Source organism: Gastrolobium bilobum, unplaced genomic scaffold, assembly GCF_033153095.1.
Source record: "Gastrolobium bilobum isolate Gb01-03AN ecotype WA unplaced genomic scaffold, APGP_CSIRO_Gbil_v1 utg16848, whole genome shotgun sequence".
In the NCBI taxonomy this organism is placed as follows: Eukaryota; Viridiplantae; Streptophyta; class Magnoliopsida; order Fabales; family Fabaceae; genus Gastrolobium; species Gastrolobium bilobum.
Window position 1 is genome coordinate 175,372 of NW_026899058.1, and position 144,179 is coordinate 319,550.

Genomic DNA, 144,179 nt, shown 5'->3' on the forward strand with positions numbered 1-144,179 from the left:
ATAACTGTACAAGAAGGCTTTCTATTTATAGAGACTAAAAGACCTAATGAGAAGACCTAATGGGCCAAGTCCACAATCTAGACTATTCTAATAATAATAGATTAATATTATTTCTAACAATTATAAAAAATAACACAAAATAACTAACTAAAAATAGAAAAAAAATTTAAAAGAGTTTAGAATATCTCCCCTGATAGAAGAAGTGCAGTTCCAAGGTGCTTTCCAAAAGCCGACCGCCAGTGTGGCGCTAAGTTGAAAATCATACAGCTGAAGTAGAGGCTGTCATTTGATATATTATTTGTACTTGCAACTTTTAGTTGGGCATTGCTAACCGTCTGCTAAACAGGTGTGGGACTACCAAACCAAAAGCTGTGTTCAGACGCTTGAAGGACATGCAACATAATGTATCTGCAGTATGTTTTCATCCTGAACTTCCCATAAAACTCCTTGTATGATCATTGCTTCACTTATCTGCAGGTGTGGGACCACCAAACCCCCTTTAGCTTCGCTCAACAGCATGATTACAGTTAGGTATCATTGTTGGTTACATGACTTCTTTACTCACTTGTTCAGTATAGTACTCCAACATTTATCGTATCTTTGGTCATGATTTACTCATACCTCATTCATGTTTATCTTGATGTTCATGTCATCCAAAGTACCTTAAACCTCTCTCTAAGTTTAATGACTATAGACCTTGCATGCTGATTTCTTGTGTGGAATACTTTCCAGTCTTTTGTGTTCCTTCAATGATGAGGTTTTAAATTTGACAATAATGGTTGCTTTGCCGCTTTGGTTTCTTGTTTTACATTCATTCACATTGAGTTTATAGGTACTATCAATCATAGAAAGTGCTAGTTCATATGATAACATATTGTTCTTTATAGAGTGAATTTGATCAAATAATTGACTCCACTTTGCAGACTTGAAAACACACTGAATTATGGACTAGAAAGAGTTTGGGCTGTTAGATATGTGAAATGTTCTCCTTGGTAAGCATTTTTGCATACTTTCTTTTTTTAGTGTTAAGGACCAAATAGGGCCTCGATAAATTTGTCAGGGACCAAATAGGGCCTCCATAAATTTGTCAGGGACCAAATAGGGTCTTAAATGCTAGGGTCAGCTGTCCAAAACTCCAAGAAGACATAAGGCATGTTCAAAACGGCGTTGTATTACTTTCACGCTGGCATACTTAACTGTGACTCAGCAAACTAACATTTCACGTGTGCTCCGTTAGTTGGGTCGTTGGATGCCAACTAACGGAAGGACAAACGTGGCCCTATTTTTGTAAAATTAAGGACCAAAATGAGCCTTTTTTATTGTTGGGGACCAAAAAAGACTTCGTGAAAATTGTCAGGGACGAAAAATGGTATTTACTCAAAATAAAAATAAGAATCTACATTCATTTATACATGATTCAGTGAAAAGGCATCAAAATGTACCTTGAGATGCTACGACGATATTTGTGTGTTTTTTGTTCATAATTGATTCTTGGATGGAATCATTCCCAATTCGTTTCTCTAATGACAATCGATTTTGTCACTTGGCATCACTTTGTCACTTAAGTGGGTCCCACCTATTTTGTATGTGTTACATGAGATAAAATTATTTCACACACGCACAGATATATATTTTGTTGGGGTTTTTAAAATAATATAAATACATGGAAAAAAACGACTTAAAATTGTCTAAAAGTTTAAATTTTTATTAACTATTGAATCAGGTTAAAAAATTGTGTACAATTTTTATTTTCCAACTTCATTATACGTAAAATAATACTTGATACCAACCACTTTATAAGAATTTTATATTCTTTATCCGGTATTCGTTCAATGATAAGTCATAAACTCACATATTAGAAAAGAATAAATTAAACATTAATATTTTAAGATTTTTAGTTGAAATATGATACCGGATTCACTTGTTATACGTTATTGTTTAATCTATTGATGTGTAGATAATAGTCTCCCCTAACTATATTAAAATGATATTAGAGCCGATAATTGATTAATTTATGCCAACCAAATAATTGGTTGGGCCGAGTAATTAAAAATACTGTTATAATACCCTCGAGTATTATTTTGAAGTGATTCAAGTTTCATGGAAGAGAGGCATGGGGCTAGGGGCACAATTTTTTTTCAGCATACTGACTCAAAAGTGCATGTCAAGTATATCTTGGAAACATGATCCTAAAATGTAGTTGGCTACTTGAAAGTTACATATAAATTAGTGCAGGAGCAGGTTGCAGGTGCCTCATAATATGTGAAACACAGGGCCACCATAAAAATTCAAGAACAAAATAAATGAACTGAACTCAACTCAGAAATTATTGTAGCTTCTTATGTCCTGTTGTGGGTAAAACACAACTAACTTCTTTATCCAACTTAGTAGTTAATTTAATACAACAGACAAGTGCAGATTCAAGTGGTTCGTGCTGGTGAATTGAAAGTGTAACGTATTTTGGAATTGAGAGCTGCAAAATTGCACAGGATGTGTCATATCAGGCAGAGCCCGTGTTGGGAGCGTGTAAGCCTCTTTTTGTGCTGATTGCTACCTGAGCTGGTACACATATAAATTACATTAAAGAAGACTCACTAAAATACCAAATATGCAGATCAATTGACATAAATTGATTTAATTTAATCAATGGTGATCATGAGTTCAAATTCTGGATATGTGATTGTGTTAAAAATTGATAGGAAGAATTTCGCGATTCTTATAATTTTACCCGGCTCGATTAGATTAGTCAATAAAATGATTGAGAAGTTAAAAAAAAAAAAAAACTGTGGGATTTTTTTTTAAAAAAATGAGTGGGATTTAAAAAAAATAAAAATAAAGCTAAGATCTTATCTTGTGAGTTCAAGGGAAGGGAGTAACTAGTAAGGGATAGAAAAAGAAAATTTGAGATGAAGAATATTTTGTAAAAATAAAACTCCATTATTTTGGTTGTATTTTCTAAGTTCTTATTACAGTTGGAAGTATGAACATGAGACATGAGAGAGTGGGCTTTTTCGTACTATAGTTTATGGTGGAGCCTTTGTTCTTTTGATATAGATATTTAAGAATGACTTGTGAGGCATTCAATGTGACTACCATAAACACACACATTGATAACATTCTATGCACGTACCTAACAAGAAATGGAGGAGCTTGTGAAGAAAGACTAATGTTGTCCATATGTACAGGGCTGGACGGTCCCCCTCTCTCCTTTTCTATTTTTCTTTTACTATATTGTAGATAACTATTTAAATGGCTCCCTCAAATAAATATGTAATACTAATAATTAGTATCAGTAAAAATAATGACTACCAGAATAAATTGAGTTTAATAATACAATTGATACAAAAAATAAACGTGAAAAAAATCTAGAGACCCCGGCTCAGCTTTTTACATTTTATCCCCTCATAATTTAAGGATATGTTGGATAACTATTTTTAAAAAAAGTTTTTTGATTTTCAAAATAAAAAAAAATAAAAAACTTATTTGATAAGGCCTGTTTTGTAAAAAAAAAATTAAAAAACTGTAACTATTTTTTTTTAGAATAAAATTTAGAGAATGTCTGAGTTATTTTTGTTTTTTGTTTTAATTTTTAACTTTCAAAACAAAACAAAAACATAGAAAAAATTTATTTTTATAACTATTCTACAAAACAGTTTTAAAAACAAAAAAAAAACACAATTAAACAAGCCCTTAAGCTTCCCTCAACACACCATTTTGAGAAAGACATTGCTAATCTTTTGGGTATATGATAAGTTTTATATAAATTTGAGTTCAAGAAGCAAAGTGGGTGAACCATTTAAGCACATTCGGTTTGATTACCGATTAATTGATTACCTAATTAATTGGATTTGAGAATTGACGGATCTATTGCAAGGGCGGCTTTTCTAAGATCATTTTTTTTTATTCTCATGTTGAGATATATAATCCCACATTGATTGGATGGGCAACTAATATGGTCTTTATAAGGCCTTAGGCACTCCCACCCCTTGAGCTAGCTTTTGAGGTGGTGACTTCAAGGTTCTTAACAAAGACTCAAACTCGAAATTTCGAATTAAAAAGAACAAAATCTTTATCACTTGACTAATGATTATTGGTTTATATTTGTCCGGTAAAAAATTGATTGGCCAACATAGTTACATCAAAGCAAAATTGCAAGCTGTTGAACTTTTCTTGTTAATTATATAAAATTACTTATACAGTTAGAAATAATCACCACCGTGAGATTTGTACAAATACAATTATTGAATGAGAAAACAAATAGAAAGGAAATGAACTGAAAAAAACTAAAAATTAAAAATTGAACGCAAGGCTTTTTATGGTAAAAGCAGGAGAGGAATTAAGTTTGCTGCAACAGAAGACTTTGATTTTCTATATATATATATAGGTAGGATCTTATGATATTAGTGTTAAATTTTAAATTTGATATTTTATTTGAGAGCTGTTAGATCAAAAAAGATCAACGACTATAATTTACAAGCATGTGACACCGTTGATCTTTTTTTATCTAATGGCTCTCAAGTGAGATGTCAAATTTAAAATTTAAAACTGGTGTCAAATTTAAAATTTAACACTGATGTCAAAGGATCCTGCCTCTATATATATATATATATTTGAAAATACATACTTTAATAGTCATGCATGCAGCTAGAATAGTTTGTGTTTGACTTGAATGAGTTCTTTTTCAAAAGTGCCTTAAATTCTTTTCAACTGGGGTCATTCAATCTATATCACTAAATAATTGACTTCTTAAAACCTTGATCAGTCTCGTGGACCCCTGTCTTTGACGTAGTGCCTAACACATAGTTAAGGATCACTAGCAATTACTAAAATTTCAGCTGCTGCGTATCTATTATTACTTTTATTTATTTCTTATTTAATCTTTAAAATGCCATTTTTTTATCAGACTAATAATTTGTAAAACAAAAAAACAAAAAACTCTTCATAATTAATTTAATGATTTTAAAATGTCTTAACTTTACTAAGCTCTAATTCTTAATTTTACTAGTGATGCATTTGTATCTAGTCATTTATTTTGTTTGTTAGAAGAGAGAGAGATTCAACTAGCTAATATGTGATCAAGCATGTTTGAATATTTGGTCTGTATGATTGTGTTTTGTTTTTTTTTTTTTTTTAAAACTATTTTATAGAATAGTTAATAAAATAGGTTGAAGAATTTTGTGGTTATATAATCATATATGGTGATTATATTATAATTAATAAGTTGAAGAATTTTAATATGCATATCATATTGAACTTTCTACTCTGCACTAATCTAATAAATAATTAAGGATATTTTGGCAAAATAAAGCATAAGGAATTTCTATGAAAATCAGCATCTCTAACTTATATGTCTCCAGCATACATAGTTTTCTAAGTTAAAAAGAGCAAGAATTTAATCCACTTTTAAAGAAAAATGCTTAAATTTGTTATAAAGTTGATAAATCATGCTCAAATATTCTCTCACTGAATTTCTGTGATTTTTGTAAGAAAAAGTACTAGAAAAGAACGTAATTTAAGCACTAGAAAAAGCTGAAGACAGTGTTGTCACGCTACATGCGCGAGATCCGCGCCAGTAGCATGGGAAAATTTTCACAATGCAAAGTGTCGTGCTACTAGCGCGGGATCCGCGCTAGTAGCGCAGGATTCAGTTGCCCTTGTTATTTTCACCGCGCTAGTAGCACGGGATTCGCGCTAGTAGCGCGGGAAGCACGTGACCGATTTTTAAAAGAGATCCAATCACAGTTTAAGGAGGATTCTATCTCAAAGATTTGATCAAGAATTGAATATATTTGACATTAAGCTATTAAAAGGAGGGAAAACCCTGATTAGTCATCTTTGGCAGAGGGAATTGCAGAAAACAAAACAGAGAGAGAGCTCTTGGAGATTTATGCTGAAGCTCAACGACCAGAGAAATTGAAGACTAAAGATTCCTTCTTCTTCTTCTTTTCCATTCTTTCATGAATTCTTTTTATTTTAATTTGTTAAAGTCAGATATGTCTGGCTAATTTTCCTTTGTAGTTAGGATCACGGATCCAATGTGAATTCTTTTATATTTTAAATTGTTTTTATAATTAATTTAATTTAATTAGTTTTATTCTACCTGTATTAATTCTTTCATATCCTTTATAGAATTGATCGCTCTGTTATAGGATTTTAAGGGTTAGAGCTCGCAATAGGAATATTGAGGTTTTAGTCTTGACAAGGGTAAAATAACAATCTGTGTATGATCTAGACATAGGCTTACATAGATTGCGGACTTTTAGATTCATTTGTTTAATGCTTAATTCAAGAGAAATTACTAGGACACTAGGATTCTAATTGGGTTAAAGGGTTGAAAACACTAAGACATTAGGGTTCAACTATTTAATAGAAAAATAATGAATTGTCTGAGCTAATAAATTAGTTAGTTATAAAATTCAATTTAGGAATATAAAGGAGGATCGGAGGTGAAGTGCATACTGCAGTTCTTTTACAAATTCAATTATTCACCTTTTCTTTGACGTTCTTGATAATTCTTGAATGTGTTTGATTCTTATTGTCTTTAATTTTCTGTTAACAATATTTTCACAATCAAACCGAGTTTTTTCAAATTAAGGGGAAGAGTTAAATTAGTAGTTGGTGCATTAATCCTCCAGGGAACGATCTTTACTTATCACTTTTATTACTTGAAACGAACGGTATACTTGTCGATTTCGCAACACCAACTTACTAAAAAAAAAGTACACATAAAAAAACTTACTTTTTGAAATTATTAAATTAATTATAAGACTTTATATAAAATTTAAAATGGCAATATAATTATAAACATAAAGCAACAATAGATGTTTCCTTTTATAAGTTGAATATGTGAAACTAAACTTGATTAAAAGAATGTGGGGAGGGGAAGGTGGGATTCTAATTTGTTTTGATAAAAATATGGGTGACAAGACATACTGCTTAGAATCATTTGCTCGGATTATTCATGCTTAAAACCGAGCTATTGGGTTTCAATGGTAGTATCTTCACAGCCTCACAGGGTATTAGAACATCTAAATGCTTACTCGCGTTAAAGAAAATATCCATATTTGTTTATGTATTTATACTTTGCACCGATAGCAATTTTAATGGTTATATATACTCTTACTCATACCTACGAGTAGTTATGTTCTCTGAACTTGATTTGAATTAATTACTCTTCTCATTTTTGCGAAATAAAAAATACTTCTCCTCTAATAATGTATCTTTTTATTGATGAATTAATAAAATAAGAATGTTATTTTAATATTTAAATAGCCCTAAAAATTGAAGAAAACAAAAAAGCATCAATGAAAAATACAACATCTAAATTCAATTAAAAAAATTCAAATATCTTTCAAGACATGACAAATAAAGCTATTTAACTAAATTTGTTTCACCCCAGAGGATCAAAGGTTGCTATTGGATATAGGGTTTAGGAATTAGGAGTGTCTATGTATGAGGCAGCCGTCAACGGAGGCAAATCCCCGTGCATTAGGAGGAGGCAGCTGGAAGCCAAAGGAAATATGGTATTTATTTTTACAGTGACAGTGAAATAAATTAGGGTTTAAAAGTCTATATCTATGATACTTAACTCTTTATTTATAAAGGGATCCATTTTGTATGGCTGAAAATATGGGCCCAGAACAAAATTCAAATTCAACATGATAAAATAAGTATAAAAAGTTAACATATTTATTATATATATTACTATAAATGAAAATACAAAAAAATACTAAATAGGCATCCTAAAAAGAATATAACGATGCCACCAATTGAGGCAAAGAAATTCAGAAATGAAGTTTGAGCCACTCTTAGTTGTTTCAAAAATTATGAAGCAAAAGTAAAACATAAAGAAATTATTAGCACTGTACTATATGGGTTTAATGTTTTTATTTTGAATGCAGAATTTTTTTTTTGTCACACTCAAATAAAAATAAATGAGTCACATTGTAAAGAGAATAGAGAAAAAAAATTGTAGATCCAATTCATTTTTAGGTGAGTGTTAGTAAAAAAAAATTCAAGAATAAAAACAAAAATATTTTTCTCGTACTATATATATATATGTTCATTAAAAGTCTTTTTTTTCAAGTAGAAACAGGCAAAGGGAATTGGCTTTATAAGGGGGGGAAGGTGAAAAACATAAACGCATAGAGAGAGAGACCATAATAAGAGTAAATGATCATAAACACGACATTATACTATACATTAAGGCAAACACAAAAAAGCAACAACTAACAATGCTTAGTGGTCCTTAGTCCTTACTCTACCGTCGTGCAAAGCCATAACCTTCTCTCTCTCTCTTTCACAATAGTCAAATGTAAGATAAATAAGGCTTTGCATGAAAGGATCAACAAGCTGTCCATTTCCTTTACATTCAACTTTTTGGCTAAGTTGAGTACGAAAAGTCATGTGCAATTGCGCGTCTTTGAATGGGAAACTTAACATCATTCCCCTATAAGTTCCTATTTCAGTACCACCGTGAATGTGACCTATTTTTGGGTTTGAATTTTCCAACCAAAACAGGTTGTAAGCACATTCCATCGATCCAATTCTTCACTTGTTCAACTTGTTCATATTTAATACTAGTTTTGAAGTTACGATATGGAATATATTTCCTGCTAGTAGCATCAATTTGGATTGTCTGTGGAAATTGTGATTCTATATAAACATATTTAGTTGTACACCACTGGAAAATGTGTCATCTGATTTTCATATATCACAAAAAAAAAAAAAAAAAAAAAATTGGATCTTAGAAAACAACCCATATAAAAGAAAGAAATGTAAACCATAGAAAGATTGCTCTAATTAGTGCACTTTAATAAATTCTGTTTGCAGCATTTTGACATTCAAATGCTGGGTCGAGACTTGATATATGGATGAATGAGACCCAATATATGTTTGGCCCTTTAAGGTTAATGTTTGTGCAATAGAAGTGTCAATCAACTTAATTGGAAAAAAAAATTAGACAGTTTATGAGTCAATGTCAAATATATTAAATCTCTACGTTGTTAAGTAAACCATATATTGCTATGTGAATAACTCTTTATACATTCAAAAAGACGCATGATCAATCTGCTCCTTTATCTTTATGCTGCTATGCATGTAAGATCAAATAAAAACTTTTTTTATCATAAACTTACATGAAATATTTCACGACTTTATACAATATTTAACTTTTAAAAGTTACCCCTCTACCATGTCAATAAAGTAAATGTAGATTCTGAAAACCAAATAATATTAGGTATCTGTAGTGTAGGTACTCTAAAAGAATATTAAGCCTAATTAAAACATTGGTAATGCTATCAAATATAGAAGGTTTCAGTTTACACTTTTTATTTCAAAAATAGATTATCTTTACTGATTGAATGAAACTAATTACATAAGTTTCAAAAACAAAAAAATTCATTGAAGGTAATCAAACCGAGAACAGGTAAAACTCATCATACTATACCCATTAGGAAACGTGATAGACTAAAATCGAATAATAGACTAAATGAAATAAAACTCAACTATTGGATGCGGCGCCTATCACTAGATCAAAATCAATAATTGTTAATTAGAACACAACACTTTCTACTTAACCTTATCAGCATTTCCGCACTAAATTTTGTCAAGCTAGAATGTTTGACCTCTCCAATATCAACCACTAAAGAGAAGAATGAGAAAAGAAAGACATGGCGTATATATGTGCTTTCCAAATCCTATACACCGTGTGAAAACTAACAAAGAAAGCAGCCCCATGCTGTTAGAATTAAACTCGGGTATTACCTAGATCTTCTTCAGTTCTTCTTTCTACTCCGAGCACCAGGTACTATAACCTTTACGGCTATAGGAAAAGCTGCCACACTTGGAACATAATGGGAAAGAAATAAATAGATGCACTGCAGATAATACAGCCGGATAAAAACTTCCAATTACTTGGGACTTTCATAGAACTAGCTCCACAACATTTACGTACAACAAAAGCATTTTCTCATTACGTGAGGTCACTTACCTGGATCAAACGACTCCATTATATTCTACCATAAATCAAGTCTTCAAAATAAATTAACATTGTTGAAACTGAAAAATGTAGTAACTCAAGTGTGATTATTCTTGGAATTTATCAATATCTGACTTCGGTTAATTTACCATTGGCTTTGATACCACTTAGGCCGGCAAAAATAGCTTGTGACAAAGAGAGACAGTTATTCATGAGTTAAACAAGCAGTGATATTGAGTGAATTTAGACATCATGTTTAAACCCAAAATCTTATAACATTAGATACATGGGTTTTTCAATTTATATGATGTTTACCCGGTCCTTTTTTAACAATGTGAAACTTTACTCACTAATTCTCCATTTCCTTAATTACAATAATCACTTGTACGCCACATGAGTCCGTTCAACTAAACCCCTTTTAGAGTACCTACAGATCAATGTCCGTAGGACAAATTGACGGATAACATCAAAAGAAAATGATAAGCGTGTCATTTCTGATTTTATTGCGCATTTAATTGAAGCTAGAGGTAAGAATAGAAGCATTCTTGGCAGCTTCCCTAATGCCCATCAGCCTACTAAATGGTGTCGTCCTGAACATGGTCGGTTGAAGATTAACACAGATGGTGCTTCTTCCTTATCTAGGCAGCATGCTAGCTGTGGAGGCCTTGCTAGAGATCACAATATTGGTGCTTTTCTGGGTGGTTTCTCTTTCAGATTAGGTTTCTGTAATCCTCTTGATGCAGAACTCTGGGGTATCCTCAAAGGCTTAGAGCTGGCCTGAGGTACTGGTGCTAGGAGAGTGGAGTTGGAATGTGACTCAGAAATTGCTCTTAGCACTATCCAAGAAGGGAGCAATAATCACAGAAACTCTCAGGTTGTTTCCCGTATTCACAAATGGCTTGCTGAAGATTGAGATGTTCGTTGGGTCCACACTTTTCGAGAAAATAACAGATGTGCTCACTGGTTTGCTTCTAGGCATTTTGAGGATGATAATAATCTTATTGTTTATCATTCTCCTCTTTCTCCTTTGTTAGAGCTCCTTCTTCAGGATGCTTCTGTAGATCTTTTAAGTTCTCGCGTCGTGTAATTTTTGTTTTGTTTGGGGCTTTTGCCCCTCTTTATTACAAAAAAAAAAAAAGAGGAAGCAGAATTTCGAGGGATTTTGGTTAGCGGTGATTTCAATGGAAGACTAGAGACTCATAAAACACAAAGTTATTGATTCATCACTCATTTGATAATCAAATCCTAGTCCCCTGTAGAGTAGGAAAAAAAAATTCAACTGATTTATCGATTACTGTATTAATTTGTTTTGAACACTATTGAATCCATATTGGGTCCGGCATTCAAAACCATTTAAAAGGCTATTTTATGCTGGGATATTCAAGTGTAATGAATCTCACATTTATTAGTAATGGATTAAGTGAAGTGTGTATAAGTGAGAGACCCATGAACCCGATCCCTTAAGATTTTGGATAGAGATATGGTGTCGGACTCACTTGCTAAGGTTGGAGTAGCTTAACTCATTGGTGGAGGTCCCCCACCACAGGCTCCCCTCGGACCCCGCCTGACAATGGTATCAGAGCCAGGTTGGACTCGAGTTAACCTGGTGTTTGACTAAGAGGCGGGTAGAGTGCTTGGGCCTAGGGTACTCAGTTGAGGGGGACATATCAATAGTGAATTTCACACTTAAAAAAAAGATTGTTGGGATATTCAAGAGTGATGAGTTTCACATTGGTTGGTAATAGGCTAAGTGAAATGGATAAAAGTGGATGAACCCATGAACTCAATGTCTTAAGGTTTTGGATTGAGACGTGGTGTCGAATCCACCTGTTATAGCTGGTCTTAACCCATTGGTGGTGGTGATCTCCCGTGATATGCTCCCACCTCAACCGGGTACTTAAGTCTAAAGTACTAAACCCGCCTCTAGCAATCACCATACTAACTCGAGCCAACCGGACTCTAATACCATTGTCAGGAGGGTCCAGGATGAGCCTGTGGCGGGGGACCATCACCAATGAGTTAAGCTACATCAACCGTAACAAGTGGATCTGACACCATGTCTCAACCCAAAACCTTAAGGCATTGGGTTCATGAGTCTTTCCACTTACATACTCTTCACTTAGCCCATTATCTATTAATGTGAGACTCATCACAGTTGAATACTTCAACAATCTTCCCTTCAACTCAAATGTGAAACCTAATATTGGTATGCTCCCCCTCAAATGAGTACTTAGGCCCAAAGTACTCAACCTGTCTCCTAGCCAAATATCTAGCTAGCTCGAGCCCAACCTAGCTCTGATACCATTGTATGGCGGGTCCAGGGGAAGTTCGTGGTAAGAAACCGCAACCAATGATCTAAGGCTACACCATTATAACAAGTGGGTTCGACACCATGTCTCAACTCAAAACCTTAAGACATTGAATTCATGGATCTATCCACTTATATCCACTCTACTTAGCCTATTATCAACGTGTGACTCATCACACTTAAATAACCAAAGTTTTAGAGTGTTAGCTTTTGCTTCAATAAAATGGTGACAGCTAGTAAATGTTGTGAAAGTTAGCATAAAAACCATCTGTTTTGACATATTTGTAATACCCATATATCAAAACATATATCCACCAAGAAATTGTTGAAGCTCATTTAATTTAGCTAGCTAGCGATAACAATGTATTAATTATTCATTTCCCAATCACCAAACATAGCATGTGAAGTTTTCAACGCAAGTAGGCAGAAGAACTTAACGGTCAAATGGCTCAAGTAGATGATTTGCTGAGCCATCTCTCTCTCTCTCTCAATTGGTCTCTCTGGCTTGTTTCCTTCTTTCATTCTGCTTCGGGTGGGTCAAACACAATGATCATATATTACATAAGTAATTACAAGATATAATTCAGTTGCTAACTTTTTTTAGTACAATATGATAATAAACTTTACTAACGGCTAAGTTGGGATTATATAAAAAGTACGACGATCGACAAGTCATGTGGGATAAAATAAATTGGATACTTACTTTTAATAACTGAATATTTCGTTTTTTTTATTTTTTATTTTTTTTGATAAATCACGTATATTTTTTACGGGAGATAATTTTGTTCGAGACGGATTCAAAATTAAGACTTTAAATTCCTCTCAGAAATAATACTAAAATATGATCAAACATATGTTCTCATCTCACCTAGTCAGCTCATATGCCAACTGAATTCTATCCTTTTTCACCCTTCACCCTAAACCCAAATTTAAATTTCAAGTACATAAAAATTAATTGATAAAATATTGAAGGAAAGACACTATCAACTATATGTTGAGCATTGTGGTCAGTGATCACCCCCCGGCCGTTTCAAAAATTTCAAAAATCATACTTAATATCTCTGCTAGTTGAAATTAAGGACTTTAACTTTCATAAAAGTTTGGTACCCTCCATAAAAATTTTAAAATATATATATAATTTTGAGTTTTGACCCTTATCACAAAAAATTCCTTGTCCGCTATTGAAAATTGAGAAGGTTGAACCATCAAATCAAGAAACCACTACCCCTTTAATTATTCTTTCTTAGGTCATTATAAACTTATTGTTCCACGCTTCCAGATGTGAATATTCGTAAGTATCTACAGCTTTTAGTTAGAAAAATCTTGTCTCCATACGCCATAATACCATATAAATGAGGAGGTGGTTGATGCATCAATAGTTGAAAAATCTTCCGCAAAAGTTTCCTAAATTCTCACTCCGTTGAAATTCGCTTTTCTTCCCTGCAGAAACTAGCCTCATCAACACAAGCTTATGAATTTTGTGCCTTTGACCTTCGATACCCTAGCGGAGTCACAAAATATTGTGAGAGTGCGAGAGATTAATTAAAAATTTATATTAATAATAATGGATCAATACACAATCAGATTTGAACAACTCTTCAAGTTTTTTTTTTTTTCGTACATGATGAAAAATAAGAACAAATGGGACAAATTTAAGTTATACTACCTTTATTTTAGGTTTGAATATAGTTTTAGATAAATGTTTAATGAACTTGAGTAGGCGATCACCCCCTTCCGGACTACACCACTGACCCTAATATTTATTTATAAATATATGTTTGTGATAAAAGAACATGAGAAAATATGCAGCAATATAGTGCGTAATCCCGCATTAATGTATATACCAAATCAAGTGAAACATCTCAATCCTCAAATAACTAATACAAACTGGCAACTCTTACAAAGAGATGCAAAGCGTTACTTGCATAGGGACAGAGCATTGAATATATCGCAAGCACTTCAACTTCTTTTCTTTATCATGTCATATAAATTATGAAATTGCGCACCCCTAATTAAAAAGATCAATGTTTTCCCAAAGCCACACAACCCGGCACTATTATCTAAAACAATCTCGTTATTAATTAAATGATACAAATTACATGCTGCATTTTGTTCAGCTTTTCTTAAAAGGAAATAATTATTTTTTAAACTTTTTCATATAAGGACTTTTTAAAACAATTTTAAACACATAAGAACTAAATTAGATTATTAGTGAAACTTTGAGGATCAAATCATTCATTGAAGCAAACAATGCATAGTATTTAAAATCGACGGTTGTTTGGAGTGGAAGATACAAGAAGAAAAACTCAATCAATATCAAAAAAATCCAACCAGGTAGAATTTAGTTAGTGCCAAGAATCCAAGATTGTATTATTTTTAAAAATTCAATGTTGTACCATATTTTTTAAAGAAAATCTGTACTACTTTTAAAAAATAACTGTTGTCAAGACACTAATTGATTATCAAGTGGCTCCACCAATAGTGATTTTGATGAATTTGTTTTAAACTGTTATTTTTATGTCCGACTCATTTTACTGTTTTATTTTTTCTTTACAAATTAATAAAAAAAAAACTCATTAGACAAAATTATTATTGTTATCTTATTTTCATAATTTCAATTTTAGAACACCCTCTTATTTATTACAAGAAATTATAGTAAGTTATTGACTCTACTTAAAAATATCCAAATTAAGAAAGGATGTATGAATAGATGATGGTTATGCACTTGTAAGAAAACTATCAAAGATATTTCGGACAAAAAGATTTAGATGGTTGCACTACTCTTCATCATGAATAAAATTCCCAACTCCTCATAAAATAGTTTTTATAAAACAAACTAAAAAATGATTTTTATTAAAAAATACTTAAAAGCACATATACAAAGTTGGGTTCACTTCGTATGATTGGAATTAGGGATGTAAATAGGCTAGGCTTTGCCTTAAATAGGTCAATTCTGTGTAAACAATATTGGGTCTAGCCTATGTAGGCCCCAAATTACAAGTCTGGCTTGTCCTATATTTAAAAAATAAAAGCCTTAGCCTTGGCCTAAGTCTGTTAGCCTGTTTAAGCCTTTTAAACATTCAACAAGTAAAAAAATAACTAAAATAATAGGGAAAAAAGTGTGTCATTTTAAATGACACATCTTAATTTATCTCTTTCTCTCACTTAAAATGACACAATTTTGTGTCCTTTAAATGATACACACTTTTTTCAAAATAATGTTACTTTATTTTTCAAAATTATTGAAATAATAATTTTATTTATTTATTTTAAATAAATAATATGATATAGGCCGGCCTATAGGCTTATAGGTTTGATATGTATAAAAAGGTCTATGGCCTGTTTTCTAAATAGTTTTATTTAAAAGCCTAGGCCTATTCTATTTTACTATTTATAATAGGTCAAACCTGGCCTAATATAGGCTAGACCGTAGGCTCCTGTAAGTCGGCCTAGCCCATTTACACCCCTAATTGGAATAATATCTTTCTGCCAACAACAATGCCATGTTTTTTTTATATTATAAGAGAAAAATGTTTGTTATTTTAAATGACATAACTTGTGTCATTTTCTTCTCACAAAGAGATGAGATTCACATCTTTATTTATTTTTTTGTTCACTCTCTCTTTCTTTTTATCTATCTCTATTTCTCACTTAAAATGACATAACTTTATATATTTTAAAATGACATTTTTATGTATTTTAATACTTGTTTTATAAATTAGCATTGATAATTTGATATAGCAAAATAATAAAAAGGAAAAGTAACATTGACAAGATGGTGAGAACTGAGAAATGAGAGTTCTGACAGAAACACTTGCAAGTTCTATTCCTAGCAAGGCCCCATTGGGCCATTATTGGTGAATCGGTGATCCATGCCCCGTACCTTGCGGAGATTTTGTCACCTTCACCCATCCCATCCCGGTTGATAAGATAAAAATGACTACAATAATATATATTGTGTTTAAAAATAGAAAAAAGTATACATTATTTTAAAGAATGTAAAATTATGTCATTTTAAATGAGAGAAATAGATAAATTATGAAAGAGAAAGAGTTGACAAAAAAAATAAAAATGTAGGTCTCTTTTTTTTGTGAAAGTGAAATGACATAAATTATGTCATTTAAAAGGACAAATATTTTTCTCTTAAAAATATTTAACATGCTCACATTTTTTTTTGAATCATATATACAATTTGATTCTCAAATCAAAGAATTTGAATTATTTTAACTTACCGAAATAAGAAAAAACATGAAATGAGTTTTAATAAGTTAAGATTGAATTCTAAACATGATTTAAATAAAATAAATTAGGTGTTAGATATATTGTTAAAGACCAAAATATCATTTTTATAGGCCTCTACTAATTGGAGTCCAGACAAATAAACTCACCTTTCATTTATTTTTTTAGTAGCTATTTAATTATTTTCTTTCATAAGAGTTGAACTCAATATTCAAATCAATAAACGCTAGTCTTCAATATTTAAATTTAATTTTGCATTCAAAGTTTATAATGAAAAAAAAAGGTATACCCCTTTTCATATTTAATTAATAGACATTTTTTTTATTATATCCTGTTATAATTATATTTTATAATCATATCTGTAGCCAGAAAAAAAAAAGTTCAATGCCATCTCCAAGCTAATTTTGTCCTCTATTTTGGGGCCCAGTAATATGTCGGAACATGAAAGAGCAACCAAAATTCAAAAAGTTCGATGAGATCACATGCATGCATTTTAATTGCATAAATGATTGTGATATTAATATTTTTGGTTCAATGGGTGGAAAAGAGCTGTATAATGTGGTGGGGTAGACTCTATGTAATGATGGTGCATTCAAGTTTATTTCCATGGATTCAACTTACTATTTCTTGTTCAACAGTTGGCGTAATTTATATTAATTGATTACCATTTATGTAGCAGTTACATTTTCCCTACTCATCTGGCCGATCCATGTAATTAATTTTATATTTTTTGTTTTCTTTTACATCATTTTTGTAAATTATATATAATCAATTCAGGTGAGAATTATATTTTCTTTTAATGTATATATGTTTATCACGTATTTATTGGGAACCTCTGTTAATATAATTCTGAATTTGTTATCCAAAATGATGTTAAAATTACTAAAGAGCGATAATCTGTGTTAAAAAAAAACTATTTTGACCATATTCACATTCACAGTTTCATGAAATATTCACAAGAAATTATAACATGCAATAATACAAAGTTAGAACATACCGTACAAAAATATATGAATGCAACAAGAAAAAATCTGAACCTAGTGTTAAACACTATGTCCGTTAAGACAATATTGTCCTCTCTATGGTGTCCAAGATTTGTGAATAATTATCTTTTAGGATAGAATAAATTACCTCTATTCGTGTGACGGCACTTTCACATTGAATAAGCTCATCGAATTCAACTTATGCCTAACCAATTACATTAGAGTGGAAGAAAATGCAATGGGAAAAAACTCTTTCAAAAATCCTGATTCTCTATATATTTATAGAAAACGTAAGGTCACGATTCAAAAGGCACATGTTCATCGACGAAAAAATATATATGTTTGACGACGAAAAGATACTTTTTCAAATCAAACTTCTTATTCATAAAAATAATTAATTATTAAATTAATTCCAACACAATTCAAGGTTCAAACTTAATCAAATTATTATGCTAGAACAATTATGAAACTTGATTATTCTGATAATTAAGTGTCGTCTTCTTTTTCTTTGGTGTAAATTAAAAGTGCAAATTTGTTATTTAATTAATATGAATCTTATTGTTTCTAAACATATTCTTGCTGTTGTGTAACTTCCTACATTTCGTGATAGCTTAAATGTACGAATCAATACAATAAGTACAACGTAATTGAGTACAAAACTAAATTAAAAATTCTCTTGAGTATTTTTGATGCACCCTTAAATCCCTAACATTATAAAAATTTCTAAACTACTAAGCTTAAACTTACTTATCTCATAGATATATATAATAATTAATGCTTTTGTTTTCGTTGAAGTATAATTTATGCCAAATTTAATCAGCTTTAACTAATTTTTTGGGGGAGTACTTTGAACTGCAGAACCAATAAAGAGTTCGAATGAGAAATATGCTAAAATTGATTCAACATAAATAATGATTCAATCAACCAACTGCAGAACCAACTCAAAGGTAAGAATTATTTAATTTCAATCAACATTAATATTGATTCAAGAATTAATGGTTTAATTATAACATATAAAATTAGATGAAACTTATATTTTATACAAGATCACATGTTCATATTTTATATATGGGTTCGTTTTTTTTGCAGTTATTGCGCATAAGTTATCTGCAGTAAGCCATATACGTCGTCGTTTTGGACGGAAATCATGGTGTTTTTGTAATTTTAATTTATTTCAGAGTTATAGTAATCTTTATATTTATAATTTTTTAAGATTTCAATACCAAAACGACATCGTTTTGGGAATAAATTCAAATAACTTATCTGCATTCTGCATAAATATTTTTCCCTTTATATATATATATATATATATATATATATATATATATATATATATATATATATAGGGGAAGGATCCGTTTACAAACTTTTTTGATAAATTTTTACAAATTACACTATCTTCTCCTGGGATAGTTGATACGAATCACATAATCAAAATAGAAAACAAAAATAATATTATAAAATTTTAGTACTCAAAATTTAAATAATTTGTACCTCACTAAACAAAAAACAAATTTTTTTTTGATACATAAAGAAAAACTAAAAACAGAAAATCAAAAGAAAATAATCAACCTCCTATATCATCTTTGGGAAGAGTTTAAAGTCTTAATATCGAACCCACCCTGAATCGAACTAGTCGCGAAGCGATAGACCGATTAGAATATCTTAAAATAAAATAAAAAGAATCAATTGACATCCTTAATTCGAGGAGTGGCTAATGAGTTCGCACGGAAAAACAAGAGTAATCTACAAGGAGATAATAAGAAGACAAAATCAGCATCCATATCTTGCGATCTAGAAAGAGGTTCGTTAGGTAATCGGCGCAGCAATAGGCCTTCCTCAATGTATGAATAAAGTGGACTTGCCGGTTACGATTGATCATTGTTCAAGTCTGAGTCACAAAAAATGACTCACGGGCTATAATAAAAACAAATATATTTATAAACTAACATGTCAATTATAAATATATTAATTTTTTATTTATCAAACACTTATTTATATAAATAATTATTTTATGATTATTTTTATTCTAATATATTAAAAATATAATATATATTTTAAATATTGTGATATTTTATTCCACCACTCAACTGTACGAATTTTAAGAATTTGGTGGTGCTATTCATATCATCATCATTTTATATTAACTTTTTATGCCAACAATCTTTTTCATAAAATTCGGCCCGACCCAGAACCCGGCGAACCGGTAACGGATCGGTTCGCGTCAAGCACTGGACCGGTCATGCATCGACTCGGTCAAATTCGGACAAAACCGGCCAAATTCGGTCAAAACCGGTGATCCAGTGACTCGTGACTCGATCGGGTCATGCATTTTTTTAAAACAAAAAAAACAAAAAAACTAAAATTGTTTCATTTATCAGAAAAAAGTTAGAACTCATTTTAAAAAGTTTTTGTAATTTTATTTGCTAATATATTCTTCTACAATGACATCAAATTTCAGTTCCGAATATTGAAGCAATTTGTAGAATAATAAATTAAGAGAATGTGACATATGTCATTTTAATGTAGTTGAATTTGAAAAATATGAGTTCAATGTCATTGAGAGGTATGTTTATGAGAATTTTGAGTTACAATTTAAATTGACATAGTAATAGTGCGCATTTTTATTTATTTATGCTTCATTTTTTTATCTTATTTAGTGAACCTTGTTTAATTCGTTTTATATGTGAAGAATATAATTGAATTTATATGTTCATATTTATATTTTATATATCTATATATATCCAAGTCAATCAGTTCGATCAGTAATCCAATGACCCAATATCCCAACCGGATCGGATTTAACAAAATTTTTTACAACCTTTTCATATCCATTTGCAACTGGCAAATGAGCATGTGTTCTGATATACTAGTTATTCAATTAATTTTCATTGAAACAGGACGATGACTTAATACAGTCAGCTACAAGTATGTGAGAGCCGAGAAGATAAATAATGTACTTCATAAACTGATTGCATACATTTTTTTTTCATTCATTCATTGCATACATTTTTTTTCATTCATTCATTCCATACATTTTTTATGATTTCATAAAAAGGGCAAAACTGGAGTAGTGATAAAACTGTTCCTTTATAACTGAAAGGTCATGATTTTTTGTGGTTTTTTATTCATATACGGAAATCTAAATAGTTACAACCAATATATATATTGCCATTTTCCTAATGATCAACGATAATGAGTACCAACAAATGGCAATTTCAATCCCAAAACACATTCCCAAATACCGAAGTTAACCACCCCCATTTATCTTCCTACAACCACCTAGGCGTGTAAATTAGGCGTGTAAATTGGTGCGGTAGAGTATGCTTTGATTTAAATAGGCTAAGTTTATATAAAAAAATTTATGTCTAACCTGGCCTACTAGCTTGTGTAGGTCTAAGGATGTGCATGGGTCGAATTGAACCAATTTTTTTTGAAAAACCGAATCGAATTGGTTTAAATATTTCGGTTCGGAAGTGGTTCGGTTCAATTGAAATCGGTTCGGAAACGGTTCGGTTCGGAGACGGTTCGGTTCGGAACCGGTTCGGGTCGACCCTTTTTTGAAAAGAAAAAAATTTAAAATTTAAAAAATAAAGTTATAAAAATCAATTTGGTTCGGTTTGAAAATGGTTCGGTTCGGTTCGGAAACAGTTCGGTTCGGTTCAAAATGGTTCGATTCTTAAACTGGTTCTAAAAATCGATTCGGTTCATGAACTGTTTCTTTAAAAATAGGTTCGGTTCATGAACTAGTTTTTAAAAACCGATTATTTTAAGGGGAGGTTCGGTTCGGTTCAGTTCAGTTTTTTGGTTATTTTGCACACCCCTATGTAGGCTCTATATTACAAGTTTGGACTGACCTATATTTAAAAAATAAAAGCATTGGCTTAAGCTTATCAGCCTGTTTAATCCTATTAAACATTCAATAATTAAAAGAATAACTAAAATAATATTAGTTTATTATTCAAAATTATTAAAATACTAATTTTATTAAAATTTTTATTTTAAATAAATAATATGATATAGGCCGACCTATAGGCTTATAGGGCCGACATGTACAAAAAAGTCTATGACCTATTTTCTAAATATTTTTTTTTAAAAGTATAGGCCTGTTATATTTTATTATTTGTAATCTCCAATACCCGGACACACAACTTTTTAGAAAAAGGGCGTGTCGGACACGTGTCCGACACGGACACGCTCCGACACATTCTGACATGCGTCCGACACCCGATCAACATTTTAGGACACGTGGTCAACTCTCTGACACGCAGTCAACTTTTTCGAACACGTGGTCAACGCTCGGACACATTTTTTTTTGTCTTAATTTTATTTTAATAAATAAAAAAAAAATTATAAATCAAATTTTTTCTGTTATGAAATTTGACATGAAAAATTAACAAGGTACGAAAAATTATTTTTGTTTATATTTATGTTATGAAATTTGAATATATGATTGGTTATATGACTTATTATGGACTGTTATATCTATTAAATATAAATTATATTATATATTAAAAATATTATTTAATATCAAAACGTGTCTCAACGTGTCGAAATATGTCATTTTTTAAAATTAACGTGTCGGCGTGTCGTGTCGTGTCGTGTCGTGTCGTGTCCTGTGTCCTGTGTCAGTGTCCATGCATCATAGTTTGTAATAGACCAAATCTAGCCTGATATAGGATAGGCCGTAGACTCTGTAAGCCAGCCTAGCCCATTTACCTCCTTTACCACAGCCACTAGAAGTCTAGAACACTATCATCAATGAAGCAACACCACCACTAACAAAGGATTCAACACACGATTCCAAATATTGAAGCAACGCAAAATGCTCAATGAAATTTGAGGAACTCTCGTATTTTGCACGTTAGGAGAGGAGTTGGGTTCTCACGTGCTATGCACGTGACCCCAATGAAGGCATAAATGGGGTGGCAATTCGCCACAATACACAAATAAAAATATATCTAACATAAATATGATATGAATTTGAAATTGAGTCAAAACTTTCGACACGAATACGATCTACTTATTTTGTCAATTGACTGACACTACATGAATAATCCGCAAATTCATAGTATGTCACTTATTATGCAAATTGACATCATACAATACGATACAAATAATCTGTCAATCCCTAACTATATTACTTATTATATGAGTTGACAATACGATAAGACACAAATAACTTCTTTATAACACGATATGACACAAATAATTTATAAGAAAATTAATATGGATCAATTGCAAATTGACAGGTTGACACGATACAAATTTTGCATATCTAATTTTATCAACCTGAATACGTATTTGAAAACAAGTTAACACGAATATGATTTTTTTTTTTTTGTCATGTTAAAAGATATCACCCTAAATCCAAGTAATTAAGCTCCTATCCCATGACTGAAAAACGTGCGTGTTCATCAGCTACTTCCGTTACCAACTGGATGTGAATTTAATGAAAAGATTTGATTTGTTTAATTTAAATATTTAAAATAATAATTAGGAGATCAGAATTACACATAGCCAAAAGTAGAGAGACCAAAAATGCAAATAAGTTAAACCAACTAAATGTCAAGTGAATAAATTAACATGTGACGTGTATAATTAAAAGTTTTATGAAACTTTATTTCAACATAAAAACTATGACATTCGTATCTCGTAGGAGTGGTCTGAGTATACTTAGTCCAATAATTGAGAATTCCAAGAAGGACTGCGGAAGAAGGATTCAGATTTCTAAGAAAGAACCCCAACCCATGGATCTGAAGGTGAAGCATCCATCATTGTAACTTGGTTTACTTTTCATATCCCACAAAAAGTTATAAAAAAGGCACATTGCAATTTTTCACAGTCAGTCACAGGCTTTATAAGGATATCGAGAAAAGTTAAAGACAGATAGAGAGAGAGAAAAAAGAGCAATCACAGTGTTAAGAGTCAACCGACCCTTTTTGGATGTATCTATTTGTAAGGCTTCCAAGAGTCCACATGTTGCATTTTATCTTCACCTTTTTCTCCATTCTCTGTCTCTCTCTTTCTTCCCTGTTCCAAAATCTATAACCATTTCATTTTCCCAAAATCCTAACCCTTTTCTTTAACCATATGATGTTGCTTTTTTATTTATTTATTTATTTTTTTTGCGCTTCCTTCGAAGTTTTACTGTAGACAAGCATGCAGACAACGATATACCACACAGTAGGGTTCCTCCTTCCTTTTCCATTTAACCCAAAGTCAATGTATTCAAGCCATACCTGAACTGGGTCTGGGTTTCAAAGAGTGCTACTCTCCAAAGGGTCAGTGAGAGAGTGAGAGAGGGATAGAGAACGAAGAGCCAAATTATAATAAAAGGGTTTTTTTTTAGGCCTTCTTTCTCTTTCTTTTCTCCAAATAATAGAAGAAAATTAAAAAAAAAAGTGATCTTTTTTTTTTTTGGCTACAGATAGAGAGAGAGCTGAGACATTGGGTATTTATCCTTTTGTCTCCTCTATCTCTCTGTCTTCTTTTTTTTTTTCGCCGTAGTTTGAAAGGTTCATCTTTGATTGACCTCTCAAGTATATAAGGTTGTTTCTGAGATACCAAGTTCATCTTTTGAAGCACTCTCTTTGGTTTGAGAATTGGGGTTGGTGAATTGGCACCTAAATGTTCATGGATGAAGCTAATTGGTGAATAAGTGACATAGGAGAAGAAATAGGAACAAGTTTTGGACTTTTTGAGGGTGCTTTTATCCAAGAGAAAAGTGGCTTCTTTGATGAGTTTTGGGGGTTTTTCAAACAGCAACTCAGGTAGTGGAGGTGCTAGAAACATAGCAGATATTCCTTACAACAACGGTACCACTACCAACCACAACAACAACAACAACGATAGAATGCCCTTTGGAACAATCTCACAGCCACGCCTAGTGACTACTCCCACTTTGGCTAAATCCATGTTCAACTCTTCTGGGTTGTCTCTTGCACTTGTGAGAGATCTTGATGCTTTATTAGTTCGTCCTCTCTGCTTTTAGGCTCTGGCTACTTTTACTGTTTGCTTATTTTGTTTACTTTTTGTTGTGTTTGAATAAATAAAAGCAGCAAACAAATATAGATGGACATGAAGATGTGAATAGAATGCCCGAGAATTTTGAGCCAAATGGTTTGAGAAGGAGCAGAGAAGAAGAACATGAAAGCAGATCTGGCAGTGATAACATGGATGGTGGTTCTGGTGATGAACAAGATGCTGCCGACAACCCTCCAAGGAAGAAGCGTTATCACCGACACACTCCTCAACAGATACAAGAGCTTGAATCGTATATTTCTTCTATAATTTGTGTGCATGTGTTTTTTAATACTTATTTAGATTCTAAATGAATGTTTTTTCTTCTTGGTTTTAGGTTGTTTAAGGAGTGTCCTCACCCAGATGAGAAACAAAGACTGGAACTTAGCAAAAGGCTTTGCTTGGAAACGAGGCAAGTGAAGTTTTGGTTCCAAAATCGTAGAACCCAAATGAAGGTATGACACACTGCATATTCTCTAACAAGTCATTTTCACATTGCTTTTTCCTTCTTTTTAAGGTTTTGTGATGGACCATGAAACTTTTTTTTTTCTTTTCTGTTGTTGTTTGTGCAATTGTACCAGACCCAATTGGAGCGCCATGAGAACACGTTGCTTAGGCAAGAGAATGATAAGCTTAGAGCTGAGAACATGTCTATTAGGGACGCTATGAGGAATCCTATGTGTTCAAATTGTGGGGGTCCAGCTATTATTGGTGAGATTTCACTTGAGGAACAGCATCTTCGGATTGAGAATGCTCGGTTGAAGGATGAGCTAGACCGAGTTTGTGCACTTGCGGGCAAGTTTTTGGGTCGCCCCATTTCTTCATTGACAAACTCAATCACTCCTCCATTGCCAAATTCAAGTTTGGAGCTTGGTGTTGGGGGCAATGGTTTTGGAGGGATGAACAGTGTGTCTGCAACATTGCCTTTGGGGCCTGATTTTGGGGTGGGGATGTCTAACCATTTAGCCATGGTGTCTCCTCCAACTAGACCATCGGCCGCTACGGTGACCGGCTTTGATAGATCAGTGGAGAGGTCTATGTTTCTTGAGCTTGCTTTGGCTGCAATGGATGAGTTGGTTAAGATGGCACAAACTGGTGAGCCTCTGTGGATTAGGAGTATTGAAGGGGGAAGGGAAATTATGAACCATGAGGAATACATGAGGACATTCACTCCTTGCATTGGTTTGAGACCTAATGGTTTTGTTTCTGAGGCCTCTAGAGAAACTGGAATGGTCATCATAAACAGCCTGGCTCTTGTTGAAACTCTTATGGACCCGGTAAGCAATTTTATTAGGAATTCCCTTTTCTTCAAGTTTTTTTCTTTTTATTAAATGTCTTCTCTGGTTCTTTGCTTATTCTCGAAGTTATTTAGTCTTTGATGAGTATATGGATGGTTAAAAAAATATACAGAATCGATGGGCAGAGATGTTTCCTTGTATGATTGCAAGAACCTCCACAACTGAAGTGATATCTAATGGAATAAACGGAACCAGAAATGGTGCACTTCAACTAGTAAGTTCAAGTTGTCGTGTTGCACTCTATATATTAATTGTAGAAAGCCTTTCTCTTTTTTCTTTTTTTCTGGTAAGGGGAAAAATGGTGAGACTTTTGTTTTTTGACCCCAAAAAATTTGTGGTCAGATGCATGCTGAACTTCAAGTTCTTTCACCTTTGGTTCCGGTTCGTGAGGTCAATTTCTTACGCTTTTGCAAGCAGCATGCAGAAGGGGTGTGGGCTGTGGTAGATGTGTCCATAGATACTATCAGAGAAACTTCAGGGGCATCGAGTTTTGTGAACTGTAGGAGGCTTCCTTCTGGTTGTTTGGTGCAAGATATGCCTAATGGTTACTCCAAGGTAAAAATTGCAAATGCTCTTTCTGGTTATTAGTGTTGGGAGTGTTTTTATGTTCCCACAGGTTTTCTACTTTCCAAATATTTGAGTATAGTAAAAATGATTTACATTCCTCCACACGTTGGGTTCTGAACAGTTTTCCTATCCATATATATAGGTACTATTCACCATGCAGCTACTGAACTTACCACACTATATACTATATCTCACTTGCTTTCATGTTTTTCTTAAATTTATTATAAGTTCCCAAGTGGGTGCTCTTTGGATTTTAATTACCTTTGTTCAAGTAACCGTAGCATAAGAACTGAGTAGAAGAATATTCAAGCGTAGCAAAAGACCAGGCCAAGGAATCACGGAGCTTTTGCTTTTCCAAGCCATTTAAGAGCTCCTTGTTCAAAGTAACTTAGCTAGTCTAGTGACTATTCACTATTTAACTATTCTGTCAGTGATAATTCCCATACCAAATATTTTCCTCTTTTCGAAGAAATTGCACAATTGCATTGCACCTGTGTAGGGTGCTTCTTCTTGTCTCAATTTAACAATTATTTTCCAAACTGAAGTTTTCAACAGTAGATCTTTAATCCCATAAACTATTTGAATAACTCCCCCCCATGTGGTATAAAGTCTAGAATAATCCATTAATTTATCCATAGAAGCCTCTATAACTTAAATTTCTGTACCTTGAAAACATTAATTTCATATCCATTCGTAAACAAAATTTGCCTTGTAATCTTCCCCGTACTTTTTGATTCTATAAACTATGTGTATGATGTTTCTATTCCAATCCCCAAGCATTATTTTATTCTCGAGATTGAATATGGCCTAGTTCAATTCCTATCATGTGTAGGTCTGTATATATATAATATTTAATCCAAACCCTTGGAGTCAAAATTCAGAGACTGGCTATTTTGTCTGTTTCTTCTTAGTATTTTGTTTTGGGGTTAGTTACATCACACTTTGATATAGCAAATCTCGATGCTCACAATGCCCGTGGCTCTTGTAAATCTTGCTTGACTTTTATCTAGTACCAATATTTTATGTACTTGGTCCATGAGATACCTTTGTCTTCATGCTTATCCAAGCTTTTCTTTTTTCATATTTTTTGTGTCATCGTCTTTCATACCTAATGAAGGCATAAACAATAAAAGAAACTTCTCTACCTAAAACTCTAGTACTTAATTCGGAACTCAATATTTCAATAATAATAATAATAAATATGAAAGCAATAATAATATTTAAGAGATTTGTTGCACTTAAAGTTAGGAAGCTTAGCATGACACAGGGTTTTGCATTAATTTGCAGGTGACATGGGTGGAACATGCTGAATACGATGAAAGCCAAGTCCACCAGCTCTATAGACCCTTGTTGAGCTCAGGCATTGGCTTCGGTGCCCTACGCTGGGTCGCTACCCTACAACGCCAATGCGAGTGCCTTGCCATCTTAATGTCCTCCGCAGCACCCTCTCGTGACCATTCTGGTACCTCTCATAGATTACATGTTTGAATGATAGGTTACATTAATGTTTTTTTTTTTTTTGAATACATGAAGAAGAATTAGAACACACATCATCTAACACTCATCTTTCGCCACTAGGCTAACCTAGTGACTTTGATAATTTTTATTTTTTTTTAATTTTTTTATTTCTCCACCGATTTATTAATTACTTGATTAATCCAGAACTACAAGTGCACCAAAATTCTCCATAACATTAGTTATTACTTATTAATCTTACTTGTCTAAGTTATTGTTAGTCACGTGAGTGGTCCTAAGTTATTAGGTACTTTGAGTCATTATATCCATATGTGATTAATAAATTGTATTGAGTGTAAGACCCAAAATCATATAAAAATAAAAAATAGAACTCTTGGTGTAATGCGAACATTATTGTAAAATCTTATCATGCATGAAATATTGAAATTCTTTCATTATGCATCATTAGAACTATTATGCATCATTAGAACTAACTAAACTAAACAATTAACTTGTGGTTGTTTGGGACAGCAATAACGGCGGGTGGAAGGCGAAGCATGTTGAAGCTGGCACAACGTATGACGAACAACTTTTGTGCAGGGGTTTGTGCATCGACGGTGCACAAATGGAACAAGCTGAACGCCGGGAACGTGGAGGAAGATGTGAGGGTGATGACCCGGAAGAGCGTGGACGATCCCGGTGAGCCACCGGGGATTGTGCTGAGCGCCGCCACGTCGGTGTGGCTCCCAGTTTCACCCCAAAGACTCTTTGATTTCCTACGTGACGAGAGGCTCCGAAGCGAGTGGGACATACTCTCCAACGGTGGTCCCATGCAAGAGATGGCCCACATTGCTAAGGGACAAGACCATGGGAACTGCGTCTCTCTCCTGCGAGCCAGTGTATGTGTATGCTTTCTTAATATGAAAGAAATGTTAACAAAAATATATAATTTAATTAATATACTAGTAAAATGTTATTAATAAGTTAGTAACGGATATTAATTCATTAATATTTAATTTATACACAATTGTACAGAAGAAATGTGAACATTTAGGTAGTAGGCTCGAGACAAATTTTGAACGGTGGATGAGGATTTGTTTGTCGTGTAGTATTTGGATGAGAAAGGTTGAAAAGTTGTGAAGGACAAGGATTGGAAATTTGGAAGTATCAATGAGGGCAAATTTTGATGAATAAGTAAATTAGGTTTTTATAATAAGTCAAAGTATAGGACGATTGTTACCTTTGTGGGTTTCTGATCTCATTCTTTTTTTATTATTATTTTTTTTTTAATTTTATGAAAATGGCAAAAAATGAGAAAAGGTGGTGCCAGGGTTTGACTAGCTTAGCTCAGTCTACGAAAATGACTAGACGGTTAGAATTTAGTCTTAATATGTGTTTTTAGTTTATTATTTTTTTAATTGTGTTTGATTTTGCAGGCGATCAATTCGAACCAGAGTAGCATGTTGATACTGCAGGAGACATGCATAGACGCGGCGGGGTCGCTTGTGGTGTACGCGCCGGTGGATATTCCTGCCATGCACGTGGTCATGAACGGTGGTGATTCGGCTTACGTGGCGTTGTTGCCGTCAGGGTTTGCTATTGTTCCTGATGGGCCTGGGTCACGTGGGCCGCAGAATGGGGCAACCGCCAACGGCGGTGGTGGGGCGCGTGTGAGTGGGTCCCTTCTGACGGTGGCGTTTCAGATACTTGTGAATAGTCTCCCAACGGCCAAGCTCACGGTGGAGTCAGTGGAGACGGTGAACAACCTCATCTCCTGCACGGTTCAGAAGATCAAAGCCGCTCTTCAATGTGAGAGCTGACTGTCACGTGATCATGATCTTCAGGTCACGTGAACCGTTGGGGCACTCTTGAATTATTTTTTCCTTTTTAAATTTTTGGGAATGTCTGTTCACGAAAGTTAAAAGCGTGTGAAAGACGCGTGGAAGTGGGTTTTGAAGATTGGAGAAAGAGGGGTGTTTGAGTCAAGAACGAACCGCGCATGAAAAAAAAAAAGAAAACTCCTTGCATGGTGGTAAGGATCCAAATCCGTCGGGTCGAGTCGGGTTCTTACCACAAGGCAAGGGTGGTGGTTCGGGTATTGACTCGCGTTGACCTCATGTTTGCTCCACTAGCTGGAAAACAAGAAAGGAATAGAGGAATGTGAAAAATAAAAATTAAAAATAATAAGGTATTTATTAGTATTTATTAAAATGTTATTTTAACTTGTATTGGAATTGGTGGAGTTTTTAGTTTGTTATGTAAAAATTTCGCTCTTGCTATTTGATGAGCATGTGACGATGGGTTATAATTTTGGGAAATATATTTTTTATGTTTGTTTCATGCAATAGATAAGTGGGTGAATCTTTTATTTTTTTTTAATATGTTATATGAGATAAATTATTGAGAGATTATAGTGATTGATATCCACGCGCTGCATTGTGAGGGTATTGTGAAATTTTTGAATGTGAGAGGGGTGGAGTTTTGATGATGATGGCATGGTGGTGTTGTGTCTGCCATGCATTAAATGAGGGTGCAGAAGTTGTTGGGAGAAGCGCTACCATCATTTAATGCTATGGTTATGGCATTTTCTTTCTTTGCGTGATGTAACCAATGAGGTTCTGACACGACCTTGCTATTGAGTATTTTCTGACAGGGAAAGAAGGGAGGGGGGTTATGAAACGGAACGCCGTTTTGGTTAAGAGTTGATTTGACGTTCATCTGTTTAGCTGCATACGATAATGACATGATATGATAATCAGTTGGGGGTTTGTGCTCTACTTGTAATCAATTATCGTTGTTTATATTGGAGTGTTTGCAAGTTCTCCCAGAATTTTCCTATTGTTCTGTAGTGATTTTCTGAATTTCTTTGTTCACCTCATTCATATGGGTAACAAATGTAAGTTCGTCTCTTTGGCTGCTTGTGGAAAATAGATGAAAAGAAAATAAATGCTTAAAACAAAACCAAGCATGGGCCAATTAATAATTACATGTTGGGTATGGATGAAAAAAGTGTATCCCAGTAAATTATATTAGATAATGGTTCTTGTAAATCTATGCAACCTACATCATTTCATATCAGTTAGAAGATATATATATATATATATATATATATATGGATTTTATAATTCTCATGTCGAGGGAGAATTGAAATCTCATGTTGTAGAGATAAAAAGTATGTGGGACCCATGTGTTACAAAAAATTATATGTAGGACCTATGTCAGCACGGAAATCGAAGGGTGTGTAGGAAAATTGTAATTCTCATGTTAAATGAAAATTATAAAACCCTATCTATATATATATATATATATATATATAGACTTTATTAATCTCATGCAATATGAGAGAACTCTCTCATGCAATAGAGATAATCATGTGTAAGACTCACCCATTATAGAAAAAGAATAAAAGAATAAAAAAGTAACACGAAAATCGATGTATGTGTAGGAGAGAAAAATTCTCTCCTACAACATAAGAGTATATTTTCCCTATATATATATATATATATATATATATATATATATATATATGAGAAAAGTATTTCTCCGGTCACTGGAAATAAAATTATCTCCAGTGAGCTCAAAACGACGTCGTTTTGGTTATAAAATTAAAAAGTTATAATGACAAAGATTAATATAACTCTGCAATATATTATAATTACAAAAATACCTTGATTTTCGCCCCAAAACGACATCATTTTGAGCTCACTGGAAAAATTCTTTACCCTGTATATATATATATATATATATATATATATATATATATATATATATATATATATATATATATATATATATAGTTTAAGATTGTGAAAACTTAAGGGAATTTAATTATAATTAAATGGTCAGAATTATATACCTATAAAGTGATGTGGATGTGTAGAATTGTGTATTTACTTGACACACTTCATTTTGCATTTCTATTTGCTAATTCATGATGTAGTTGACATTAGGTATGCTTCAAGATTTTCTAGTTTTATTTGTTCTCTAGTGTGTGCTTGGAGTCTTGGCCTGGTGGACTAAATTTATTCATGTCTAAGAATTAACAGTAGGGTTATATTGACAATTTTTTTTTTACAAACTTATAAACTACACTACGTATTACCGATAATACTTTACTCAAGAGTGTATTACCGGTCAGATATAGTGTAGTTTATAAGAATTTGTAAATAAAAAGTTTATAAATATAACCTTCTCCAAGAATTAATGTCAAAATCATAATTAATTCAAATTTTTGTTTGTCCATATTTAATGAAAAATACAATCAAGTGTGCAAATTGAAATATTAAGCTACTCTATGCCAAATTTCCAACATATATATGAGATATGAATTGCTAGCTAGTTTTAGTTATTTATGCCCCTTGACAGAGCAAATATCCCTGTGACTGTCTAAGCTGGAAAAATGTTGCTATAGAGATGATACTTTTCTTCCAATAGCGTAGATAATAAAATTATACAAATCATCGCTGATGATGTAATCATGAAATTGATCTTCCTCCATAAATTTGTCCCATTTTTTCAAAATTGCCGTTATATTGATAGTCATTTTCTACTCACGGATGCAAATTTATTTTCAGAAATATAGAACTAATCCATCAATCATCTATAGAAGAAAAAGCCTTGTCAATGAAGAAATGATGAGCTAGCCAAATGTGGATAAGTTCAGAGGAATTTTCCTGTCTAGTTCACAGTGTATATATGAACTTGTTACTGATGGCAAACAGTGCCAACTTTAGAAGATTAGAGTGATTTTCTAACTCCGAAAGTGACTGTTGCTTCAAGAAACAAATGTCCCATCTCAACTGATAATTACACATCATATTTCCCAATAATGTCAATAATAGATATGAGGATTTAGACAGAGACCATGAATGTGTGAGTAAAAAGCTCTTTTGGCCATTTCTAGTGTACCTACTCATACAAGTTTCATGTTCAGTCACTGCTTTCACTTGACAAATATGCATGTAGCTGCTCAATGAATGGCTTGGACTTCATGCACATTGCCAATATTATTGTAGACAATTCACCATAATCCCAGAACTCCCAAGTCGCAGTTATGCATATTTGGGCCCTCCCTTGTGGAGCCCCTTCAAACAAAACCCTTGAGATATGCTTTTTTGACTTTAAATCCATATGATTTTATTCCTTTCCCTATGAGATCTAAAGCAACTTTATTGTGTGTGCATTTATATATACATATTGATATCACAAGATATATAATTCGAGCCATTTAAAAAATACATATCACGGGACTAATAAACTAAGAATGTACAAGTGAGTGATATGTTGAATTCCAAAAGAGTAGAAAGACTTTTAATTGCCTTCTCCTTTTATTGGGAATGACAGAACCCATTTCCGAATTTACATCACAATCCAGCTATTATATAGAGAGACATCACAATCCACTCTTATAAATTATACTTTTAATTTTGATCGTTGATTTTATTTATATTTAATATTTTAATTTATTAATTATGCAAGTCATTCAATACAAACAATTAAATGATGGAGCCATGGAGGGACTAAAAGGAGCAAATCCCCCGACTAATTTCATATAACATTTTGATCCACTTACAGTTAGTCCATTATACATGGTTCAACCATTGATTCAGTAAGTTCAGAGTTAACTAGAATTGTGGCCCAATAAATATGGCTCAATTATTAAAAGAAGCAATAATTTGAAATATAACAAATCGCAATCAATTGTTATATTTCAAATCATTGCTTCTTTTAACAATTGAGTCATATTTATTGGGCCACAATTCTGGTTGATTCTGGGCTTCCTGAATCAATGGTTGAGCCATGTGTAATGAGTCAACTTTAAGTGCATTATTCTTCCCTGCTAGGAAAAGATTCGTCCTCGAATCTTCTTTATTCTCACTGATCTCAATCACTTTAGGTAGAAGCTGAAATGAGAATTCTTCCTCAATTAAATTTCTATAATCTAATTTCCTATTAGATTTATCAGAAACTAAATAATCATCATAAATCATATAATTATCGTAAATTGGATAATCATCATAAATTGGATTATCATCATAGATTGGATAATCATCATAAATTGGATTATGATTATAGACTTCAAAGTCAGGAATACTGATTTGCATCTCGATATCTTGGAAAGTAGATTGATTTCCAAGTCGTACTTCTCAATTCTGTCCCTGGTTTAGAATCCCCAAGAGATTGACTTCATCATCTACGTCATCAGATGCGTCCTCTAATTCCATTCGTTCTTCTGATTGAATGTTCAACTTTGTCCATGCAAGTCGTCGCTCCAAATATTGGATTTCCATGCTCTGTGCCTTCACAAGAGTTCGCTTCAAAATTTGGATTTTCATGCATACCCACACGAGTCATTGCTTCAAATCTTGAATTCTCTTTCTGCGCACGCACAAGTAGTCGCTCCAAAACTTGTATTTTCTTATCCAACGCTTGCTCTTTATCCAAAGTTGGTGCTTCAAATCCTGAATCCGCCTTCCGAGTTCTTTATTTTCTATGTTAAGTGGGCCTATCTGACGCGGTTGTCTGTCTCCCTTGGGAACAATTCCACGTTCCTTATCTTCATGACTCTGTCATTAATGACCTCTACGATTCTGTTCAGCCATTGATTGAAGGCAATGTAGTGCTCTGATACCAAATGATGCCGAAGCAGTAACCAATTGGTTAAATAGAAAGAAAGAACGAAACAATAATTGCGAGAAAACACTATTCTCTTTTCTTAATTTTATTTAACCAAAAAGAACCTCATAATAATAGTGTTCTCCAAGCCTTAAATAAGCAAAATAAAATAATAAAAAGTAAATAACTATAATAATGCGCAATTAAAGAAAATAACACACATTCAACACATTCAACGCACACTCAAACATAGTCTAAAAATAACAAAAAAGAAAATAATTAACAATTATTCAAAAATCCTAAACTATGGAATAAATTATAGAAAAGCCCAATCCAAGTAAGTCACTCACCCACGTGCATCACATTTGTCTTAGATCACATTTATACATTTATACTTAAAGCGAAATCTAGGACAGTATAAGTTTGCCTCCCTCAAACTTAGCCTTCTAACTTATATTTCTTGTGTATGAAAAAATATTGGAGAGTTTTTCAAATCTACAAACCATTTTCATGTTACCTGTTTAAGTTAATGTAAATTTTGCTTCATTTGTTCCCTCTCACAAACTGCCATTGAGTGGATTAATAATTAGAAAGGAGTATAAGGCTTCTTATTTTTACACGGTGTAAATTGATCACATTCTCAGGGTTAATTAAATTTCATGCATGCATATACATAAACAAAGGTATACACGTGAGTATCATAGGCAGGGATCTCTCAAATCTCAATACTTGGGAGGTGTGGACGAAGGTAATAAAGTCAAGAAAATGATAGGCTATCAGAAAGAGGGAATGGCAGTTGGCCTTTTTAGTTTGCTGGCTTTAGGACATTATTTTATGGGCCTGTATATCTTTCTATATATTGTATCGGCCACATCCCCATCATTTCCTTGTCTTTCTTCCCAAAGTCCTCTTCTCCTGGTGTTGTGATGCCTTCGCAGCCACCTTCCTTTTAATACATGATGGTGGGTTCCATCATGTCCCCACATCCTTGAAACATTATGTTAAGAAAATGATGGCAACATTTGGCTGTATTAGATGGGATTAGAAAACTACATCTGTGACATTATTAGCACCCTCTATCTTCATAAGCCTTTGAGAAAATGTAATTTGATGGGATGTCCTAAAATTACAACTTGAAAGCTTTACCCATTAATTATGATGGCCTTTTTGTGTGGTCCAATTGATCATTCTGAGTAATCCAAACAGAAAAAAGTTTCTCTCAACACTTTACCAACAATAGTCTAAATTTATCTTTAAGAAGTTGGCTATATGTTTGTGTGCATTTAGGAATCCAAGAGGACTATACTACAAAATCATGTGGCTTAGCTATTATATTAGGTTTGCTTACTCACTTTAATTATTGGCCATCTTTCTATCCATAATTTGAATAAACAATAAAGCATCCATAATTTGAATAAACAATAAAGCAAACAGAAAAAGAAAAAAGAAAAAAAGAACTACAATGTTAATTTGTATATACATAGCATCTGGAGTATTCCGAATTGAGATAGAACTAAAAGGGTTATCTGGAAAGTGGAAACAACATTTTAGACTAAAGGAATGACTAAAGGAAATTTCACAATATTCGACTTCTAGTACCACTTGTTAACTTCAACGCTTCTAACTTGCTTTAAAGTTATAGCACTTAATGAGATACAAATTTCTTTTGAGATTCGTCTCTAAATTATATTTTGCTTCCTAATTTAACTAGTTCTGTAAGCTTCTATATAGTTGAAACAAATATTCTGACTCATGTTAATTTTATTTTCCTGAGATTGTAGAAAATATTAAACATATATCTCAGCTATGAAGGTTCGATATTAATACAATCATTACACTGGGTTGAGTCACAGCATATCAAATGTTTCAGTTAATTTGTTTGGAGCTATGCAAACATATTGAAGCATTATGAGACTAAATCATTACTTGAAATTCTTTAAACGATTCTTCAGTGAAATTGATTTTTTTTTTCTCTTATTATTTGCGTTAGTCACTGTTTAATTCATGTGTTGGACCTGGAGAAAGTTGTGGACATTGTAAAGGGCTAATGTTTTTTTTTTTTGGAGAGATAGGGTTCATGGACTCATGGACCATAACCCATGAAGAGTAGGGGTTGAGTGATGATAAGAATGGGTACTATTGTTGAGATGCATTCAAGAATATTACAACAACTTTCGGCCTAAATTACATTGCTTTTGTGTGTTACACAATTTATGCATGGCCCAACTTGTTTGTAAGTTCAAGAAACAGTTAATAGAATCATTGATCAATCACGAAGCACGTGAATCAACCGGAAAAGGATTATTCCAGCTTAATCAATGAGTTTGAGTCTCTAAAACTGCAACTATGTTAAAATTTAACAGAGAGAGCTTTGTTGTATATATAGTTTTACCTGACTCGAATCGAATTTTTTAAATATTTGATTAACTGATGGATAATATCCAAAACGAATCATTAACCACATCTCATGTTTAGGTTTGTTCACCATTCCACAATATTATGCAATGAAGGATTTTCCTGAAACACAATTGGAAAATAAAATTAACATTAATATGTCAAGGTTACCAAACGCAAGAAGAGATTTGCAAAAAAATAAAAAAAAAGATTTAGCATATCTGATATCAATTTGAATCTAAAAATATTGCTTTGCCCTATCCTTTAATTGTATAATAATGCACAACATTGCTTGCAAATATGACATGGTTCAGGCAATTATTTTAGCAACTAGTGATTGCAGGCCATTGACTGCTGCTAATATTCCTTATATATCAATTCTGGACTAAACAAGCAAGCAGTTGGTAAAAAGAATAAAACAACATTTGACCACTGCACCCTCTAAAATAGAAATACGCTCCTACCCTCTATTCATATTATTTGTATAGGGTAGGAGATAAACTTTGTTTATTATAATCCTTACCATCTTAGGTTGTTTTTAAACCTTGCCATGTATTAGCTTGGGGCAAGTGATGAGAATTATTCGCTATCTGCTGGATTAAATTTTATTTGGAATAATGCCATGAGCTTCCAGGCGTTCCAGGGCAACATGTGCATTGAGAAAAATTGTACGTATTATGTGGATTTGGTGTGTTCTCAGAAAAAACGTGGGTAACAGACTTGGTTTTGGATTCAAAGATGTGGGCATTGCCAGCCACTCAATTAATTTCCATGAAGGAGATGAAATTGCTCATTTGCAAGCTTTTTGAAGTTTTTTATGTAGGGTGTGTGATTTTTAATTATTGGTTATAATTCTGCTCTTTATCTATCTATCTATTTTTCTCTATATATAACGACACACTTAATTTGTAATTTTATATTTATTAATACTAATAAATTGTAAGATTATTATTTTTTTGTGGTTAATTTTATTGTTTGGATGTAATAGATGAAAATAAATAAATAATAATAACTTTCTTAAAAGGTATGCACAAAATTTACTAAGTTGGTCACACACGGTTATCACGATCACTAGGCGGGTAACTTCGACGATGAAGTATCCTCCTTAATTCTGGACCCGTCCTGAATCGAATTAATTGCAAAGCAATGAACCGATTGAAATATTTCCAAAAAAAAAAATGCTAGGTTAGTATTTGAGCTAGTAAATTTTCATATGGATTATATGAATATTTCAGTAATGCGCTTTCTATATTTATAGGAAAGCAGTCCCGTGGGGACAAAGGGAATTTCTAATGGAGTAATGAAAATGTGTAGAGATGGAAAAGAATACCACCGTAGGCATCTTAGCCATAAATTTATTCGAGCCAAACACAATATCCAAGTGCAAATTGAAGTAAATCTATGCCTCAGAAGAAAAAAAACAGCAATAATAGAAATGACACAAGAATTTTTTACGTGAAAAATTCAATGTGAGAAAAAAAATCACGGGACTTTACCCAAACTTCCACTATCATCAATCAATAATAATGGGTATACATACAATATGTTACCTCTCTATATAACAATAGAGGAATCTAACAACATCATCAAATAGATGGAAATCAAGAAAACAAGGAGAAAAGTCACCAAAGAAGCTTCAAAGGGAAACCGAATCTATGGCTCTAAAGACCTCCAAATCGCAAAAAAGATTGGTGGATGTGAGCTACTAGACACCATGAACAGAGTCTCATCGTTGGATCCGCCCGAGAAAATCTCCAATTCTTTCTTTTTCTCTCCTTTGCACGCTACCACACACTCTCGGTTTTTCTCTTTCTTTCTTTTTTCTTTCTTTCTCACTTTCGCTGCTTCTCTCTTCCTCGACTTCTTCTTTTTTCAAATGCTACAAAGGGCCAATAGGCTCCACCACTAATAAAAAGTGGTCAAAGGTACTGACCTAACAAATCTCTCCTTCCATGACCATGAAGAGAGGAAACCACAATTTAACTATTCACTTGGAGTCTATATGTGCAAGCTCTTTGCACAACTCAAACTTCTCTTTACTAACAACTTTCGTCAACATGTTTAAGGCATTCTTATCAATGTGAATCTTCTTAATCTTTAGCAACTCATCCCCACTTCTTCAAGTAGCCAGTGATATCTCACATCAATATGCTTTGTGCGAGAATGATAAGTTGAATTCTTTCTCAAGTCAATAGCATTCTGACTATCACAGTATATCACATATTCATCTTAATTGAAACCCAAGTCCTGGAGAAATCTTTTCAACCATAGCATCTCTTTCCAAGCTTCTGTAGCGGCAATGTACTCAGCCTCAATTGTAGATAATGCAACACATTTCTGTAGTTTGGACGACCAAGAAATAGGTCCCCTTACAAAAGTAAACAAGTATCCAGAGGTAGACTTTCTACAATCAAGGTCACCTGCCATATCAGAATCTGTGTACCCTTCCAAGATTGGATTTGCACCTGCAAAGCATAAGCACTACTTGGAGCTTCCTCTCAAGAATACGAAGATCCACTTTACAGCTTCCCAATGATCTCTACTTGGATTATCAAGAAACATGCTCACCACACTAACTGTGTGTGTTATATCTGGTCGTCTACAAACCATAGCGTACATAAGACTACCAATTACAGACGAGTGTGAAATAGCTAACATGTCTTCTTTTTCTTCATTGATAAATAGGCATGACTTCTTACTCAGTCTAAAGTGATTGGCAAGAGGTGTGCTAACTGATTTAGCACTCTTCATGTTGAACATTTCAATGACAACCATAGCTTCCTAACTTTCCTATCACGAATAATTTTCATGCCTAAAATCTCCCTAGCTTGCCCTAAGTCCTTCATATCAAAGGCCTTGAATAACTTTTCTTTCAGTTTCTCAATCATACTGGCATTTTCCCCAACAATCAGCATATTATCAACATACAATGAAAGAAAAATGAATTTACCACTAGGGAACTTGCTGAAGTGTACACAAGGATCTGCATGAGTTCTTTTATATCCAAGCTCCTCTATAAGTGAATGAAACTTCTTATACAATTGTCGCGATGCCTACTTTAACCTATAAAGGCTTTTCTTCAACCTACAGACCATGTGTTTCTTTCCCTTGACTTCAAAGCCTTCAAGTTGCATTATATAGATTTCTTCATCCCGATACCATGAAGAAATACAGTCTTCACATTAAATTGTTCAACCTCAAGGTTCAAGCAAGCTGTTAAAACCAAAATTGCTTGAATGGATGTCATCTTCACAACTAGAGAGAATATCTCATCAAAGTCAATACCCCTCTTTTGTCCGAAACTTTTTACCAAACCTAGCCTTGTGTTTCACTAGCTTGCCATTAGCATCCATTTTAATGTTGTATACTGATAAACCCTTAGTTTACTATGTTGTTAGGCTTAATTCTGATTGATAAATGTTGTGAATTGCATGGAAATTAGGGTTTTATGCTGTAAAAGTTACAGTAATTGAATATCTTGCTAACATGTTGTCGTAATGTTGAATTACAAGGTTTTTAACACTTATTATGGCAATTTGGAACCAAAGGAAGACATCGAGTGAAGATGAAGTCACAAGAAGGCAATAATTCAAGGATTCACCTCTGGAAGAGCACGTTTTGGCGTGTTAATTCACGCTAAAAGTCCACAAAGCATCCCAAAACCCTTCGAACAGCATGTTTTGGCGTGCTACTGAACGCCAAAACGTGCTAAGACAGACAACAACAAGTAATTCAACAGCAAAAATCTACCCAAGAGCTGCTGAAGGTTCAAAGGATAATTTGATCAAGATACGCAACAGATTCCATGAAGATTTAAAGAAGATTTGTTCAGATAGGATATGGAACTAAAACGGAAACAAATCAAGATGATTCCTGAGAAGATTGAAGCAAGATACAACGAAGATTTAAAACTCTAATTCATCAACCAAATCTCAACGATTTTACATGAAAAAGGTAACAAAGATGAAATCAAATACAAATCTTGTATGGATTCATTGGAAGATTAGATGATGGATACAACTCCTGTGGTTATAAATAAGGAGCTTGGGAGCATAAACCAATTCATTCATCTCATTCATACTTCAAGGAGGAATCCTGTTGCGGAGCACTGGAACACTGAGAAACCAAGTCAACATCACACCAATGGAGGCTTGGGGTTCTCTTTTCTTTATTATTTCTTTTCTTTTCAGTATGCTAGAGTAGTTTTTTTTATGTAGTTAAGGGTAGATGGAACCCAATTGAATCTTTATGTTTATGAATTAAATTGTCTCTGAATCCTGTTCTTTTTATAATTGAATAAATTATCTGTTTTTAATGCTTTCTATGAGTTTGTTCCTTATAGAATGATTTTGGGGAATTGTATGACAATAGGGATGTTGGTGCATGAACCTTGACTTGATAATTTATCATAATATCCTTGTGATCTAGGAATAGGAATAGGAATAGACATAAGGTAATTATGCAATCTTGAAATTCTTGATCTTAATACATGTTTTCTTGGGGAATAATCGGGGAACTAGAGTTCTTTCAAGATCACATAGATTTAGGGTAACAAAGAATTGAGCCCTAATTAACTCAGATAGAATTGATTGAAAATATATTAAGAAACGGATTCTTGGCTTTTTAATTCATAACATATTAAGGATATTGGGGAAAGTCGAAACCTTAACTACGCTTTTTAAATCTTAATCAAACATCATCTCATTCATTCTTTTAATTCTGAATTTTCATATTACATGCCTTTACTTGTTTTTAATTTTAAGTCTTGAACAACAATTCTCTTCATCTAAATTCACCATTCTCTCAAACCAAACCTTTGATTGTCCAACTAAAACGCAATTAGTGAACTAGTGCTTGAAATTCTGATCCTCGTGGGAACGATCTCGTACTCCGGTACACTTTATTACTTTCACGATCGGTGCACTTGCCGAGTCGCTATCATATACCCATTTATTCTTCAATGATTTCCTACACTTGGGAAGTTTTACCAAGTCATAAGTGTCATTCTTATGTAGGGAATTTATTTCCTCATGCATAACCTGCATTTAGTTGTCTTTGTCCCTGTTGTCAATTGCTTCCTGAAAACATTCAAGTTCCCCCTCATCAGTAAGGAGGATATACCTAGAAGTGGGATATCTTTGTGATGGTTGACGCTCTCTCATAAACCGTCTGACCTATGGTTCTACAACATCTTCTTGTAGAGGTTGCTCCCCCTGCTTAATAATCTCATTATCAACATCTCCCTATGCCTCAAAACCATCATGATCAACATGCTCTTCATGAATCTCTTTTCCTCCAATGGCACTGTTTGAAGAAGAAAGAATGGATGTAGGATCAAACGTAATTTCTTTCCCTTTAGTAGGCTTCTCAGTCTTCTCTAAGTCTGTAATATTCTTAGTCTCACGAAATACTACATCTCTTCTTCTGAAAATCTTCTTCTTTTCAGGATCCCTTAGTTTGTAGCCAAACTCTTCATTACCATAACCCAAGAATATACAAAGAATAGCTTTGTCATCAAGCTTCGACTGTTACTCCTTTGAAACATGTTCAAAAGCCCTACAACCAAACACTTTCAGATGAGAGTGGGACACATCTTTCCCTTTTCATACCCTTTCTGGAATATCTAAGTTCAACGGAGCTGAGGGAGATTTGATCATCAAATAACAAGAAGTGCTAGCAGCTTCCCCCCAAAAGACTTTGGCAATGCAGCCATCTTCAACATGCTTATGATCTTCTCAACAACTATGCGGTTGTACCTCTACTACCTAATTGTGCTGAGGGGTTCCACGAACTGTCTTCTCATATCTAATGTCGTACTTAGAGCAATAACTTTCAAACTCCCTTGAAGTTTACTCACCTTCATTATCAGTACGGAGACATTCTAGGAGCTTTACAGTTTATCTTTCTACCATGACACTGAACAGTTGAAAATATTAGAACACATGGCCCTTATATTTCATAGGAAACGATCACATCTTTCGTGAAAACATCATCAATAAAAGTAACAAAATATCTACCTTCATAATGATGGAACATCAAATGGTCCACAAACATTAGAATGCACCAAGTTTAATATATTAGATTTCCTATCATGATGCTTTTGGAACGAAACTTGATGCTTGCCAATAACACAATAGTCACATGTATTTAAATGCATATCTTTGGCAAAAGGAATTAGAGACTACTTTGCCAGTACCTGCAAACATTTGTCACTCATGTGACCTAATCTCCTATGCCACAAGTGAGTATTATCATTTGCTGCATTCAATCCACTCAGATATATCTTCATTATAGTCTTATATAAATTGAAGCAAGCATCTCTTTTTGCAACCACCAAAGACCCCTTTGTGAGCTTTCATTTTCCACTGCCTTTCCCTTATATCAAATTAAGGCACAAATCAGGAACATGTCATACATCCTTCAGTGTCAGTGTGTAACCCATAATTTGTTGTTATACAAACATCACAAATTCCCTCAATGTGCAGAAACTAGCGTTACCCATCTTTATAGTTCTAAAGTCTCCTGCTTTGTACCTAGTGAATGACTTGTTAGTGGGAGTAGCATGATAAGATGCTCCTGTATTAATTACACATTCAACCTGGTTATTTGACACGTGCAAACAATGATCTTCACCAAAATGAAGTAGCAATAGTACCTCATCAAAAGCCACAACATTGGTGTTCTTATCATTATCTTTCTTTTGGCTACTACCTTTATTTTGCTCTCTCTTCCAAATTCGGCAATTCCTCTTCATATGCCCCTATATGCAACAATGGTAACACTTGACTCTTTCACCAGATTTTGATCTGTTCAGTGACTTTCCATGACTTTTGTCTCGATAATGACCTTTATTAAATTTTTCTTTGCTATTTTCTCCGTTCTCTGTGACAAGTGTTTGTGCATCATTTGAACCCATGGACTTTCTTCTTTTCTCTTCATTCAACAGTGCACTGGTAATCATATTAATTGACAATTTATCCTCTAGAGCAGAATTACTAACAGATATCAGCAAGATCTCCCAAGAATCTAGTAAAGAGTTCATCAACAACAAAGCTTGCAGCTCATCCTCAAGTGTCAACTTCATTGTGCTCAACTGATTTGCTATACTTTGATACCCATTCCAATGTTCATTGATAGTGACAACACCCTTGTACTTCAAGTTTACAAGCTTTGTCATTAAGAATTCTTTGTTCCCTGCTATTTTCCTCTCATACAGAGTTGCCAACTTTTTCCAAAGTTTTTCGCTGATGTCTAATTTGCAACATAATAAAAAATACTGATATCCAACCACTGTCTAATTGTGCCAACTATTTTTCTATTCAATCTATTCCACTCCAGATCTGATATCTGAGCTGGTCGCTTAGCATTACCCTTAACATGTTTATACAAGTCTTTGTAAAATAAATAATCATCCAATAGGCTTCCAAATCAACCAATTTGATCCATTGAGTTTAAACATGGAGCTTGAGCTACCTTCTATTTCAATTTATACTTCAAACACCCACAATTATAAACCAAAGCTCTTGATACCACTTTGTTGGGGGCCAAACACAATATCCAAGTGCAAGTTGAAGTAAACCTATAACTCAGAAAAATAACAATAGCAGTAACATAAATGGCACACAAGAATTTTCTACATGAAAAACTCAATGTGAGAAAAAAACCACGAAACCTTTATCGGAATCCACCCAAACTTCCACTATTTCCAATCAATAATAATGGGTAGATATACAATATGTTAGCTCTCTATATAACAGTAGAGGAATCTAACAACATCATCAAATAGATGGAAATCAAGAGATAAAGCAAGGAGAAAAGTCACCAAAGAAGCTTCAAAGGGGGAAACCAGATTTGTAGCTTTAAAGACCTCCAAATCGCAAAATGACTGGTGGATGTGAGCTACTAAGCACCATGAACACTTCTAAAATCTGAGCTGGTTCTGACGAAGTCTCGTCATTAGATCTGCCAGAGAAAACCTCCCCTTCTTTCTTTTTTCTCTCCCTCACACGCTGCCGCACACTTTCGATTTTTTTTCTTTCTCACTTTCGTTGCTTCTATCTTCCTCGGCTTTTTTTTTTAAATGTTACAAAAGGGCCAATGGGGGCCTCACCACTAATAAAAAGTGGTTAAAGGTCACGAACCTAACAAAACCATGGACTCTAGACTTTGTGCGTGTCAATTGTGTATTGTTGTAGCTAACACATTAAGTATTCTGCTTGGGGAGTATGGCTTTGGAGCTTGATTCACTAACTTTATAGGTGTTAATGTTGATTCCTTTGAGGCTATGATGGTTAATTGACTGAATGTGAGGTCCTTAAGCCACTAGGTTTGTTATAGTGATTAGGGATTTGAGTAGTCTGTATTATATTATGTGTTCAATTTTCTTTTGTATAAAAGAAAAAAAAAGAAATATAAGGTCCTCGGGATGTTCATATCGATCACAGGATGCTTACTCGCGAGCTGGGGCTATAGGTTGTGTTGAGAGTAGCTTTGTGTCATCCATAATTGGTTTGTAGATACGGTGGCAACCTATCCAGCTCTTTGAGGTACTTGTGTCATTCTTTTGTGCTACTGATCAAGAGTCCATTTGGCTGGGCTTCCAAAAAAGTGCTCTTTGTGCCTTGCTTATTTTAGAAGTACTTTTTATAAAAGCTAAGGCTATCTAAATTTTTAAAAATATATTGTATTTTTGATTTTTTTTTTTAGAAGCTACCAATTTTAGTGTCCAACAAAGCATATTTTTGCCTTTTTTTATGATTTATATTTTTTTAAAAAACAGACAATTTAGATAAAAAATTTATGAGAAGTATTTTTTTTAAAAAAATAGCTTTTGAAAAAGAAAAGAAAAGTCATCCAAACGTGCCCTATTCTTACGAAGTATATCGGACTTGCTTTCTAAATGTCGATCTTAATTCACTTAGCATGGAAGATAATGGTAGGTGGGTAACACTTTAGAGAAACTTAATCCTTTATATTACGCCTCTGATCTAGAACATTTACTTAAAAATGGCAAATGATTCAATGTATATAAGTCAAGACTAAAGTATCACATTAAATTTGAGCAAGAAAAAAACCTTAAATCTAGACTTACGCTTAGAGAAATGATCTAATTAGCGTGTGTTTTACATTATAATTTGTGATATTTATTCTGTACAAATTAATATTATATTTTTTTTCGGTAAACAATATTATAAATTTAATTTTTATTAAATGTAAATTTTTAATAAAATGTTTTTTATATTTTTATTTAAAAAATATTGTTTTTGAATATTTAAAGTTAATAATAAATATCTCTCGTTTATTGTAAAAGGAATTATTATTATTAATTTTTAGAAAAAAAATATTTGTCCTATGAACATTTACTTAAAAATAGCAAATGATTCAATGTATATAAGTCAAGACTGAAGTATCACATTAACTTTGAGCAAGAAAAAACCCTTAAATCTAGATTTACGCTTAGAGAAATGATCTGAGCGTGTGTCTTACATTACAGTTTGTGATGTTTATTCTGTACAAATTAATATTACAAATTTAATTTTGATTAAAAGTAAATTTTTAATAAAATATTTTTTAATAAATATTGTGATTGAGTATTTAAAGTTAATCATAAATATCTCTCATTTATTGTAAAAGGAATTATTATTATTACTTTTTTTTAAAAATATCTGTCCTTTGAATGATATAAATTTGTGTCATTTAATTGAAATATGGTGTTTTACTCTAATATTTAATCAATTGAAAAAATTATTTGATTAAATAATATAGTATCATGTAAAAATATATAAAATTATATCCTTTAAAAGAATAAAATATTTTTCTCTTATTTTTTTACTCAAATCATGATTTGTGATTAGAATCTCATTAAATGGTAGCAAGATCTTAGCGAGACATATTGATTTGAGCAATTTAGCTATTTTCATAAATTTCAGCAATTAAAATTTCAGGGATTTTAATTTCCTTCCTTAGGGGTGTTTCTCTTTCTTCTCATTTTTACCTTTTCTGGTTATTGACAAAAATGTGGTTTCCTTTTATATGTTATTACCCTAATAAAATAAAAAAAATATAGTTATCCCAATAAATTCGATTGGTTAGGTTTAGGTTAGAAGTTAAATCACACAGCATAACCGCCGTATGGGATATTCCGTTTAATCCTGTATCGAGGATCCCTTTTCTGTAATTAAATGACAAAGTGGAGGGCATTTCGATAACCACAACCCACCAAACCCAAGCTTCACTTTATCTAGAAACCAGAAGATCTGGACTGTTCGTCCTTCATCGATGACCAACCAACGGCCAAGATCTTTTGTTTGACTGAGGTACAAATTTTGAAGGTGGAATGATTGGGTTTGACCGTAGAAAATTCAGAAAACATTTCATTAAGGAAAACAAAAAGGCCACCTGGGAAGCTCTGTCTTTGAGGAAGAGAGAGAAAATCTAGAGAGAGAGGGGTTTCGTAAGATTGTGTTGGATTTGGTTCTCCATTTTGCTGTGTCATTTTTTTTTTATTTCTTATTTGTTGCTGGGAACTGGGGTGGGGGAGAGAAATTTGTGCTTCTCTCTCTACTATCTGTTTGATTTCCTTCTTTTTTTTTTTGGGATAAAGTTTTGGTTTTTTTTGGTGGGGTGTGAGGGATTTAGGGTTTGGACAGTTGGGTTGTGAAGGGAATCAGCAACCATGAATATGATGCGACGGCTGAAGAGCATTGCTTCTGGAAGGACTTCCATTTCTTCAGATCCTGTAAGATATTTTTTTTTTGGGTACATAAGTTTTTTTTTTTTAATTATTATTTTGGTGTAAGAAGTGTGTTTGTTTGTTTGTTTGCTGGGAAAAAAAAGAAGAAACTAGATGGGGAAAGAAGGAAGAAATGAACAAGTTCATTGTTTGAGGTTTATGGGATTTGTCTGGAACTCTTGTCTAAATGAAACTTCTTGTCAAAACTTTTTTATAATATTTTTCTGGAATTTTATTATATTTTTAATTGGATCTTGTGCTATTCTTTTCACCTCTAAATTTTTTGTTATTCTCACACACAGTGAATGGTTCCCCCTTTTACATAGTGAACTGTGATCTGTTCAAAACTTTTTGTAATCTGAGTATGTGTTTATTTGCTGTTGTTCTATGTAAAATACTTGTGGATTGAAGTCCACTGATTTTGATCTGATGAGAGTATAAGCTGTGTGTATGTTTACTGTGTTGAAAATGATGGCAGCTTGGCTTATATTACAGTAGGTCTTACCTAGATTAAGTGACAAATTAAACTTAATTTCAGGTTGCATTTCTTGCTGGTATTTATCCCCAAAATTGAGTGAAATAGGGCAATGTACTAGTTGTCTGTTTGCCTACAGGTTATTGTTATAATGCTCTTAATTTATTTATGGTGAGATTTAAATATGATAAACTTAACTAAGTGCGGCAATGAAATTTGTTAGATGGTGTGGACTGTGGAGTTTGATTTTTTTTTCCTACTTCCATTTAACACTCCTGGAATAAAACACGTTTTTATTTTTAATGACGTTCAACTGTTTCTTTTCAGGGAGGGGATTCTAGCACAAAAAGAGCTAAGTTTGATCAAGATGCTGAAGGGAAAGTCAGTGAAGAAAGAATTACTGTTGAGAGAGGCAGCAAAGATCAGGAGCAGCATGTGGATGCATCAAAAGAAACTACAGTTGGCACATCCAATGTATCTACTGCAACTAGAACTGAAAAGTCCGGTTATGATGAACTTCCGAAAGAACTACATGAAATGAAAATTAGAGAAGAGAAAAGCAAAAACACTAATGAAAAGGTATTTAATGTCATTCATTTTTTCCTTACCTAAATTCCATACCTATTTTAGTCATTAGTCATTACTGTGTTAATCTATAAATATAAAATCATTTCTAGATATTCCGTATTCATTGCGTACACCCCACATGCAACTTTCTTTTCCCACCAAAATTTCCTAAAACAAGTTACTTTTATGTTTTAATTTTATGAATCTGAAAAGTCTTTGAATGCCATTAATTTTTTATTGTTACTAATAAATTTGCTCAATGCAGGATATAGAAGCAACTACAGTGAGTGGTAATGGAGCAGAAACAGGTCACATTATTACAACTGCTATTGGTGGTAGAGATGGACAACCAAAGCAGGTGATTACTTTATTATTGCTACATCTCCATTAGTTCCTTTACTTAAAAGATTTTGCTTACTTTTGTTTGCAATGGTACATGATAATTAAAAAAACTTATTAACCGTTTGTTACAAAATCTAGAGCTTTTAAAACTTATATAGTTTTATCTTGTCTGGCTCAGACAATCTCATACATGGCTGAACGTGTGGTTGGTACTGGTTCTTTTGGCGTTGTTTTCCAGGTATTTATGTTCTTGTTACGGTATTTTTATATACGTAATTGTCTTTTGCTTTTGTGTTCTACAGGCTTGTCAATTTCTTGTTTGCTTATTTGCAATATTCTGTATTTTTTGTAGGCTAAGTGCCTTGAAACTGGTGAAGCAGTTGCCATAAAGAAGGTGCTGCAAGACAAGAGATACAAGAATAGGGAACTCCAGGTTATGCGGACAGTTGACCATCCTAACGTTGTTAAACTAAAGCACTGTTTCTTTTCAACTACCGATAAAGATGAGTTGTACCTTAACCTGGTTTTGGAGTATGTACCCGAAACTGTCTACAAAGTTTCAAAGAACTATATTAGGGCGCACCAACATATGCCTATCATTTATGTGCAACTGTATACATACCAGGTAAGTCTAGAAATTGTGAGTTAATTAACATTTGATTTTGGTATGAATTTCCCTAGAGTTTTGGTTCTTGTTAATTGCTTTGAGCTTGGTATTTTTGTGTTTGTATTGATTGGTCATGCAATGCTTAACTTGTAGATATGCCGCGCATTGAATTATTTACATCAAGTGATTGGCGTCTGTCATCGTGACATCAAACCCCAGAACCTATTGGTAAGATTTGTATGGGTTAGTTTGAACAGTTCAGCCTGAGTCATGGTTTTTGTTTTCCTTATTTTTTGTTATTTCCTTACCACTTTGGATGTGCCAATTGATCATAATGACATGTCTTATTATTATTTTTCGGGGTGGGTGGGGGGTTACATTTGTGAGTTGTTGATTATCTATATGTATTTCTTAGAAGGAAAGCACTAGACAGTTAACAGTGCTGCATTTTTTTTAATTTGTGATTCATACCATGTGGAAAAATTTGATTGAGATTTTTGTATATAGAAAAATGAATGGACTAAGAGTAACTTGTAACAGCATACTGCTTAGAATTCATCTTTTTTCCATCAAAGTGCATTGAACTCACATGTGATTAATATGATAGGTTAATCCCCAGACACATCAGTTAAAGATATGCGATTTTGGCAGTGCAAAGATGTTGGTAAATTCCTTTTCCTACTGTATTTGAAGATCTTTTGATAGTATGTATCTAAGCTTATGATATTATTGCATTTTTAGGTGCCTGGTGAACCCAACATATCATATATCTGCTCTCGATATTATAGAGCTCCAGAACTTATATTTGGGGCAACTGAATATACAACTGCGATTGATATGTGGTCTGCTGGGTGTGTTTTGGCTGAGTTCCTTCTAGGACAGGTGAGGATATGCACTATTTTATTTTGTTTCCATTTCTTCTCTCTCTCTCTCTCTCATAATGAGGGTCAGTTTTCAAATTTCAACATTTTCATTAAGTTTGTTGTATGTAAGAAAATTCTGGATTGGTTTTTCCTTTACTTGGTTGATATTGATATTTAATATGCTGCTCAGTTTTGGTGAAAATTCATTTATGTTAAATTTGTTGCTTGTTTTACTTTAGTCACTAAGCCCTGCAGTTATATAGGCTAGCATATTACCTTTGTAATTTCGGTTTGAGATATGAGAAATTTTGACCTTGGAGTACTGCAGCATGAAGTAACATGCAATGGATTTATTGCAGAAATGCTATGACTTGCTGTTGTTTAAGATATCTTCCTCTAAACATTTGACTCAGAAAGAGATTATTCCTTTCATTGTGCCTGCTATTTAGGTCCAAGTAAAAGATACATATTTAGATTGATATTTATCTATGCTGTATTATTTGCAGCCATTGTTTCCTGGAGAGAGTGGGGTTGATCAGTTAGTGGAGATCATTAAGGTACAATTTCTTGTGTTCTACCCACTCCTTTTGCTTTATGAGCTTCTTCTTCAAAGTTGCAATTTGTGTACTTTTTCCTTCAATTGAGCTTTTTAATATGTAATTTAGGTCTTGGGAACGCCAACTAGAGAAGAAATAAAGTGTATGAATCCAAACTACAATGAATTTAAGTTTCCTCAGATTAAAGCACACCCGTGGCACAAGGTTAACATTTCTTTCCTTGGCTACTTCCCTCAAAATTTTGTATGTAATTCATAAATGATAAATATTTCCATTCAGATCTAACTGAATTAATGATTTCCAGGTTTTTCACAAGAGAATGCCACCTGAAGCAGTGGATCTTGTGTCTAGGCTGCTTCAGTATTCACCAAATCTACGTTGCACTGCTGTAAGTTAATTTGCTTTAGAAAATGATACTATTTATATTCATATTATATATTTAATCACACTACTGTTCTGTCTGCATGCACACACACACCAAAAAAGGAAGACGGACTATTCTTACATATAATTGTTATTTATGTTTAAAGTCACTACATAAGTTAGGAAAATATTCAGCACTTTTATTAGTCTGTTGTCCTAAATTTTTCTTATTTATAGTTGGCTGCATGTGCACACCCTTTCTTTGATGGTCTGCGGGACCCAAAGGCATGCTTGCCAAATGGGCAACAACTACCTCTTTTGTTCAATTTCACAGCTCAAGGTAAAGATTGTTTTGAACTTTACCATTTTTGGTTATGTGGTACTTTGTTGCTGTAGCTTATATAAAAAAACAATGCAGAACTGGCAAATGCACCTGATGAGTTGTGTCAACGTCTCATTCCCGAGCATGCAAGGACCAAGGTGTTAAATTGATTGTCAGGCATTGAAATTTGTTCTGAATGAGTAGATACCCTCATTAGCAATGCTACCAGCCTCTCCTGATTTGTTGTCTAGCCTGCACAGTTGTGACTACAACTCATAGAAACCTTAACACCTTGCAACAAAAGTAACCCTTTGTAGTGGTTTGTTATTTGATTTATGCCTTAGTTGTGAAGGATAATGAGTTCCAACAATCTTGTAATCATGTTTCTATATAGTTCAAGTTCGTTTATTCCTTAAAGTGGACTCAGAGTATGTCAAATTCTATGATGAATTGGACTTGCGTATTTATTGAAGCATTAAAAAGCCGTTCTAAACATTGCCTTTCATATCAGAGTGATAAAGATTATGAGTAGTGACGGAAAACATTCAACCAAGTATTGTATGAATTTGATAAGTCACTTCTTATTGGTAAGGTTTATTTAGAATTTCATCAGATAAAAGGGGAATATAAAAAAGTGTCAACCTATATATATATATATATATTTGTTTCGATTTTTTTTTTGAATTAAAATTTTTGTAATTTCAATAAAATTTAAAATCACGTTTTATTGGTAAGGTTTATTTAGAATTTTATCAGATTAAAGGGGAATGTAAAAAAGTGTCAACCTTGTTTGATGTAAGAAGATGCAGCCTCATTTGATTGATATTCTCTTATATATATTCAACTAGTTATATTGATTAATTGCAAATTGCGCTCGAACGTGATATCTTTACATTTGTCACCCATGTGATAGGAATCATCTTCTCATATTAAATAAAATATGATATGGTTATGTGAGAAAGTTATAATTATATAAAGATACATGAATGATGATAAGGGAAAAGAGAAAAATATATATTAAAATAGGTAGTTACAAAATTATCACCGTTAGTTTACATTTATATGATTGTGTTTTTCTTACATGATCATCATAAAGCTAGTCTCGAAATATTAATAAGGTTTGTGGGTAATTTTGTCTAGTAAGTAAGGGAATATATATAAAGTACATCTTCAGATTTTTCACTCCTTTGATATGTTATTGATTGAATTCATAACTTCCAAATGGAAAACAGCAACGCACGCAGCAATTGCAATGCTTAGTACTTAAGTAATAGTGCTGAAAAGGAAAGGGTAAAAAAAACAAAAATAAAGAAGCTCAGATTTATTTGTTTTCATCGAATGGATGAGAATGTGATGGACCCACCATCACTTTCGATTTTCATCATAGCTCCTTGTAAGTATGCACCAGCCGGGAATCGAACCCGGGTCTGTACCGTGGCAGGGTACTATTCTACCACTAGACCACTGGTGCTTGTTGTGTAAGACTTTGTTGTGTAAGGATTACCTACCTATAATTATTTATCAAATAGTTTTAGGAATTAATGTTAATTTTTTTTCTATACACATGTAAAAGTGCGTGAGACTCATGTAAGGATCATGTAAAGAGAAGAGGAAAAAAATGGGTTACATATTTTTATGTGTATAAGAGATAAAATTTATCTTCTATAACATGATAAACATTAATCTTATAGTTTAATTAGTTTGTTGCTTTTGTATTTATTTTTTCTGCAACTAATATTTCGTTTAATATGTTTTTTTTGGGGGTGTTAATTTTAATTTATAACCAATAGTTAACCAAAACAAGTAAGGCATAAAAACTAAATTGATATTTGCTACAATATGTATGTAAAGAACTACGAAACAAGGATGTAATATTTTTTTTTTACGGGGAAATTACTCTCATGTTACATGAGAGTAGTTCTCTCATGCTATAGAGATAATTCAAGTGGGGCCAACTATTAAAAAGAAAAAAAGAAAATGTATACGATTTTCGAAGTGAGAGAACATGAGATAATTATCTCATGTAAAATGAGAATAATATTTCCCTTTTTTCATATTAGTTTAGTATTTCATAACTATGGGTCTTTGTGTTTTGTTTGTTTTATCCTGGAACAAGTATTTTTTTGTGATTTTCCTAAATTAAAAGTCAAAATATAAAACAATAACAATTCATATATTTCTTTAAATTTGATTCTAAAAACTTATGTAGCACCGATCGATACTGACACGGGACACGATACGACACGACACGTTAATTCTAAAAAGTGTTAGATTTCGACACGTTAGAACACGTTTTGATATTGAATAATATTTTTAATTTATGTTGCGTATATTATATTTAATATTCAATAATTTAACAAAAAATAAAGCTAAACTTATAATACCTATTAATTTTGAAAAGAAATATAAAATATCACAAATATTTATATTAAATTCAATAAAATGGTAATAGTAATCCAACGAATTTAATTGTTAGAACTAAAAACGCAACGTAACTTTTAAACTTTTTTTTGAGTTTCTACAATGCGTGTTGAAATTCGGGGAGTGTCGAACACGACACATCGGGATTTTTGAAGTGTCGGTGCTTCATAGTTAAAAACTAGTACATAGTTATAATTTTTAGAATTATTTTTACCAAATAAACATTATCAAACAAGTTTTTTTAATTTTTTTATTTTGAAAATCCAAAACCTATTTTTAAAAATAGATTTCAAACTGGGCCTATTTAATTAATGAGATTAATATTGTTTCTCATGTTATCAGTGATAATTCTATCTCTTACATATATATAAAAATATGTGAAGTATATGTGAGTTTATGTAAAAAGAGGAGAAAAAATAGAAAATATAAGTTCACACACTTTATATATATATATATGAATTTTATTAATCTCATGTTAAAGAAGATAAATTATCTCATGTCATAGAAAAAAATTTGTGGACTCCATCACCTGAAAAAATGAAAAAAAGAGAAATAAAAAATATAGTACAGTTGTATAAATGAAAACTTATCTTATATGTAACATGAGAATAATTTTTTTCCTATATAAAAGATAAAATTATTTATTATAAACACAAATCCCTTTACTAATTCTCCGCGTTTGGTTTCATTTTTTTTTTTTTTCAGTAAATGGTTTCACTTCTTTTTAAAAGCGATTACAGTATGCTGCAATGGGAATTGATTCCCTCGTCTGTAGCCTGACGTTGAGAAAAAGTAAAAGAGAAGCCAAACCGACTGTTTAAGATATTTATCAATATTAGTTGTTTATCACCTTTTACGCGCTTTCTATTTGCCGGCAAACAACGCTTCAAACTTGAGCGTACGTTGAAGGATTCTTATTCCTCCATTATTCATTCATTCATTTATTTTTTCTTAAAGTGCATCGTAACTCATAAGGGATATGAAACACAGATTTGATGTTTCTGTCTATAGGATCCCCCAAACATGTCAGAGAATAAAATATAAAATATTCAAAAGATCATCACCTATCACCTTAAAGTTTTTGGTTGAAATAGTTCTTTACACGGTATCCGAGCTTCAGTGAGTGACCATGAGATTACGAGTTCGATCCTCACAGCCTCCCATTTTCAGGTGGAATTAATGGGCTTGTGCTGAGCTTGTGCCATATGCACGCTAACTCTTGCATGAGGAGATGTGTTAGAAAATAAAATATAAAATATTAAAAAAATCATCACCTATCACTTTAAGATTTTGGATTGAGTTGGTTGTTATCAAAACAAGAAATTGACATCATGTTCATACTGAGAAAATTCAACCTATTTTGCTTCGAAAATTTAGAATGATGGAAACGACAAACGGATCTTAGGGTAACTTTATTGAATTTCTTAACAGCAAAACGTGGCAATATATGCATTGCAACACGAGCTTTTGCACGAGGATCATATATGTTAGCTATGTTGGCATTTAACTCATGTAAGAAATCTAAAATAAAAAGGTTCGCATTGAATTTTTTTAGCAAAACTGTGTGAACCTTTATCACAATATATATGTGAATTAAAATTTGACGTTCTACACTCTTTGCCTACTAATACAAAAAAATCGAATATTAACAAAAAAAAATTGTAAACATTCAAATAATGTTAGGGTAGTTCCACCAAAATGGAACACCCGTAGCATCTCCACTAGAGTTCTTGTCACCGACATGGATTCCGGTGAACCGATCCGTTTTCTTAACCGGTTCCTCCGTGGAAATTAAGTATTCCTCCGACGTTGGCACCCTTACAGCGAAATGAATAACCCCACTTCGCTTCCCTTCCCAGTCCCTTAACCTATAACTCAACACCTGCATGCAATTTTCCGGCACACTACCGCAGCCGCCGAGAAAATCCGAAACCGCAATTCTGGCCACACCAACGGGTCGAGCCCCGTTGGACTTCTTGCATTGCACTTCGAAAGTGATGGACCTTGCATGCACCGGCATGTCCAATAACATTTTTTCGTTCCAAGAAAGGAAACTTGAGTTGTTGCTGCCACTATCTTTGGCCATTTTCGTGGTGCAAAAGTTTATGGACTCGGCTCGAACGACGACGTATGCGTCCTCCTTCACATTAAGGTTTTCACCTGATATAACCGTGATCTCTACCGTGCGTGTGCTTAACCCCATAGAAGAAAATGTTGTATACAAAGATATGTGTGTGTATATAACAATGAATGTATCTAACTGTGTGCAACTCTCTTTGGTTTGTTTATTGTTGTTTTGGGTTGTTTGTGAGGGAGAAGACATGGTTATATATATAATGGGTTTTAGAAGGGAACGCGGAAGAGAGAAAGAAAGAAAGATCGAAATTCGTGAGTTGTTTCTGTGTTTTTTCCTCTCTCTTTTTGATGACTTTTGACTTTGAAGTTTGACCTTGTTGCATCGTACTCGTTTGTATACTCACGCTGTTTGGTTGATTTCTTTGAGAAATTAGATAGAAACACCGAATGATTATTAAATGTATATGTTTTGCGTGGACAATACGGGTGCGCCTTGGTGCGACAAGTTTGATGGCACTATCTCTTACCAGAAAATAATATGAATGTTGTGTAATTATTTGACGACAAAAAAACACTACCAATATAATTTAATTTTTTTTTCTAATTAATAACACTTTTGCGGAACAAGTGACCAAAGTGCCACGTTTAGACAAAAAAATTTATCAGACCGCCACGTCAACAGTAAATTTTACCAAAATGTCGCGCGGTATAATTCGTTACATAGTGTAGCGAATTATGCATGCAAGTAATTCGCTACACAGTGTAGCGAAATTTGTCACGTCAGAACGAACAGAACCAAAAATGCCACAGGTCAAATTTTGCAAAATTCGCTACATAGGGTAGCTAATTTTGCAAAATTTGACATGTGGCATTTTTGGTTCTGACGTGGCATATTTCACTACACTGAGTAGGGAATTATGCCGCGTGTCATTTTGACAAAAATTACTGTTGGCGTGGCAGTCTGGTAATTTTTTTGTCCAAACGTGACAAAATGGTCACTCTCCCCACTTTTGCATGTTATTAATACTGTTACAATTTTTTAATGACTTGTAAATTAGAGAGAGGTAATAGATTTATATAAAAGAAAAAAAAATTCTTAGACGAGAGTAAAATTAATTATGTAAAAAATCAATTTAACCCAAAAAATTAAATTTATAATAGATAATACTATATCAGCTGGCTTTGCTTTATAGACCGAGTTCAATAGTGTTGGAAAACAAAAATTGAATCGTGAACTTTTTCCTCAACGTAACAGAGTTTTTTTATTATTATTTATATGTGTGTGACTTTTTAGTTTAAGTTTGGAGTAAATAAATTGTTAATTTCTTATGTGCCAAGCTAAAATGAAAGATATTGGTGAAAATTACTCATAGCTTTGCAGAGAAACTATTAGGTGGAAATCATCGACTAAACGTCAATTGAAAAATGTAGAAAGTTGAGTGTATATATAACTGCTAACCCTGCTGAGTCATTAGGCACACGTCAATAGCAAAATTGATTGTACCTACTAACCGGTAACAAGTAAGTTTTACTTGCTCGTGCAGAAATAATTGGATCGACGGAAACGTATAGTACTATTAATTGTGATTTGGTATATTAACGTTTATCAACACAAATAATATATTTCTTGTAGGATAAACGCACAAATTAAAATGCCCTTCTAGCTCTAGCGTTGAATCTCTTCGTTTTAAACTACTACAATAATTTTCTTATAAACAGTGATTACGGGATGGATAGATCTTCCGAGCTAGGTCTTGAGAGAGAAGAAAAGAGTATATGGATCCTATTTCTTCTTTCAGAAACGATTTAAGGGATTAAAATAAGGGGATTAATTTTCTCATTTTATATGAGAATCATGTTACACACACAATACATGAGTACGTAGAGTCCAAAAAAAGTACAAAAACAAAAAAATCAAGATAGGTCCCAAAACAAAAAAATCAAGATAGGTCCCATCTTTAAATTGTGAGTGTAACATGAGAAATTTTTCTGATGTAAAATGAGAAAACTATTTCTCTTAAAATAAAGGGATAAGTTTTTTTATTTACTTTTTTTTTCTTGTTACCTTTACCTATATATCACTCTTATCCTCATTATATGAGAATCTCGATAAGAGATAAAAATTAAAATAAAAATAAAATATAATCTTAAACTTTCCTTGTACCCTTCTCATATTTTAAGCAGTAAGGCTGATGACTGATGTTTTGGGTTTGCAATATTATATCGTCACTTTGAGCTCACACTCTTAAGAAGACCATGAACTCTGTGCCAAAATAAAGGTCTTGAACTCCAAATAGGCGATAAATCTTCTTGCGTAAGATGAGAAAATCATTAAATATCAACATAAGAATTTACAACATAAGCATTGGAACATGAACATTAAATGTTATTTTAGTAATTATGATCAGATTATATTTTTTGAAATATATATATATTCCTTTTGCAATTTTGACGAGTGCAGGATGGAACTTTCAGTTTTAGAGTAACGTTAAGGTATCAGAATGTGCTACGAAGGGAATTCATTCCGATACCTGTAGCATAACGTTGGGAAAAAGTAAAGGAGAATTAATTTTAGTTCTTTATCAATTATCACCTCGTACGCGCTTTCTAAATGCCTGCCAAGTGCCACAACCACGCAACTTGAAGTATGTTGATGGATTCTCATTGAAACTTCTTTCTTGTCTTATAAATGCGTTGTAACATACATTTTGATAAATTTGAACGACGAAAATGACAATCGTTATGTAACTTTAAATAACATTTTAACAGCAAAGCGTGACCGCTTGTGAACATGGGCTTTTGAATGTGTGTGTAACTTTATAATTTTGGTGTTAATCTTTATTAATACTTTCTTTCTTTTATATATATTTTATTTTATTTTATCGCTTAAATGTTCTGCAGAAGAGAGTTCTTGCCACTTATGCGGAGGCTCATATTAATTAAGGAGAAAATATTTATTTTTTAAAGCACAATTATTTTAATTAATTTTTTTTTTCATTTTCTCTCTTTATAAATTTTGTTTCTTTCATCATAAAATACAGTACTTTTAATTAAAATAACATAATTTGATGATGATGAATATTAATTCTTATTATTAATACTTTCTTTTACCAAAGTGATCTGTATCACAAGTAAACGTACAAAACTGAAATTGAATGAACCTTTATCACAAGGTACATGTGAATTAATTAAATTTGACTTTTTGCACTCCTCAAAATGGTGTGGTGCAATTTTTTTTGAAGAGGCAAAATTATGATATATATATATATATATTTCTTTAAAGTGTGCGGCTATTTATATAACAAAAAATAACATCACAATTCAAAGATTCTGTAAATTTTGAAGGAGATGATCACTAATTATAAAATAAAAAAAATAATGTTCCTACCAAATAATATTACTATCAATATTATTATTATATTTCAATTATTAATTTTCATCAATTAACAATTATTATTTATTATAAATTAATAATTAATTAATGAATTTGATAATAACCCTTAATTAATGAAAATTAACAGTCAAAATATGATAGTGACATTAATAATAATATTATTTGGTAATAAGAATATCTTATTCCATAAAATATATATATTCAAATTTAAAGAATTGAATACACTTGAAGGGACTACTGTTCTTTAATTAATATATAAAAAATCAAATAATTAATAATAATAAAAAAAAGCAAAGTAGATCTTCAAATAATGTTAGGGTAGTTCCACCAAAACGGAACACCAACAACAACTCCGTTACAGTTCTTGTCACCAACATTGATTCCCATCAACTGATCGCCGGCATCCTTATTACATGCCACCATTCCCTTCACCGGTTCCACGGCGGAAACCGCCGCCACCCTCACCGAAAAATGAATAACCCCGTTTCGTCTCCCTTCCCAGTCCCTCAACCCGTAACTCAACACCTGCAAGCAATTTTCCGGCACATCGCCTCCTAGAAAATCAGAAACAGCGATTCTGGCCACCCCAAGAGGTCGAGCACCCTTGAACTTCTTGCATTGCACCTCGAACGTGATGGACCTTGCATGCAAGGACATGTCCAACAAGAACTTCTCGTTCCACGAAATGAAACTCGAATTTTTATTATTGCCGTCACTTTTTTTTGCCATTTTCGTTGTGCAGCTTTTGATGGACTCAGCCCGAACGACGACGTACGCGTCCTCCGTAACACTAAGGTTTTCGCCAGATATAACTGTGATCTCTAGCGTGCGTGAACTTAACCCCATATATGGCAGAAGAAGTTGTGCACAGAAATATATATATATATATATATATATATATATATATATATATATATATATTTATATGTGTGTATGTCAGTATGTGTGTAACAATGAATAGTGTATATCGCTAAGTTTGTAAGTGTGTTGGGTTTGGGGTGAAGGGCGGTGATATATGTAATGGTTTTGAAAGGAAACAAGAAAGAAAGAAAAAACAAAAATTGATGAGTTGTTTCGGTGTTTTTTATTTGTAAAATGTGTGTGGAATTTTTTTGGCTTTGGACATTGACTTGACAGTGATTAACGCGGCAAGTATTGGGGCAATGTATTGTTTGGGAAGAAATTATATCGAAGCACGGACAATTGCTAAAAGAGTGCGTGTGGTTTTTGGTACAAGTTTACTATGCCACTGTCTCTTAGTAGAAAATAATAATTTTAATGCTAGCTGTGTAATTATTTGACTACAAAATATATACAACTAAGTTCATATTAATAACAAATTTTCATGTTATTATATGTGCGAAAAATATGTCTTATTAAAATATATAATTTTGTGTCATTTTATATTTTAACCGTTTATTTTCGTCAATCAACGGTTAGGATTTATTGGGTCAAATTATTAATTAATAAAATCCAATAAATTCTAAGTTAATTGACGAAAATCAACGGTTAGAATCTAAAATGATACAAAGTTATATTTTTAAAAAATATATATTTTTCACATTATATGTATATATACATAGGGGAAGGATATTGTAACAACCAAGTTATGTTACTACCATGTTATTACCAATCAATCTCACCGTTAGATCGATTACGTTGATCCAACGGTTGTATTTCTTTCCATCTTTGTATAGTTATGATTCTCCATATTTAAAGTGAAAGCATTAAATATGAGAAATTATAACATACAAAGGTGAAAATAAATATAAAATATTAAATTTGAGAAATCATGACCATACAAAGATGGAAATAAATATAATCATTGGATCAACATAATCGATCTAACGGTGAGATTGATTGGTAGTAACGTGATAGTAACACAACTTGGTTCTTACAATATTCTTTTCCATATACATATATGAGAAATACTTTTCTTATGTTGTAAGAAAGTTGTTACCTTATGTTGTAGAAATAAAATTACAAGTGAGATCCACAGATAAGATGAGAGAAAAAAAAGAAAGGTGGGACCCACTCCTCTTTTATGTGTGTAGAAAAATTATTTTTCTCATGTAAAATGAAATAAATATAACCCTACATATATCAAGCCTCTCCTGTAGGTGTGGATCCACTAGATTGAATACTATAGTGATGCTCTCTCATGCAACTTTAAATTTAATTTTTTTTATCGGTCGACTTAAAAATTCTTGTTATATAAATTATGGGCTTAACATCTTTTCTGTCGTAGGAGAGATTGAAATTTTTCAACAGAAATAAAAAAAATGAAAACATGAAATTCGAAGTGACACGACAGAAGAAATACACTTATCCAGCAGAAGTGTATTTCCCATGAATTATTATATGGAACTTATGAAGAAAAGCTGAGACAACATGTGGAGTTTTTTTTTTTTTTTAAAGAAAGGCTGGCACAAGTTTTAATGGATGTGCAGGAGAAGTTTTCTTTCTCCAAAAATAGGAGAGTTACATTTCCCTTATTATATTTAGCTATTTGCACACCCCTCAATGGAAAATGCATAATTCTCCTTCTTCATTTTCTATTTGGTGTCTAATATTCACTTTTAATCAATTTGCAATATTTTATGCAAGCAAAAATTTATAAGATCACATCAATAAATTATCAATGCACAAATTTACATACTACAATCTCTCTAACAGTCTTTTTTTTCTTTCAAAATAGTCTGTGTTAAGAATGGTATAGAGGCTCAAAAATATCGATAAAGAATATCTCCATCAATTGGTCAAATGACAAATTATAAATAGACTGACATCTTATCTCAATCCAAAATTTTAAAACTGTAACTTTATGGGTTTTTTCACATTTATAGTCATCACTTGCCTTCTAATAAAGCCTCTCCAAATACTCGGCCTAGCCAAAGTATTATATGGTATTAGACGACATCTCTATCAATGGATCAAATAATAAATTAAATTAGGCCGACACTACATTTTAACTCAAAATATTAAGATTATTAGTTTATGGATTTTTTTCATATTTATAAGGTCCTCAATTAGTCTATCTCTAGTCAATATAAGACTTTATACCACAACTGGTAGTTGAATATTTCCAACAATTTGTATACAAATTTACAAATACCACATATAATCAATGTGCGGATCCACATTGTACACTACGGGGCAAAAAGTCGGCACTAAGCAGGGGCGGTGCCACCCCCAAACTATTTTTTTTTTTCCTTTTAAGTATTATATATTGGGAAATGTTATATGTACAAACTACAGTAATATGTCTGACCGATAAGATATTTTTGAGTAAAGTCTTACCGATTAAATATAATGTAATTTATAAGTTTGTAAAAAAAGTTTATCAATATAATCATTCTCTTATATATTTATCCTTCTCTTGTATATTATCCTTTAATAATCTTCCAAATAGATTAATGTGCACTACTTTTTAAATGTTTATTGGGTCCATGTGAATGAGAGTTCATTGAGCATCCTAAAAAGCATTTCTTGTTCTGCCGGTCCCCCCCCTCCCAGAAAAGAATATCTAAGATGTCGACCATGTTCGGGAGCATGTAAACGTTATAGTATTTAACTATGGGGTTTGATTTTCTCGTGTTGAACGAGAATTCAATTTTTATGTTGTAGAGATAAAAAACATGTGGGATCTATGTGTTAAAAAAAATTATATGTAAGATCCATCTCAGCACGAAAATCGAAGGGTGTGTAGGAAAATTTAAATTCTCATGTTAAATGAGAATTATAAAACCCTTTAACTATTTATGGTTATCCAATTCGTTAAAGTTAAAAAAAAGAAGATAAACATATAAAGGACGAATAAAGAGCACAAAAATTTAAAAGATACAACGTCAAGCAGTACGTACGCATCGTCATATTCCCCCACGTAAACGTTATAGTATTTAACTATGGGGTTTGATTTTCTCATGTTGAACGAGAATTCAATTTTCATGTTGTAGAGATAAAAAATATGTGGGATCTATGTGTTAGAAAAAATTATATGTAAGATCCATCTCAGCACGAAAATCAAAGGGTGTGTAGGAAAATTTAAATTCTCATGTTAAATGAGAATTATAAAACCCTTTAACTATTTATGGTTATCCGATTCGTTAAAGTTTATTAAGAGTAAACACCATTTTTAGTCCTTGTCAATATCTACGAAGTCCTTTTTAGTCCCTGACAATAAAAAAAGACCAAATTAGTTCCTGAAATTACAAAAAAAAGGTCATGTTAGTCCTTATGTCAACTCCCAAATATGTAGAGTGACCCTTTTCTTGTACTTTCAGGGACCAATTTGATCCTTTTTTATTGCCAGGGACTGAAAAGAACTTCGTAGATATTGCCAGGGACTAGAAAATATGTTTACTCAAATATTAAAGAAGGAAAAAGCAAGAGTCTAGGCTTAGCTCCTTTTGTATTATATCCTGCTAAGAAATTTCGGTGTTTACTAAAAATAAAAATAAAAACAGAAAGTAATTACGATGCATAAACTTGGAAGTTGAAGATGGGTCGATCAAACGACTTGAAGTCGATGCACTACCAAAGGAAGCTGCAGAACGTTTAATAGGGGGCAGTGACTCTTCACCCTCCCGATACGTGTAATCATACTTCGCGGACCCTCATCGTCTCACTCAATCAGCATAGATTGAATGATGTGTGAAAGAAAATTAGAATGATAAGCTGGTCACGATGAAGCCTCGAGCTAAAAAAATTAAAATCTTAGTTTGATATTTGGTTATTTTCTTTTTTCTTTTAAAAAAAATCATTTATCTTCAAATTTTTGCTGTAGGACGTGCTTCATTTCGGGAAGAGTTTGGTGGTTTCAAGTTTGAGTTTCTTGAACATAAATCATGTGTTAAAATTATGTAAGGAAAGTTTGTCATCCATGTGGACTCAGAGTAATTGATAAACTCATAAACCGATGAATAATATATATATATATATATATATATATATATATATATATATATATATATATATATATATATATAAAAGAGTTTCTTTCTGAGTGATGGTCAATTTCAGTTATATAAAATATTAATTCAACACAAAAATTTAAGTTATTAACAAATGAAGGTTCCATGATTTTATATTATATTTAATATGTCTTTTCAGAATCCATTGGGCTTGAATAATAAACAAAGTACAAGCCCCTTTTACATATGTTAATAAATTTCACATATTAATTATTTATTAATAAAATGAGAGATAATAAGAATTAAATTTATGACTATTTAATCAATGAAACTTTGATATTATACAAAATATCAATTCAACCTAAAATCTTAATCTATTAAGTGAAAACTCATCACTTATATTATGCATCTTTAACAATTTTAAAATAAAATTACTGACATGATTTTATTTTAACTTTTTTATCAAAAGCTAATATCTTTAGATATGAACACTAAAACAGTAACTTATCTTATTATTATAAATTTTCAAACATTTTTAATTAAAATTCCTTTTTAAATCAAATAAACGACATATTGGAAGGGTCAGGGAAGGTACTAGTTACAACTTTCAACAAAAGGGAAGGATCCGTTTATAAATTTTTTGACAAATTTTTACAAATTGCACTATATTCTCCTAAAAGAATATAGTGAAAACTTAGTATTCTCTCAGGAGAAAATAATGTAATTTATAAAAATTTATAAACAAAAAAATTTGTAAATATAATATGCTATTCCCCACATTCTATAATTGACCTGTGGACCTGTGGTTAGGTTAATGACTAGATGGATTCGTGGCCACTTGCTAGCTGTAAATATATAATAAATACTCAACTTTGTATTTTCTTTGTTTTTGAATTCCATGTTAAGTTGATGACTTCCACCTAAAACTTTCTCTGCAAGTTGTGAGTAATTATCACATACATCTTTCAATTTAGTTTGCCATATATATAAGAAATTGATTAGTTATAAAAAGCAGTGTTTTAAAATTGCGGTTATCGAACCGGTCGAAGTACTGAGTCACTGGATCACTGGTTTAATCGGGTTAAATCAAATTTACTCTTCTCATATTAAAAATATAAAAATATTACTTATATTAATAAAAATTCACATAAGAAAACTATCAATGAGCTTCAAAAAATAAATTGATTTTCAATGATAGCAAATATTATATACTTCTAAGCTTCTAGTTCTAGACCATATCCTAATATTGGATTAAAATTGCAATATAAGTAAAATGCACCTTTTGTGCTTGACATTATACAGATAAATTAAATCATGATAACAAGTAATATGCATAAAATATACACTGAGAAAAAAGTGTCACCATTATCATGATAACAAATAGTATGCATGAAATATACACTAAAAAAAAGTGTTCACCGTTGAGATGAGATCATGAGACCATCAGTGTTTATCACCACTTAACTTCATGAAATCATTATAGATGCAACTAAATTACATAAACGAACTGCACTAATCTAAAATACCTTATTATTTTCACCTTACTTTTAATCATATTCATCATAAAATATGAATATGATTTAATTCAAGAGTTCTTATCAACAAAAAAAAAGTTATCAAAAAAAAAAGGAAAAAGAATAACCAGTCTAACCCGGATCAACTGGGTTACTGGGTCGCTGGATTTCGGCCAGGTCAACTGGTCCAATCCGTGTTGACTGCAAAAACGGTCCAACTACCCGCTCGGACCGGGGAACCCACCGGATCACCGAATCCCGGGTCGACCCGACCGGTCCAAGTCGAGTTTTAAAACACCGATAAAAAGGAGTATTTTCACTCCTAACTTAAACTAAAAAGTCACACGGACCGTATACAAAAAAATATTGTTACCTTTCACAAAAATTCGTGATTTAAACAATAATTATGGATTCAGGTGATAAGACTTCGTGCTTTTTAATTAGAGATTTTGAGTTCAAGTGAAAAAATAATTTTGGAAGAAACACACCAATATTAGTCCGAAATTGCTCAAATTAGACTAATTTTTTTTTTGATAGACTAATTGGATATTCTATGAACAGGTTGGGAAAAAAAAATCATAATTTAAGGGTCTGATTTATTTTATTTTATTTTTCAATGGACCAGGTCTATAAAATAAGGGAGTGAATCTCTCATGTTAAAAATTCACATGATTTGGTCATTTAAAATTTTGTGTCTATCTCTTAATTTCTTCGCTTACATTAAATAGGTGGGGTTCAATCTTCACTAACAAAGAAAGAGATATAAATATAAAAGTTTCATATAATCCTCTCATATAAAATTTATATATAATTCCCATAATTAAAATAAACTTTCTATGATCTTGCAAATTAATTGATTAATATTCAAATTAATTTAAAATAAACCTAAGAATTAAGTTGCAAGATCATATCTCCACCACCACCATCGTCACAGCCATTACCGTCATCACCACCACCATCGCCACCATTACTCCAATGCCTTCACTACCATTACACCAATGCCATCACTACCATTACCAAGCCATCGCCACTTCCACCACCACCACCACTGCCGCAGCCACTACCACCACCACCACCACTGCCACCACCACTGCCATGATGCCTTCACAACCACCACCACCATGTCACTGTTACCATTGTTGCCGCCACCCACCACCATTGTTGCTGCCACTGCCGTCACCTCCACTACCACCGTCCCCACCACTACCACCGTCGCTGCCACCATTATCACCGCCATCGTCGCAGCCACTGCCGTCACAACCACCACCACTATCTTCACCACGTCACTGCCACCACCACTACTGTACTGCCGCCGCTGCCACCACCACAACCACACCATATGGAAAGAAAAGAGTTGATCCGAATTTTTTTTATATTTAATAGGATTTATTTTTATTATATTATTTGTTGTGTTATCAACACAATTCTCATTCTCGGAATAAAAATGGAACATGTTATCAAACACATTTTTTTTCTCAGAAACTGTTCCAAGACACAGAAATAGAAAAGAATTGTTTTTTTTCAGAAACAGTGCTCGGGAATAGAATGGTTGTCATGCACACCCCAAACCGATTGGTTTTGTATTAAATAACTAAATGGATATCGATCTTAATTTAATTTTTTTCTTGAAATCAATCCTAGCTGATCCGCAAATATTTATTACAAGCTCATTGACTTTTCATCCGTAACTCTGTAACAACAATTAAGATGCCTTCACGAGTTAAAATTAAATTTACTTTCATTTTTAATGGTCCAGCAAATTATGCACGTACGTAATTGGTTAAGTAATTCTGAGTAGAACCACTAATAGTTACTTTCCAGTAGGATTCTAATGTACAAGATTAAGTTACTTCAGTTTTTATTTCATTGCTTTTATGATATATCGAACCTAATTATGTCTTTGATGCAAGTTAAACTTCGGATATTTTCATAAACTTCAACTTTTTGAGCCGGTTATAAGATTAATCTGGAGTCAGAACTTAGTCACACAGTTAAAGATCTTTGTTCCTCACCAAAGATATATTTGATTGAAATCGAACCTAAATTCTCTTTCCACGCACTCAGACTCTATTGCTAAGTAAGTTAAGCCCATTGGTTCAATTCATTGCTTTTGGATCATCATAATTAAGTAATTGACAAATAAGCACAGTTTTCTAACTTAATTTCTTTATATTAACATGTAATTAATGTACCCAAAAAAAAAAATATGTAATAACAATTATTGTACAAAAGCAAACCTATTTAAAGATGAATAATCCCTGAACAAACATGCTGCCTCTACATCTTATACAGATGCCATTGACAATAAAAGATACTTGATTAGAGAGAGAGAGAAAAAAAGATTTATTTTTACAAGCCATATTTATTATATATTCCCATCTTTTGTTGCTATATGAAGCAAACATTCTTCTTTTAATTTCATTGCAAAACCAAAAAAAAAAAGTAAATTAAAAGAAAAAGTCATAACTTTATCTCTATCAAGAAAAGAATAAAAAATAAATAAATCAAATATTGCTAGGGTAACTCCACCAAACTGGAATGCCAATGACAACATGACTTGAATTCTTATGGTCCACCTGAAACCCCATAACCTCATGAGGCTCAAATCCATTAGAACTCACCGTAGTTATTCCCAGTACCGATTTTGTTTCTGAACATGAACGATCTTCTGGTGTTATCACTCTCACTGAGAAATGAATAACCCCATTTCGTTTTCCATCCCAATTCCTCAAATTGTAACTCAACATCTGAAGGCAATTTTCCGAGACACTGCCACCAAGAAAATCCGAAAGTGCAATCCTTGCTACCCCAATAGGACGAGATCCCTTGTACTTCTTGCATTGCACCTCAAACGTCACTGACCTTGCATGCATGGGAATGTCTAACAAGAATTTCTCGTTCCATGCAAGCAAACCCTTATCTTCCTTCACCATTTTGGTGGTGCAAGAGTTAAGAGACTCAGCCCGAACGACGACGTACACGTTCTCTCCCATTGGACTTTGATCATCGACGCATATGTTTTCTCCAGATATAACGGTGATCTCTAAGGTGCGTGCATGTGTTTTTCTCTCCATATCTATGATAATTTTAAGTATATATGCACAACTATGTAATATATTTTGTGGAATCTAAGTAAAATATGAAAGTAATATCCACAAAAAAAAAAAATTAAGTAAAATATGAAAGTGTGTTGATGAGTGTATGATTTTGTGTTTGTGAAGGAAAGATTGTGAGATGAAAAGGTAGGAAGAGGTTGGTGGGTATAAGTAATGGGATTGGATGAGAAAATACGAGGAAAGAAAGGAACAGAAGCATACACGTTGTTTGCAAAAAAATTTAAAAACGAAGAACGCTGTTTGTAGACAAATAAAAAGAGTAAATAGTTTGTTGACCTTGACCGTGTTTTTTTTATTAAGTTTACGCGATTGACGTGGAAACTACTACGAAATTAAATTTTCTTGTTGAGCAAAATGTCACATCAAGATTCAACCAAAAGATTTTGTCATAGAGGTGGACTCCTTCAACAGGCTTGCAAAATGTTCTATGTAATTGCGCTTTGCAAGGAATTTCATTCGATTTCGTGTCTCTTTGCATGCATGTGAGGTTACCGTATTCCGTGGATAATTCCTTGTTGTGTACTCTACGTTCTAGTTGGAGAAAATTATACACAGTGGTTGGTGTATTGACGATGATCGATTCCTAGCATAAATGATTTAAATATGATTTTAGTAATTTTTCTTAATTTTAAGTTGGAGAGGAGAAAACCCCACACGCAGCACGGTAATTCACCATAAGACATCTAGTAATACAAATGGGAATTAAATCAGAAATAAACACATCCAACTAATGCCAGTGGAGGGATCGAACTAGAAAGTTTTAACTTTTAAAGTACTCGTGATCAAGTTTTTTTTTTTCTTTTTTATAATATTTATCGATTCATTGATTACTCAACTAGTCTGATTCGAACAAAGTAGAACCACATGGACAATAAATCTCTTCTACCAAGTTTTAATACAATTGCATTCCTAAAGTCTTGAACTCGAAAATAATGGTTAAGCTGGAATAACATTTACCAATTCGTCCACGTACTTGGTGATACGACCAATCTTTTCCAGTGGGAGATTCATCAATCAATCTGCATAAGAGTTTCCTCTTGGAAATTTTTCATGATGATAGCTCAATAGGATCGATACATATATAACATATAAAACACCACACATAATAAAATTTCGAGAATAAGGAATACCTGCTCGGGCCATCAAATCTACTGAACAAACTATGAGCTATTCTTCTTGCTAGAATCTTTCTCTCTATCTCCTAATGTGAAAGAGGCAGTCTTCTTGCGATGGGAGCATGATGGCTAATAGGGCTTAACCATATGCTAAAGAGGGGACCTAGCAAAACCCTAATCAACAGTGTGTCTGAGGGGTCCACCCATCACAGATGCCTAATTAAACACTAATGCCTACACAATGCTGCTCAACTAGGCCCGATATCAATAGATGCCAAAAGCTCAACTCAATATGATCACAATAGACTTATCATAACATATTAAATTGGAATATCCATTAACCCGATTATTTTAGAAAATCCAAAAACATTAATTAATATTGCCCACATTTAAAAAATTTAACATTCTCCCACTTAGGCTATATTAATTAATTTATTTTGTTTTGAAAATGACTCTATCGAGTTAATGACAAGGAATTTTTTTTTACTTGGCCATTATTTTGAAAATAATATTTCAATTCCAACATCTCAATCCAATCTAATATAACCTTATTGTAGGAACATGACGATTAATGTAAGAACCCGCATCGTTAATTAAAGAAGTTAATTAATTAATTATGAGAAATTAGGAAATAATTCCATAATTGACCCTAATAATTATTATGAGGGTTAGATAATTATAGTAAGTGAGAAATAATGCTAAAAGTCGCTTTTCGGACGAAAAGTGCAGATACCGGTTCTGCTACTCGGTATAAATGCGTACCGCTGAAGTACCCCGGAAAATTATAATAAATGTGAGAATATTACTAGAATAATATATAGGACTTGTAAAACAAGTTTCAAGTCAAAATAATGAGAATTGGTGCCAGAAATGATACTGGCTATGGAAAAGCGCGTACCGGAAAGGTGCTGCAAAAAATAAAATAAAAATATGAAAAATCTTAGAAAAATGAGTAGGTTCACAATCCTAAGTTTGAGATTAAAATGCTAAGCGTAGCTATTAGTGCTAGTACTGTGTGATTAACTCTAAATTGCCTATAAATAGTGCATTTCACACAACCCTAGGCTGATTCCTCAGTCTTTATGCGTGAGTGGGCTGCTGAGTGTGTGTCTCCATGCTATTCATCTTCTTCCTTGGCCTTCTTGCATGAAAAACCTCTCAAGTTACCTCTTTTTCCATTGATTCTTCTTCTTTCTACATGGTAAACACTTGGTAGAGTGGTTTGGGAGGGTTGAGTCAGCCATATACTAAGTTGGTGTCTCTGTTTTGGGAAGGTAGAGGGCTGCTCTTTTTGGTTGAGTATTGTGACCACCATTTCCTTGGTTGTGGAAGCTCCAAGGAGTGACCTTTGAAGAGAGAGAACCATTGTGGTGTGCCATTTTCGTTTTCCTTCAAAGTCAGAATCTTTGAAGTGGTTTGGTGAGCTCCAAGAGCAACCTTTTCTGAGTTTTGAGCTTGGGTAAGCTTCATCATCCATATACTGAGTTGGTGTCTCTCTTGGGTAAGGTTAAACACACCTAGAAATGCATGCTTAAGCTTCTATAATCGGTAAAAATGGAACCTTTGGATTGATATCTCGCGAAATGCAGAATCTGAGTTCTGCCGCAAAATATCCGGATATTGGGTTAGAAATATCCGGATATTGATATCCGCATATGAATATCCGGATATGGATATCCGGATATAGGATTTTGAATATCCGGATATTGCCAGACAGATATCCGGATATTGATATTCGGATATGCCCCCGACATATATCCGGATATTTTGAGTTTTCGAAGAACAGTAGCTGCACTGTTCGTACAGAATGATGTTTGGGATTTGTGGACCCTAGATTGGTTAAGTTGAACCTTTGTAATAATCGAACTAAGTCGAAATCAAGGGATTTAAGGGCTTGTGGCTTTGTGAGAAGCCTTAAGACTTGGAACGCAAAGGAAAGACGTTGTCTTTATACCGAATGCTTGTTGAGTATGATTATTGATATTGTTATTGGTCCGAAACAGATTGTGATTCTGCTGTGTTTGGACATTTGAGCTTGTGTGGACTTGGCTTGGATTGATTGCTTAAGAGGTAAGATTTCGTGTCCTCGGTTTAGTCATTGTTGGTTTCACCATGTCCCATGGGGGTATGGTTATGCATGATGTTGTTTTCATGATATATATATATATATATATATATATATATATATATATATATATATATTGATTTGTTGAAATGCTGTTGAGCTGTAATATGCGAGTGCCTTTATGATATGCATGTGGTGTTCCACCTATACGGTAAGCCTGAGTATGTGGTACATACAAGAGGGTGAGGCTGTGGGTGAGAGGCAAGCGATGTTCCTTGTACTAACTGTAGGTAATAGACGTATTCCTGCATTTCTCTAGCCAGTAGAATAGTTAAAACAAACACGGCATGAATATCTGTTGCACTGCATAGTTTTGGAACTTATACCGTTAAATGCTTTTGAACTTATATTGCACGTGTAAGTGAGCTTGGGGTGGAAGATCCTTGAGAACCCTTGTCTTTCTGAGATTTCTTTTTAAAGATCTCACCCCACGTTTGGGGCACATTAGGGGTGGCAATTTGGGTTGACCTGCCCCGCCCCGGCGGGTTGACCCGCCAAAAAATATGGGTTGAAAAAGTGAACCCACCCCGTTTTATGGCGGGTTGGCGGGTCAACCCACCAACCCGCCATTTAAAAAAAATTAATTAAAATTCAGAAATAAATTATATTTTATGAATTTTTCTAATATTATTTTATTTTATTTCACATTTCTCTATATTTTTTTAGTCTCAATCTTAAATGTATATTAATATTTGTCAAATATTTTTTAGGAATTTATATATAGATAACATTTGTCATAAATAAAATTGTTATTCTTTATTTTTTTTAGAAAGTACTAAGTTAAAAAAAAATTGGATATCACAAAAATTTAAGGACTAATGAAATACTACCTAATTGTAAAAAAAAAAAAAAAAAAATTTATAACCCGACGGGTTGAACCCGTTTTGACCCACTTCTAGGCGGAGCGGGTTGAGGTGGGTTGGTGGGTTGAAAACCTCAACCCAACCCGCCCCGTTTTGACGGGTTGGCGGGTTGACCCGCCGGTCTCATCCCATATTGCCACCCCTAGGGCACATATTTCAGGTTCAGGTAATGCGGGGGTTGAGACCTCTAGCGGTAGGAGGCCGGAGCTTAGCTGATTATATGCGGTTATGCTACTTATGTTGGATGCTGGATATTGACTGTTACCTCTTACGCTTTTAGCTTCATGATGTTATTGTTGGGACTGCTGTGGGGCTTTGTTGCCTTATTTGGGTGAGCATGGGGATTATCCATGCCACTTTGACTTGACTTTATGCTTAGTTGTTTCTAGTTGTAATTAATAATGTATCAGAATATTTTCCGGACTACGTGTTGTAGATCCGTGACTTAGATACTGCCATCTATGTTATGAGGTATTTCAGTTAGTTGTCTTTGCAATTTACATACATGCGATGTTTTATGAAATGAATTAAGTAATTCAACTTGGCTAATGATAATAACGTCATAATTGAACAGAAAAAGATATTCTCTATTTTTAAATTAAGCGTGGCTTAATACGATGATATGATAACAAACCAGATATATACGGGGTGTTACAATTAATATGTCAAAAATAATATAACATATGACCTTCCATATTCACATACAATAAGCATCATATACGAGAACTCTACCAACAGGAAGTATTTATTCCACGTTGTACTAAGCTCTAATGTGCAAAGGTATTATTTTTGGTGCACAATTTTAATAATTGTGGTTGACATTGAATGAGAAATTTGTTGGAATGACAAATACAATATGATTTCTGGAAACACATGTTGTTAAGTCATGTTGTTGGGTATTATTTTTTATCTATTATTTTGAATTATTATATGTTAATTACCTGCCAAAAGAGAGTTGTTGCATATAATAATTTGAAAAATTGCTTGAAGAAATTATTGATAGAATACGTGATTTAAAAGTATTTATCGGCCCAAAGGAGGTAAATTATTTTTAAATTGTACGTGGTATTAAGGAGAAATATATATAGTTTAAAAGTCTATCTGCGCAATGGGGATGAATTTTTATAATTGTATGTAATTCTCCTTGTTGTTAAATCTTCATGTGATGAAAAATAAATATATATTATATACTCTGCCCAAAAGGAAGTTTATGATATTTAATTATTTATTATTGTCCATTAATAATTTATTGCATTATATGTGTTTCAGTTAATTTTGTTGTCTACAATAATAATGCATGTTGAGTTATCTTCCCATAAGAGATGGATATTGATGATTATATGTAATTATTCTTGTTATCTTCAATTCAATGTTATGAAAAATAATGGTGTATTATATACTTTGTCCAAAGGAGAGTTTATAATATGCTAATTATTTTGTTGTTACCCATAATTAATCTTATTATATTATACGTGTTAAACATGCTTGGTTTGATATTGAAGTTATTATGGGAGATGTGTACTTAATTTTAATATTAGAATATAAATTTATTTTGAAAGAAATTTTTTATCACCCTTTAGAATGATTTTGACATGTATTTCTTATTTGAAATGACTTGGATTTCATGTTCTTTTTGGTGATAAAAAAGAACTTATGTTAAAATCTATCAGCTATGAATTTTATGTTATTTTTGGGTATATTTTGATGCAAAATGTATTGACAAATTAACTCACTTTCGATAATGTTGTACATTTTGTATTCTCAACTTGTATTGCATGCTTTAATATTTTGGATTGTATGCTACCACTTGAATTCTTTAGGGAGTGTTTGGTACAGCTAAATTTTTTTTTTACCAGGAAAATGTAATTACTAGGGATCTGCAGGAAAATTGAGTTAGGTAGGAAAGTTAAAAAGAGATGTTTGGTTGGACAAATTATTACTGGAAATATTGAGTGAAATTCCTGAATCTATGTTTGGTTGAAGATAAAATATTGATGAGAAAGCAGGTTAAAATTATAAAATAACCCTTTACTATATTTTAGTTATAACTTATAACTACTGTTGTTATTTCCAGGAAGAGAACTTGCTGGCCTTCCATGTGTTCTCTTACTGTGCCTCGTGAACCCTTTATTTTTCATCCCCATATCTTGTGTCCATGAGGATAAAACTGAATGGGGCAAACGAGTTGGGTGGATATATGGTTCTGTTACAGAAGATGTGGTGACTGGTTACAGAATGCACAACAGAGGTTGGAGATCTGTGTACTGTGTTACAAAAGGGATGCTTTTAGAGGAACAACTCCAATCAATTTGACAGACAGGCTCCATCAAGTGCTTCGTTGGGCAACAGGATCGGTTGAGAAAAGGGTAATTTTGGCCGTTTCTATTTTCACCATTTTCACTTAGCTGGTCATCCATGGAATACCACCGTAGAAATAGCATTTGAGCGCCCAATTTTTTATCCAATTTTACATACAAAGCTGAATTGCTAGAGAAATCAGTTAGCTAGGCAAAGTTTTGAAAAACCTGTACTAAATATGGACAACCTATTAATCTACTTCCAGGTGTGTAGCAAAATTTCAAAATAACTTCTACCAAATACACCCTTAAATACAAAGCCTTTTTTATAGAATGCTATTTTATTTGAATTCATGATATCAGTGAGGATATTACACCTTGTGGATTATGTTATGATGTTACACGATCCTATCTTTCTTTTTCTTGGTAACATATACGATCTTATCTTTACGTATAACCTTATGAAATATATCTTTACAGATGAGGGATTATTAAAATTTATAATAATATATAATTAACTGCATTTTTATAAGAATCCTTTTTTCAGTATAACATTATCCGACCTTTTTTTTATAACATTATCCGATTTGAGGAGATGGATAAAGTTAGATAAAGATTTATACTTTATATACATATCTAGTGTCATTTTCATGATAGCCTACCGCAATATCGCATTACGATTGCCGTCAGCGCCCACAGCACAATTCCGTTCCACGGGCACCGCTGTCTTTGCTTTCTCTTGGATTTATCTAATAAGTATATTATTAAAAGAGTAAAGTAGTTCTTTGTTTTTTTTATTTTATAATAGAGTAAAGTAGTTCTTAATAATAAATATTATGAGGCTCAATTTAATTCTTTAAAGAGTAAACATCATTTTTGGTCCCTAACAAAAAACACGATTCCCACTTTAGTCCCTTACAAAAATAAATTGATCAGTTAGTCCCTAACAAATTCAAAGTGGACCCATTTTAGTCCTTTTGAGGGACTAATATGGGTTTTTTTAAATTTGTGAGGGACCACAATTTCAATTAAATGGATTCACTTTGAATTTGTTAAGGACTAACTGACTAATTTATTTTTTTAAGGGACTAAAGTGGGGACCGTGTTTTTTGTTAGGGACCAAAAATGATATTTACTCTTCTTTAAAAAAACAAGTTAAATCTCGAGGTTATTCTAAAATTTAAAATAGACATATGTGGATATTCTGAATTTTAGAAGATTCACAATTTTGACTAATTGAAAAGAGGAAGAAAATTTAAATTATATAATTTTCCGATATAAACTAACAAGATGGAAAGAGGAAGAATATATCTAACGATCTGGATAATATTTTTAGGGGTTTACTAATTTCATGTTACAAATACGTGGAATCCATAATTTAAAAAGAAAAAATTGACACAAAATTATATGAGTGTATGACATAAGATAATATTTTTACGCCATATGAGGCTATTATTTCGCATATTCTTAATACCAAACTGAATATGTTAGGGGTTTAGTTATTTTGTAATTTTAAATGAAACAATTTTGTAAAAAAATTTAATGAAATTATGTGTTTTAATTTGTTTTATCGTTTTCTCTAATTCTTTTAGGGAATAACATCTATCATTTTAAAAAATATAAACTTATATTTTTTAAAATGATAGATATTTTTTCCATTTATAAAATTAGAAAAAAAAAGAAAATGGATGAGAAAAATTATAAAAACTTATCAAAACAACTAATTTTATTAAAAATAAAATAACTTTGTGTCATAAACAAATTCAAACATTGCTATTTCGGTTGTTCCACCAGATAGGAATGCCAGTAACAACTCCATTGGAAGAATTATTGGTACCAGTCTGCAAACCACAAGAACCACCAATAATCTTCTCGGGTGCGGGCGGCGCCACCACCCTGACGGAGAGATTGATGATCCCATTTCTCAGGCCATCAAAGTCCCTCAACCTATAACTCAAGAACTGTAAGCAATTATCAGGAACGAAACCACCGAGGAAATCCGAAAGCGCTATTCTCGCGACACCAACGTCTTTGATTACTCCCATTTGAGTTTTGTACTTCACCTCGAACGTTATTGATCTTGCATGCATGGCCAATTCCACCAAGAACTTCTCGTTCCATGAATGGAATCCACCGCCGCCGCCGTCACCCTTCATCGCCGTCGTGTGGCTCGTTATGGACTCCGCGCGAACCACCACGTACACGTTCTTCGTCGCCGGCTTTTCGTTAACGCGGAGATCCTCCGCTGATAAAACCGACACCTCTAGTGTTCTTGGTTTTGTTGCTTCCATCTTGTTAAAAAAAAAAAAAACACAAACAAAAAAGATTCGAAGTTTGAAACGTTTGAAAAAGATAAGTGAGTTTTCAGGAACAAATAACAGATTGAATCATGGTTATAAATAGCCGTTGTGGTATGTGCAAAAAATATAAAATAAAGGATTTAGTATTTGTCATTTTAAATGACACAATTTTGTGTTATTTTTAATAAAACTACGTCGTTTTGTTGTGTTTAGTCATTTTTTCTAATTTATAAAATTAAAAATAAAAAGAAAATGGAGGAAAGAGAATGTGAAAACTTATCAAAATGACATAGTTTCATTAAAAATGACAAATATTTTTTTCATAAATAAATAGCCGTTATAGTAATATTGTAGGTAATAAAAAATAATATTTGCTTTGATTCGGTTTGATACAGAGCAGAGAGATACAAAGTTTAAACAACCCGTGGTTGTTGACTATCCAGGATTGACTATAGGCTAGCACGCAGAAAAGTTATATTATTAAAATAGGATTTATTGTTTTTTTCCTGTGACAAACTAGATGTTTTGAGAAATTAAAATTAAAAAATAACTTCAGTAAAAAATCCACCTTAACACAATTAAGTTTGTATTATCATCTAATACTTTGTTTTCTAATTAATAAAAAATATTCATCTTTATTTATTAAATTAAATAAAATTTCTTTTAAATTCAATCAATTATTTATTTATTTTTTAATGTCAGGCATTATTTTTAGTTTTTAATTTTATTTCATAAATTTAAATATATATATATGTATTTACCTTTTTAAATTATAAATATCTTATCTTTTTTGATTTTTTTTGAATTATAAGTTGACAATTCATTTGATGAATTTGCCTGTGTTAAAATACTAATATGTTCAATTCATTAATTATTATGAGATCGAATCAATTTACATCGGTGTAAAAATAATAAATCTTATACTTAATCTTAATTCTTTCTACCAATCAAATGACTGTAATTTATTACGTTATTCTCATTAATTTATTATTAGTTTTTAATAAATTATAATTGGTAGATATATAAAAAACGACGATTAAAATTGTTAAGAATCATCTCAACCCAAAACCTTAAGTTCTTGGATGAAGGTATTTTTAATGGTTTATATTATTCTCTAACACACCATCCCTAACGTAAGAGTCATTTTTTGGGCTTGAAACGTGGATATTGCATTTGCCTAATATTTTTTACCTTATGCTTATTTAATTCCACAAAAAGGTGGCGATAAGGATCAAACTTATGACCTCATGGTCACTAAAGCACTAATACCACATAAAGATTCACTTCAACAAAGAACTTTAAAAAGGCCATCACCCAACACCTTAAGATTTTGGGCTGAATTAGTTTTTTACATGGTATCAGAGTTTTAGTGACTACAAGGCCACAAGTTCGATCCTCACCGCCTCCTCTTGTGGAATTAAATAAGTATAAGCTAAACCAAATAAAAAATTGGGCCTACGCAATATCCACGTTTTAAGTCCAAATGACTCTTGTATGATGGGATGTGTTAAAGAATAATATAAATCATTAAAAGGACCATCACCCAACACCTTAAGATTTTTGGTTAAATTGAATTTTTAATAATTTATATTATTCTCAAATAAAAATTGAATATTAATTTTATTATTCTTATTTGAGTGCAAGAAGATTTGACCTTAATAAATATTAATATAAATTTTTCATAGACAACCTATATTAAAATATAATTCTTTAAAATAATTGGTCTAAATACATACTAGTTATACGTGATTTAGAAAATAGGATTTGATTTTGGGAAAAAGGTGTGCTGTTTTAAATAACTAGTGAATTACCCGTGCGATGCCCGGGGGTAAAAGAACAAAATATTTATCGTCCGCCGTGGTTGGTTAATCGCACTGCAAACCTTATACTTACAAAAACCCGTGTCGTTATCTTATTCTATATTTCAGGTGGAAAAAATTACAGCATTGACAGAGAACTTTGCAAATATCAATCATAAACAAAAATCTGCTATCGAGAGTGATCAATATTATGCAAATCAAATATAGTTATCTACTCGATGAGTTATGTATAAAATAAATACGCCATAGTAGACTATGTTAAAATGATGATGGGTAAAAAAAGAAATATGCATACAACTTATTGCTAACTATAACAGCACTAATAAAATCAAGGTAACAAACAGACCAAGCAAATATGGAATTAAAAGATCAACTTGTACCTATAATAAGAAAACACTATTAATTCAGTGTCATTCTGTAGCAATCATTGGAGGAATGAGTTCAACACATATCAAACATGTGATTTCCTATGTTTATGCATTACCAGGGACATCCTCTTCTACCATCGTATTTATGCTTACGATACAAAGTGCAAATACTCATTAAATAAATTACGCTAATATGTTAACACCCAGAAGTAATAATCTCAGGAAAAAAAATGAGTTATTTTTTTTTTTAGAACCCAAAAAACTTTGTCTGAAAGGGATTTGAAAGCAAATTAACCAAATAATCATGTATGAGTCATATTTTTTGCTTACATTGGAACAAATGTGTCTAAACAGCATTAAATCAATACACATGCTAAAAACTTGTAACAATATAAAGAACCCACAATGATAAATTTTTAAAAAATAACAACAAACATTTGGGTCCACCAAAGACTTAAAGAATGAGGTGACAATAGCTTCGCTACTTCAAACACTTGAAATTTAATATCTTGGCTCATTATATGACTCCAAATTATTTTTTGTACGTTGCCTTAAATAACATGGAATTTTCATTAAGAAAGTTAAGTTTTCCTCGATAATGTTCCAAATCAGAACCCTACATAAAAAAAACTCCTTCAAAATTAAGTATAACTCGTGCGATGCACTGGAAAAAAGAAATCTGTTTGTCTGTCTCGTAAAAGTTAATGTAAATCATAAAAATATATCTCTGCATTTTATTTAAATAAATATTGTTAGCTACCTAACTCCAACTTTTTGTACATATAGAGTTGGCAAATTTTTGAGTTATTATGTTTAATATCAAATAAGAAGAGCAAAAATTTAATTTAATTACAAAATAATATAGGCGGGTCAGTCCTCCAGACCGACTCCACTTTGCAACCTCTAATTGTCAGCATTATATACCAGCATGTGATAAATTTTTATATTATCCACACGTAAAAGTTCTTATACTTGCATCTAAGTTTTTATATTTTATCTCAGAGATGGACTTTCGTTTATTACAATCAGATTTTAAAAAAATAATAAATAATTATTTTTTGCAAGGATTTGTGCCGTTTGTATTTGAAATTTTACAAATTGGTATTTACAAAAATTAAAATCACATTTAAGAATTTAATTATAAAAGAAAAAGGATGAAATTTTAATTTAATTATGAAAATGTTTGGTAGGTCGGCCCTCCGGGCCGAGCCCAGTTTGCCACCTATAACTATTAGCATGTAATAGATTTTTATATTTATTCACAAAAAAGATCTTATTCACAAAAAATAATAAACAGTTATTTTTTTGTAAGAATTTGTGTCGTTAATATTTGAAATTTTCTAAATTTGTATTTACAAAAATTGAAATATGAATTAGGAATTTAATTATAAAAGAAGAATAGTGAAATTTTAATTTTATTATAAAAATGTGTTGGCAGATAGGGCGGGCAGGCCCTCTGGGCCAAGTCCAGTTTGCAACCTTTAACCATCAACATTTTATATAAAATTATTTTTTGCAAGGATTTGCGTCGTTTGTATTTAAAACTTTACAAATTTGTATTTACAAAAATTAAAATCAGATTTAATAATTTAATTATAAAAGAAGAAGAATGAAATTTTAATTTGATTATAAAAATGTTTGGTAGGCCGGCCCTCCGGGCCGAACCCAGTTTGTCATATATAACTATTTGCATGTAATAGGTTTTTATATTTATTCACAAAAGGCTCTTATTCCCAAAAAATAATAAATAGTCATTTTTTGTAAGGATTTGTGTCGTTAATATTTGAAATTTTATAAATTTGTATTTTTTTTTTTGGGTATAACCTGGAGGTATCCCTATTCAACCTCCTCCGGTCACCTTGTCCTCGGAGTACGGCCCAGTAGGCTAGCCCCTCATTGGAACAACGGGTGCATTGAGCTTCGCTACCGGAAGAAGGATGAGACTAATCCCCCAATCGAGGAGAGAGGCACATCATCTGGCCCCCAAAAATTTTCCAAGAATTTGCTTGAGGCAGAGTTTGAACCCCTCACTCAAGCAAACCCTTAGGAGCTCAGTTGCCAACTGAGCTACCCTTGAAATATGAATTAGGGTTTGTATTTACATCCTCATTGAAATATGAATTAGGAATTTAATTATAAAAGAAGAATAGTGAAATTTTAATTTAATTATAAAAATATGTTGGTAGACGGGGCAGGCAGACCCTCTGGGCCAAGTCCAGTTTGCAACCTTTAACCATCAGCATTTTATGTAAATAATTATTTTTTGCAAGGATTTGCGTCGTTTGTATTTGAAATTTTACAAATTTGTATTTACAAAAATTAAAATCAGATTTAAGTTGTCTCCCATTAAAAGATGTTAAATTCTTTTTCCACCAATATCAATTTCAAATCTCGAAATTTAAAAATGGAGTAGGATATTAATGCACCTGCCTGCCACTAACTATTGCTGAACTCTTTTCTTTGGGTCTTTTGGTTTTTCGATAAATATGGAAAAAAACATTCAATGTTTTTCAAAATGAGGGTTAACAGAAAATGAGAAACTGATATGTGGTGGCAGTATTATGAATCCTTCCATCCTGAAAAATGAATAAATCAGTTAGTATAAAATTTATGAAAATGAATTCATAGGGTTTGTTCATAAAGAAACAGAAAATTATACCAATAGAACAATCCCTACACACATGAACGAAAAAATTGCAAGCAAGACAAAAAAAAGAAGCAACACTTCCCTATTTATAGGCAAATTCGTAATTTATTTATTTAAAAAAAAAATTAGCTTGTAGAATACACTTCATCATTACCAATGCCCAAAATAGTGGAGGGAACTTAATTGTTTGGTGACTGATTTCAATTCCAATTAATACACTTCCCACCCATTTTAAATTTCAATTTTAAATTTTGAATTGAGAATATAATTAATACAGTTGTTTGCCACCAAGTATTTTATAATGATTTAAAAGAAACTCTCCCTCCTTTGTAGAATTTTTTTATTTACGAAATAAAAATATTTCTAAAAGAAGTAACTTTTCAAACTATCTCCAGTGTGAACACAAAGCTGAGAATTAAGGAGGAAGTGACACGTCAGCAAAGTTTCCAAAGTTTGGTTCTCCTTTCTATATATTAAGATACATTTTTGTACTTTTATTTTTACAAAGAGGTGAGACTCACACCTTTAAAAAATATTCCTCTCTGTCGCTCTCCTATGAATTATTTTTTCTCACTTAAAACAACACAACTTTATATCCTTTAAAATGATACACAATCTTTCCTTTGTTTTTATTCGTTTTGTTAGGCTACCATTTGGGAATATAATTTCTCATACAAAATTATTTTTTGCTCATATAAACTATGTAGCACAGATACGACACGCGACACGACACGACACTCCGACACGTCAATCCTAAAAAAATATGAATTTCGACACGATGGGACACGTTTTAATATTAAAGAATATTTTTAATTTATATAGCGTATATTTCATTTAATATTCAATAATTTAATAAAAAATGAAACTAAATTAATAATACTCATAAACACGTTATAAATGTGGAAGCTTTAATAAAAAAAAAAATAGGAACCGGGATGAGAAAGAGATAATATCAGATAGAGAGATCAAATCAAATTAGAGAGAGAGATCAGAGAGAAGAAGATACAGCAAGAGCGTATATGAATTGACCACAATGATGCTGAGATGATCTTTTTTCTACTTAAGGGGAAAAAAATTGGTATGATCAGGTGAAAGCTTTATTAATACATTTCAATTTTTTTTTAAAAAAATATTTTTTTTTAAAAAAACTTTTTTTTACGAAAATGTCATTTGACCGTATCGGAGTGTATCAAACAGTCAAATTCGCTTGTCGTAATGGTTAACGTGTCGGGAATGTTGACCGCGTGTTGGACATCGTGTCAGAACGTGTCGGCGTGTCGGACATGGCACTCCCTGTTTTTTGGAGTGTCAGTGCTTCCTTGCATATAAAAAGGTGGATAAAATTTATTTATTTATTTTTCTTAATAAATCTTATTTATTTTTCCTTAATATACTTTCCTATACAAAATTATTCTTGCACATATTTTATGTATTAGATAATTTTATTTTTTGTAACATGAAATTTTTTAAATTATTTATATATTGTTAAAATAAAATATTGTTTATGAATAAATGATTATTTTTTGCGTGGAACACGAGGAATAATATAAATGTTGACGTTGAGTTGTAGTTTAATGTCAGATGCTTAGAATCGTGTGGAAGTTCAATTTTGGCGACTTGTCAGGTAGGACTCGATCGTATTCCAAAACATAGGGGGAGTGGATCCTCTTCCTGTACTGATTAACATGATCATATCATGTGGGTCAATCATAATTATATATAGGTGAATTAATGATGATAAGAGATAGAAAAAAATATAAAGATAGAAAATTATACAATTATCACCGTTGATTTAATTTTTAATGGTTAAAATCCTCTCACATGACATGATCATATTAAATTACATATGAGAAAACACACCGCTGCCATTCGAGGGGTTGCTATAGTAATTTCCTTTTGTTGAAGACTTGTTTTCTTGGACTATATTACCATTGTGCTATTTTTTCATTTAAAAAATATTACTTTGATCCCGTTCTAAAATTATATATTAAATTATTTTTATTTGACTAATATATTCGAGTATATAAAGTCTCATTAACATATACCTGGATATATGATCCAGATATTTAAGTATTTGTAATTTTTGAGCATGTACTCTAGTATATAGGCATATACTCAAGTATATGTTCAAAAAAAAATTTACAAAACTTTTTAAATGCATAGCTCTTGAAAAATTATGTAAAATAAAAAAAACACACATGATTCAGACACTTGATTCAAAAGTTATAACCTTCAGAAGTTTTATTAAAAAAATTTCAAAATTTTATAATGCCAATAGATTTTGTGATAGTCACAAATCTTCTACGGAAAACATTCAACCAAGTATTATATGATTTTGATAGTAAAAATGTTATATATATATATATATATATATATATATATATATATAGGGCTTATCATTTCTCAAGCTGCTTGAGATAATCTTATCTCCGGCTAGTAACTCATAAATGTACAAAGATGGATCAATGATGATAAAAGAAGAGAGAGAGAGAAAGGAAATTATAACCAGTCAAACGTGAACCAATTAACATAAGGAAATAAATAAATAAAACGACGTAGTTTTGGGTAGCCGGAGATAAACTTATCTTAAGCTGCTTGAGAAATATTTTTCCCTATACATATAGAGTTTGGCGTTTGTCATTTTAAATGACATAAGTTATGTCATTTTAGGAGAGAGATAGAAACAGAAAAAACGAAAATCATGGGAGAGAGAAAGTGAGTGGTTTTTTTAATTTAAAATTCAAATTTCTGTGTCTGTATCTCTCTTAAAATGACATAACTTTCTGTTATTTAAAATGAGAAACACTTTTCTCATATATATATATATATAGTAAAATTATTTCCCCAACCTCTTGACGTCCAACAATGATATATGTATGGTTATGATTCCTCATATTTAATGTTGTCACCTATATATATGATAAATAATTAACTGCTAGATATCAAACGACTGAAAAAATGTAAACCCACACACACAGACACACACATATATATATATATGGGAAAAATATTTCTCAAGCAACTTGAGATAAGATTATCTTCGGCTACCCCAAAACTACGTTATTTTATTTATTTATTTTCTTATATTAATTGATTCACCTTTGAATGGTTATGATTCTCTTTTTCTCTCTTTTCCTTTATCACTATTGATCCATCTTTGTATGGTTATGATTTACTAGCCGGAGATAAGATTATCTCAAGAAGTTTGAGAAACGATAAGCCCATATATATATATATATATATATATATATATATAGGGTTTCTATTCATCATTTAACATGACACAAAAAAGTTTCCTACTCACACAACATTTTGTGAGACCCACACTTTTTGAAACAAAAAAAACAACTACGGCATGCAAAACGAATCTCTATAACATTACACAATCACTTTTTCTACAATATAACTTTTATAAAACCCTATATATATATGGGGAATATTAATCTTATTTTACATGAGAGTAGTTCTCTCATGTTATAGAGAGAGTTTAAGTGGAGCCCACCATTAAAAAACAAAAATAAAAAAGAAGGGTGCGATTTTCAAAGTGAGAAAAAATGAGATAACTATCTCATGTTGAATGAGAGTAATATTTCCCAAATATATATATATATATATATATATATAAAGTTTTTTTGTTTCTAAAATAAATATTTTGTAATTTCAATAAAATTGTAAATCACTTCCTATTGGTAAGGTTTATTTAAAATTCCATCAGATAAAAGGGGAATATAAAAAAGTGTCAACCTTTTTTGATGTAAGAAGATGCCGTCTCATTTGATTGATATTTTCGTATAATATTCAGCTAGTTATATTGATTAATTGCAAAATGCACCTCAAACGTGACATCTTTATATTTCTCACTTATGTGACACTGTTCCTTCTCCAATTAGTGTCTTTGATAAGATTCATAACTTTTAGAGGCGAAACAATAACGTAATAATTTCAATGCTTTGAACTTAAAGGAGTATTTGACGAAGAAGCAGATTTTGCATAATGCAAATAGGTCAATCTTGAGATAAGGCTACTCTCTGGATAGGTTATTCTGTCTATTCTTATTTTGTTTATCTTTACCTACCTTTCTCAACATCGTTGGATTACAATTTAATCTAATGGTTCAAATTTAAAAGATAAATAAAATCTTTTTACTCTTTATTTTTTTTTCTCTCTCTAATTCCACCCTTATTCTCGTCTCCTTGTGTGTGATGAAGAAGACCTACTTACAAAAAATTTACCATACATTAACCTTATTCTTTTTTTGTTTTGTTAGGGAAAAAATAAAACACTCTCCACCCTTATTCACTCATTTGACATGTCATTGATTGAATTTATAACTTCCAATTGCAATGCGTAGGAGAAAAAAATAAAAATAAAGGAGCTCAGATTTAACTGTTTTCATCGAATGGATGAGAATGTGATGGACCCACCATCACTTTCGATTTTCATCATAGCTCCTTGTAAGTATGCACCAGCCGGGAATTGAACCCGGGTCTGTACCGTGGCAGGGTACTATTCTACCACTAGACCACTGGTGCTTGTTATGTACGACTTTATATATGAAAGAGATTTGTCAGTATGTTGCTTCTGCATTTATTTTCCCTGCAACTAAGATTTCGCTAATCTGTTTTTTTTTTTTGGTTGTTAATTTTAACCGCTAGTTAACCAAAGCAAGTAAGGCATCAAAACAAAATTGATATTTGCAACTATGAAACAAAGATGTAATACTATTTTTAGGCTAAATTATGGAAATATTTTCTATGATCTAGGACTATATAATAATTTGGTGGTCCCTCTCATAACATTAATTTTTTCTTTTCCTTTTTATTCCTGCTATTTTTTTTTTTAATTTTATCCTCCCATTTACATTAAGGGACCACCTATAATTACATATTATCATCTTGAATTTATATCTTTTTTAAAATATCATACTCTACTTTCAATTGAAGCATTTTACCTACTTACACTTTTACCATTGTAACAATTAAGCATTAAGCACTTCTGTTAAATCCACATCCAAGTCCGTTAAGTGATATAACAAATTCTAAAACTACAATTCCTAACCTTCGACTATAGAGAAACCCATTCTCGTCTTCCTCTTCCTCCAAGTTTGACGCATTCGTCTTAATTGTTAATTAAGACTCGTTGAAAACTAACAACCTTCTCCAATTCCCAATTAATTAATTAGCTTATCACAATCTCTAATCATTTGGTAATTCTCCAAGAACCCTGCACCATAATTATCATCCGTATTCGCATCACTTCCACTTGGAGGTCCCGGAACATGATAATCGTTCCTTGATACAATTTGGCATTGCCTTTGTGTCACGAGCAATGTTGCTGATATGCTTGATCAAGGAAAAAGTTATCATAACTCGAATCAGTATCCTCTTGTGTAAAAGTGTTGGAAATCAACAATCACACGAATCGAAAACGAAAAAAAAAAAAAGAGAATAGACACAACGATTTATCCTGGTTCACCCAATATAGGCTACGTCCAGCTTACCTGTACTATATTCACCTCACCGCCACTCTCGTTACAAGTCACTCGGTTTACAAGGAAAATATAAAATATAAATAGGATTAAAAAACTCTAACAACAGTTATTCATGGCCAAAGCCCAAACAAAAAGAACCCATTTCTGCTGGACCCCAGTTACCTTTCTGCTGACCCTGATAACTAGGACCATCGTCAACATGCAAAGTATGAGTCATACCTAACAAAAAAAACCATCGCATTCTAGAAAACAATTTATATTGCATAAACCCACCATGACTGGTTATTAGGCTAATAAACTTTGCATTTGCAAAAGTCTGATCACGTCAATGACCTCTGTATCACATGACCAAAACATTAATGATGGTGCCAATCTTGCCTTCGTTATCAGGCTACTAGTTATATTAAAAATTATTAAGTGACTTTATTTCTCTAACATAACCTTCTCATGATATTTCAACATCAGAGGAGAGAATCTAAATCCTATTATGAAACATACATGAGTTGCTTCTACATGATTATTGTTCCTTTTCATTGAGTATCATACAAGTATTGGAAGGAGAAACAAACAAGGAACTCCCTAAGCTGATTTCACTCTCCTAAGTCCTATCCTTTTTTTGTATAACAAGGAAAACTAAAAGTATTACATATCAGTGACCAATCTAGGCCACACTATACCCCTATAATCTCTATTCAGAAACTCTATACAACCAGGAGGGGGAACCTCAAAAAAGTGAGTACCCCAACTACAGCTATGTGCTAAATTTGCAATAAAATCAAAAACCCCATTACCCTCCTATACACGTGCGTGAACTTCACTTGCCAGTCAAATGTCAACAACTGATTGATCCTCTGTAGCAGGAAACCAAGAGGGTGGTTGGGCAAGCACCCTTCTTCCACCAATTTTAAGGCAACCTTCGAGTCCCCTTCAACAAACACTCTTCGATAACCCTTGTCCCAAGCAGTTTGAAGTCCTAAGAACATGCCCCAGACTTCGACTAGAACAGAGCTACCTGCCCCCAAATTCCTTGCAAAACCCGATAGCCAACAACATTTTTCATCCCTAAGCACACCCCCACAACCACATTGACTGTTTTGCCTCCTAGCTGAGCCATCTACATTCACCTTAATCCAACCAGAGGGAGGGCTAAGCCATTGACCAGAACTTCAACTTTGTTCACCTGCGATAAACCAGCATGCCTATACATCTTGCTCGCCTCCATGAAATTAGAAAGAAAGATGCAAATTTTCCTAGCCAGACTCTCCACATCAGAAATTTGGTTTTCAAAAACAAACAAGTTCCTATCCTTCCATAGGAACCAACATACAATCCCAAATAACAAGCAACCCCTCTCCCCTCTCAATGCACACCTTCTCTGGGATAGGTTAGATTGCATCCAATCTGCAAACGAGAGGTTCATAAATTCCAGCCAAGCACCTGGACTAATGAATCTTCTCCAAACAGCTTGGGACTAGCTGCAGTCTCTTAAAACATGAACACAACTTTCAGAATGAGACATACACCTAGGACAAACATCAGAAACAGCCATATGCCTTTGTACTCTTTTCCTATTAGTAAGTAAATTATCCCCAAGTGCAAGCCAGAGAAAGGTTTTTATCCTATGAGGTCCTCCCCAATCCCAAACAGCATTCCACTGAAACTGATTATCATCTGAATTCTCTCCAACTAAATTACAGTAGGCTGTCTTTATAGAGAATTTACCATCCTGGGATGCCTCCCAAATCACCATATCATCCCCATTCGAACGAAGAGGAGGGCAGGTTCGTGCCATCAAACTCATGGCTTCAACCGAAATATAGTCCTCAAAGGCCTGCCAATTCCAATCTCCATTGGGTGTCACCATATTTGCAATCTCAGCACTCAAGCTCTCATCAGGTATATCCTGGGTCCTGTGTTCCAAAAGTGGACCAATAGATAACCACTTATCATGCCAAAAGGAACTACCCTTTCCATTGCCAACCATTACTCTAGAACCCTCCATTATTTGAGGCCACACCCGAGTTATGCCTTGCCATAAATTTGACGAACCAGGTTTCTTTACTGTGGTGGGAATTAGCTTATCCTCCACCTTATACTTATGCCTCAACACCCTGGCCCATAGGTCTTCCTTGTTTCTTAACAATCCATGAGCTACCTTCATAAGGCACGCCTTGTTCATTTGCCTCAAGTTTCTGATACCCAGTCCCCATCACCTTTAGGTTTACAAATAGTGTTCCAAGGCAAAGCATGCACTTTCTTGGCCTCCCTACTCGAACCCCACACAAAACCCCTCATTTTTTGTTCAATTTCATCACAAGTACCCAGAGGAATGAGAGAGGTTTGCATAGAGTAAATGGGGAGATAAGCAAGGACAGACTTTGTCAGAGTTACTCTCCCTGCCATAGACAAGGATTTCTGCTTCCAAGCACTAAGCTTATTATTAGTCCTCTCAAGGATAAACCTGAAAGTTTTCCTATTAACTCTCTTATGTAGAATAGGCATACCCAAATACTTGCCTAAATTCGCAGTGCAAGAGAAATGCATGACCTGGCTCAGCTCCTTCCTTCTAGTATGATTCACATTTTTAGAGAAAAAGACCCGTGACTTAGTGGTACTAACTTTCTTGCCCGAAGCAAGGCAGAACCTATCCAGGATGCTAGTGACCAACTCAGCTTGACCCACTGAAGCTTCCATAAATAGGAGCAGGTCATCAGCAAAGAAGAGGTGAAAAATAGGAGGGCCTCTCCTCCCAAGCTTAACAGGGAGCCAATCCTTCTTATCCATGGCAGAAGAGATCATGTGACCCAACCGTTCAATACAGAGCACAAAAAGGTAAGGGGAAAGGGGGTCTCCTTGTCTAATCCCTCTAGTGGGCTTGAACTCCTTAGTCTGGGATCCATTCCAAAGTAAGTTCATAGAAGAAGATGACACACATGCCATAATAAGACTGATAAGTGCTTCAGGGAACCCATCCATCAACATAGACTCTTGGAGGAACTCCCAACTTACTCTATCATATGCCTTCTCCAGGTCCACTTTCACTGCCATCCAACCTTTAGCACCTTTCCTAGTTCTTATGGAATGGAAAATTTCTTGAGAAATAATTATGTTATCTGAAGCATGCCTCCCTTGGACAAAACTGCATTGATTAGGCATTATAAGTTCCCTCATAAACTTCTTCATTCTACCCACCAACACTTTAGTAACCACTTTATAAATCACATTGCAAAATGAGATTGGTCTAAATTGGCTCAAGGTATCAGGACAGTCACACTTTGGGATTAAACAGATGAGAGTCTGGTTAATCTGTTCAACTAAGCTCGGGTCCTGGAACACCTCCCTCACAAACTTGACTGCAGAATCACCCACCTTTCCCCATTGATATTGAAAGAACACAGCATGCAGGCCATCTATTCCAGGGGCTTTATAAGGCTTCATACTGAAGAATATTTTCTTAACTTCCATAGCATCAGGCACTAACCCCAAGTTCTTCCAGGCTGGTCATCAATGGTGGGAAATCCATTTTCAATGCAAAGGCTCGGTACTGAGCTAGTCTCCCCTGCATACAACTGTTTGTAAAACTTGACAGCCATATCTTTAAGGATTTCTGGATCTTCTACCCAATCACCCTCATCATTTTTCAAGGTTGTAACTTTGTTCCTTCTGAATTTAGCCACAGTGGCAGAGTGGAAAAACCTTGTATTTCTATCCCCCAAAGGCCATCCATTTACATCTAGAGCGTTGGAACCATGTCAACTCCTCTCGGACAAAGATTCTATTCAGCTCCTGCCAAAGAGATTTGTGTAAAATTTCCAATGCTTCACTGTGATACCTACACATCTCCGCCTCCAACCCCCTCAACTTACCTTGTATCTTCAGTTTCCTTCTATGCAATTCTTTGAAGACATTACAGTGCCAAAGAGAAGCTTCCCTCTGGAACTTATCCTTAGCATGAACCCAATCTGAGGTCTGATTCTAGCAAGCATCAACAACCTCTCCAAAGTTCTCATCAGTCAACTAGGCAACAAGAAACCTAAAGGGTTTAGGTCCCTTAAATATAGCAGTGCATAAATCATCTTTAAGCAACATAGGTCTATGGTCAGACCCATTAAAGCTCAAATGATAGATGGACCTGTGGGGATAATTCAAAAGCCACGAGTCATTAACAACCAGCCTATCTATTCTTTCTTGCAGTTTGCCTCTCTTCCAGGAGAATTTCGGGCCAGAACAGCCTATATCCGAAAGGTGACATTCACTAAGGCAATTGGAGAACTCCTGAACACTACTCCAACATACTTCACCACCTCCCTGCTTCTCATTACCTTCTAAAATACTATTAAAGTCTCCTAAAACAGCCCAATCATTATTCATAGTTTTTCCAATGCCTTTCAGGTTTTCCCACAGAATCCTTCTTTCCACACTTCTAGGACTACCATACACAAAGGAGAAGTACTCCTCCTTCCCACTCTCTAACCAACAGATTTTAGAATGAACAAACTGGTGGTCATCTGACAACACAGAGACACTCGTATTACTTTTATTCCAAAGGATCCAAAGCCCTCCGGAGATACCAACTGCCTCTCTCCTATAATAACTGTCAAATCCCAAATTTTGAATGATTCTCTCAGCTTTACTTCCACTCACTCTGGTCTCCAGCAAAGCAAGGACATTAACCTTTTTTTGATAAACAAGATCTTTTATAAGAGCAGAAAAACCTTTTTTTCCTGCTCCTCTACAATTCCAAGAACACACTATCATAAAGACAAAATAATAAAGTACCTCAAGAGCCAACAGCTGCTCCAACTTATGCCCGAGCAATAGTCTTCGACACTCCACCAAAATTGGTGATATCATCCAGGACCATACTTTCCTTGCTAGAAGTCTCCATGACCTTCCCACATTCAGGACCATCTGGGGGTTTTTCTTTTAAAATTGGGATCGGACCAGCTACTCTCCCATCCTCCCAAACTGCTCCATTAGCCCCTCTATTCTTGTTGTTGTTGCTGGAAGCCTGCATAGAACCTATCTTCGGAACCAAAATAGCTTCTCTGGGTGTGGATTTTGGTTTCTGGTGGCTGCTGTCTCTTAGAACTTGAACCCCTGGGCCCCCTTCTTTTGTAAGAGAAACCCCACTCCGCTCACTTCCATTCTTCTTCTTGCTTGCATTATTGTTCCTATTCCTAGCATCCAAGGAGACCTTATCCACCCCTGTACCATTCAAGCTGCCAGAATCCTATAAGTTCGGATTGCCTTGAGGAGAGTCCACTTTGGAGGTCTCAACCTCCTTCTCATCAACTAACACTGAGAATCGCGAGCCTGAGTGGTTGCTTTTATTCTCTTGACCAGCAGTACCACTTCCTACTTTCTCCTTAACCAAGACCTGCTCTTTCACCCTTGGCTGTAAAGGAGGTTTCATCTTCCTATAGTTCTTCTGCACAGTCATCCAGTTCCCAAAACCATCCTCCTCCTGACTCTTCTCAACATCTGCCTTAGTACTCTCCCCAGCCTGAGTCTGATCATTGCTAGTTTCCATGCAGTCCTGGCTCTTCTCGTCCTGCTGCTTCTTCGAATTTTCAGAGTTAAATGAGCATTGATCTTTCCTATGTCCATACTGGCCACACAAGAAGCATATGAGATGGAGTCCCTCATATCCTATATATAGCTGCCTCTGACCAATCCTTAACTTAGACAACAGGCTTTTGCTAAGGTCCACTTCAACACAAATCCGGGCAAACCTTCCTCAATCTGTGATCTCTTCTTGCTGCCCCTGCCCAATAAATCGCAAGGAACTTTTATCAATCCTAAGAGTCTTTCCTATCATATTCCCCATCCTCCATAGATCCTTGTAAGTATAGAATTCGCGAGGAACACCAGGAATCCTTACCCACACAGCTAACTTCTTCAATCGGTCATCATAGAGGTCAAAATTAGGCCTCCATCGCTGCACAATCAAGTAGTGATCCGTCACGATCCATGGTCCTTATTGTTGAACGAACACATAGTCCTGCGGTTTCTCAAATTCGACCAAGTAATGGTCATTCTCCAGATCTAGAACTCGATATTCACCCTCCAGACTCCATAACTTGTGCAGCCTATTCCATAAGTATCGTGCCCCCAGTCTTTTCCCCATCAACTTGACGATCAGGGACACTCTCCATCTCTTACACTGCTCCAGCTTCTCTAATATATCGAATTGATAATATGGGTTTAGAGGATCATCCTCCTGAGTTTGTTCATAGGCTTTGATAGCCTCCTCCTCATCCAACTCATCCCTTCTACTCTGGGCCAGCCAGTCTTCCTCCTCGTCACCATGATGACCATCCCACACCCCATTAACTTGGAGTAATTGATCCTTGTAAGATACCAGTCTCCGTGGCTCCGTAACAGGTTCAGCCTCCTTCTCCGACGGCTCCTTCCCTCCTGGAGATAAGTCCATAGTCTCTACTTCTCCTTCCGAAGTGCCCACTACCGGAGAAGGATCCAGCATATCCAGATCATCCATTCCTTCCCCCTTGGCTTTCTTAGCCTCTCTATCCACAGACAAACCTTCCTCAGTGAACGGGGATCTCTCCCATTTCTCGACCATCATCTACAGATCTGACGACGACGACGAACGAGTGAAAACCTAGCAGAGCTTTCTTTTTTCCTCTCACGCGCTCACGCGCTCCTTATATTTCCCCTAAGTCCTATCTTATAACGCAGCAAACAGCCAAACCGGTGGTGGGTGATTAAATTTGAGTTAGAAAGTCACCGGTGACTCATCTTTGGAAGTAAAAGTGAAGCATAAAGGTCGAAGTGAATTTGCAATGAATAAAATCTGCATCGACTTGACTACGGTAAACCTTGGTGGAAGCTAAGATTGGGATTTAAGGAATTGGAGTTTTATTACCTGTGCAGTACAAGATTATTTAATGGATATATATAGATACGAATTTCACAGAAGTACTTAATTGTTACCATGTTAAAGTGTGAGTAGTTAAATTGCTTCAATTCAAAGTTGAGGGTGATCTTTTGATATTAAAAAAAAAAGGGTATAAGTTAGGTGTGGTAAGTGTAACATGTAATTTGGCGTTATTTTTATATTAGTCTAGTATTGAAAGAGTTCATAACTATTTTATTAAAGATTTAATGTTTCTGTTTTGTTCGAAAGAAAGACATTTTTCCCATTTATACTAGTTATCCGCATTTGGTTGCACTGCTTTTTGGAAGCGATTAAAGTAGGCTCTTTGACCCATGGGAGTTTTTTTCTTTTTTTTTGAGATCTTAATATACCAATTTGGTATTTGATTAATGGTATTTACAAATGAGATTCATTGTGTGACGCGAAGGGGACCCAGCGGCACTGAGTTCTGCGAACCACCTCCTGCGTCACTCACACATTCATTTTTTTCCGAATTAAGTGACGTCCCCTCATCCTTAGGGAACTCATAGGATTGTGTCATTTGACACAATCTCGTTAGTCCCGTTACCGTAAAATTTCGGAAGACAATAACTTTTAACTCGGGTATCCAAATCAAATGATTTTTTTTAATTTCACATAACTTTTCGAGATCTACGCAATGACACCTCATTTGACATATCTTTTATTAATATAGTTCAAATTTGCAACAATAGTTTCACATTTTTACAAATTCGAATTATGTTTGAGAGAGATAAATATATCAAATGAGGTGTCATTGCATAGATCTCGAAAAGTTATGTGAAATAAAAAAATCATTTGATTTGGATACCCGAGTCGAAAGTTATTGCACAATCCTATGAGTTCCCCAGGAGAGGAGACATCACTCAATTGGAAAAAAAATGAATGTGTGAATGACGTGGGAGGTGGTTCACGGTAGGGTTGGCAAAATGGGTCAATCCGACCTGGCCCGGCCCAACTCGCATTCAACCCGAAAAAAATTAGCCGGGTTAGGGTTGGCTCGAGAAAAAAAATGAGTCAGAAAACCCAACCAACCCGACCCGAGTCGGGTTAGGGTTGGCTCAAAAATATGGCTTGTGGGTTGGTTTGAAAAAATAGCTCGTGAGTTGGTTCGAAAATTGCTCGCAGGTTGGCTCATTTTCAGCCTATTTAAATGACCCTGTAGTAATAATGCACCAGCTATGTGGCTTCCATCAACTTACACAAAAGGTTATAAAATGAGAAACAAAAGCAAAATATTTTATTTTCAAATTTTCTTACAAATTTGTATTAACATCAAGAAACATTCAGAACCACTTGCTACCAAGTGGGTAAGATATTTGAACCAAACGGAGCAGCACAACCTAACAATATAAAAATAGCAGGGATGTGAGAAGATTAGGGACTTAGGTTTAGAGAAGAAAGAAAAAATGATGACAACATGTATGGGTTTTTGATAGGTTCCTTTTTAGCAAAAAGGATAAGCTTAAGGAAAAGAGAAAAATAAATTAAATGATGCAATTTTCTGATATCTTTTCATTCATAATGAGTCTTTAAATAAAGATTACAACTGAAGCATAAACAATAAAAACATAATGGAAAGTAACTACCCAACTAAACATAATGGAAAGTAACTACACATCTAAACAATATGGAGAATAACTACCCAACTAAACAATACAGAAAACATGGAGATGCAGTTACATATTCATGGGATCATGGGTTTGTATCATTCCCCTCTCCATCAAGATGAACCTTGTCCCCAAGGTTCTTGATGTGCCCAAGATTGGAGAAGGTCATTTGATGTTGGGTCAGGTTGATTATCATTAAGGAGAAAAGGAGTGGAAGAGTTTTTGCACTTATGGCCACGGGAGAAGTGTTCATCGCAATTAAAACAGAGCCCTTGTTCTCGTCTGACTTTCATTTCTTCTACGGTTAATCGTTGAACACCTGGTGGGGGATTTGATGGTGAAGTGGATACAAATGAGAGGTCAGAGAGTTTATCTTCTTGGAGTTTGGCGAGACCCTGGGCTTGAAAGATGGTTGTTGGTTGGAGAGCTTGTACCTCTTTTTGGATTGTTGGTTTAAGACCAAAGATAAAGTTGTGAAGTAGGAACTCTGATGGGAGGTTGGAAATGTGATTTGCTAAGGACTCATATGTAGTGATGTAGGCTTGAACAATAGTCGTTTGTTGGAGTTTTGCAAGTGATCCCATGTGATCAGCGTAGGGAGAATCACCAAAACGGGCTTCAATTGCCATAATGAAGTCGTGTCAGTCATGGAAGGGGTGGTGGGAGTGCGTCCACATGAACCAAGCAAGGGCTGGTCCGTCCATGTGAAACGAGGCAATATGGAGTTTTGGTTGTTGTGGAGTATGGTGAAAGTCGAAGAACTATGTAGCTTTGAAGAGCCAGCCGGAAGTATTTGTTCCATCAAAGCGTGGGAAGTCAAGTTTGAAGGGTCTAGGTTGAAGGACATATGTGAAATGTGGAGGTGGTGGTGGTGGCAGCGACGGAGGTGGAGATGGAGTTGGTTTATTGGTGGTTGGGGTGATATGCACAAGTTGATCAATACGGCCTATTAAAGTGGTAAGGGTAGTCCGAACCTCATTAAGGCGGTGAACGGTCTGATTGGATTGTTTAGTAAGGTCGAAAATTTGTGTGAAAGTTTTGGTTGATGTTTCACGAAGTTGGTTGAATTGGGAAAGAGCTTGGGTAGAGTTTTCGAAAAGTTTGTTGATTTGTGTGGCATGTATTTCTTGGGATTCTTCAAGTTTTCTGAAGCGTGTTCCTTCAGCCATGGATGAGAAGAGTGAACGCAACGAGAGCACCAAATGATAGATTCCTTTTTAGCAAAAAGGATAAGCTTTAGGAAAAGAGAAAAATAAATTAAATGATGCAATTTTCTGATATCTTTTCATTCATAACGAGTCTTTAAATAAAGATTACAACTGAAGTATAAAAAGTAAAAACATAATGGAAAGTAACTACCCAACTAAACATAATGGAAAGTAACTACCCATCTAAACAATATGGAGAATAACTACCCAACTAAACAATACAGAAAACATGGAGATGCAGTTACATATTCATTGGATCATGGGTTTGTATCAGTTTTGTCCATTTTTGTATATTATATTTTGTATTTTTTATAAATGAAAAAAAAAACTCAACCTGCGAGCTGGCTCGTTTGACCTGCGGGTTGGCTCAGGTTGGCAGCTCATTTTTGCCAACCCCACCAGGCTCATTCTTGGCGGGTTACGTGTTTTTGCCAACCCTAGTTCACGTCACTCAATGTCGTTGGGTCCCCTCGCATCACTCAACAACTCTCATTGGTAAATATCATAAATCACATATCAAATTGAAAAATTAAAATGGTAAAAAATTGAAAAATTAAAGTGGTAAAAACTCCAAATGGATCAATCAGCCGATTAAAGTATCCTACAATGGGAGTTAATTCCCTTGTTTGTAGCCTGACGTTGAGAAAAAGTAAAAGAGAAGCCAAACCTATTGTTTAAGATAATATATATTGGGTTTTATTATTCTCATGTTTAATGAGATAAGTTATCTCATGTCATAGAGATAAACTCGTGGGCTCCATCACATAAAAAAATTGATAAAGTTATCGAAAGGTGTGTAGGAAAGAAAATTTATCTTATGTAACATAAGAATAGTTTTTACCTTATATATTTTAGTCCCTTGTCACCTTTCATGTGCTTTCCAATTGCCTGCAAACAACGCTTCAAACTTCAGCGTACGTTGAAGGATTCTTATTCGTACTCTGTATTTTATTTATTTTATTTTTTTCTCTCCCATAAACCCTTAAAGTGCATGGTAAGGGTAGAGATGTGCATGGGTTGAACCAAATTTTTTAAAAAACCGAACCGAATTGGTTTAAACAGTTCGGTTCAGAAGTTGTTCGGTTCGGTTGGAAACGGTTCGGTTCGGAACCGGTTCGGGTCGACCCTCTTTTGAAAAGAAAACAAATTAAAAGTTTAAAAAATAAGGTTATAAAAATCAATTTGGTTCGATTTGAAAATGGTTCGGTTCAGTTCGGAAACGGTTCGGTTTGGTTCAGTTCAAAATGGTTCGATTCTTAAACTGGTTCTAAAAATCGGTTCGGTTCATGAACTGATTTTTAAAAATCGATTATTTTAAGGGTGGTTTAGTTCGGTTCATGATTCGGTTCAATTTTTTGGTTATTTTACACACCCCTAGGTAAGGGCATGAAACATACATTATGATGGGAAGGACAAAAGAATATTACAGGATGTTTAGTAGGCGAGATATTTTTTTCTTTCTTTCAGAAACATGGTAATATGTGCATTGCAACGTACGGGCTTTTGCATAAGGATATGTTAGCTATGTTGGCATTTAACTAATGTAAGAAATCTATTAATACTTTATTTTACTAAAATAATGAGTTTGGCATTGAAAATGTTTAGCAAACTTTTATGGGCTTTTATCACAAAATATATATATATATATATATATATATATATATATTAATAAAAGGATATATATATTAATAAAAAATATAAAAATTTAAATAATGTTAGGGTAGTTCCACCAAAATGGAACACCCGTAGGCCGTAACACCTCCACTAGAGTTCTTGTCAGTTGTCACCGACATGGATTCCAGTGAACCGATCATCAGAATCCTTTGTTCTCGCCACCATTTTCTTCACCGTTTCTGCCATGGAAATTAAGTATTCCTCCAAACCTGGCACCCTTACAGCAAAATGAATGACCCCATTTCTCTTTCCTTCCCAGTCCCTTATCCTATAACTCAACACCTACGTGCAATTTTCCGACACAGCGCCGGCGGAGAAAAAATTCGAAACCGCAATTCTGGCTATCCCAACAGGTCGAGCACCCTTGAACTTCTTGCATTGCACCTTGAAAGTGATGGACTTTGCATGCACCGGCATGTCCAGCAACAACTTATAAATGATGCACTGAGTCTTCAATAATCCTGTAATAGTGAAGATATTTTCGTCGTATGTTCACGGTTCTTGTCTTATAAATGCATCTGAAAAATTAGAACGACGAAAATGACAATCTTTTTTTATGTAACTTTAAATAACATTGGGGTTTGCATTTGACATTTAACATGACACAACATACTTTTCTCTACACACAACATTTTGTGGGGCCCACACTTTTTGAAGAAAAAAGAAAAAAAAGAAATTACGACACGTAAAACGAATCTCTATAACATTACACAATCACTTTTCCTACAACATAACTCTTATAAAACCCAATAACATTTTAACGGCAAAACGTGTTCGCTTGTGAACATGGGCTTTTGCATGTGCGTAACTTTATAATTTTGGTCTTAATTTTTAGGATTCGCTTGTTCTGTAGTTATTACAGATAAGCTATCTGTAGTAAGTTCAATACGACGCCATTTTGGGAAGGAAATCATAGTGTTTTTGTAATTTTAATTTATTTCAGGGTTATTATAGTCTTTATAATTATAATTTTTAATATTTCGATCCCAAAACGACATCATTTTGGGAGTAAATACAGATAACTTATTTGCAGTAACTACATGAATATTTTTTCGTAATTTTTATTACTACTTTCTTTTTCTCTTTTATTTTTTAATTTTATCGCCTAAAGAAGATAGTTCTTGCCAGTTACGAGGACCCTCGTATTATTAATATTTCCCTTCTTCTTTTTTAACTTTACGAGGTATTTGGTAGGCTGTTTCTTTTTTGATGACTTAGAAAATTAAGATGAGTTTCCTAGTTGTCTATGTTTGATAGGAGGTTTTAAAAAATTTGCCCATCATTCGAATTGGCATAGCAATCTTAGTTTGTGTGTAATATTAAAAAAATTTGTCATTTCAGAATACCATCAAGAGAGTGGTATTCTCATTATCCCTTCAAACCAAAAAGTAGTTAAAAAAGCAATGAACACAAATATCCTTTCTCAAAAAAGTGCCAAAAGAAAGTTGGAGAGAGAGAGATAGTCTTCTTTATATTTAGTCAATGGTTAGTTTGGTAATTTTATCCTATTTTTCTATTAATATTTTACCTTCAATCGAACATAGAATCAGAAAATTTAACCCAATTTTTCTGGTAATATTTTGGCATATCAAAAAACTTTTTTTTAACTTTCTTACTAAATTAACTTTCCTACTAAAAAAGCAATGAACACAAATATCCTTTCTCAAAAAAGTGCCAAAAGAAAGTTGGAGAGAGAGAGATAGTCTTCTTTATATTTAGTCAATGGTTAGTTTGGTAATTTTATCCTATTTTTCTATTAATATTTTACCTTCAATCGAACATAGAATCAGAAAATTTAAACCAATTTTTCTGGTAATATTTTGGCATATCAAAAAACTTTTTTTTAACTTTCTTACTAAATTAACTTTCCTACCATATTCGTAGTAATTGTATTTTTCTGGTAATTTTTTTTTTCCTCTACCAAACGCTCCTTAATAATTTCTTTTGCTAAAGTGTTGTTTATCACTGTTTGACAAAAGTATTACTGTTTGACAAATTTTTTACTCAAATACCATACAAATAGTAGTTTTTACCAGACTGTCACGCGACGTAATTCGCTACGACTAATAGCGAATTACGTTTGCCAATGATGTCGTGACACGTGGCCGCATTGCGTACCAAATTCGATACCACTAGTAGCGAATTACGTTCAGTCAGCTTTTTTCTGCAAAATTATGTCACGTGTTATAAAATCATATATGAACGTAATTCGCTATCAGTCGTAGCGAATTATGTCACGTGACAGTCTGGTAAAAAATATTGTTCGCGTGACATTTAGATAAATTTTTTTTCAAACAATGGCACTTTGATCGATCTTTCACGTGTTAGCGTACAAAACTTTTTGGAAATTGAATGAACCTTTATCACAAGGTAGATGTGAATAAATTAAATTTGACTTTTTGCACTCCATAATTACAATGGTGGCTGGTGGGGCGAATTTTTTTTTGGCAAAATTATGATATATATTTCTCTTTAAGTTTAAAGTGTCCGGCTATTAATATAACAAAAAAAAAAATCACAAGTCAAAGATGCGGTAAATTTTGAAGGAGATGATCACTAATTATATAATATAAAAAATAAAAATATTATTCAAATTTAAAAAAATAAATAAACTTGAAGGGACTATTGCTACCGCTAAATGGAACACCTTAAAAAAAAACAAAATAAATCTTCAAATAATGTTAGGATAGTTCCAATGGAATACTAGGTGTGGATCCACTAGGCGGAATACTAGAGCGATGAAATTCATTTTTTTATCTGTCAACTTAAAAATTCTTATTATAGAGTAAATTATATATTTAGCTATTTGCACACATGACACATCCAATGGAAAATGTTCTCTTTATTAATTTTCTATTTGGTGATTATATTCACTTTTAATCAACTTGCAATATTTTATGCGCACAAAAATTCAGGTCACATCAATAAATATTAATACACAAATTCATATAATACAATCTCTCTAATTGTATCAAATATTAGTAACTCAGTTGGCACTTGAAAATTAAGCATATGAGGCGAGAATATATATTCGGTACTTTCTAGTATCGTTTTTAGGAGAAATTTAAAATTTTAATACTAGATTTAACCCAAACGAAATTGCCTCCAGTTAAAGATGCATATGATTTATGTAAAAACAATTTCTCTAAATAGTCTTTTTTTTTCCCGAAATAATTTGTATACAAATTTAGAAAAGACCACAGATAATCAATGCGCGGATCCACAGCGTGCACTATGGGAAAAAAATGTCGGCACTATGCAGGGGCGGTGCCACCCCAAAACAATATTTTTGAAGTATTATATGTAATCCTTTAATAATTCTTCTAAATATATATAGAGTTTTATAAGAGTTATGTTGTAAGAAAAGTAATTATGTCATGTTACTGCTATTTTTTTTTTGTACTTTAGTTTTTTTTTTTTTGCTTCCAAAAATATAGACCTCACAAAATATTATGTGTGTAAGAAATTTTACCATATCATGTTAAAAGATAAATCAAAACCCCAAATATATAATGTGCTCTTCTTTTTAAATGTTTATTGGTCCATGTGAATGAGAGTTGATTGAACAACCTAAAAAGCATTCTAGTTCTTTTTTTTTAATACAAAGCATTTCTAGTTCTAATAGAAAGGTGAATAAGAAAATACATTTCTTGATAATCAACGAAGGAAAAAATTATTCTCATGTTGCATCAGATAAATTTTTTCTTCTGCACATCTTTTGATAATTGTGTAATATTTTTTTTCTTTTTTTAGGTGATGGAGCCCATAAATTTATCTCTATGACATAAAATAATTTTTTTCTTTTAAAATGAGATTAATAAAACTATAAAAAAATATACACAGACTACTTTGTGCAGAGCTAATTAAGAAAAATCACAATTGTTTTATTTTCATTTATATGTAAGAAGTACTCAAACACGTTGGGGAGCGTAAATATTATAGTGTTTGTGGTTTTGAAATCATATGCTTCTCTACCAACCAACTTGAACACGTTGAGCAACTTGACGAACATCTCGTATCCGATTGTTTAAAGTTAAGAAAAAAAAGATAAAAATATAAAGGACGAATAAAGAGCAGAAAATTTTAAAAGATACAACGCATGCAGTACGTACGCGTCGTCATATTAAATTCTTTGGGACCAGTTTTTGCGAAATATTAAAGAAGGAGAAAGCAGAGTCTAAGCTTAGCTCCTGTTGTTTTATATCTTGCTAAGAAATTTCGGGTTTTAATAAAAAAATAAAAAAAGTAATTACGATGCATAAACTTGGAAGTTGAAGATGGGTCGATCAAACGACTTGAAGTCGATGCACTTCCAAAGGAAGATGCAGAGCGTTTATTAGGGGGCAGTAACTCTTCACCCTCACGATACGTGTAATCATACTTCGCGGACCCTCACCGTCTCACTCAATCAGCATAGATTGAATGATGTGAGAAAGAAAATTAGAATGATAAGCTGGTCAAGATGAATCCTCGAGCTAAAAAAAATTAAAATCCTATTTTGATATTTGGTTATTTTCTTTCTTTTTTAAAAAAACAAAAGCTTCTATCTTCAAGTTTTTGTTGTAGGACTATATTTTGGAAAAAAATTCAATAGTCCCGAGTTTGAGTTGAGGAGAATACAATTATCTTAAAATTTGATATGAAAAGTTTTATCATACATGTAGTCCTACTTGGCTCGAATTGAATAACTAGAGTAATTTATAAATCAATGAATAATATCCCTAAAAAAAATTCCACATCTTTCTAAGAGTGAGTTTCAGTTATGTAAAGTGTCGATTCAATTCAAAAGTTTAAATTATTACGTGAAAGTCTATCAGTGATTTTATATTATGTCTTTGTAATATGTCTTCTTACATGAAGGATGCATAATGATAATGCGTAGGCTCTTTCTACATATGCTAACAAATTTCATAATATTAATTATTTATTAATAGAATAGGGGATAGTGAAGATCAATGAGAGAATCAAATTTGTGACCACTTAATCATAAGCTTTAATACAATAAAAAATACTAATTTAATCCAAAAACTTAAGTTATTAAATAAAGACTCGTAAAGAAGGAAAATTCTCGCCTTTTCCTTTCTTCATAAATTTCTTTACAAAAAAAATAAAAATAAAGACTCATAACTGATTTTATATTATGTCTTTAAGAAGTTAAAAAAAATTAAGGAAAAAATGTGTATCATTTCGAATGACACAAAGTTGTGTCATTTTAAATGAGATAAATTATAGGAGAGAGAATAAGTAGAAATTTTTTTAAAAATGTGAATCCCACCTCTTTGTGAGAATGAAAAGATATAAGGTGTGTCATTTAAAATGACACACCTTTTTCCCGAAAATTAATGACATGATTTCATTTTAGTTTTTTGTCAACAGCTACTATCATTTGATATGTACTTATCTTATTATTATAAATATCAGACATTTTTTACTTAAAAATACTTTTTAAATACAAATAAACGACATATTGGAAGGGTGAGAGAAGGTAAGTTACAACTTACAACAAATTCTATAATTGACCTGTGGACCTGTGGTTAGGTCAATGACTACGGGTCGTGGCTACTTGCTAGCTGCAAATAATAAATGGGAAATCATACTCTTGTAGGAGAGCAAAAAAATTTCCTACACAAATTTATTTTTCTTGTCAATTAATTTTTATTTTCTTTTATAATATAAAATATGGGATCCACATTTAATTTGTCTCTACTTTTGTTCTCTCATATTTTCATGCAACATAAGAAAACATGAACTCGTATTACAAAAAGAAAAAAGAAAACATGAACTCATAATAAATACGCAACTTTGTATTTTCTTTTGTTTTTGAATTCCAAGTTAAGTTGATGACTTCCACCTAAAACTTTCTCTGAAAGTTATGAGTAATTATCACATACATCTTCCATTTTAGTTTTCCTTATAAGAAATTGATTAGTTATAAAACGAAGTGTGTTTTCACTCCTAACTTAAACTAAAAAAGTCACACGCACCGTAAAAAAAAAGATATTGTTGCCTTCAACAATAGTTCGGGATTTAAATAACAATTATGGATATAAGTGACAAAAAAATTTGTTATTTTTAATTAGAGATCTTAAGGTCAAGTGAAAAAATAATTTTGAAAGAAACACTCCAATATGAGTCAATTAAGCTGTTGCACTACTAGAATTTGTTATTTTTAATTAGAGATATTATTCGAACCAGACTAATTGAATATTCGATAAAACCTGTTGCACTACTAGAAAAAATCTGTGTAACATAAGAATTTATTATAGTGAGATATAAAAAAATATCATTATAACTTGAACTAGTGTCAATTAAGCTACAATCCTGGGGCGTACGAATCAAATCCAAACTAAAAATGGAATTGAAAATTGAACGGAAAATTGAAATAAATTAAATCTCAATAGATTTAGCTTTTTTTAAAAAAAATAAAAATCAACCGAGATTAAATAAAATTGATTTTTTTTTTAGTTTTAACATGGAGGTATTCTCATTCAACCTCCTTCAGCCACCTCACCCTAGGAGTATAGCCATTAGAGCTAGCTCTTCATTGGTGAATAAATCTTTGGTGCTACTGTTGCACCAAAGATTCAATGCATCCCATCAATAAAAACATTACATGTCAGTCAAAATTCTCTTTTTTTTGCCAAATTTTTCTCTCTCTCCTATGATGTGTAATACTCTCATTAGTGAGATGCACTGAATCTGGGTGCACTGCATCGAAAAGTCGTTATTGGAGGGGATGAAACTAATTCCTCAATCGAGGTTTAGAGTGTAAGGGTATCACCTCTGCCCAAAAAACGTCTACCAAGGATCGAATACATACTCTATTCTTGGAGCACAGTTCATTATTACATGCCCGCTCCTCGAGTTTATTAAATCGATTTTTAGTTTTGATAATTGATTAATATTATGTAAAAAAAATTATTTTTGGGTTTTTACAACAACAAAAAAAAGCTATTATTATACACTTCTCTCATTCTATATGTCACGCCCAATCAAGTTTCATATATTTTGCTTAGGTGCATAGTTTATTTTTTTTTAGTTAGATGTGTTAAGCTACTTTTAGGTGACATTTAGTAGAAGGAAAAAAAAAAATTGGTCCTATGAATTATGGTTTCGAGAAATATGTTAAAAAAGTGAATTTTTCATGAATCTTTTTAAAAAAATTGTTTTGGTAGGTCAAAATATTACTAAAAACGATGGCTCAAGTTTTCTGATTCAATGTTTTGTTGATTGTCAATTATTCCTGAGAATATGTGCTGATTTTATAAAACTAACATTTGAGAATTTTTTAAAAAAATTCTGATATGCCACAAAAGGGTAAAAGGAGCGAAGCGGCGTTAAGTAGAAAGGAAACTAGTAAAAGCATCGTGAAAGGGAAGATGGACTTATAATTTTGTTTAACAGAGTATCACGACTACGACTTTAATAAGAGAGGATATTTTAGTTATAAAAATATTAAAGCAAGGTTATTTATTTCTTATAAATTATGTAAAATTTTCGCACCAGGTGGGAATCCAAGAATACCACCCACCTGGTGGTATTATTTTATGAGATTCTTATTTAAAATTTTAATTTTCAGGAATCTCATTTTTCTAGGAAATTTTTAAGAATCTTTGTACCAAATATGGGTAACTAGGATTTTCATTCAATATGAGTTTCTTAAGAATCTAAAATTTATCCCTTTACCAAACAACCACTTAGATAAAAAAGTTTAGGATTTTAAAAATGTTTGTCTAAAAATCAATTCAATTGGTTAAATCCAAGCCAGGCTAGTTTTAATAGAAATAGACCTCTCATGTTAAAAAAATGTTTATATGAGAAGATCATGTGAAATTTTTTTTATCTATTTTTTTCTTCATTAATAATAATTGGAGTTCACCTATTTAATGCATGTGAATAGTGAAATATACACAAAAATTTCACTAGATCGGGTATGTGAAATTTTCTTCTTCAAAAGATCCACTCCGAATTTTAATAGGTTGGATTGGATCAGTTATTGAAATATAAACCAAACCGATTGGTTTTGTATTAAAGAACTAAATGGAATGAATCGATTACATTTTTTTCTTTTTAAAATCAATCCAATCTAATCCCCAAATATTTACTACAAGCTCATTGGCTTTTCATCTATAAGTATGTAACAACAATTAAGATGCCTTTACGAATTAAAATTCAATTTACTTTTTTTTTAATGGTACTCCAGTAAATTATTCAAGTAACTGGTTAAGTAATGATGAATAGAAAAAGTCTAACTAGGGTCATAGTTAATTATCACTATAATTATCAACCACTAAGTCTAATAGTTACTTTTCAGTAGGATTTTAATCTTCAAGATTAAGTTCCTTCAATTGCAAGTTGATTGCTTTTTTTATTTTATATATTGACCCTAATTAATTATTTGAAGCTATTTGGAGTTTTGGACCCTGAGTATTCTTATAAACTTCAATCCTTAAAATCGGTTATAGGATTAATCTCAAGTCGGGCTTAGTCACCAAATTAAAACTCTTCCCTCTTTTCCAAAAATATATTTAGTGGGAATAGATCCCTATTCTCTCCCCACCTGCAATGCAAACTAAATTAAGTTACGCCCATTGGTTCAGTCCATTGCTTTTGGATCACCATAATTAAGTAACTGACAACTAAGCACAGTTTTCTACCTCAATTTCTTTATATTAATATATGTAATAACAATTATTGTACAAATGCAAACCTATTTAAAGATGAATAATCCCTAAACAAACATGCTGCCTCTACATCTTATACAGATGCTGTTGACAATAAAAGATACTTCATTAGATTAAAAAAAAAGATAATTAATTTTAAAAGCCATATTTATTATTTCCATCTTTTTTTTTTTGGAAGTTATTATTTCCATCTTTTGTAATTGTTATATGAAGCAAACATTCTTCTTTTAATTTGATTACAAAACCAAAAAAAAAAAGTAAATTAAAAGAAAAAGTCATAACTTTATCTCTATCAAGAAAAGAATAAAAAATAAATAAATCAAATATTGCTAGGGTAACTCCACCAAACTGGAATGCCAATGACAACATGACTTGAATTCTTATGGTCCACCTGAAACCCCATAACCTCATGAGGCTCAAATCCATTAGAACTCACCGTAGTTATTCCCATTACCGATTTTGTTTCTGACCATGAACGATCCTCTGGCGTTACCACTCTCACCGAGAAATGAATAACCCCATTTCGTTTTCCATCCCAATTCCTCAAATTGTAACTCAACATCTGAAGGCAATTTTCCGAGACACTACCACCAAGAAAATCCGAAAGTGCAATCCTTGCTACCCCAATAGGACGAGATCCCTTGTACTTCTTGCATTGCACCTCAAACGTCACTGACCTTGCATGCATGGGAATGTCTAACAAGAATTTCTCGTTCCATGCAAGCAAACCCTTATCTTCCTTCACCATTTTGGTTGTGCAAGAGTTAAGAGACTCAGCCCTAACGACGACGTACACGTTCTCTCCCATTGGACTTTGATCATCGACGCATATGTTTTCTCCGGATATAACGGTGATCTCTAAGGTGCGTGCATGTGGTTTTCTCTCCATATCTATGATAATTTTAAGTATATATGCACAACTATGTAATATATTTTGTGGAATCTAAGTAAAATATGAAAGTAATATCAAAAAAAAAAAAAATAAGTAAAATATGAAAGTGAGTTGATGAGTGTATGATTTTGTGTTTGTGAAGGAAAGATTGTGAGATGAAAAGGTAGGAAGAGGTTGGTGGGTATAAGTAATGGGATTGGATGAGAAAATACGAGGAAAGAAAGGAACAGAAGCATACACGTTGTTTGCTAAAAAATTTAAAAACGAAGAACGCTGTTTGTAGACAAATAAAAAGAGTAAATAGTTTGTTGACCTTGACCGTGTTTTTTTTATTAAGTTTACGCGATTGACGTGGAAACTACTACGAAATTAAATTTTCTTGTTGAGCAAAATGTCACATCAAGATTCAACCAAAAGATTTTGTCATAGAGGTGGACTCCTTCAACAGGCTTGCAAAATGTTCTATGTAATTGCGCTTTGCAAGGAATTTCATTCGATTTCGTGTCTCTTTGCATGCATGTGAGGTCAGGGCGATTCAGAAAATATTGTTTATGTCCGCACATTTAGTGACGTTGGTGTGGGAGTTTGGGGACAGCACCTCCGAAATTTTTTTTAAAGAAAATTTTAAATGCATTAAGGGATAAGATATCGTAACAACTAAGTAGTGTTACTACCAATCAATTTCACTGTTAGATTGATTATGCAATTCCAACGGTAATGTTTATTTCCACCTTTGTATGGTTATGATTCTCCATATTTAATACTTTATATTTATTTTCATCTTTGTATGGTTATGATTTCTCATATTTAATGTTTTCACTTTAAATATGGAGGATCATAACTATACAAAGATAAAAATAAATATAACCGTTGGATCAACATAATCGATCCAACGGTAAAATTAATTGGTAGTAATAATGATAGTAACACTATTTGATTGTTACAATATCCTTCCCCATGCAGGGATTAAAAAACAAAAAATTATAAATAAGAAAAAAAACTTCACCTTAACATAAAAAATTATTCCCAACACTTTTTTTTAATCAAGCTAATTTGTTGTATGACATAATAAAATATACATTAAAACATATGACATCTCAGTCCATCCTACCATATTTCATTTCATCTCTCTTTGTATAACAAAGCCTAATCTAACCAACATCATATTTTACTACAATACTTAAAAAAAAAAAAAATTAGAAGTTCATGTCCGCAAGTGCGGATAGAAGTGACCATCTAGGTCCGCCATTGAGTGAGGTTACCGTATTCTGTGGATAATTCCTTGTTGTGTACTCTACGTTCTAGTTGGAGAAAATTGTACATAGTGGTTGGTGTATTGACGATGATCGATTCCTAGCATAAATGGTTTAAATATGTTTTTAGTAATTTTTCTTAATTTTAAGTTGGAGAGGAGAAAACCCCCACACGCAGCACGGTAATTCACCATAAGACATCTAGTAATACAAATGGAAATTAAATCAGAAATAAATACATCCAACTAATGCCAGTGGCGGGATCGAACTGGAAAGTTATAAAGTACTCGTGATCAAGTTTTTTTTATTATATATATATATATATATATATATATATATATATATATATATATTCATCGATTCATTGATTACTCGACTAGGCTGGTTCGAACAAGGTAGAACCACATGGACAACAAATCTCTTCTATCAAGTTTTAATATAATTGCATTCCTAAAGTCTTGAACTCGAAAATAATGGTTCAGCTGGAATAACATTTACCAATTGGTCCACGTACTTGGTGATACGATGAAGCTTTTCCAGTGGGAGATTCATCAATCAATCTGCATAAGAGTTTCCTCTAGGAAATTTTTCATGATGATAGCTCAATAGGATTGATACATATATAACATATAAAACACCACACATAATAAAAATTCGAGAATAAGGAATACATGCTTGAGCCATCAAATCTACTGAACAAACTATGAGCTATTCTTCTTGCTAGAATCTTTCTCTCTATCGCCTATTTTGAAAGAGGCAGTCTTCTTACGATGGAAGTATGATGGCTCATAGGGCTTAACAATATGCTAAAGAGGGGACCTATCAAAACCCTAATCAACAGTGTATCTGAGGGGTCCACCCATCACAGATGCCTAATCAAACACTAATGCCTACACAATGCTGCCCAACTAGGCCCGATATCAATAGATGCCAAAAGCTCAACTCAATATGATCACAATAGATTTAGGGAAAAGTGTTTATCCTTTTAAATGACACAACTTATGTCATTTCACTCTCACAAAGAAGTGGGACCCATACCTTTACTTTTTTGTCAACTCTCTCTCTCCTCCTTTATCTATATCTTTCTCTCTCTTAAAATGACACAACTTTATATCCTTTAAAATGACACACACTTATGTTATCAAAAAAAAAAAAAAAAAATGACACACACTTTTCCCATAGATTTATCATAACATATGAAATTAGAATATCCATTAACCAGATTATTTTAGAAAATCCAAAAACATTAATTAATATTGCCCACATTTAAAAAAATTTAACATTCTCTCACTTGGGCTATATTAATTATTTTATTTTATTTTAAAAATAATTATATTTGAAAATGACTCTATCGAGTCAATGACAAGGAATTTTTTTTTTACTTGGACACTATTTTGAAAATAATATTTCAATTCCAACATCTCAATCGAATCTAATATAACCTTATTGTAGGAACATGATGATTAATATGTCAAAAATAATATAACATATGACCTTCCATATTCACATAAAATAAGCATCATATACAAGAACTCTACAACAGGAAGTATTTATTCCACGTTGTACTAAGCTCTAATGTGCAAAGGTATTGTTTTTGGTGCACAATTTTAATAATTGTGGTTGACATTGAATGAGAAATTTGTTGGAATGACAAATACAATATGATTTCTGGAAACACATGTTGTTAAGTCATGTTGTTGGGTATTATTTTTGATCTATTATTTTGAATTATTATATGTTAATTACCTGCCAAAAGAGGGTTGTTACATATAATAATTTGCAAAATTGCATGCAGAAATTATTAATAGGATACGTGATTTAAAAGTATTTATTTGCCCAAAAGGGATAAATTATTTTTAAATTGCACGTGGTGTCAAAGAGAAATATGTATAGTTTAAAAATCTATCTGCGCAAAGGTGATGAATTTTTATAATTGTATGTAATTCTCCTTGTTGTTAAATCTTCATGTGATGAAAAATAAATATATATTATATACTCTGCTCAAAAGAGAGTTTATGATATTTAATTTTTTATTATTGTCCATGACTAATTTATTGCATTATGTGTGTTGTTCAGTTAATTTTGTTGTCTACAATAATAATGCATGTTGAGTTATCTTCCCATAAGAGATGGATATTGATGATTATATGTAATTATTCTTGTTATCTTCAATTCAATGTTATGTAAAATAATGGTGTATTATATACTTTGCCCAAATGAGAGTTTATAATATGCTAATTATTTTGTTGTTACCCATAATTAATCTTATTATATTATACGTGTTAAACATGCTTGGTTTGGTATTGAAGTTATTATGGGAGATGTGTACTTAATTTTAATATTAGAATATAAATTTATTTTGAAAAAAAAATTATCACCCTTTAGAATGATTTTGACATGTATTTCTTATTTGAAATGACAATACAAGAAAAAAAGTTTAGTTGTAAGGAAAAATTTCGTCATAATTTTTATCACAAATGTCAATTTTTGACACAAATAATCAAATTTCGTCACAAATAAACTTGTGACGCAGAAATTTGTGACAAAATTTACTTGCGACATAGGAATTTGTGACGAAATTTCATAAAATTTCGTCACTAATAAGATTTTTTCTTATAGTGTGACTTGGATTTCATGTTCTTTTTGGTGATAAAAAAGAACTTATGTAGGGTACCAAAAAAAAAAAAGAACTTATGTTAAAATCTATTAGCTATGAATTTTTTTGTTATTTTTGGGTATATTTTGGTGCAAAATGTATTGACAAATTAACTCACTTTCGATAATGTTGTACATTTTGTATTCTCAACTTGTATTGCATGCTTTAATATTTTGGATTGTATGCTATCACTTGAACTCTTTAGGGGTGTTTGGTACAGTTGAAATTTTTTTACTAGGGAAATGTAATTACTAGGGATAAGCAGGAAAAATGAGTTAGGTAGGAAAGTTAGAAAAAAGATATTTGGGTGGACAAATTATTACTGGAAAAATTGAGTGAAATTCCTGAATCTATATTTGGTTGAAGATAAAAAATTGATGAGAAACCAGTTTAAAATTACAAAATAACCCTTTACTCTATTTTAGTTATAACTTATAACTACTGTTGTTATTTCCAGGAAGAGAACTTGCTGGCCTTCCATGTGTTATCTTGCTGTGCCTCGTGAACCATTTATTTTTCATCCATATATCTTGTGTCCATGAGGATAAAACTGAATGGGACAAACGAGTTGGTTGGATATATGGTTCTGTTACAAAAGATGTGGTGACTGGTTACAAAATGCACAACAGAGATTAGAGATATGTGTATTGTGTACAAAAAGGGATGCTTTTAGAGGAACAGCTCCAATCAATTTGACAGATAGGCTCCATCAAGTGCTTCGTTGGGCAACAGGATCGGTTGAGAAAAGGGTAGTTTTGGCCGTTTCTATTTTCACCATTTTCACTTAGCTGGTCATCCATGGAATACCACCGTAGAAATAGGATTTCAGCACTCACTTTTTGGTCCAATTTTACATATAAAGCTGAATTGCTAGAGAAATCAGTTAGCTAGGCAAAGTTTTGAAAAACCTGTACTAAATATGGTCAACCTATTAATCTACTTCCAGATGTCTAGCAAAATTTCAAAATAACTTCTACCAAATACACCCTTAAATACAAAACCTTTTTTTATAGAATGCTATTTTATTTGAATTCATGATATCAGTGGGGATATTACACCTTGTGGATTATGTTATGATGTTACACGATCCTATCTTTCTTTTTCTTGGTAACATATACGATCTTATCTTTACATATATCCTTATCTGATATATCTTTACAGATGAGGGATTATTAAATTTTATAATAATATATAATTAACTGCTTTTTTATAAGAATCCTTTTTTCAGTATAACATTATCCGACCTTTTTTTTATAACATTATCCGATTTGAGGAGATGGATAAAGTTAGTTAAAGATTTATACTTTATATACATATCTAGTGTCATTTTCATTATAGCCTACCGCAATATCGCATTACGATTGCCGTCAGCGCCCACAGCACAATTCCATTACACGGGCACCGCTTTCTTTGCTTTCTCTTGGGTTTATCTAAGTATATTATTAAAAGAGTAAAGTAGTTCTTTTTTTTTTTATAATAGAGTAAAGTAGTTCTTAATAATAAATATTATCGGGCTAAATTTAATTCTTTAAAAAAACAAGTTAATTCTCGAGGTTATTCTAAAATTTAAAATAGACATATGTGGATATTCTGAATTTTAGAAGATTCACAATTTTGACTAATTCAAAAGAGGAAGAAAATTTAAATTATATAATTTTCCGATATAAACAAACAAGATGAAAGAGGAAGAATATATCTAACGATCTGGATAATATTTTTAGGAGTTTAGTAATCTCATATTATAAATACGTGGAATTCACAATTTAAAAGAAAAAATTGACACAAAATTATACAAAATTATATGAGTGTATGACATAAGAAATTTTTTACGCCATAAGAGGCTATTATTTCCCATATTCTTAATACCAAACTGAATATGTTAGGGGTTTAGTTTTTTTTTTTTTTTTGGATATTACAGGAAAGAAATGTTAGGGGTTTAGTTATTATGTAATTTTAAGAGTAAATATCATGTCTGGTTCTTCACAAAAAAAACACGGTCCCCACTTTAGTCCCTGACAAAAAAAAAAGTAGTTTCGAGGTCCCTAACAAATTCAAAGTGGACTTCAAAGTGGACCCATTTAGTTGAAATCGTGATTCCTCACAAATACAAAAAAGACCCATATTAGTCCCTGAAAAAGACTAAAATGGGTCCACTTTGAATTTCATAGGGACCAACCGACTATTTTTTTTGTGAGGGACTAAAGTGGGGACCGTATTTTTTGTTAGGGACGAAAAATGGTGTTTACTCTAATTTTAAATGAAACAATTTTGTAAAAAAATTTAATGAAATTATGTGTTTTAATTTGTTTTATCGTTTTCTCTAATTTATTTAGGGAATTAAAAAGAGGGAAAAGTGTTTGTCATTTTAAATGACACAAAGTTATGTCATTTTAAGAGAGATACAGACACAGAAAATTTAAATTTTAAATTAAAAAAAATCACTCACTTTCTCTCTCTTGTGATTTCCGTTTTTCTGTGTCTATCTCTCTCCTAAAATGAGATAACTTCCTGTTATTTAAAATGACAAACAGCAAACCCTTAAAAAGAAAACTAAAAATAAAAAGAAAATGGCGGAGAAAAATTATAAAAAGTTATCAAAACAACTAATTTAATTAAAAATAAAATAACTTTGTGTCATAAACAAATTCAAACATTGCTATTTCGGTTGTTCCACCAGATAGGAATGACAGTAACAACTCCATTGGAAGAATTATTGGTACCAGTCTGCAAACGACAAGAACCACCGATAATCTTCACGGGTGCGGTCGGCGCCACCACCCTGACGGAGAGATTGATGATACCATTTCTCAGGCCATCAAAGTCCCTCAACCTATAACTCAAGAACTGTAAGCAATTATCAGGCACGAAACCACCGAGGAAATCCGAAAGCGCTATTCTCGCCACACCAACGTCTTTGATTACTCCCATTTGAGTTTTGTACTTCACCTCGAACGTTATTGATCTTGCATGCATGGCCAATTCCACCAAGAACCTCTCGTTCCATGAATGGAATCCGCCGCCGCCGCCGTCACCCTTCATCGCCGTCGTGTGGCTCGTTATGGACTCCGCGCGAACCATCACGTACACGTTCTTCGTCGCCGGCTTTCCGTTAACGCGGAGATCCTCCGCCGATAAAACCGCCACCTCTAGTGTTCTTGGTTTTGTTGCTTCCATCTTGTTAAAAAAAAAAAAACACAAACAAAAAAGATTTGAAGTTTGAAACGTTTGAAAAAGATAAGTTAGTTTTCAGGAACAAATAACAGATTGAATCATGGTTATAAATAGCCGTTGTGGTATGTGCAAAATATATAAAATAAATAAATAGCCGTTGTGGTTAACGTTGAAGTTTGTATTTGTCTTTATTTAATTAAATGACGCGTGACATTACGAGAGCATTCATATTTAAAAAAAGATTATAGTAATATTATAGGTAATACAAAATAATATTTGCTTTGATTCGGTTTGAGATAGAGTATAGAGATACAAAGTTCAAACAACCCGTGGTTGTTGACTATCCAGCATAAAAAAAAATTGACTATAGGCTAGCACGCAGAAAAGTTATATTATTAAAAAAGGATTTATTGTTTTTTTCCTGTGACAAACTAGATGTTTTGAGAAAATAAATTAAAAAATAACTTCAGTAAAAAATCCACCTTAACACAATTAAGTTTGTATTATCATCTAATCCTTTGTTTTCTAATTAATAAAAAATATTCATCTTTATTTATTAAATTAAATCAAATTATTTTAAATTCAATCAATTATTTATTTATTTTTTAATGTCAGGCATTATTTTTAGTTTTTAATTTTTTTTCATAAATTTAAATATATATATATATATATATATATATATATGTATTTACCTTTTTAAGTTATAAATATCTTATCTTTTGTGATTTTTTTTGAATTATAAGTTGACAATTCATTTGATGAATTTGCCTGTGTTAAAATACTAATATGTTCATTTCATTAATTATTATGATAATAGAGATCAAATCAATTTACATCTGTGTAAAAATAATAAATCTTATATTTAATCTTAATTCTTTCTACCAATCAAATGACTGTAATTTATTATGTTATTCTCATTAATTTATTATTAGTTTTTAATAAATTATAATTGGTAGATATATAAAAAAACGACGATTAAAATTTTTAAGAATCATTTCAATCCAAAACCTTAAGTTCTTGGGTGAAGGTATTTTTAATGGTTTATATTATTCTCTAACACACCATCCCTAACGTAAGAGTCATTTTTTGGGCTTGAAACGTGGATATTGCATTTGCCTAATATTTTTTACCTTATGCTTATTTAATTCCACAAGAAGGGGGCGATAAGGATTGAACTTATGACCTCATGGTCACTAAAGCTCTAATACCACATAAAGATTCACTTCAACACAAAACCTTAAAAAGGCCATCACCCAACACCTTAAGATTTTGGGCTGAATTAGTTTTTTACATGGTATCAGAGTTTTAGTTACTACAAGGCCACAAGTTCGATCCTCACCGCTCCCTCTTGTGGAATTAAATAAGTATAAGCTAAAGCAAATAAAAAATTGGGCCTATGCAATATCCACGTTTTAAGTCCAAATGACTCTTGTATGATGGGATGTGTTAAAGAATAATATAAATCGTTAAAAAGACCATCACCTAACACCTTAAGATTTTTGGTTAAATTGAATTTTTAATAATTTATATTATTCTCAAATAAAAATTGAGTATTAATTTTATTATTCTTATTTGGGTGCAAGAAGATTTGACCTTAATAAATATTAATATAAATTTTTCATAGACAACCTATATTAAAATACAATTCTTTAAAATAATTGGTCTAAATACATACTAGTTATACGTGATTTAGAAAATAGGATTTGATTTTGGGAAAAAGATGTGTTATTTTAAATAATACATTTTTGTACTTTTATTTTTATAAAGAGGTGAGACTCACACCTTTAAAAAATTTTCCTCTCTATCGCTCTCCTATGAATTATCTTTTTTTCTCACTTAAAACAACACAACTTTATATCCTTTAAAATAATGATACACAATCTTTCCTCTGTTTTTTATTCGTTTTGTGTTGAGCGGCATTATTATTTTTTATTTATTTGTATAAATGAGCGGCATTATTTTGTTAGGCTACCATATGCTTTTTTTGGGAATATAATTTCCCATACAAAATTATTTTATGCACATATAAACTATGTAGCATCGATATGACACGCGACACGACACAATACGACACGACACGATACTCTGTCCCATCAATCCTAAAAAAATATGGATTTTGACACGTTGAGACACGTTTTAATATTAAATTATATTTTTAATTTATATAGCGTATATTTCATTTAATATTCAATAATTTAATAAAAAATGAAACTAAATTAATAATACCCATAAACATATTATAAAGGTGAAAGCTTTAATAAAAAAAAAATCCGGAACTGGGAAGAGAGAGAGAGAGATAATATCAGATAGAGAGATCAAATCAAATTAGAGAGAGATCAGAGAGAAAGAGATACAACAAGAGCGTAATAGGAATTGACAACAATGATGCTGAGATTATCTCTTATCTACTTAAGGGGAAAAAAGCAAAAAAAAAAATTGGTATGATCAGATGGAAGCTTTATTAATATATTTCAATTTTTTTTTAAAAATAATTTTTTTACGAAAATACCTTTTGACAGTATCGGAGCATGTCAGACACAGTCAAATTCGCGTGTCGAAATGGTCAACGTGTCGGGAATGTTAACCGCGTGTTGAACATCGTGTCGGAACGTGTCGGAGCGTGTCGAACACCACACTCCCTGTTTGTTGGAGTGTCCGTGCTTCCTTGCATATAAAAAGGTGGATAAAATTTATTTATTTATTTTTTCTTAATAAATTTTATTTATTTTTCCTTAATATAATTTCCTATACAAAATTATTCATGCACATATTTTATGTATTAGATAATTTTATTTTATGTAACATGAAAATTTTTAAATTATGTATATATTGTTAAAATAAAATATTGTTTATGAATATATGATTATTTTTTGCGTGGAACACGAGGAATAGTATAAATATTGACGGTGAGTTGTAGTTTAATGTCAGATGCTTAGAATCGTGTGGAAGTTCAATTTTGGCGACTTGTCAGGTAGGACTTGTTTTCTTGGACTATATTACCATTGTGCTATTTTTTCATTTAAAAATCATTACTTTGATCCCGTTCTAAAATTATATATTAATTTGTTTTTATTTGACTAATATATTCAAGTATATAAAGTCTCATAATTAACATATATCTGGATATATGATCTAGATATTTGAGTATTTGCAATTTTTGAGCATGTACTCTAGTATATAGGCATATACTCGAGTATATGTTCAAAATTTTTTTTACAAAACTATTTAAATGCATGGCTCTTGAAAAATTATGTGAAATAAAAAAAAAACACATGATTCGGACACTGGATTCAAAAGTTATAACCTTAAGAAGTTTTATTAAAAAAATTTCAAAATTTTATAATGCCAATAGATTTTGTGATAGTCACAAATCTTCTACGGAAAACATTCAACCAAGTATTATATGATTTTGATAGTAAAAATGTTTTATATATATGTGTGTGTGTCTCTCTGTGTGTGTGAGTTTACATTTTTTCAGCCGTTTGATATCTAGCAGTTAATTATTTATCATATATATAGGTGACAACATTAAATATGAAGAATCATAACTATACATATATCATTGTTGGACGTCGAGAGGTTGGGGAAATAATTTTACTATATATATATATATATATATATATATATATATATATATATTTATAGGGAAAAATATTTCTCAAGCAGCTTGAGATAAGTTTATCTCCGACTACCCCAAAACTACGTCGTTTTATTTATTTATTTCCTTATATTAATTGGTCCACCTTTGAATGGTTATGATTTCCTGTTTCTCTCTCTTCCTTTATCACCATTGATCCATCTTTGTACGGTTATGAGTTACTAGCAGGAGATAAGATTATCTCAAGCAGCTTGAGAAATGATAAGCCCATATATATAGGGAAAAACATTTCTCAAGCAACTTGAGATAAGATTATCTTCGGCTACCCCAAAACTACGTCATTTTATTTATTTATTTTCTTATATTAATTGATTCACCTTTGGATGGTTACGATTCTCTTTTTCTCTCTTTTCCTTTATCACCCTTGATCAATCTTTGTATGGTTATGATTTACTAGTCAGAGATAAGATTATCTTAAGCAGCTTGATATGTATATATATATATATGGGGTTTGCATTCATCATTTAATATGACACAAAAAAGTTTCCTACTCACACAACATTTTGTGGGACCCACACTTTTTGAAACAAAAACAAAAAATTACGGTACGCAAAACGAATCTTTATAACATTACACAATCACTTTTTTTACAACATAACTTTTATAAAACCCCATATATATATTAGGGGTGTTCGCGATCTGGATTGAATCGGTTTTGGAAGTAAAACTCATCTGATCCAATCCTTTCGGTTTGATCATGTAATCATCCAATCGATTTAGATTTTTTTTCAAATCCGATTCGATCCAATCCAATTTTTTCGGTTTGAATTGGATCGGTTTTCGGTTTTTTGAATATTCTAAAATTAGTTTCATGATTATTGTGCAAATAACATCTTTTGTATATATTTGCTTTGTAATTTTTTTTTTTGAAATACAAAATTATCAGTAAACAATACTATAGTTGATGAGACGTGACTAAGTTTTTTTTGGTTTAATTGATGAGTTAATGGTCTTGGATTTAGAAATTTTTGGGCTATGGTTGGGAAAGGACCAAGTAGGTAGAGGAGAATTAATATATTGGATCGGTTTTCATCAACCCATCCGAAAACCGATCCAATCCAATTAAAATTTGCGATTTTTTTTCGATTTTCGGTTTTTCGGTTTTCGGTTTATTCGGTTATCGGTTCTTCGGTTCGGTTTTCGCGGTTTGAATTGGTTTGGATCGGTTGATGAACACCCCTATATATATAGGGAAATATTAAGCTTATGTTAGATGAGAGTAGTTCTCTCATGTTATAGAGAGAGTTTAAGTGGGGCCCATCATTAAAAAGCAAAAATAAGAAATAAAAAAGAAGGGTGTGATTTTCGAAGTGAGAGAAAATGAGATAACTATCTAATGTAGAATGAGAGCAGTATTTTTCATATATATATATATAAAGTTTTTTTGTTTCTAAAATCAATATTTTGTAATTTCAATAAAATTGTAAATCACTTCCTATTTGTAAGGTTTATTTAAAATTCCATCAGATAAAAGGGGAATATAAAAAAGTGTCAACCTTCTTTGATGTAAGAAGATGCCGTCTCATTTGATTGATATTTTCGTATACATATATATTCAGCTAGTTATATTGATTAATTGCAAAATGCACCTCAAACGTGACATCTTTATATTTCTCACTTATGTGACACTGTTCCTTCTCCAAATAGTGTCTTTGATAAGATTCATAACTTTTAGAGGTGAAACAATAACGTAATAATTTCAATGCTTTGAACTTAAAGGAGTATTTGACGAAGAAGCAGATTTTGCATAATGCAAATAGGTCAATCCTCATATAAGGCTACTCTCGAAATAGGAATAGATTATTCTGTCTATTCTCATTTTGTCTATCTTTACTTACTATTCTCAACATCGTTGAATTATAATTTAATCTAACAGTTCAAATTTAAAAGATAAATAAAACTCTTTTACTCTTTATTTCTTTCTCTCTCTCTAACTCCACCCTGTTCAAACTTAAAAGATAAATAAAACTCTTTTACTCTTTCTCTCTCTAACTCCACCCTTATTATCGTCTCCCCTGCCTGCTATGAAAAAGACCTACTTACAAAAAATTTATCATAGATTAACTCTTATTCTTTTTTTGTTTTTTTAGGGAAAAAATAAAACACTCTCCACCCTTATTCACTCATTTGACATGTCATTGATTGAATTTATAACTTCCAAATGCGAGACAGTAACGCACGCAGCAATTGCAATGCTTAGTAGAAAAAAAAAAATAGAGCTCAGATTTAACTGTTTTCATCGAATGGATGATATGTGACGGACCACCATCACTCACGATTTTCGTCATTGCTCCAATTTATGCACCAGCCGGGAATCGAACCCGGGTCTGTACCGTGGCAGGGTACTATTCTACCACTAGACCACTGGTGCTTGTTATGTACGACTTTTATATGAATATCTCTATGTTGTTTTGCATTTATTTTTCCTGCAACTAAGATTTCGCTTAATCTGTTTGTTTTTTTTTTTTTTTTTTTTTTGGTGTTAATTTTAACCGCTAGTTAACCAAAGCAAGTAAGGCATCAAAACAAAATTGATATTTGCAACTACGAAACAAAGATGTAATACTATTTTTAAGCTAGATTATGGAAATATTTTCTATGATCTAGGACTATCTAATAATTTGGTATTTATTAGAATATACACTTTTATTCTTTTTATTTTTCCTAAAAAAAAAATGTTCTTTGTCTAAACAAAAAAAATTACCTTTTATTTTAAATCCTCATATGTCCGCAAATTCTTTTAGCTTGATACATTGTGATATCTGGGGACCATTTAAACCCATTTCTGTTTATGGTGATAAATATTCTTTGACCATCGTGGATGATGCCACACATTTTACATGGGTAAATTTTCTTAAAAATAAATCTGATTTTTCCACATTTTTTCCATCTTTTTATAATTTGATCCTTACTCAGTATTCCTCTCCTATTAAATCTATTCGGTGTGACAATGCCCCTGAATTTAACCTCACTGATTTTTATTCTTCTAAAGGCATTCAAATTTTTCACTCCTGTGTTGAAAGGCCTCAACAAAACTCAGTTGTTGAGCGCAAACATCAACACATTCTCAATGTTTCCTGTGCCCTGCATTTTCAATCCCATATTCCCCTAGCATACTGAACTGATTGTGTTGTCACTGCGGTTTATCTCATTAACCGTGTTCCTTCTCCTCTTCTTCATCACAAAACTCCTTTTGAACTTCTTTCCCACAAACATCCCTCTTATACTCATCTTCATAATTTTGGTTGTTTATGCTTCTATTCCACACTTTCTCGTGACAAACACAAATTCTCTCCCCGTTCTTCATCTGCTGTCTTCCTAGGCTATCCTCCTGGATTTAAAGCTTACAAGCTTCTTGACTTATCCAACAATCGGATAGTTATTTCCAGAGATGTTATATTTCATGAGTATATATTTCCTTTTGTTTCTTCTACTCATTTCTCTACCCCTCTGACTTCATTACCTCATAAGTCAGAATCTGTTTCTCCCAATGTTACCACTGAAGCCTCTGATCATCTCACCACTAGGCCTTCACGCACCAAAAGACCTCCACCACATCTTTCAGACCTTGTTTGTTCAACCTCTACCATACATCGTATCTCAGCCCATTTATCATATTCCAAAATCAAACCTTCACACCTTACCCTCATTAATAATATATCTTCTCATTTTGAACCCTCATCCTATTCTGAAGCCTCCCAGTTACCCGAATGGTGTGATGCTATGAATGCAGAAATCACTGTTCTCAAAACAAATCAGACATGGTCCATAGTTTCTCTGCCTGAAGGAAAACATCATGTTGGTTGCAAATGGGTGTATCGGGTCAAGTACAATTCTGATGGGTCTCTTGAGCGTTATAAAGCTCGCTTGGTTGCTAAAGGATTTACTCAACTAGAAGGTTTGGATTACATGGAGACTTATTCTCATGTTGCAAAAATCACAACAGTTCGGCTTCTCCTTGCTCTTACAGCTATAAACAATTGGCATCTCATTCAACTAGATGTCAATAATGCCTTCTTACATGAAGAGCTTGATGAAGAAGTTTACATGTCTCTCCCACCCGGTTATCCTACACAGGTGGAGTCTCTCCCATCCAATGCTGTATGCAAGCTTCGTAAGTCACTATATTGTCTGAAACAAGCTTCTCGTCAATGGTTTGCTAAGTTTTCTTCCACTCTTTTATCTCTTGGGTTTTCTCACTCTCAAACTGATCATTCCTTATTCACCAAGAATTCAAATAATTCTTTTGTTGCTGTCTTAGTGTATGTTGATGTTATTTTAGTGGCCTCCAAAAGTTTAAATTATTACGTGAAAATCTATCAATAATTTTATATTATGTCTTTGTAATATGTCTTCTTACATGAGGGATGGATAATGAATAATGATAATGCATAGGCTCTTTCTACATATGCTAACAAATTTCATAATATTAATTATTTATTAATAGAATAAGAGATATTGAAGATCAATGAGAGAATCAAATTTATAACCACTTAGTCGTAGACTTTAATACAATAAAAAATACTAATTTAATCCAAAAACTTAAATTATTAAACATAGACTCAGAACTGATTTTATATAATTATATGTCTTTAAGAAGTTAAAAAAAAATTAATGACATGTTTTCAGTTTGGTTTTTTGTCAACAGCTACTATCATTCGATATGTACTTATCTTATTATTATAAATATCAGACATTTTTTACTTAAAAATACTTTTTAAATACAAATAAACGACATATTGGAAGGGTGAGAGAAGGTAAGTTACAACTTGTACTACAACAAATTCTATAATTGACCTGTGGACCTGTGGTTAGGTCAATGACTACTCAATGACTACGGTTTTTGGCTACTTGCTAGCTGTAAATAATAAATGGGAAATCGTACTCTCATGTAATAGGTGAACAAAAAATTTTCTTACAGTAATACATTTTTCGTGTCAATTAATTTTGTTTTTTATAATATAAAATATGGGACTCACATTTAATTTGTTTCTACTTTTGTTCTCTCATGTTTTCATGCAATATAAGAAAACATGAACCCATAATAAATACGCAACTTTGTATTTTCTTTGTTTTTGAATTCCAAGTTAAGTTGATGACTTCCACCTAAAACTTTCTCTGAAAGTTTTGAGTAATTATCACATACATCTTCCATTTTAGTTTGCCTTATAAGAAATTGATTAGTTATAAAACGAAGTGTTTTCACTCCTAACTTAAACTAAAAAAGTCACACGCACCGTATAAAAAAAAATATTGTTGCCTTGCCTTCAACAATAGTTCGGGGTTTAAATAACAATTATGGATATATAAGTGACAAAAAAATTTGTTATTTTTAATTAGAGATCTTAAGTTCAAGTGAAAAAATAATTTTGAAAGAAACACTCCAATATGAGTCCGATATTATTCGAACCAGACTAATTGAATATTCGATAAAACCTGTTGCACTACTTTAAAAAATCTGTGTAACAACGGAATTTATTTTAGATATAAAAAATATCATTATAACTTGAACTAGTGTCAATTAAGCTACAATCCTGGGGCGTACGAATCCAATCCAAACTCAAAATGGAATTGAAAATTGAAATAAATTAAATCTCAATAGATTTAGCTTTTTTAAAAAATAATAAAAATAAACCGAGATTAAATTAAATTGATTTTTTTTTTTTAGTTTTAACATGGAAGTATTTCCATTCAACTTCCTTCAGCCACCTCATCCTTGGAGTATAGCCATTAGAGCTAGCTCTTCATTGGTGAATAAATCTTTGGTGCTACTGTTGCATCAAAGATTCAATGCATCCCATCAATAAAAATATTACATGTCAGTCAAAATTTTCTTTTTTTTGTCAAATTTTTTTTTTTCTCCTCTGATGTGTAATACTCTCATTAGTGAAATGCACTGAATCTGAGTGCAACAGTAATACCTAAAATTTATTCCTCAATGATATAGCGAGTGCATCAGAAAGTTGTCACCGGAGGGGATGAAACTAATTCCTCAATCGAGGTTTAGGGTGTAAGGGTATCATCTCTATCCCAAAAAGCGTCTACATCGAATACACACCCTATTCTTGGAGCACAGTTCATTATTATATGCCCGCTCCTCGAGTTTATTAAATCGATTTTTAGTTTTGATAATTGATTAATATTATGTAAAAAAAATTATTTTTGGGTTTTTACAACAACAAAAAAAGCTATTATTATACACTTCTCTCATTCTATATGTCACGCCCAATCAAGTTTCATATATTTTGCTTAGGTGCATAGTTTATTTTTTTTTAGTTAGATGTGTTAAGCTACTTTTAGGTGACATTTAGTAGAAGGAAAAAAAAAATTTGTTCCTGTGAATTACGGTTTCGAGAAATATGTTAAAAAAGTAAATTTTTAAGGAATGTTTTTAAAAGGCCAAAATATTACTAAAAACGATGGTTCAAGTTTTCTGATTCTATGTTTTGTTGATTGTCAATTATTCCTGAGAATATGTACTGATTTTATAAAATTAACATTTGAGAATTTTTTTTTAAAAATCTAATATGCCACAAAAGGGTAAAAGGAGCGAAGCGGCGTGAAATAGAAAGGAACCTAGTAAAAGCATCATGAAAGGGAAGATAGGAACTTATAATTTTGTTTAACAGAGTATCACGACTACGACTTTAATAAGAGAGGATATTTTAGTTATAAAAATATTAAAGCAAGGTTATTTATTTCTTATAAATTATGTAAAATTTTCCTACCAGGTGGGAATCCAAGAATACCACCCACCTGGTGGTATTATTTTATGAGACTCTTATTTACAATTTTAATTTTCAGGAATCTCATTTTTCTAGAAAATTTTTAAGAACCTTTGTACCAAATGTGGGTAACTAGGATTTTCATTCAATATGAGTTTCTTAAGAATCTAAAATTTATCCCTTTACCAAACAGCCCCTTAGATCAAAAAGTTTAGGATTTTAAAAATGTTTGTCTAAAAATCAATTCAATTGGTTAAATCCAAGCCAGGCTAGTTTTAATAGAAATAGAGCTCTCATGTTAAAAAAAAATTTATATTAGAAGATCATGTGAAATTTTTTTTATCTATTTCTTTCTTCATTAATAATAATTGGAGTTCACCTATTTAATGCATGTGAATAGTGAAATATACACAAAATTTTCACTAGATCGGGTCATGTGAAATTTTCTTCTTCAAAAGATCCACTCCCAATTTTAATAGGTTGGATTGGATCAGTTTTTGAAATATATAAACCAAACCGATTGGTTTTGTATTAAAGAACTAAATGGATTGAATCGATTACATTTTTTTCTTCTTAAAATCAATCCAATCTAATCCCCAAATATTTACTACAAGCTCATTGCCTTTTCATCTATAACTCTGTAACAACAATTAAGATGCCTTTACGAATTAAAATTCAATTTACTTTTTTTTAATGGTACTCCAGTAAATTATTCAAGTAACTGGTTAAGTAATGATGAATAGAAAAAGTCTAACTAGGGTCATAGTTAATTATCACTATAATTATCAACCACTAAGTCTAATAGTTACTTTTCAGTAGGATTTTAATCTTCAAGATTAAGTTCCTTCAATTGCAAGTTCATTGTTTTTTTTTTTTATATATTGACCCTAATTAATTATTTGAAGCTATTTGGAGTTTTGGACCCCAAGTATTCTTATAAACTTCAATCCTTAAAATCGGTTATAGAATTAATCTAAAGTCGGACTTAGTCGCTCTTTTCCAAAGATATATTTAGTGGGAATGGATCCCTATTCTCTCCCCACCTGCAATGCAAACTAAATTAAGTTACGCCCATTGGTTCAGTTCATTGCTTTTGGATCACCATAATTAAGTAACTGACAACTAAGCACAGTTTTCTACCTCAATTTCTTTATATTAATATATGTAATAACAATTATTGTACAAATGCAAACCTATTTAAAGATGAATAATCCCTAAACAAACATGCTGCCTCTACATCTTATACAGATGCTGTTGACAATAAAAGATACTTGATTGGATAAAAAAAAAAGATAATTAATTTTAAAAGCCATATTTATTATTTCCATCTTTCTTTTTTTGGAAGTTATTATTCCCATCTTTTGTAATTGTTATATGAAGCAAACATTCTTCTTTTAATTTGATTACAAAACCAAAAAAAAAAAAGTAAATTAAAAGAAAAAGTCATAACTTTATCTCTATCAAGAAAAAAATAAAAAATAAATAACTCAAATATTGCTAGGGTAACTCCACCAAACTGGAATGCCAATGACAACATGACTTGAATTCTTATGGTCCACCTGAAACCCCATAACCTCATGAGGCTCAAATCCATTATGACTCACCGTAGTTATTCCCATTACCGATTTTGTTTCTGAACATGAACGATCCTCTGGTGTTACCTCTCTCACCGAGAAATGAATAACCCCATTTCGTTTTCCATCCCAATTCCTCAAATTGTAACTCAACATCTGAAGGCAATTTTCCGAGACACTGCCACCAAGAAAATCCGAAAGTGCAATCCTTGCTACCCCAATAGGACGAGATCCCTTGTACTTCTTGCATTGCACCTCAAACGTCACTGACCTTGCATGCATGGGAATGTCTAACAAGAATTTCTCGTTCCATGCAAGCAAACCCTTATCTCCCTTCACCATTTTGGTGGTGCAAGAGTTAAGAGACTCAGCCCTAACGACGACGTACACGTTCTCTTCCATTGGACTTTGATCATCGACGCATATGTTTTCTCCGGATATAACGGTGATCTCTAAGGTGTGTGCATGTGGTTTTCTCTCCATATCTATGAGATTATATGCACAACTATGTAATATATTGTATGGAATCTAAGTAAAATATGAAAGTGTGTTGATGAGTGTATGATTTTGTGTTTGTGAAGGTAAGATTGTTTGAGATGAAAAGGTAGGAAGAGGTTGTGGGTATAAGTAAAGGGATTGGATGAGAAAATACGAGGAAAGAAAGGAACAGAAGCATACACGTTGTTTGCTAAAAAATTTAAAAACAAAAAACGCTGTTTGTAGACAAATAAAAAGAGTAAATAGTTTGTTGACCTTGACCGTGTTTTTTTTATTAAGTTTACGCGACTGACGTGGAAACTACTTCGAAATTTAATTTTCTTGTGGAGCTAAATGTCCATGAAGATTCAACCAAAAGTTTTTGTCGTTGAGGTGGACTCCTTCAACAGGCTTGCAATACGTTGTATGTAATGACGTTTTCTGCAAGGAATTCCTCTCAATTTCGTGTCTCTTTGCATGCATGTGAGGTTTCAGGTTTCCATATTATGTGTATATCTTGTTGTGTACTTTACGTTCTAGTCGGAGAAAATTGTGGGGCGAGTCCAGAATTAAGGTTTAAATACGTCCAAAAAATGATATTGAAAAACATCGAACACATATTCTCACCCCATCCATTCAACTCTCATGCATGCCACAACTGAGCTACCGTCATTTGGTCCCATCTCAGCACACTAATTCACTATAATATGTCTAGTATTATAAATGAAATTAATTAAATAAGAAGAAAAAAAACAAAGCCAACTAATTAATGCCAGGGGAGGTGACTGGAAGGTTTTAAATATGCAAAAGAAGAATGGTATATTGTTTAAAAGCCATGCTCGTATCTATCCAAGTTACCATAATGATAACTCAAGCAAAATCACTTTCTAAATTATCTTCCTTAAGCCTCCTTCCCAAGCAAGTTAACAACATTTTAGCATACCACATAATTTAGCTGCTTTGGTGTTACAATATCCAACACAGTATGAAAAGCGTTAATCTTATGCAAGACTTCTCTACGGGTATATCCGAATTACCACTAGATGCTTAACCTTTGTTTAAAAATAGGAAAATATTTTCGTCAAAAAATTCTGTGAGTGATAGCAACTAAAAAGTTTTTCGTCTCTAATTTCATTTTTATTTTTGACAAAAAAAATTTATTTCTATTTTTTATAAAAATATTTTTCGTTGAAAATTCCGTTTTCTATGGAATTTTATTCCGTTTCTAAATTTCATCGATAGTTAATAATTTTCTAATAGTTTAATAAAATTTAAAAACGGAGAGACTGAAACAAAAATTATATTTAAAATTGGTTAAAAACTCAAGACAATGTATAAGAAAACACTTGATTTGGGTTCGTAGGTTGAGTCGCTAACCTGTGACTTATATTAAACTGAGTTAGGAAAATAATTCTCATAATAATTTTGGTCTAGCCTAGTGCGCACGGCCAGAATAATCGGAATCGAAACCTATAAAATTCAAGGGAAGACTTAGCGGAGGGGCAACGATAGACCATTCACATTTCACAAGCAAGTCAACGTTCTATCGTTAAAAATAATAAATTTATTATTATTATTATTATTATAAATACATAAGATAATATTTTTTATTTATTAAAAAATAATTTTTTAATAATAATGACCTGCTAGCATTAGTAGCTCTCCCATTAATCTCAATTATAATTTGTAATTTTCATGTTTTATTTCATCCCTTATTATAAACAATTTTAGTTTCGCCACTAATAAAACCCTAAGACCCTATATAAAATTAAAAAAAAAAAATTCAACAGATTGACAAAGTAGACCATTGACAAGGCGCAAGTCATTTGAGAGAGCGGGACCTGCTCAAATTAGACTAGGGTGCGCAAAACAATGTACTGATTAGAATATCTCCAAAAAAATAAGTCAAAAAGATTAACGTAAGGTGCAAATGGTATTCAAGATGATGACTGAATAAATCAGCCAAACTTAAAGCTAATTGGAACGAGATTGAGATTATGCAATAAAACTCGATATAATTATAGAATAAGTTAATTTTTTAAGTCGGGTTGAGATTATAATTCAAACAAGCGATGCTCCGTACACATTATTTTTTGAATTAAAAAGTTATAAAAATTCTTGACTTATTAATTAATAATACTTTATGCCTAACATGATAATTTTCCTATTTATATTGCTTGGAAATATATAGCGTAAAATTCTATACTTTTAATCTTTTACTTATAAAATTTAATAACATAACTATGTACAATGTTTAGATATATCAATTTTGCCTAATTTTTTTTTGTCTAAATTTTATGTTAGCCCAATCTTAATCCAATCATTAATCACGCAACGACTGAAAAAAATTGCCCTGATTAAATGTTCAGGATTAATTTAAGCTAATCTTCTTGGCATTATATGTAAAGCGTCTATTCAATCCAAAATTTAAACTCCTATAATATAAAACTCTATAATATTTAATTATTTTATTAGTATCTTTCCATTGAAAAAAGGAGTAATATATATGATCTTAATCTTTACATATCAGGGATTTTTTAAGATTTACAATATATAACAGCATTTTTATAAGAATCATTTATATATATATATATATATATATATATATATATATATATATATATATATATATATATATATGGGCTTATTATTTCTCAAGCTGCTTGAGATAATGTTATCTCCGGCTAATCATAACCGTACAAAGATGGATCAATGGTGATAAAGGAAGAGAGAGAAAAATGGAATCATAACCATTCAAAGGTGAATCAATTAATATAAGGAAATAAATAAATAAAACGACGTAGTTTTGGAGTGACCGAAGATAACTTTGTCTCAAGCAACTTGAGAAATGTTTTTCCCTATATATATATATATATATATATATATATATATATATATATATATATATATAGGGTCAGGATCATTTTACAACCAGTGTAAGTTACACTTTTAATCTTGTCCACTTATATCTAAGGCTCAATTTTTTTAGTAATGTGAGCCATTGGATACAAGTGGATTAATGATCAAGATTGAGTGTAAGATTTTTAACTCTTATACTGGTGTAAGAATATCATGCCTTATGTATATATGAAATGTTATATTTACAACTTATTTTCGGTTACAACTTCTTATAACCGTATCTTAACTGTTGATTTTCTGTCAATAAACGGTTATGATTTTCACAAATTAAATTTATTAATTAATTATTAATTCACAATAAATGACAACCGTTGATTGACAAGATTAAAATATAATTGTAAGGGTTTATAAACTATTTAGATTCCGTATATATATAAAACATTATCCGCCTTTTTTTTTTACAACGTTATCCGATTTGCCGCCTTTTTTTTACAACATTATCCGATTACCGTCACTGCCCACAGCACTATTCCATTCCACTGGCACTGCTATCTTGGGTTTCACTCTGGTTTGTCGAAGTAAATTAAAAAGAATAATCATTTTTTTTATAAATCACAAATATTTTACATGAAAGACAATTTTGTTCCGGGTAGGATCTAAGATTAAAATTTTAAATTTTTTTAAAAATAAAATGAGAAATGATCGAATACATGCTCTCACTACATCTACTCTGCTCTTTTGTAGCAAGTGAACTACCATCATTTGGTAGAATAATCATATTAATTTTAACACCAAAAGTCCAAAACTAAAGTATTTACAAAAAAAACAATTAATGCTCTTTAGTATTTCTCAATTTCAATTAAAACCATTAATGTGTCAATATTGTGTTTTCAGCTACAAATGCTAGCTACAATATATATATATATATATATATATATATATATATATAGGTTCACTTTTTCTGCAGTTATAAATTATCTGCAGAAAGTCTAATACGACGTTGGTTTGGGGCGAAAATCATGGTGTTTTTATAATTTTAATTTATTTCAGGGTTATAATAATCTTTATATTTATAATTTTTTAATATTTCAATACCAAAACGACGTCGTTTTGGAAATAAATGCAGATAACTTATCTGTATTAACTGCATAAATATTTTTCCCATATATATATATATATATATATGAGTTTCATTTTTTCCATATTGCTGAAGAAAAAAAATCTCCAACAACACATTATAACTATATATTATGGATAGTACATAGTTATATGAGTAAAATTATTTTTCTCTCCACCACATCAGCCGACAATGTCCGAGAAAAAAAAATTAAGGAGTTTTAATATTATAACTATGTACTACGGGTAGTATATAATTATATTTTTTGTTGTAAAGTTTTTTTTAGCAACATAAGAAAAAAAAATTTATATATATATACATATATATATATATATATATATATATATATATAACATAAAAAAATAACCAAGATGGTTCAAGGAATTTGTTCTCACCCTTACTAAAAAGATTTCGAATTTGAATTGTAAAAATTAAGGGAAAAAGGTGTGTCATTTTAAATGACACATCTTATATCCTTTCACTCTTACAAAGAGGTGGGACAACACTTTTTAAACTTTTTTCACCCATTCTCTCTCCCATGATTTATCTCTTTCTCTCACTTAAAATGACACAACTTTATATCCTTCAAAATGATACACATTTTCCCCAATAATTAATGAACCGGTAGATATATGAAATAATAATAATTTTACTATTATTATTTTTAAAATTAAAAAAAATTATGAGTAAAATATTTTTTGAGTACTCAACAAATATCACAGGACCAATTTAATTCATTAGAAGAAAAAAATATTGGCTCGTGATTTTTCTGAAATTTAAAATAGACCCATGTTAGTATTTGAGGAACTAAGGTATAACATGAATCTTCTTTGAATTTTAGAGAGACCGTAATTTCAATTAATTGGATCTATTTTGAATTTTAGAAAAACCACAAGTCGATTTTTTTAAGGGATTAATATAACCCTCATAATATTTGCTGACTATGAAGCATTGACACTTCAAAAACCCCGACGTGTCATGTCCGACACTTCCCGACACTCTCCGACACTCCCCGACACTTAAACACGCATTGTAGAAACTCAAAAAAAGTTCAAAAGTTGCGTTGCATTGCATTTTTAGTTCTAACTATTAGATTCGTTGAATTACTATTACCATTTTACGAAATTTAATATAAATATTTGTGATATCTTATGTTTCTTTGTAAAATTAATGAGTTATTATAAGTTTAGCTTTTTTTTGTTAAATTATTGAATATTAAATATAATATACACAACATAAATTAAAAATATGGCTAAAATATAAGTTACCTCCTTGAACTTTGACCATGTTTCAAATTATTCCCTTGTACTTTTTATTGTTTCAATTAATCCCCTATCCGTTATAATTATTTCAAATCATTAATTTTGTTAAAAATTTTACAAACTCTGTTAAACCTCCTCACATGCCCTAAGCCCCAAATCTCATAAATTTCTTCTCTCTTCTCTTTTACGTTCTGACATCTCTTATTACAATTTTCTTAGGATCTTTATGGAAATGACTAAAAAGTGTTACATTATTTAGATTATAGAAAGACTGAAATGACCCTTGAACGGTCAATCAGCCCTTTCAACCAATGTTATTAAAATCGGCCCGGTCATTGACCCGTTCGAGGTACTGGGTCACTGGTTCAACCAGTAAGTCATGGTTCAATCGCTTGACCCGGTAATTATATATAATTTTATAATTTATATTAAAAAAATATAAACATACTCAAATATCTAAAAAAAAATAAAAATTTCAAATATTTTAATATAAAAAATAATAAATCACATATTATTATCTAATAAAGGATCAAACAAAAATATAACGATCATGATACAGGGCTTTAGGTTTAAAAACGACATCTAACTATAAATCAAATCAAAATTTTCTATATAGTGCATAATTGAGATGATATGAATGTTGTAGGAACATAACTTATGTAAGTCAATAAGTAAAAAAATATTCAAATATGTTCATTATGATTTTTTTTTTGTAAAAAATAAATAATTTGAATTTTTTTATTTTTTGGGACTGGGCCGGGTCACCAGTCTTCATGAAAACTGGTCGGATCGGACTGGGTCACACCGGTTCTGATGCATGGCCGGTCCGTTACTTCATCCGGACCGGTTATATAACCGGTTTACCGTTTCCCGGGTCAACCCGACCGAGTCGATCCAGTTTTAATAACATTGCTTTCAACCCATAAACAAAGGAGGAAGATGAAGTTAGCAGCTTCCCAAGGGATAAATTTTTAGTCGTATTTCATACTATACCCATTTAAATTATAACACATCGACTTAGGTGACATTAGAAATAAATAAGTTGTTAAGAAAATGAGTATAATTACACTTATAAGGTGAGTCCATGTACTGTTATTTAAGTGGGTGTAGTGACTAAAAATTTATTGCCTTCTATTGCAATCCTTGAATTTCAAGAAGGTAAACAATCTGGTGCAGAACCCACCAGATGTTACTGGTGCTTGTTGCTCGAGAGGATCCATAAGTTTGCTTTTTCACCTAATTCTTCAAATGAATCCACTAGGTTTTGAAGCCTTGCCACAAATTCAATCAGAAGCGATGTAAATGTCGTTAGAGATAGTTCACTAGCACTTTCAAAAGTTTTTAATTCTTCCTCTTTTGCCGCAGCATCCTCTTTCTGGTAAATAGAGTAGGCCAAGATATCTGTTTCCTGAACATGTTTTTAGAGGAAACATGTGCAGGCAAAGCAGTCTTTACAAAGAAAATTGTAACAAAAGATGATAGAACTTAAAAGAAAAGAGAGAATTTTTTTTGAAATTTGGACGTAACATATAAGAGGAGATTTAACGGAGTTTATAAATTTTTTAAAAGAAACGTTAACTTAAAACAATTATAAAGTACATGGGGTTAATTAAAACAATTAAAAGTATAAATAGATAATTTAAAACAAGATCAAAGTTCAAGGGATAACTTATATTTTAGCCTAAAAATATTATTCAATATTAAAACGAGTTTTAACATGTCAAAATTTAATTTTTTTTAGAATTAATATATCAAAATCTCGTGTGACATCGTGTCTATATAAGTGCTATTATCCAAAAAATACATTTTAAGTGGAAGAATATATCTGACAGTCTGGACGATATTATTAATATACAACTGAATAATACAGCCCAACGGGTGCAGCTCAGTTGGTAATTTGGCGCTGAGTTAGTGGGGTTGAATATGTGTTCGATTCCTGCTGAATGCATTCTTGGGGAGAGGCTGAACCTTTAGCCATCACTGCTCCCCGCACTCCGGATTAGCACCAAATCGAAAATAAAAATAAAAATAAAAATAAAAATAAAGCTGGCTATTTCCCAAACGACCACCCAAAAAAAAAAAAAAAACAATAAAGCAAGCTGTAAACAGATTCAAACATTGTTGGTACGGTTGTTCCACCCAATGGGAATGCCAGTAACAACTCCATTGGAAGAATCATTGACACCGGTCTTCAACCCACAAGAACCACAGATAATCTTCTCGGGTGCGGGCGGCGCCACCACCCTGACAGAGAAATTGATGATCCCATTTCTCAGGCCATCAAAGTCCCTCAACCTATAACTCAAGAACTGTAAGCAATTATCAGGCACGAAACCACCTAGGAAATCCGAAAGCGCAATTCTCGCCACACCAACGTCTTTGATTACTCCCATTTGAGTTTTGCACTTCACCTCGAACGTTATTGACCTTGCATGCGTGGCCAAGTTCACCAAGAACTTCTCGTTCCATGAATGGAATCCGCCGCCGCAATCAGCCTTCATCGCCGTCGTGTGGCTCGTTATGGACTCCGCGCGAACCACCACGTACACGTTCTTCGTCGGCAGCTTTCCGTTAACGCGGAGATCCTCCGCTGATAAAACCGTCACCTCTAGTGTTCTTGATTTTGTTGCTTCCATCTTGTTTAAAAAAAAAAAAAAAAAAAAAAACACAAACAAAAAAGATTCGAAGTTGAAACGTTTGAAAAAGCTAGGTGAGTTTTCAGGAGCGAATAACTTTGAATCATGATTATAAATAGCTATTGTGGTTAACGTTGAAGTTTGCAACTTTGCATTGTCTTTATTTAATGGGAAATGTGTTTATATCCTAAATATGATAACTTATATTTTTTCACTTTTACTTTAATAAAGATGTGAGACTCACATTTTTATTTTTTTTGTCAACTCTCTCTTCTTTTATCTATTTCTTTATATTTTTTAAAATGACACAACTTTACATCTTTAAAATGATACACATTTTTCCCTTATTTAATTAAAGGTAAAAGTTCTGATTTTGCTTCTAAATCACCTGTCTCTTTGTAAAAAAATTTTATCACGTATAGTTCTATGATTTATAAAAAGTAAAAAACTAAGGAGTGTATGTAATAAAAAATGCACTTTTTTGCAAAATATAAGAATATATGTGATAAAAAATATCATAGAAATATATTTGATTATGGAATAAATCACAGGACAATAGTAAAATTTTCCCTTAATTAAATGACGCGTGACATCACGAGAGCATTCAATTGATCTTTAAAAAGATTATAGTAATATTATAGGTAATAAAAAATAAATTTATTTATTTCATGTTGCGTGATGTAACATAAATAAAATAAATGGGTCTACTACTTTTAAAAATAAAATAAAATAATGAATTTTATTATTTTGTCTCTGTTGTATGTTATGATTATCACATGAAACAATTATTTTCATAAAAAATAATATTTGCTTTGATTGGTTTCGAGGCAGAGAGATATAAACAACCCGTGGTTGTTGACTGTCCAGCTTCGAAAAAAATAATAATAAATGACTATACGTTAGCACGCAGAAAATTAATATTATTAAGATAGTATTGTTTTTTCCCGTGACAAATATTGAGAGAAAAATTTGTTATAATAATGATTAATATGATTTCAAAATACATCGTGTTTGTTCAAAGCTATGTAGCACCGATATTGACATAAGACACGATATTCTGACATGTTAATTTTAAAAAATGTTAAATTTTGACACGTTATGACACGTTTTGATATTTAATAATATTTCTAATTTATGTTGTGTATATTATATTTAATATTCAATAATTTAACAAAAAAAAATTAAACTTATAATATTCATTAATTTTGCAAAGAAACGTAAGATATCACAAATACTTATGTTAAATTCAATAAAATAGTAATAATAATCCAACGAATCTAATAGTTAAAACTAAAAATGCAATGCAACGCAACCTTTGAACTTTTTTTTTTAGTTTCTACATCGCGTGTTGAAGTGTCAGGGAATGTCAGAGTGTCTGAGAGTGTCGAAAAGTATCAAACACGACACATCAAAATTTTTGAAATGTAATGCTTCATAAGTTCAAAGTACATAGATTATATAATAAATCCATTAAAGTAATGGACATATTCTCTCTATTTGACCATCCTCTAAATTCCATTTGAAACCGAATCCCCAATAATTTTATTATGTTCATTTTTATAAATGTCAAATAAATTTTTAAATTAAAAAAATAATGTTAAGAAGCCAGTTTTGAAAAAAAAAATGACTGCTCATGCAAAATAAAATAAAACCATCCTATTATGAAAATAATATAAAAAAAAGTATGTGTTTTGAGAAATTGAAAATAAAAAATAATTTCAGCAAAAAATCCACCTTAACGCAATTAAGTTTAGTATTATATAATCTAATCCTTTGTTATCTAATTAACAAGAAATATTAATCTTTATTTATTAAATTAAATTCAATTAATTTTAAACTGAATCAAATTTTTTTTTTGAATGACAGGCATTATTTTTAGTTTTTAATTATTATTTCTTAAATTTAAATATACTTATTTACCTTTTAAAGTTATAAATATCTTATCTCTTCTGATTTTTTTTTGTTAAATTATAAAGTTTCAATATACTATCGATTTATGTTATTATTCAATCTTGTTTGACATTTGTTTTTAGTATAAGTTGATAATTTATTTGATGAATTTGACTATGTTAAAAATACTAAAATGTTGAATTCATTAATTACTATGATAACAGGGATAAGATCAATTTAAACCTATATAAAAATAATAAATGTTATGCTCAATCTTAGTCCTTAATTTCTTTCAATCAAATTACAGTAATTAATTAAGTTATTTTCATTAATAATTATTAATTTCCAATAAGTGTAAAATTTTATGTAAAAAGATCTTGCTCCATGATAATATATTATTATGTATTAATACAAAATTTTCATAGACAAAATATATTAAAATATAATTCTTTACAACAAATCGTATTAATACATACTAGTTATAACTTATACGTGATTTTGATATTTTGTTTCTTGTTAGTTAGGTGTTGAGCGGCGCGGATTGTTTGATCAGCTACTAAATAATTTTTGAGAAAAAATTATTTGATGTGGCATGAGATAATTCATGTTACAAAGATAAAATAGTGGGGTCTAATATTGGTATTATTATTTTTAAAAATAGTGGATCCTATTATATTATCTTTGTTGTACGAGATAATTATCTCATCCAACATAAGATAAATAGATCCCATATTTTTATTTAGAGTAATATATTTTTTGGTCTTCAACAAATTTTACGATACCCGCTTTAGTTTCTAGCAAATAAAAAGAATATCCGTGGTTCCGAAAAAATTTAAAACGGACTCATTTTAGTCCTTTCGAGGGACTATCGTGGGATGTTTTTAATTTGTGAGGGTCACGATTTTAACTAATGGGTTTACTTTTCATTTTTTATGGTCCACGAATAGATTTTTTATTTATTAGGAACTAAAGTGAGCATCATAAAATTTGTTAAGGATAAAAAAAAAGGGAAAAATGTGTATAATTTTGAAGGATGTAAAGTTGTGTCATTTTAAGAGAGAGAAAGAGATAGATAAAGGAGGAGAGAGAGTTGACAAAAAAAAATAAAGTTGTGGGTCCCACCTCTTTGTGAGAGTGAAATGATGTAAGTTGTGTAATTTAAAAGTATAGACACTTTTCCCAAAAAAAAATGTTTACTATTTATCAATAAATGATTATATTTTGCGTGGAACACGAGAAATAATATAAATGTTGACGGTAGTTGTAGTTGAATGTCAGATGCTTAGAATCGCGTGGAAGTTCAATTTTGGCGTGTTGTCAGGTAGGACTCGTATTCCAAAACACGCTGCTGCCATTTGAAGGGTTGCCATAGTAATTTCCTTTTGTTGAAGATTCTTGTTTTCTTACCAGAAACCAAATAGAAATAATGAGCCTGTTAGTTGGATGAGAACGAGAAAGAATTTAGTAATTGGGTGTTTGGAATGAAGAATTTAAGGGGGTGTTTGGTTCAAGTTTTTGGAGAGGATTACCGGTAATCCTTCTTTGGTAAATGTAATTATCACGTTTGGTAGAAGGAATAAATTACGATTCTCGGATATCCAAGGATTACCGGTAATTTGATTTATAAAGAAAAATCACTATTCAGATTACCAAAAATAATATGGTAATTCGGAATACCAATCAGAATACCAAGTAAAGGGAAAGCACAACAATAAATTTTGAGACAAAAATACTCCAATACACATAAAAATCTAGACCCAATCTATCAATTACAAAAATAAAAATTGTTTGGGGTTATTTTTGTAAAATAACCTCATATTCCAAGTCATATTTCGTTCTAAACCAAATATGGAATAAGTAATTTTTACCCAATATTCCCGGTAATATTTTGGCGAACCAAACACATCTTTCGTAAGATTCCAAGTAAACTCAATTTCTACTGAATTCCCATTAATCATGATTTCCGGTCACCAAAAAATTTCTCTTGTACCAAACACACCCTAATAAGAATGTTGGAAAAGTAGGGTAGGTAAAATATGTTATCCATATTTGGTATGTTTTGAAGTTATAAAAAATTAGTATATTATTTTTTCTACGACTTTTGTTTTGAACTAGACAATGAAAAATAAAACAGTAGTTTGAAGTGTGGTATTTTTTAAATCCAAGAATGGAGAAACACCTTTTACTATTTGTAGACAAAAATATTCTAAAAAAGTCTATATCAAGTACAACTTGTTTGAAAAAATCTATAATGAGTAATTTCGTAATTTCATGACAAATTCTCATCAATATTTCATCATCAACCAAACAATGCATTAGTAAAAATAACTCAACTTTTCCGGTAAATTTTTTTGCCTACGAAACACTTTTTTGTAACTTACCCGGACACAAAAATTTCTCATCATATTTCGAGAATTTTTTTTTTCAATAATAAAAAATTTCTCCCACGGTAAATTTTTTGGGTCCGTATGAGTCAACTTTGAATCTCCTAAATTTCCCCAGTAACATACTCGGTAAATTTTTTTTTTCTTTCCCACGGTAAGTTCGTCAATATGACTCAACTTTGAATGTCCTAAGATTCTTGGGTCTCCTTTATCCATTACAGTAGTATCTAGGCTTTGGATAGTTTCTTAGCTTTTGAGTTGGACATGACTCATTGCGTGTACAATGAATCAAAATTAAAGTATGCAAATTGCGTCTTTAGTGTGAATTGCTTAACATTTTGGTCTTTAGAATTGGGAGATGTAAATTAGGATAGAAATTTAGGTGGTGTTTGGTTGGGTGGATTTTGAAATAACCTCATGCAAATGAAGTTGGCATTTCTCAAAGCATGCATTTGGTTGATAGTGAATTGAGTGAACACCCAGGCAAGGTCGATGTCTACCATTCTCATTTTTGTACCGTTTTCCTATGTTTCCGCACTGTTCAGAATCCATTGTAGAAGGTGATTTTTTAAAGAAACCCGGCTAAACCACGTAGGGCCCACAACATATGAGACCACAATACCCTCTGATATTATCTTGATTGTGCAGTCAGCAGTGAAGTTTGAGTAGCGGGGGACAAACAATGACCGATTGCAATGAGTTGAAAAAGGACAAAAATAGATTTAACATGCCAGCGTGAACCATCACCGGCTCCTCCCCTTCTTTGTTCCTGCGAGACGAAAACAGAGGCACACCACCGTGTTGGAATTTTTAATTCCTCTAAACCTTTTGGTGATAACTATCACCTACAAGCCAAGCTCCATCATACCAAATCATAAAGAAATAAGAACATAAAGGTGGAGGCATACCTGTCTCCATTGCAGCGGAATAACTTTGATCTTATCTCTTGGGGTTTGTAGTCTTCCTCAGTCAAATTACCCTAAAACCGAATTTCTTAGTGTGTCGTCTCTCTCTTGATGGGGAAGAGAAACTAGGGTTGTTAATTTGACGTCTTGGGGACCATAACCCTTATAGTGTTTTTATCTTTATTGTTGGGCCAATAAGCTCCCATTATACCTAGTTGGCCCAACACCGGTATCCACTCATTTAGCCCATACTCACTTAGGAATCTATTTGGGAATATTCAACTGACCACTTTAATTTATCCAATATATATATAAATAGCACAATATAATATGTGACCCACAATGATTATTAGAAAATATAGTTTCCTAACAATCTCCCACTTGGGTCACATGTTAACTTGAGAAAATTATATCATATATCTTTAGAGCGCAACTGTATGCTATTTTTCTTTAGATTCCTCCTTAGATACAATCTGGTCCACCTCATATATCAATATGAGATCATGGCGGCTTTTGTCACTTTCAAGCGTAACTAAACCTTCCATGGTCATCGCACCAATATATTCAATGACATAGATCAAGTATGGATGAGTGGCATGAAAATTACATGCAATGTGATCTGACTATGCCTATTTCCAATTGGTCCTACAGTAATCTTTATGAGATCAATCCTAAATTTTCTGCATACACAAAGCAGAAACACAAGCACAAAATATAATACATTTTGAGGGAAAATAACATTGAATTCTTTATTCTGCAGAAAACAAACATAAGAATATTTCATTTATTTATTTACATAGAACACCAACATAAAGAACTCCTTCTAAACCGTAGTGTCATCGATACTTGATCTAGTTAATTATAGGGTCCAATTTTTCTTATGTTGTAGGAGATAAATTTATCTCCTACACACATATAAAAATATGTGAAGGCCCATGTAAGGAAAAGAGATAGATGGAGAAAATATTGATCTCACACACTTTTATGGGTGTGTAGAATATAAATTTATCTCCTATAACATGAGAAACAATAAAACCTAATTTACATTGAGCAAAACTGCTAGAAAAACAAAGAGGAACAAGTCCTCTGTTTGCTTTTTGCTTTGTCAATCCAAATGTAAAGATCTTGTAATAATATTTTGTATTTTGCACGCAGCCAAAAGCTATGTTGCACCGACATCGACACGGGACACGACACGACATAACACGTCGAACACATTAATTTTAAAAAATGTTAGATTTTGACACGTTAGAATACGTTTTGATATTAAATAATAATTTTAATATATATAATATATTTATATTTAATACACATAACATGCCATAATAAGTCATATAACCAATTAAATATTCAAATTTCGTAACATAAATATAAAGCAAAAATAATTTTTCATACCTTGTTAATTTTTCATGTCAAATTCCATAACAGAAAATATTTGATTTATAAATTAATTTTTCATGTTAAGTTAAAAAGATAAAATATATTTACAAAAAAAAGATAAAATAAAATAAATTTTGGATCAGAAAAAATATATATCAGAACAAGATAAATGTTGGAACGCATGTTGGAGCGTTGACCGCATGTCGAAAACATATGTCGAAGCGTTGACAATATGTCCCAAAAAGTTGACCGCGTGTCGGACTCGTGTCAAAACGTGTCAGTGTTCGATACACATTTTTCACTCCAAATAATGTGTCCGTGATTCCAAGGCCAAACTTCACAAGAGTTAATAAAAGAAAAAAAATCATTACAAGTTGTTGGGGAATTTAGTGGATGTAAATTAGGGGATTTGATTGATTGTAATCACCTGTCAAATGTACCCCATAAAGAAGGGAGCAAATCACCTAATATCTTTGATTGTGCGCAAAATAAATTGGCCCAATTCTTATATCACCTTTTATTTAAATTTAAGGGAACCTCCCTCAAGCCACTAGGATTGGTCTAGTGGTGAGAGATTTGGGTAGTTTGTATTAGGTTACTTTTCAATTCCCACCATTGTATCTGAAAAAAGGGAATCTCCATTTTTAATCATCCACGGGATGGGGAGAAACATTGTCAGTGTGGATGTAGGCCTAACAGCTGAACTACGATAAATTCATATGTCTTTTTTATTGTTTTAACATGGTATCAAGAGCTAGTTAAAAATACATTTTTTTCCTTCCAAAGTTATACTAAAGTTTGATTATTTCCCCCTAAAATATCATTCCCTCCCCTAATATACTAAGTCTTTATGGATAATTCGAAGATCAGCCATCGCCATGATTTGTTCATCACCAACTAGCATCAGTCGGGCGTCCACCAACACTGCCGGCTCCTCTCGACTTCGCTTTCCCGTATTCGTCCCTACAACACCATCGAACACCAACATCGTTTGCTCCTGTTTGCACCGTCGGACATCAGCATCGTTCCGTCTCTTGCCGCCACCGTCTATAACATCTTTGGACATCGACTACAGCATTGTCCACTTTTGTCGCGT

At 32.3% G+C, this 144,179-nt stretch overlaps 8 protein-coding genes, 5 non-coding genes and 2 pseudogenes across 16 annotated transcripts; 2 read left to right on the forward strand and 13 right to left on the reverse strand.

Annotated features, from left to right (window-relative positions):
* The first annotated feature begins 23,655 nt into the window (after positions 1-23,655).
* LOC133286695 (homeobox-leucine zipper protein ANTHOCYANINLESS 2-like) lies at positions 23,656-30,145 on the forward strand. 4 transcript variants are annotated; one of them, XM_061484144.1, is made up of 11 exons: positions 23,656-24,458; positions 24,571-24,785; positions 24,870-24,987; positions 25,114-25,438; positions 25,559-25,809; positions 25,943-26,044; positions 26,173-26,385; positions 27,685-27,859; positions 28,384-28,751; positions 29,289-29,479; positions 29,528-30,145. In XM_061484144.1, exons 1-11 carry the CDS (start codon positions 24,249-24,251, stop codon positions 29,670-29,672), a joined length of 2,313 nt encoding a protein of 770 aa, XP_061340128.1. In that variant the 5' UTR covers positions 23,656-24,248; the 3' UTR covers positions 29,673-30,145. The 4 variants fall into 4 exon arrangements, with proteins under 4 accessions (XP_061340128.1, XP_061340127.1, XP_061340126.1 ...); XM_061484143.1 differs by having other exon boundaries at positions 24,568-24,785; positions 25,114-25,809; positions 29,289-30,145; XM_061484142.1 differs by having other exon boundaries at positions 25,114-25,809; positions 27,685-27,872; positions 28,382-28,751; positions 29,289-30,145.
* A 17,134-nt stretch (positions 30,146-47,279) lies between these two features.
* LOC133286703 (shaggy-related protein kinase theta-like) lies at positions 47,280-52,134 on the forward strand. Its single transcript, XM_061484153.1, has 13 exons — positions 47,280-47,599; positions 48,396-48,647; positions 48,901-48,993; positions 49,156-49,215; positions 49,330-49,602; positions 49,738-49,812; positions 50,192-50,248; positions 50,326-50,466; positions 50,954-51,004; positions 51,113-51,208; positions 51,309-51,392; positions 51,605-51,707; positions 51,786-52,134. The coding sequence occupies exons 1-13, from the start codon at positions 47,537-47,539 to the stop codon at positions 51,857-51,859; spliced, it is 1,422 nt and encodes a 473-aa protein (XP_061340137.1). The 5' UTR covers positions 47,280-47,536; the 3' UTR covers positions 51,860-52,134.
* An 866-nt stretch (positions 52,135-53,000) lies between these two features.
* Positions 53,001-53,079, reverse strand: LOC133286757 (small nucleolar RNA snoR114). The gene has a single exon (XR_009748172.1). It is a non-coding gene; the product is annotated as a small nucleolar RNA snoR114 (small nucleolar RNA).
* Positions 53,080-53,089: 10 nt separating this feature from the next.
* Positions 53,090-53,160, reverse strand: TRNAG-GCC (transfer RNA glycine (anticodon GCC)). The gene has a single exon. It is a non-coding gene; the product is annotated as a tRNA-Gly (tRNA).
* A 2,619-nt stretch (positions 53,161-55,779) lies between these two features.
* Positions 55,780-56,369, reverse strand: LOC133286699 (uncharacterized). The gene has a single exon (XM_061484148.1). The coding sequence runs from the start codon at positions 56,311-56,313 to the stop codon at positions 55,780-55,782; it is 534 nt and encodes a 177-aa protein (XP_061340132.1). The 5' UTR covers positions 56,314-56,369.
* A 3,514-nt stretch (positions 56,370-59,883) lies between these two features.
* On the reverse strand, positions 59,884-60,426 carry LOC133286696 (BON1-associated protein 2-like). Its single transcript, XM_061484145.1, has one exon. The coding sequence runs from the start codon at positions 60,424-60,426 to the stop codon at positions 59,884-59,886; it is 543 nt and encodes a 180-aa protein (XP_061340129.1).
* An 8,009-nt stretch (positions 60,427-68,435) lies between these two features.
* Positions 68,436-69,197, reverse strand: LOC133286694 (BON1-associated protein 2-like). Its single transcript, XM_061484140.1, has one exon. The coding sequence runs from the start codon at positions 69,079-69,081 to the stop codon at positions 68,512-68,514; it is 570 nt and encodes a 189-aa protein (XP_061340124.1). The 5' UTR covers positions 69,082-69,197; the 3' UTR covers positions 68,436-68,511.
* An 8,089-nt stretch (positions 69,198-77,286) lies between these two features.
* LOC133286726 (BON1-associated protein 2-like) lies at positions 77,287-77,814 on the reverse strand. The gene has a single exon (XM_061484181.1). The coding sequence runs from the start codon at positions 77,812-77,814 to the stop codon at positions 77,287-77,289; it is 528 nt and encodes a 175-aa protein (XP_061340165.1).
* A 9,216-nt stretch (positions 77,815-87,030) lies between these two features.
* LOC133286756 (small nucleolar RNA snoR114) lies at positions 87,031-87,109 on the reverse strand. Its single transcript, XR_009748171.1, has one exon. It is a non-coding gene; the product is annotated as a small nucleolar RNA snoR114 (small nucleolar RNA).
* Positions 87,110-87,119: 10 nt separating this feature from the next.
* Positions 87,120-87,190, reverse strand: TRNAG-GCC (transfer RNA glycine (anticodon GCC)). Its single transcript has one exon. It is a non-coding gene; the product is annotated as a tRNA-Gly (tRNA).
* A 12,652-nt stretch (positions 87,191-99,842) lies between these two features.
* On the reverse strand, positions 99,843-109,133 carry LOC133286728 (BON1-associated protein 2-like; annotated as a pseudogene).
* A 6,558-nt stretch (positions 109,134-115,691) lies between these two features.
* On the reverse strand, positions 115,692-116,219 carry LOC133286730 (BON1-associated protein 2-like). Its single transcript, XM_061484182.1, has one exon. It carries the CDS (start codon positions 116,217-116,219, stop codon positions 115,692-115,694), a length of 528 nt encoding a protein of 175 aa, XP_061340166.1.
* Positions 116,220-122,174: 5,955 nt separating this feature from the next.
* On the reverse strand, positions 122,175-122,245 carry TRNAG-GCC (transfer RNA glycine (anticodon GCC)). The gene has a single exon. It is a non-coding gene; the product is annotated as a tRNA-Gly (tRNA).
* Positions 122,246-127,947: 5,702 nt separating this feature from the next.
* Positions 127,948-128,656, reverse strand: LOC133286731 (BON1-associated protein 2-like; annotated as a pseudogene).
* Positions 128,657-135,077: 6,421 nt separating this feature from the next.
* On the reverse strand, positions 135,078-136,524 carry LOC133286732 (BON1-associated protein 2-like). Its single transcript, XM_061484183.1, has 2 exons — positions 136,006-136,524; positions 135,078-135,296 (listed from the first exon to the last, which is right to left on the reverse strand). Exons 1-2 carry the CDS (start codon positions 136,522-136,524, stop codon positions 135,078-135,080), a joined length of 738 nt encoding a protein of 245 aa, XP_061340167.1.
* Positions 136,525-144,179: the final 7,655 nt, after the last annotated feature.

Excerpts from the sequence above, each read along its gene's own strand:
- LOC133286732 (XM_061484183.1), bottom strand. The coding sequence starts at position 136,524 with ATGGAAGCAACAAAATCAAGAACACTAGAGGTGACGGTTTTATCAGCG. Across the intron at positions 135,297-136,005 it reads GGAACAACCGTACCAACAAT|GAAACAGATATCTTGGCCTA; the intron begins GTTTGAATCTGT and ends AAACATGTTCAG.
- LOC133286695 (XM_061484142.1), top strand. The coding sequence starts at position 24,249 with ATGAGTTTTGGGGGTTTTTCAAACAGCAACTCAGGTAGTGGAGGTGCT. Across the intron at positions 24,459-24,570 it reads CTGGGTTGTCTCTTGCACTT|CAAACAAATATAGATGGACA; the intron begins GTGAGAGATCTT and ends AAATAAAAGCAG. Across the intron at positions 24,786-24,869 it reads CAGATACAAGAGCTTGAATC|GTTGTTTAAGGAGTGTCCTC; the intron begins GTATATTTCTTC and ends TCTTGGTTTTAG.
- LOC133286726 (XM_061484181.1), bottom strand. The coding sequence starts at position 77,814 with ATGGAAGCAACAAAACCAAGAACACTAGAGGTGTCGGTTTTATCAGCG.
- LOC133286696 (XM_061484145.1), bottom strand. The coding sequence starts at position 60,426 with ATGGGGTTAAGTTCACGCACGCTAGAGATCACAGTTATATCTGGCGAA.
- LOC133286694 (XM_061484140.1), bottom strand. The coding sequence starts at position 69,081 with ATGGAGAGAAAAACACATGCACGCACCTTAGAGATCACCGTTATATCT.
- LOC133286699 (XM_061484148.1), bottom strand. The coding sequence starts at position 56,313 with ATGGGGTTAAGCACACGCACGGTAGAGATCACGGTTATATCAGGTGAA.
- LOC133286730 (XM_061484182.1), bottom strand. The coding sequence starts at position 116,219 with ATGGAAGCAACAAAACCAAGAACACTAGAGGTGGCGGTTTTATCGGCG.
- LOC133286703 (XM_061484153.1), top strand. The coding sequence starts at position 47,537 with ATGAATATGATGCGACGGCTGAAGAGCATTGCTTCTGGAAGGACTTCC. Across the intron at positions 51,209-51,308 it reads AAGCACACCCGTGGCACAAG|GTTTTTCACAAGAGAATGCC; the intron begins GTTAACATTTCT and ends AATGATTTCCAG. Across the intron at positions 51,393-51,604 it reads CAAATCTACGTTGCACTGCT|TTGGCTGCATGTGCACACCC; the intron begins GTAAGTTAATTT and ends TCTTATTTATAG.